General features: G+C 37.0%; 18 protein-coding genes, 2 long non-coding RNA genes and 1 other non-coding gene across 33 annotated transcripts; 6 read left to right on the top strand and 15 right to left on the bottom strand.

Annotated features, from left to right (window-relative positions):
* Window positions 9,459-16,395, top strand: LOC18770662 (BEL1-like homeodomain protein 2). The gene is made up of 5 exons (XM_007204222.2): window positions 9,459-9,846; window positions 10,214-11,743; window positions 13,055-13,440; window positions 14,160-14,220; window positions 15,238-16,395. The coding sequence occupies exons 2-5, from the start codon at window positions 10,307-10,309 to the stop codon at window positions 15,940-15,942; spliced, it is 2,589 nt and encodes an 862-aa protein (XP_007204284.1). The 5' UTR covers window positions 9,459-9,846; window positions 10,214-10,306; the 3' UTR covers window positions 15,943-16,395.
* LOC18770892 (BTB/POZ domain-containing protein At3g50780) lies at window positions 22,709-26,787 on the bottom strand. Of its 4 annotated transcripts, XM_020568397.1 has the most exons (4): window positions 26,110-26,700; window positions 25,790-25,865; window positions 24,954-25,699; window positions 22,709-23,966 (listed from the first exon to the last, which is right to left on the bottom strand). In XM_020568397.1, the coding sequence occupies exons 3-4, from the start codon at window positions 25,602-25,604 to the stop codon at window positions 23,004-23,006; spliced, it is 1,614 nt and encodes a 537-aa protein (XP_020423986.1). In that variant the 5' UTR covers window positions 25,605-25,699; window positions 25,790-25,865; window positions 26,110-26,700; the 3' UTR covers window positions 22,709-23,003. The 4 variants fall into 4 exon arrangements, with proteins under 4 accessions (XP_020423986.1, XP_020423985.1, XP_020423987.1 ...); XM_020568396.1 differs by having other exon boundaries at window positions 24,954-25,865; window positions 26,110-26,787; XM_020568398.1 differs by lacking the exon at window positions 26,110-26,700 and having other exon boundaries at window positions 25,790-26,103.
* LOC18771800 lies at window positions 31,007-32,522 on the top strand. Of its 2 annotated transcripts, none has more exons than XM_007203801.2 (3): window positions 31,007-31,163; window positions 31,266-31,586; window positions 31,912-32,522. In XM_007203801.2, the coding sequence occupies exons 1-3, from the start codon at window positions 31,073-31,075 to the stop codon at window positions 31,989-31,991; spliced, it is 492 nt and encodes a 163-aa protein (XP_007203863.1). In that variant the 5' UTR covers window positions 31,007-31,072; the 3' UTR covers window positions 31,992-32,522. The 2 variants fall into 2 exon arrangements, with proteins under 2 accessions (XP_007203863.1, XP_020423366.1); XM_020567777.1 differs by having other exon boundaries at window positions 31,891-32,522.
* Window positions 32,377-44,616, bottom strand: LOC18771069 (histone-lysine N-methyltransferase SUVR5). 5 transcript variants are annotated; one of them, XM_020567775.1, is made up of 12 exons: window positions 43,285-44,616; window positions 40,776-41,331; window positions 39,910-40,212; window positions 39,663-39,773; window positions 39,246-39,356; window positions 36,078-38,897; window positions 35,464-35,625; window positions 34,762-34,878; window positions 34,557-34,660; window positions 34,330-34,467; window positions 33,271-33,358; window positions 32,377-32,954 (listed from the first exon to the last, which is right to left on the bottom strand). In XM_020567775.1, exons 2-12 carry the CDS (start codon window positions 41,259-41,261, stop codon window positions 32,847-32,849), a joined length of 4,548 nt encoding a protein of 1,515 aa, XP_020423364.1. In that variant the 5' UTR covers window positions 41,262-41,331; window positions 43,285-44,616; the 3' UTR covers window positions 32,377-32,846. The 5 variants fall into 5 exon arrangements, with proteins under 5 accessions (XP_020423364.1, XP_020423363.1, XP_007204800.1 ...); XM_020567774.1 differs by having other exon boundaries at window positions 43,290-44,616; XM_007204738.2 differs by lacking the exon at window positions 43,285-44,616 and adding an exon at window positions 42,818-43,278.
* Window positions 45,670-48,197, bottom strand: LOC18771594. 2 transcript variants are annotated; one of them, XR_002272441.1, is made up of 5 exons: window positions 47,863-48,197; window positions 47,419-47,770; window positions 46,931-47,284; window positions 46,301-46,396; window positions 45,670-45,997 (listed from the first exon to the last, which is right to left on the bottom strand). It is a non-coding gene; the product is annotated as an uncharacterized LOC18771594 (long non-coding RNA). The 2 variants fall into 2 exon arrangements; XR_002272440.1 differs by having other exon boundaries at window positions 46,301-47,284.
* LOC18771085 lies at window positions 53,061-58,359 on the top strand. Its single transcript, XM_007204521.2, has 12 exons — window positions 53,061-53,587; window positions 53,673-53,748; window positions 54,505-54,577; window positions 54,956-55,039; window positions 55,144-55,260; window positions 55,694-56,122; window positions 56,288-56,691; window positions 56,775-56,874; window positions 56,966-57,025; window positions 57,107-57,193; window positions 57,332-57,460; window positions 57,768-58,359. The coding sequence occupies exons 2-12, from the start codon at window positions 53,675-53,677 to the stop codon at window positions 58,068-58,070; spliced, it is 1,860 nt and encodes a 619-aa protein (XP_007204583.2). The 5' UTR covers window positions 53,061-53,587; window positions 53,673-53,674; the 3' UTR covers window positions 58,071-58,359.
* Window positions 58,709-59,472, bottom strand: LOC18770129 (STS14 protein). The gene has a single exon (XM_007203997.2). It carries the CDS (start codon window positions 59,453-59,455, stop codon window positions 58,925-58,927), a length of 531 nt encoding a protein of 176 aa, XP_007204059.1. The 5' UTR covers window positions 59,456-59,472; the 3' UTR covers window positions 58,709-58,924.
* Window positions 74,986-75,785, bottom strand: LOC18770718. The gene has a single exon (XM_007202633.2). It carries the CDS (start codon window positions 75,672-75,674, stop codon window positions 75,195-75,197), a length of 480 nt encoding a protein of 159 aa, XP_007202695.1. The 5' UTR covers window positions 75,675-75,785; the 3' UTR covers window positions 74,986-75,194.
* On the bottom strand, window positions 77,534-83,443 carry LOC18769758 (pentatricopeptide repeat-containing protein At2g22410, mitochondrial). Of its 2 annotated transcripts, XM_007203624.2 has the most exons (6): window positions 81,295-83,443; window positions 80,538-80,871; window positions 80,350-80,451; window positions 80,143-80,233; window positions 79,900-80,009; window positions 77,534-78,410 (listed from the first exon to the last, which is right to left on the bottom strand). In XM_007203624.2, exon 1 carries the CDS (start codon window positions 83,414-83,416, stop codon window positions 81,308-81,310), a length of 2,109 nt encoding a protein of 702 aa, XP_007203686.2. In that variant the 5' UTR covers window positions 83,417-83,443; the 3' UTR covers window positions 77,534-78,410; window positions 79,900-80,009; window positions 80,143-80,233; window positions 80,350-80,451; window positions 80,538-80,871; window positions 81,295-81,307. The 2 variants fall into 2 exon arrangements, with proteins under 2 accessions (XP_007203686.2, XP_020423395.1); XM_020567806.1 differs by having other exon boundaries at window positions 80,538-83,443.
* LOC18769291 (CASP-like protein ARALYDRAFT_485429) lies at window positions 83,726-86,278 on the bottom strand. The gene is made up of 3 exons (XM_007202657.2): window positions 85,738-86,278; window positions 84,324-84,456; window positions 83,726-84,225 (listed from the first exon to the last, which is right to left on the bottom strand). Exons 1-3 carry the CDS (start codon window positions 85,866-85,868, stop codon window positions 84,031-84,033), a joined length of 459 nt encoding a protein of 152 aa, XP_007202719.1. The 5' UTR covers window positions 85,869-86,278; the 3' UTR covers window positions 83,726-84,030.
* Window positions 88,878-90,724, bottom strand: LOC18769641 (oxygen-evolving enhancer protein 1, chloroplastic). The gene is made up of 2 exons (XM_007202150.2): window positions 90,304-90,724; window positions 88,878-89,828 (listed from the first exon to the last, which is right to left on the bottom strand). The coding sequence occupies exons 1-2, from the start codon at window positions 90,544-90,546 to the stop codon at window positions 89,073-89,075; spliced, it is 999 nt and encodes a 332-aa protein (XP_007202212.1). The 5' UTR covers window positions 90,547-90,724; the 3' UTR covers window positions 88,878-89,072.
* TRNAI-AAU lies at window positions 91,026-91,099 on the bottom strand. Its single transcript has one exon. It is a non-coding gene; the product is annotated as a tRNA-Ile (tRNA).
* LOC18770198 (cold-regulated 413 plasma membrane protein 2) lies at window positions 93,424-96,119 on the bottom strand. 2 transcript variants are annotated; one of them, XM_020568695.1, is made up of 5 exons: window positions 95,946-96,119; window positions 95,621-95,844; window positions 94,135-94,242; window positions 93,961-94,031; window positions 93,424-93,775 (listed from the first exon to the last, which is right to left on the bottom strand). In XM_020568695.1, exons 2-5 carry the CDS (start codon window positions 95,797-95,799, stop codon window positions 93,522-93,524), a joined length of 612 nt encoding a protein of 203 aa, XP_020424284.1. In that variant the 5' UTR covers window positions 95,800-95,844; window positions 95,946-96,119; the 3' UTR covers window positions 93,424-93,521. The 2 variants fall into 2 exon arrangements, with proteins under 2 accessions (XP_020424284.1, XP_007202592.1); XM_007202530.2 differs by lacking the exon at window positions 95,946-96,119 and having other exon boundaries at window positions 95,621-95,900.
* LOC18771843 (LOB domain-containing protein 9) lies at window positions 99,880-101,169 on the bottom strand. The gene is made up of 3 exons (XM_007203103.2): window positions 100,714-101,169; window positions 100,428-100,594; window positions 99,880-99,925 (listed from the first exon to the last, which is right to left on the bottom strand). Exons 1-3 carry the CDS (start codon window positions 101,167-101,169, stop codon window positions 99,880-99,882), a joined length of 669 nt encoding a protein of 222 aa, XP_007203165.2.
* On the bottom strand, window positions 105,046-109,115 carry LOC18771099 (BTB/POZ domain-containing protein At5g66560). The gene is made up of 4 exons (XM_007203791.2): window positions 107,977-109,115; window positions 107,781-107,850; window positions 106,355-107,683; window positions 105,046-106,260 (listed from the first exon to the last, which is right to left on the bottom strand). The coding sequence occupies exons 1-4, from the start codon at window positions 108,036-108,038 to the stop codon at window positions 105,658-105,660; spliced, it is 2,064 nt and encodes a 687-aa protein (XP_007203853.2). The 5' UTR covers window positions 108,039-109,115; the 3' UTR covers window positions 105,046-105,657.
* On the bottom strand, window positions 110,152-111,413 carry LOC18770906. Its single transcript, XR_002272558.1, has 2 exons — window positions 111,041-111,413; window positions 110,152-110,504 (listed from the first exon to the last, which is right to left on the bottom strand). It is a non-coding gene; the product is annotated as an uncharacterized LOC18770906 (long non-coding RNA).
* On the bottom strand, window positions 112,797-116,680 carry LOC18769734 (protein HGV2). The gene is made up of 6 exons (XM_007203816.2): window positions 115,942-116,680; window positions 115,118-115,377; window positions 114,142-114,342; window positions 113,909-113,999; window positions 113,423-113,696; window positions 112,797-113,347 (listed from the first exon to the last, which is right to left on the bottom strand). The coding sequence occupies exons 1-6, from the start codon at window positions 116,217-116,219 to the stop codon at window positions 113,018-113,020; spliced, it is 1,434 nt and encodes a 477-aa protein (XP_007203878.1). The 5' UTR covers window positions 116,220-116,680; the 3' UTR covers window positions 112,797-113,017.
* LOC18769537 lies at window positions 116,447-117,072 on the top strand. The gene has a single exon (XM_007202629.2). It carries the CDS (start codon window positions 116,480-116,482, stop codon window positions 116,963-116,965), a length of 486 nt encoding a protein of 161 aa, XP_007202691.1. The 5' UTR covers window positions 116,447-116,479; the 3' UTR covers window positions 116,966-117,072.
* LOC18771635 (thioredoxin-like protein HCF164, chloroplastic) lies at window positions 117,177-119,950 on the top strand. Its single transcript, XM_007202410.2, has 5 exons — window positions 117,177-117,603; window positions 118,168-118,386; window positions 118,867-118,970; window positions 119,216-119,555; window positions 119,724-119,950. The coding sequence occupies exons 1-4, from the start codon at window positions 117,433-117,435 to the stop codon at window positions 119,496-119,498; spliced, it is 777 nt and encodes a 258-aa protein (XP_007202472.1). The 5' UTR covers window positions 117,177-117,432; the 3' UTR covers window positions 119,499-119,555; window positions 119,724-119,950.
* On the bottom strand, window positions 125,268-131,261 carry LOC18769680 (wall-associated receptor kinase-like 14). The gene is made up of 4 exons (XM_007204563.2): window positions 129,780-131,261; window positions 128,776-129,586; window positions 127,485-127,559; window positions 125,268-126,672 (listed from the first exon to the last, which is right to left on the bottom strand). The coding sequence occupies exons 2-4, from the start codon at window positions 129,527-129,529 to the stop codon at window positions 125,378-125,380; spliced, it is 2,124 nt and encodes a 707-aa protein (XP_007204625.1). The 5' UTR covers window positions 129,530-129,586; window positions 129,780-131,261; the 3' UTR covers window positions 125,268-125,377.
* On the top strand, window positions 136,040-138,001 carry LOC18771186. Of its 2 annotated transcripts, none has more exons than XM_007202571.2 (5): window positions 136,040-136,227; window positions 136,322-136,374; window positions 137,091-137,279; window positions 137,376-137,456; window positions 137,559-138,001. In XM_007202571.2, exons 1-5 carry the CDS (start codon window positions 136,171-136,173, stop codon window positions 137,734-137,736), a joined length of 558 nt encoding a protein of 185 aa, XP_007202633.1. In that variant the 5' UTR covers window positions 136,040-136,170; the 3' UTR covers window positions 137,737-138,001. The 2 variants fall into 2 exon arrangements, with proteins under 2 accessions (XP_007202633.1, XP_020424146.1); XM_020568557.1 differs by lacking the exons at window positions 136,040-136,227; window positions 136,322-136,374 and adding exons at window positions 136,462-136,632; window positions 136,743-136,880.

Below are 138,879 nucleotides of genomic sequence, written 5' to 3'. Positions count from 1 at the left end.
TATCTGTCATCTTCATTTGGATACGATTGGTATCTTTGAGTGGTGTACGTCAACTTGCTTAAGCTTCTGTCTGTGTGGCATTCATCCAACTTTTGTCGTGGCTCATTCCTGTACTATTTCACATCACAGGTTTCATGGAGATTTCTTGCAGCCCACTGCCTAATTGTGGCACCAAATAATTTTTTTCAGATCATAATATAAAAACCCCATTTCAGATAAGATTTGAACGTCTCAAAATATCACCATTTTTGTTGTTGGCGTCAATGATATGCTCAAGGCTAAATGTAAATATCTTTTATATTTGTAAATAGATGTTATACTCTCTCGTTATATGTAAGTTTCCCTCGTTCTAATAATAATAGGGTTAGCAAATATCCCTCTATCCAATTATGGATCAAATATCAGGAGAGATGCTGGACATTTTACAGTGTCAAATATAAATCACAGTAAGCTGCAATAAAGGGCTACGTGTTTTCGGTCTCAGTGTCAGTGATGTGTGTGAGAAACCAGAATATGAACAAAGCTGTGACACGATTTGTACGTAGGGTCCATTATAAATCACAATCGCCTGGAGCTCTATCATCACAGACTTCTGTAGCTTCTGGTAAAATATAAAAAATAAAAAATAAAAACCTGAAAAGGACCCGACTGTATATGGATCATCATTGACTCTGCTAATTAACCTTGTTAATTTCTTGAATTTGCTAATAAAGCCACTGTTTTCAACCTTCAAAGCCTATATATATCTGTTTAATTACAGCATGATTAATGAAGGTTCCAGAAAGCGAGGCCACCATTTCCTTGGATGCAGATTGCAGGGGTGATTTCAGTTTGTCATTGTCCTATATATATATATATATATACGACAACTGTAGAAATCTGAACCAGATGATAGCAGTGTACCAGTGTCCTAGCTGCCTAGCTAGAGCTAGCTTGTGACCTTTTCAATTCAATTATAGTCATGGAAATATATTTTTATTTTTAATTTGCTGGCTGTTTGGTTCATTTAAAGAAAGAGTGGCGTGGCATCTAATTCTAAAAGAATGTAGCAGTTTTTTATATATGGTATTGATTGTTTAAGTTGGACCGGCATCAATAATCAATTTGCATCACTCATATGTACCTGCAACTTGGTCCTAGTTGACATCACGTAATGAAAAGTACCAATATTGTATCCCTAATTAACTTCGTACCAAGAAAAAGAAGAAGAAGATATGAAATGTGAGAGCTAAAGCTACCAATTTTACCCTACACCTCTAAATCTAAGTTAATCGTGAAATGACTATCCATGTATGTCAAAGCGTGGTTAGTTTGAGATAGATGGATAGTCAATTCATTAGTAACTTCAATTTTTATATTTTAAAGAGGTAGACGTCACATATGGAGCCTCATCCTAGACCTTACTAAATTACTACTAAGTGGAGAATGCGAGTTGAAGACACTCGATCCAACACTCAGCTCCCCCCCTTCACTTAGAGACACGAATACGACTTATGATTGCGATACACCTATTATGATACTAACACTGTTAAATTTATTAGTATAACTTAAACTGACTTTTGAGAACGGTTAAAAGAGAAAGATGAGCATATATTTATATATCGCACATCTCAAAAAGTACCCATGTGACATGGTAGTGCGCTAAAAGAATATTAGATATATATATTAAAATTCTAGCTCATTGAAGGTCCAATAATGTAAGTACAAAGAAGGCTGCAAAGTGATGGTGCAAGGATTAAAAGTGATTAATCACATAACCTCGAGAGCCTTGTGGTCAGCCTCAAAACTAGCCCTTTTGTAGTTGCAAGTGCGTTCAAAAGAAAGAAAAAAAAAAAGGGGGGGAAAGCATCCCAAAAAAAGAAAGGAATAATTTGATTGCCATCAAAAGGGACAAAGAGAATCGAGGGACCATCAATTATGAACAGTGAAGACATGAATAGTCAATCGTCGTATGCTTTCATACACTTCCTTTTAAATTAGTGTCCATCTCTTTCTATCTCTCTGGAGAAAAAAAGAGAGTTGAGGTTAGTATTGTATTTTGCTTTGGATCAATAATATTTCCTTTTTCCAATCTCTCTAGCTAATAGTCTTTTTTATATACTCAGTCCATTGGGCAAAAGAGACAGTTAGAATTTGGCGTTGACGCTTCCTCGTACATCAATCACCTCATCACTACTTTCTTTACCATCTTTCCTTTTCCTCCTGTAATTCTTATTCTCCTCTTGGTGGCTACAACAGTAATTTACACTTTTCTTGCCCAACAAGTACAGTTTTTCTCTTTGGCATCATAAACTTTGTTACCCCACAAATGAAATTATTGGTAAAAATGCTTCTTGATTCAAATATTTCCTGAAAACTAATCAAAGTCAGTAATATTTTATTTTAATCAAAATTTATTGTGATGTTTTGGGGCCCCTCTCCATGTGTGACATCATATACCCAGTACAAGAAATAACATTAATAATCACTGATATTAATTCTATCGGATAAGGTGGCAAAAAGCACTATTAGGTCATATTTGGATGGAGGGATTTCAAATCTAAGGATTTGGATGACATTACAAGTTAAAACTGGAAGATTAGACTACTACAATCTACGTATGCTAAGATTTGAAACTAGATGTAGTGCATGTAGAACGGTTTTGAAATGTCTATATGCAAAAAGTCATTTTGAAATCCGTTTCTTTTCTTCATTTTCCCTCTTACTCAAATCTTGGTATACATGATTATAATAGTCTAGACAACTAATTTAATCCTATGATATCATCAAAATTCCTAGATTTGGAATCCCTCCATTTAAAAATGGACCTCTATTATCTAATAACACAACAGACATAAATAATTGTGATTGTTAGCTATTAGCCACTAATAGTGCCTTTTTATAATAACATAAAAAAGTGATCCATACATGGTAATTGATATCTTTTTCCAAAAAAATAGTGACATTTTTGAGTTGCTGCAAAATGAGCCAACGAGAGAGAAAGCTTTTGGCAGTGGAGTTGCTATCTTTGATTGTTAAGTTTCGAAACTGAGCTGTTAAAGCAGTAGACATATTAACATACGCTGTCTGTGTTATGATTGGGATGGTTTTGTAAAAAGTTGCAGGGCCACAGCGTAAATAATAATACTCACTACATATAGACTCAGAAAATTAAATTCTAATAATATAGGGGGGCACACAAATCTATTTATTACCTCTTATATGCAAGCAACAAGCTATTTTATATTCATTTTGGTCTTTGGAATTGCAGTTTCAAGTGCAATATATCGCATACATCAAACGTTAGGGCTACATGAAGTGGGCTATACCTAGAATTATATGTCACAAGTACTCAAACATTAATTGATTAGTAAGTTAATATGACGTTAACTATTTATTACGTCTACTCCACCACATGATTATCATTTAACTGTGATTAAATAAATGGACGACATAACATAATGAGGTAGGTCCAAATGTTCGATTGGCGTCATATTAACTTACCGATTAGCATTTGAGCTCTCTCAATTGAAACTGGTACGCAATTCTTAAAAGCTCACAAGTTAGGTTGGGAAATAAATTGGTGAGACACAAAATGCTGAAAGATGTGGGACCAAACACATTTTTTTGGCCGAAAATGCCATCATATCATACTTAACCATGCAAGTACAAGATGAACAGTAGTTTCATCAGTAGAGGATTTGGATCTATTATCTATATGGTAGCCATTATTGTCCTTAAGATTAGCCTGAAAATTAGTTGTAGCAGTATTTATTTATGATATTAGATCTGAAACATCCACTAGTAGTAGGCTGCCATGTCGCAATCTGAATTTGCAATTTGCAATGATATATAAAAAGGTGACGACGGATGTTATCTTTTTCCAGAAAATAGTGACACTTTTCAGTTGCTGATCAATATACACAATATTATGAGGACAAACAATTAATTTCGAAAACTAATTCATATAGATTGTTGCTATCTTTGATTCATAAGTTTGGAATTAGCCATAAAACATGTACACATATTAGCACGCACTGTCGGTATTATGATGAGGATGGTTTATGTGTAACAAGTGCTACAACGTATTTTTAATATATATATATATATATATATATGTGCTATTGTGTGCTAAGAAACACGTACATGCGCAGTAATGGTGAACCAATTGATTTGCCCTACCCTTACAGTGAAGTGATATATATATATATATATGCCACCAACATTGCGAAGCTACCTCTTCATCACACTTTTTTAATTCCATTGTGGCAACCGGTTTGGTGGGTTAGATTATGTATTTGGATAAGGTTCATAATTCTAATTAAATGTTTGTTGGTTTAAAAACAACATGGATTGGATTATGTCTAATATCGTATTGGACCCAATGTAGTAGGATTATGAATCCTACCAAAAGGCTGGGACTAGTTGGCAAGTAATTTAATTAATTAACTTGAAACTGCCTAATCATGTGGCCGAGTAATTCAATTTGTACCCTCGTTATACATGTGATTTGCAAGATGATATCAAAACGGTGTTACCTAATTATAAGGTAGTGATGTTCAAAAAAGAATTAATTAATTAAATAAAATATCACTTGTATCAAAAAAGAATTTTAACTTATTATCATAGTGCGCAATAGAAGTAAGTTAATGTTGTTATGAAACAAATCCAAATTCTCGACCAAAATTTAAAAAAAAAAATCTGAATGAAGAATGCGGCAAAAAAGATCACCACGTTATGTAGAAAAACATCAAATTGATGATGACAGCCCATGCATTGTGGTTCAACAAACTAGTTAATGTGATAGACAAATTAAATCTTGCTCTCAACAATTTGGAAAATGTGAGCAATATATAGTACATATTATGAACTATCACATTGTATATATTATACACATTGATGTGAGCATAGATGATCAACTTGTGTAAGTGAAGAACCTATCAATCTTTTGATCAACATCAAAATAAATGTGCAAAAGGAGCTAGCTAGAGATGCTTGCATGATGAACTTGTGGGGAGGTGCTTGAAGTGAGTGAGGAGGCACACATCACCTAATTTTTGGCCCCATACTATTTAGTAGTTCCAAGGTTTAATTGGAGGAGCTGGTAGAGTGTAGCTGGAGGAGATCCATCAATTGATGCTGGCATTTCTCCATCATGAAAATCGTCTTAGGTGCCTGATGTTGTCATGTTAGTGACTGCTTGTTGTGGAAAACGGGAGTATAGGTTGTTAGGTAGTTGCTTGAAATAAAATCGAAATAACCATACTAAAGTCAAAACCAAATTACATTTACAATTCTCTTGCAAAGGATGATTAATTGCCAAGGTAAATTGTAGTAGCATTTCTCATAGCTAATCCGGTAGCGGATGCACTCGTTTTATAACTTTTTTTATTCCCTTATATATACACTTGTTGTGTTTTTATTTATTTATCGAAACTGAATCCATCAGTGCGTTACTTCACAGAAAGTTCAAAGAAAACACAGAACAAGGGCCCAAACCACACAAGGAACGGAAGGGTGCCCATCCAGCCACAAACAAAAGCTAGAAATCAAACCAAGTAAAGGAGGTAAGAGAAAGATACACTTGTTAGTCACTAAATAATTTTCGATTTCGAATGGTTGTTGGGCAACCTAGAATCTTTAATTGACACTATGTTGCTTAAAATAAAATCGAAGTCTTGCTGCAAAACCAAACAAACACATTCTTTCGTATATACACGATATTTTGTCGCTAATTAGTTGCCCTAATTAATTGTAGTAATGGATCCGCTTGCTTATGTTGATCACAAGAGTCTTGCCATTCGAACATGGCATTCTTCCTTTTTCTTTTCAATTTTCAACAAACTCTTTTCGGATTCAATGGTATAGTTGGATGGCCTAGATGTTTTTTCATTGATATTGGTTTTCTTGTAAAGCAAGAACAAAACCCAAAAACAAAGCCAGAGCCAAAACCAAACCCGTCTTCCTCTTACCCTTTACCACATGAACGTGAACTTTAAGAGAACAAAGCAAAGAGAGGACAGAAGTGCTGCAATTGGCAAACAAACATTAAACATGTAGGAGTAAATATGAAAGTACACGTGCATAGCCGACTTTGGCACGTGACCAGCTTGATGAATAACTTGGGGGGGGTGTCTTTTTTTTATTAATGTTAAATCAAGCGTGTGAGGATGAGCTAGAGGAAGGAGATGGATTCACGTGACATCACCCCGAAAGACGACAGATGGGAGAAGAAGCTGGTCCTGGTTGGGCTGTCAATTATGAATCCGGTTTGCAGTTGGGAAAGGAAAGTTTTTAATCTTTTTCTAAATGGTGTTAAGTAAATTATAAGCAGTCTAAATTTTGTAGTAATTAAGAAATTCAGAGAACAAATTTAGAATTTCCAACACAAGCAACTTGCATTTGAAGGAATAAGCAACAAAATAGCGGAAGGGAAGATTAATTAGAAATTAAAATCAATTCGGGACTAATTGATTTATTTCAATTTGTTTATATTTTTTTTCTTTGAGAAATTCTGGGATTGCATTTATAATTCAGCAAAAAAAAAAAAACCACTAGCCATAAAAGGGTCATTACAATAACGGAGTGATCTAACATCAAAATTAAGACAATGTAGGACTCCTCCACTAACGATCACGCATGATCGAAAAAACTCTAGCATAGGCATCCCAACTAGGAGAGTTAACTCAAAATAATAAAAAATAGATAAAACTTGGAAAAACTAAGCTATAACAATACAATTAAAACTCTCATAGAGGAGAGGTGAAAACTCTCCCAATTTGTTTATAATTAATGATACAATCCCACAATTTTATTTATAAAAAAATTGGGTTATCACCAGTGAATTCTTGCCAGTATTTGAGGCCATATAAGAACTTCACGGTACTATATAAAGTCAGTGGATGCTCGTACTTGATTGGATATTCATGAGCTTTTACAAGAAAAGAAAAATCAGGGAAACAATTTTTTTTAGTGAAAATGATAAGGAATGATAAAATATTAATTTTGGAGGATTACTCTTACTGTCTCACATAAATAGTACATGTATAAACAACAACATTGATATTCAAAATCTACATTCTTTTTCTTCTTTTATTTTTTTCCAAAATGAAGTAAAAGCACAATGAATGAAGAAGGTAGGATGTACTTCTTACTCCAATTCTTGGCATTAGAGGAAAATGTCTTTTGATTTTACGTGAGAGGACTTAGAAGGAGCATATGGGGCATGTTTAGTTTAGGATTGGTTCTAAAAGGAGCTGACGATTTATAACAATAAAAAGCGCTTTTTGCAGTGTTTGCCTGGAAAGTGTTTATGGATCATAAAACACTTTTTATAACATGTTAACTTATTAGTAATGGGTATCAGAATTATTCCACTACCAAAAAAAGTAAGTCACCAAAAAAAGGCATTTTTGGTGACTAAAGCCTTTAGTCACCAAATAATAGTGACTGTTGCCACTTTTTTTATGGTAGTGTTCCAATTCATTATTCTCATGTGTTTACTAATACAAGGATGTCAGAATGATTTCAATTAATTACTTATTTCTCTTGCATTTACTTAACACATGCGGAATTAAAAATTATAGAAGTTCTATGATAAAATCCGTAATCAAATACCCTCAAAATTCAAAATCAACTAAGAAAACTAGTTGATCTGATTCAAATACCTTATTCCCAAATTTTAAAGTTCCCCGATTCATTACTTGAAGAAACACTTTCAAAAGTATATTGATAACATGATACCTGTGGTGCTATATGTGCATGCTACAATATATACACTATTACATTTATTCTTATTGTAATTATATTTATTGTGAAAGCATAAGTAATAGGAAAGTACTCTCTAACCATCAATCTGAATATATCATTATAAGTATAATATGTCAAACTGCTTGAATTTCATTTTCGGAAATAAAAATTTAATTATCTATATTGAAAAAGAAAAAGAAAAATTAGGAAGCTGTGTGTCATTAGCTTTTGGGCCTCTGGGGCACAAATGTACTTATCACCTTTAGCATGAAGTGATTAATCCGATGCATGGGAAAGCATTGGGAACATAACTCCCAGGTTAAGGGAAACAAAGATATTGGATTTGGTATTTAAATAATAAGGATTTGGTATTTAAATAATAAGGATTTGGTCAGTGAAAGAAAGAAAAAAAAAAAAAACTATTAGCCGATTGAAAATACACACGTTTTTGGATGGCAACATCAGACGAAAAGCATCCTCACATGCCAAATTCAAACCGCATGCTTTGCTAAGTTGTTATTTTGAAAGAAATTTATAACTTATTGTTTTTTGGCAGCAGCAGCAGCAACATGCAAACATCTTCACAATGACCCTAAAACATCTCTCTCCATCAAACAGTTTTATTTTATGTCATTGAATACATGCCTAAACAAGGACACCGCATAAGACAACCATCAAATATTCTATTCCATGGGGTCGTTCGTTTCTTGAACCTGCAAATTTAAAAATAAAAAAATTGCTCGACAAATTCTTTTAGGTGAGAGAAAAGAAAGAAAGAGTGAATGGAGTTTGCACGGTGTATTGATCTAGGATATGAATGGACGTTTTTAAAAATAGTAACTTCAGTATCATACAGATTAACAGTCTAACAATATAACATAACATATTCGAGACACGAAAAAGGATAAAGCAGAAAGAGTGAATGGAATTTGCCATCTTGACATTGCCAATCCCATAAAGCAGTTAAGTGTGATTTTCAGACCCAAATTACAAATTACCCAACTTCCCTTGAGCCCAACCTTTGGCACGTGCGAGGCACCCTTTGCGTGTACGCTTTCGCTATTTAATAAATCGATCTTCCCCTTGGGCTTCTTGTGTCCCATCTATCTCTTCGCCTATTTATCTTACTATGGTTGGGTTATTAATATGCATTGGGCTATCTCCCAAATGACCAAAATGCTCCTACCAACTCAACATTTTTTGCCTACGCAACATAATGATTGGCATGGGTATCATGGTCATTTGGATATATCGGAGGATGGTGGTAGTTTGGATCATTGAGATGACTTTGTACTCACCTTATCTTTATTTTATTCCGCAGTTTGCGTTGGTTTCCAAAAGAACTCCCCTTTCAAATGACCATAGTAGCCGACATTCGAAAAGGGCATTTTGGTAATTTCACAAACACTCAAGACTAACCGAGACAACTACACTTTAAAATGCACCTTCACTTCACACGCATCCTATACACGCATGACTTTATCCTTTTTAGTGGACGAAAATACCCTCAATCTTTGCACTCTAGGTGATGGCATTGGGGTCATTTGGAGCAAAAGTTTAATAAATTAAGTTCCTACCCTTTTTCCAAATTTGTTTGATATGTAATAATATTCATTTTTAAAATTTAAAAAGTTTTGGCGAATAGAAGCATTTAATTAAATATAAATAATAATAATAATGGTGTGGAAAAGAGGAGCTTAATCAGAGAAGAAGAATGGCAAAAGCGACCGCTTCTCTTTCTCTTTCTCTTTCTTTCTTTGTCTTTCTCTCTCTTGAAAGCTTATAGCTGCTGCGTTTGTTTGTTTGGTTTGAGAGAGATATTCGTGAGTGCCCAAAAACCCAAAAGAAAGCCACCATTTTTATTTTATATTAGTAAACTTGTTTCGTTTGCAGAAGGGTGAAGGTGATTGCAAAAACACTCACTGCAAAGAGCAAAAAAAGAGAAAGAAAAGGAGAGAAAGAGAAAGACAGAGACGACAGACAGAGGGACAACACAGAGTGAGTGAGAGAAAGAGAGAGAGAGAGAGAGAAAGGAATTCAAGAAGCTTTCAATACCACAGAAGAGGGAAAACGATGTCTGAGAGCTTTACATCCTTTCATACTCTGCAACTCCAAGAGGTATATATATATATATATTTATATTAATATATATATATATATATATATACATAGTAGATGATGATGATGAACAAAGCTGAAAATGATAAAAGTATAGATGAAAAGAGAAAACAAAAATTAAAAAAGAACACCACCAACAGAGAGTCCTAGTATACTAGACTATAGCTAGCTACCCATTTCATCATTCTCTCTCTCTCTCCCCTCTCTCACTTTCTCTCTCTTTCTCTCTCTCTATTTTGTTTTTATTAATTCTTCTCTTATTGCTATAACTAATCAGCTTGATGGATGAGAGTACTCAAGGTACTCTCCATGATGGGTATTGTTTGTTTTTTGCTTGTCTCTGATCGATCCATGCTGAATTGAACAGTAATTGGTGTGGAAGAGAAGGAAGTGGGTTCAAAGGCAACACAAGGTGAAGGAGAGATATGATGAGGAAGAAGATCAAGAGCAGCTTGATGATATGGGCATAGCAACCGTACCGCCACTTCTTCCAACACCACCATCAATCTTCTCAAGCTCATCATCAAAAGGTCATCACCACCACTCAATTATTGATTCAGAAAGTTACTCCAATTCTCCTAATTCTATGTCCCAAGACTATCACCACCAAGGCATCTTCACCTTCTCCAATGGCTTCGAGAGATCGGCTATGACAACCCACCAAGAGCAGCAACAGCAGCAGCAACACCACTTGGCGCAACAGATCCGGAGAGAAAAGCTGAGGGTGCAAGGCTTCGAAACCCCGCCCCCTCCACCATTGGTTGGCCTAGACGAAGAAGAATCCGGAGGCCTTCCGGTGTATGAAACCGCGGGCATGTTGTCCGAGATGTTCAATTACCCTCCAGGTGGCGGCCCTGCTGGGGCAGCCGAACTGCTGGAGCATCCGATGGCTCAGGCCTATCGGATGGCTCGGCAGCAGCAGGAGCCTGTGTCTGGTGCGGCCGAGTGGTACGGAAGCAGAGTGGTGGGGGGATTGGGAGCATTGGGAGATTCAAAAAATCACAATAGCCGCGACAGTATTCAGCATCATCATCAACAGCAGCATCAGATTTCAACAATTAATGCGGACTCAGCGGCAGCCATGCAGCTTTTTCTTATGAACCCATCACAACCAAGATCGCCTTCTCCTCCAGCTCACACAACTTCTTCCACCCTCCACATGTTGCTTCCAAACCCATCATCCACTACCAACTCACTCCAAGGCTTTGCTACTCCATCTGGAGGAGGAGGGGCTTTTGGTCAATTCACATGGGTTCCTGAGAGTCATCATGGACATGATGGAGGCAATCCCACCGGCGGTGCCGGTGAAATTGGAGGGGTTGTGGAAGGCCAAGGCCTTTCATTATCTTTATCAACTTCATTGCAGCACTTGGAGGCAGCCAAAGCTGAGGAATTCAGGATGGGATCAGATAGTGGAGGCGGGTTACTATATTACAACAATCAAGGAGATCATCAAGGCTCAACCAATCAGTACAAGAATTTAGGAGCTCATCATCATCATCATCAACATCATCAAAGCCAGCAGCAGCAGCAGCAGCAGGCATTGCACAGTTTGCAGCAAGGAGGGGTTGTGGGAGGACATGTTGGGTTTGGGTCATCATCAGGATCAGCCTCATCATTTGGAGTTGTGAATGTGTTGAGGAACTCCAAGTATGTGAAGGCAGCCCAAGAACTGTTGGAAGAGTTTTGCAGTGTAGGGAGGGGTCAGCTCAAGAAGAACAAGTTTGGTGGGACTGGTGGTAGGCATAACTCCACAAACCCTAGTTCCAATCCAGCTGGCAGTGGTGGTGGTGGTGGTGCCTCTTCATCTTCATCAAAGGATGTGCCTCCTTTGTCAGCCGCTGATAGGATTGAACACCAAAGAAGGAAGGTCAAACTATTGTCCATGCTTGATGAGGCATGTAATCTCTCTCTCTCTCTCTCTCTCTCTCTCTCTCTCTCTCCTTCAAGGGTCAAGGGCCTATGTTCTCTTGCTTCTTTATTAAAGACCCCATTATTTTTCTCCCAAGTCACCGGGACAAACACAGAAAATTCCGGCCACTCACAATGATATTTAATTTGTTTTATTTTCCAAAATTTTAAAACATAGGGAGGTAAAACAGGGAAAGAGCCGGCCGGTGTAATAGGGTTTTCCGTTTCATATGGGATTGAGCTGGTAGCTAGCTAGCCTTTGATTTAAACACTAATTTATTAAAAATGATATTTTATTTCATTGATTGGGTTGCGATCGATTGGTGGTGGTGGTGGAGTGTTAAGCTCGTAGTGCATTTTGGTTTTCATGTTTTAAGGTCGGGAAAAACGTGAAAAAGCTACTACGATGTGCCCAAAAATAAGCAATCGGGCCGAATATGACCACAGAAATCAATCAATCAATCAATCATACATTTTTATAATTAGCTTCACATATTATGTTCAGGGAAGCCATTGATATTATATCCTAGTTGACCTGTGGCCTGTTTTCTTTTTTTCCTTTCCGTTTTCTCTCCCTCTTTTTGTTTTTTGTTTATGCACACAAGCTTTTGGCTGTATTGGGTTAGAATATATATATATATATATAGAGTTGCCATTAACAATCATTTCACTGTACCACACCCCTTTGATTTATGCATTTATTCTGTTCCCTTTTAATATGAACACAACCCTTCTCAAGTTTTTTCGAGGCTTTGAATATTCTGAAAGAAGAAGACTCTCTCTCTCTCTCTCTCTCTCTCTCTCTCTCTGCTGGTTTTTCTTTCTCCTACCTTACGAGTCATACGACTGTCGCACTCATATCTCTTATGTTTTAATTTTCTCTTACTCAACGTTTCTTGTTTTAGTCACCTTCTGAATCTGATCGTTTTCTTTTGTTACACTTGTAACTACCTTCTCTAATCCAACATGATCTAGACTTCTTATCTGCTTCTAAGGTTGCTTTAGTTATCAACAGGTTGCCTTCTTTAGTCACAACTCCTTTTTTGTTAGTCGAGAGGAGGAAGAGTAATTAATTAACCTTGAAAATTAATCCTCGCGGTTTATGTCACACGCCATACACAATTTAATCATTTCTTTGGGTTTCTTTTATTTATTTTCAGCCATCAAAATCACATTAACGTTACTTTACCACTAAATTTTTTATTATTAAGAGAACGTGACTAGCTATAGTAACACTGGATTTAAACATGTGGAGCTAAACTTAAACATTGCATTTAATATATGTGCATGGTTGCAGGTGGACCGTAGGTACAACCACTACTGTGAGCAAATGCAAATGGTGGTGAACGCATTCGATCTGGTGATGGGTTTCGGGGCGGCGGTGCCGTACACAGCCCTAGCGCAGAAGGCCATGTCACGGCATTTCCGGTGCCTAAAGGATGCGATAACGGCACAGTTGAAGCACAGCTGTGAGCTACTGGGAGAAAAAGATGGTGCGGGGACCTCAGGAATAACAAAAGGAGAAACGCCAAGGTTGAAGATGCTAGAGCAAAGCCTAAGGCAGCAAAGAGCATTTCATCAAATGGGCATGATGGAACAAGAAGCTTGGAGGCCCCAACGAGGCTTGCCCGAACGCTCTGTCAACATCTTGAGGGCCTGGCTTTTTGAGCATTTTCTTCACCCGTGCGTTGCCTTTTACTACTCTCTTTTAGCTTCATTTCCTTTCGTCAATATATAATTATGAAAATGACTTTTAACTTACTAATTAGGAAAGTTTCTCTGCGTATATACGAAATGTTCTCTTTCTAGACTGTCTGAGGCGCAACATAAAAACTCTATGCGACAAGTCTAGCAAGAAAGCATAACTTTGTGATTTATAACTCTAAATAATGTTAGTCTCTCATGCATGATAGCTAAGTAGCCATGCACTTTATTACTTACTTGACGTATACTGAATACACAAGTCCCTTATGATTACTGCTTAAAAGGGGTCGTAATATGCAGTGTTCTTGGGATGTTGTGTGGTCAGCCAATAGCTGTGGAAAAAGAATGCACTAATTAATTAAAGCATGATATCTCTTTTCTCTCTCTCTCTCTCTCTCTCTCTCTTTGAAAACACATTTTCTTGTATCAAGCCGAGAGAGAGAGAGAGAGAGAGAGAGAGAGAGAGAGAGAGAGAGAGAGATTTGTACAGTCCTAGTCTGGCAGCTCTGAGAGGTAGTGATCGATCGGGATTGATATTATTTATATCTTCTCTTTGATTCTCACGCTCATGCAGAGAGCAAAAGGAGAAAGTTTCTCAAACCTATGTAGGCTTAGGGGTACAGAAAGCTTAGACGTATGTCTTTATACGGTCCAGGCGAGGACTCTGATGTCATTTTCTCTTCTGGTCTCTTTCTCAGGTACCCAAGCGATGCTGATAAGCATCTGTTGGCACGACAGACTGGTCTATCGAGAAATCAGGTAATTAGGTTGCATGCATAGATTGTTCTCTCTCTCTCTCTCTCTCTCTCTCTCTCTCTCTCTCTCTCTCTCTCTCTCTCATCATATTACATGTTTTTGGCTATATGCATATGTGCATTAATTTAAAAGGCTATATGTACATATAGACTATTCTGTTGTGTTAATGAAGAAGAAAGAAGTTATGGGTAGAAAGGCTAGATGGGAGGGAAGGGACCAGCAGTAGGTTCAGAAGAACTTACATGGGTTTGGATTTTATTTCTCTGGGTTTATAAACTTTTCTGCTGAAGAAAGACAATGTGTTTTCTCTGCCCCTTTTATTTTTTCTTCTTCTACTTTGGATTCTTTAACTCCTTGACATAAATTCTGATAACAGTGAATAGCAACCCCACACACACAATAAAAGACCTGTGCCATGCCAAAGTACATAAGAGATGAGACATGATAGTTTGCAGCTTTGCTCTCTCTCTCTCTCTCTCTCTCTCTCTCTCTCTCTCTCTCTCATATCAAATGACACCTTCCTTCCTACCACACCATACAGTCAATAAGAGCCATAAGTTGAAGACATCATAAAATTTCCGTACTTCAAGTCATATCAAAAGCTATTCATATTATTAATTAATTATTATCATCCTTGCCAAAATGTCTTTACATGGTCTTCCAACTTATGTCATTAAACATGTAACCTTTGAGTTATGTTACTATCGTGTCGTTTGCATTGATTTTTGTTTTGTCAACATACTTTTCATTGTTTGCATGAGAAGTCAAAAATTAATTCTTTATCTCCCTTCTATTATATATTTTATGTGCGATGAAATTTCATGGATAATGTTCTCTTGTCAAACTGTTCGACAAGAATTATATGTTGAAAATTATTACAAAAATGCATATTTATAATATTATTATATTTAGTGAGTTGGGTAGAACATGTTATAATTGTTCTGAAATTGAGAGATCAATTGCATTTATGACATTGATGACCCTATGTGATTTTTTTGATTTTGATTTTGAATGCTGCAGGTCTCAAATTGGTTCATAAATGCTAGGGTTCGATTGTGGAAACCCATGGTGGAAGAGATGTACCAGCAAGAAACCAATGAAGAAGTTGGGGGTGCTGCAGCAGCAGCAGCTGATCATCATCATCAAGATCAGAGAGAACGTAACAACCAAAACCAAAATAGTAGTGGCCTCAATGCACAAACTCCAACGCCTACAACGACAGCTGCCACAACAACAACGACAACGACGCCAACAACAACACCAACGACAACAAATTCGCCAACAGGCAAAAGATCCGAAATCAATGCCTCCGAAAACGACCCTTCACTCATCACAATCAATAGGCAGCAGCAGCAGCTGCAGCACCACTTGCAACAGCCCATGATGGCCACCACCACTGCAAGCGCGGTGGCGCTAACTGCATCGCAATGTTTCGCCACCACATCCACCACCGCAAATGATAGGCTGGCTTCCGAGGACACATGTCGCCGAGGCAGCATGGTGGCAGCGGATTACGGGACCACCTCGGGTAATGCACATATTGCAGCTCATGATCATCAAAGTAGTAGTAATATTGGGTCTTCTACTACGCTTATAAGCTTTGGGACCACCACGGCAGCCGGTGACGTGTCACTCACTCTAGGGCTTCGCCATGCTGGTGGTGGAAACAATATGCCCGAGAAGAATCCTTCTTCTTTCTCTATTAGAGACTTTGGGGGCTGTTAATTAGCCTCGTAATTAATTAATTAATCAAACTTCTATAGTAGTTATTACGAAAAAAAAACATTTTAAATTAGTTTCTTTATCCTTTTTTCTTTTCGTTACTTTTATATATCTATATCCTTCCATTCTATGAAGAAAGATACATGGTGAGACAAAAGTAGCATTAAGTTAGCTAGTTGTATGGGGGGTTCTATTGTAATTGTATAGTAGATGGTTCTTTTTTTTGTTGTTGGAATTTTTGTATTTTCAAATTCTATGTGCTTTAGTTAGGTCTTATACCTTAATCGGAGGCATTTACTAGAATAATATATCATGAAATTCATGTTTTGAGAGAGGAGGGGAGACTGTTTTGCACTTATATTCATCTTAATTGGGTAATGAGGGAGACTTATTTTATGTGATCCTATATGTTATTATTTTAAACAATATTAATGAGAAAGCCCTACTCTCTCTCTCTCTCTCTCTCTCTCTCTCTCTCTCTCTCTCTCTCTCTCTCTCTCTCTCTCTTTCCATGAATCCATGATTGAGTATTGAAAGAGGGAAAACTATATATTTGTGATTGATTTATAAATGTTATGCTTAGCTAAAAATAGAAATGCTGTTATTAAATGACATGGTGGAAACTGTACATGCATGTCAATATATATTGTCACCTTGACAACAAGGTGTGAAGTTGAAGTACTTGAGGACGTTTTCCTTGATTGATTTCCCTTTTAGAGGGATTTATTGCCTAGAATATGTCTCCTGCTTGTCCTTTATCTAATCTCTCTTCTTAGCATAGACATAGAGATATTATTGACGCTTGAATTGGTCTATATGATTGGCAAAGAAAGTGAACATTAAGTTTCTGAACATATTGTCATGCAATATTATGGTGGGAGCTGTTGAATTTCAATTTTCAGAGTAGATTGGCTACGGGTTTGGTCGATGAAGGATTGTGTAATCTTGTTTGTAAACATTGACATTACAACGTATTCGAGATAGATTTTATAAGATCATCATTGTCTATCTTAATTGTCATTATCTTAATCATGTTATAGCAAGGTGTTCCTAGATTGATTTTATAGGATAATCATTGTCGATGTTACAATATCAATTGTATATGGCGTACAAAGTGCTCGATTTGTTTGTTGGTTCAGAAGATTTTCAAAACCTAATATGGTCATCCTAAGATGTGTAGAATATGGTAAGTGTTCAATGATGCTTTGGTTTTGTTTATGAAGAATGGTTTAGAGTAGGAAATTAGTTTGCAACCCACAACCTAGCTTACAAAGCTAGCAAATTGTCTTCTTTGGTGGCGGATATGTAGTGCAACATTGTCCTACATTGCAGTAGCTTGTCAATATTTTTGTCTCCAAATGGTGCTCGTAGATGTGATAGATTGGTAGGTTGTGTTATTTACCTTATAACAAGCACCAGAAAACGGTTGCTTAAGTCCCAAACAAGATTTTGCAAAGCAACAAGTACTTTCCACCTAATGTGTTGCTTTTTCTTTGAGAAAACAAAACTGAACTTCAGTTGGATTTCCTAAGTTGTTGTGCTGCAACGATCAAGTGTCTAATCTAGTGAAGGTAATTATATGACTTTACGTGAGAAAGCTTCACAATAAGAATTAAATTTATATATATGATGCCTCCTTATCATTATATGATATGATAACAGAGGGGGAAAACCTCATTTTAAGGAACTCATCAATGTCAATGTCTTAGTAGAAGTAATTAGGAAGAGAAATGTTAACGTCAGTCACTATCTCATTGTAAATTCCACCTTCGCAACAAATAAGATCACCCCTTCACCTTAATTTGCTAGCAAGATTATTAGTTCTCTAAATCAACCACATCACTATATATATATATATGAACTGTATGTCTTGTATGTATACCTACACATTAAGCCTCAAGCAGTGATTCTAGTACCTGAAGGGTGACGAATCCTATGAGAGGTCTGAAATCTAAACTTAGGAATCGGGTCTTAATTAATAATAAAACTATGAAAAAGTCTGATGAATATTCTGGATGAAAGTCTATCATAAAATTTAAGTTTTTTATTTTTATTTTTACTTCGTTGAATGCATGCATGAGCATAAACATAAAGGTTGCTTTCTGGTAGGGGTCCTCATCGCCTGTGAGTCTGTGACATTGTTCATGAACACCTGGACCGACAGCACAGAGAGAGAGAGAGAGAGAGAGAGAGAGAGAGAGGGATAAGCTTAAAGGCCTACCACTTCAACTATACTAGCACTCATTAATTAATAGGGTTGGAATCAACTTCAGAATTGTTTCTTTGTCTTGTTTGGTCACATAAATTACAATTTGAATGTGAAACAAACAGACGAAACTTCTATACAGGCTCTTAATTTTTTTTTCTTCTCTTCTCAATTAATTAAAGGCCCCATTTTCGCTTCCACATATGAGTACAGCTGCAAATACTGCAGTTTTCAGGACATCAATGGGTGGACCTAACCCTCTAGCATATAGAGAGGTGCCCCCATCTCCCCCCTTGGATATTAATGCCACCAACCAAAAACTAGGATGTGATTAGTGCCTCCTGATTGGGAAATAGAGAAATGGGACACATGATTAAGTTTGATTTGCTTTGTATGTTTAAGTTGTGAGACGATAAATTTGGACCATACATGAGATTTTAATCGACTAACAACATAAATCTGCTAAGAGAACGTTATTCTGAATCAAAAACTGATTTTGGTAAAGATTTAAGGATGGCGACTTGAAATTTTATGCTACCCAGCCCACATGGGATGGTATATATGGAAAGACCATGAAAAATATTTGGTAGCTTTTCTTTTTTTTTTGGGACGGAAAATATTTGGTAGCTTGAGTGAGCTTTTGATTGAATGTGATAAACCATTTATGACATTAAGCAGGAGGAGGGCTGCAACTTTCATGGCTACAGACATTATGGTTGTGGATGGGTGTTGGTTTTAAATGTGAATGATATGGTGGCCTGGAAGGCCCTCATCTTCACCACACGGTCCGGTACAGATGATACGAAAATCACAGGAGAACATTCAATCCTGATCCACCAGTGTTTTGGACCACTGCATGCCATTGTTATGGTGCAATAATGGCCTTTTCTTATGTGGTTACAACTAGAAGATAAGGAAACGAATCTAATTTCTTCTTCCAGCTTGAATCCAGATGGCAGAAGAACTCGAATTTCTTCTTCCAGCTTGAATCCAGATTGCTGAAGAACTCGTTTGAATTCGAGTAAATTTTCAATTTGACCGTTTAGCTCGCAATAATTTCTTCAAGCTGTCAATTAAGGACTTGGCTCTAATCAATAAGTTTAGTTTAAACTGAAATTTGAGTTTTTTTTTTTCCTTTTGTCACACTAGATAAAACCACATCCACGCTAATGAGAAAAGTTAAATACCTATCCACAAATGTAATAACTGCTGTTCAAAATCATATTATGATTCAAAATCTTCACATTGTTACCTTCTTTTGAAAAAGCGCTTATAAGACCCCCTCTGTAATGCCCAGTTTGGAATTGCTGTCATTTTTTAAAAAAGTTGTTTCTGTTGTGCTTTGAAAATAATTAGCTGTAAAGTAAAGCAGCTCCATATTTGGTAAACAATATTTTTAAAGTGTTGTTAGTACAAAAAACAGTGTCAACCGTTTGGTAAATTTTAATATAAAATTATTATAACTGTGAATAATGACTAATATAGACATGATGTTAAAAGTGTTATGTATTAATCATGTGGTGGTAGTGGTAGTGATGGAGTAGAGGTAGTGGTTGTGATGAAGGTGGAGTCGGTGGTTGTGGTAGTGGTGGTGGTGGTGGTGGTAGTGGCAGCATGGTGGTGGTTGTGGAGGTGGTAGTGGATGTGGAGGTTTTGGAGGTGGAGGAGGTGGTTGTGGTGGTAGTGGTAGTGAATGTGGTGGTGCAAGTGGTGGAGTTGGATGTGGAAGTGGAGGTGGTGTCATTTTTTAAAATGAATTATGGTATTTTGGGAATTCAAAAAATTCATTAAAAGTTCTTCTCTGCTTCTTTTGAAAGTAACTTTGAAAAGCAACCCAGAGCCTGCTTTTAAAAGCTGCTGTCAAAAGGCCACTGCTTTTAAAATAATCAGGATATTTTATTTTTACCAAATACCTTAAACTGCTTAACTTTAAAGTGAAGCAAATTTTTGGTCAAAAAAAGCAATTCCAAAAGGGGCCTAAGTCCTCAAAAAGGCCTTGGTATGCCCTAGTCATGGGATGAGGTAGCATAGATTCAAGCCTCTGCATTTACCCGCATTTTATTATATCCAAACTATTTTAATAATCTAACGTCTTAAAACATGACACGTTATTAAACTTGGAATTATTGTTTTTTTTTCCAAAACTCATGCACGTTAATGCCAGTTTGAGCATGTTTCTTTTCTCTCTTGGCCCCTGAAATTTTGTGCTTCAATACTGCCCTGATTTGGGATCTTCAATTTTGAATGGTTTTGGGTAACTGCGTTGCTATATGGGCTCTTCAATTTTTAATGATTGTGGTTCGCACCCTCTTATATGCAGAGATTCGATTATCATTGTATTTTGTTCATAGAATCATAAACCCTTATATATGGATATTATTACATATACCAATTTGACAAATGTCATTTATAATCAAGCTTGTTTTGATTATATTAGGTTTGTCTGCTCTACCTTGGCTTATAACAACCTAATGTTTTGGAATCAATGACTTAACACAATCAGTGGCTTCACTAAAACCAAAGAAACAAGCATCTGGATAATTGTGAATGGTTATTCGTTGATGGTACGTATTTCCTCCTGATCGATCACGGTTTCAACACTGAAGGACAACGCTCAAAAACTTATGTTAACGGTTTAACGCGTGAGTTTTGGAAAAAAAACAGACACCTTCAAGTTTAATGACGTGTCATGTTTTAAGACGTTTGATTATTAGACTGGTTTGAATTTAATGAAATGCGGATAAATGCACTACCTCTAAATGCAGAGACTTGAGATTCGGGATAGCCTCCCCTCCCCCTAAACTTTTTTCATTAAAAAAAAAGGCGCTTATAATTAATTTTGTTCAGAAACTTTTTTTTTTCCATTCTCAGCCTTGTTGTGAAAGTTGAGGCGCTGTCTTTTCCTCTTTAGTACCAACCAATTGTATCATACGTAGATGAGGATGAATTTAAGTCTGTAATAAGTTGATTCCATAAAGTCATAATAACTGATGTAAACTAAGTTTGATGCTTCATGCAATTTCATGGTCACTTGCAAAACAAGCACTGGAGCCCCCATGTCCTATTGGAACTCTAGTTAAAATTTATTGCATTAGATGCAAGAATCAATTCTGGGGGCAATTGAAATTCATTGCACAACAACTACCACTAAAGAAAATACAAAACATGTCTGGTTTATAGCTTTAGTGATGAGACCACGAACTTTCACATCCATGAAAAAATTCAGTTCTCGCTTTCTCTTGAATGTGAAAAAGAAAAAACCTAAAACATTTTAGCACTATATTGTGACTTATTTGTGACCAAGTTTGCTAGCCAAAGGACTATCATAGTAGCACGCGTGATGTGGGGCAAGATCAATTACACAATTAGGGGGGGCCGAGTGAGAACTATTCACAACCCTCAAGGACAAACAAAACGTGCACATCCTATAACTGCATGTGCACCTGAACCATAATGACAAGAAACAATATCTAAACCATAAACCTATGCATTAAAGCTTGACACATGCATGTAAGAACTATTTGCGTTACACCAAGCCAAAAAGTAATTCTAACTTCTAATGGCCAATTTATAATTGAGCAATTTAATGCAATCTAAATATAGAACTTTGCTCATTTCATACAAGAGAAATTCTTGAGTCCGACTGACGGATCATGTCACCCATACAATTACACACACAAAGTAACGAAACCCCCTGATTTTGTTCTAAACCGACCCTACGCTGGTCTCATCCCCTTGAGTGTGTTGCTGTGTACGGCAGACACACAAGAACTCCTCATGCAAGCCAGGTTAAATTAGTGGACTCTTGCCTATGGGTGGAAAATGGGGCAAGCATTGGCATGGGCTGATATTTGGGACTAACTAGGCTTCTCAACCGGGCCTATATATCTAGCTCAGAATGCCAATTTGAGCTAGAGCAATCTATGGACCTGTTCCAGAATATTGTAGAACACTACCAAGCCCACTTATAAGTTCCATACAACATCTTGGAACAAGTTGAGGTGTTACACATCTTGGTTGAATTGAAAGTAATAGTATAGTGTTCATCGATTTGAAACCATTTAATTTTAGCAGAACTCAGTGGTGATTGGATTGCAGGAGTCGTTCTATGAATGTGGATCTTCATTTTAACCACATAATTCATTTGAATAGTAACTTCATTTAAGTTAAATGACATGATCCAGTGACTAATATGAATATCCACATAAATGGTCCATATAAATGGCACCCTAACTATAGAATTTTCGCTGGATTTGTAGAGTTTGAGATTCAATCCAATCCATGTCATGTGAAATATAGAGCATATTACATTTACCAATTTTTCACAAAACAAATCAATATCCAAGTATTAAGAAACTATCATAAAATTAAATTCAAATAAAATTAATTACATAAAAGCTGAAATGTAGAAAAGGTGAGTCGATCATACGATGTACTAAATATAATTCACCACATTTTAAAATTATAGAAAAACTAAAAGCCTTTGGTGAACATTATATTATATGATCATCATGAGGGGCAAAGAGCTTTTGGCTGATCCACTCTGAAGCTAGTAGGCTCACATGAGGCAACAAGTTCAATCAACTCTCCTTTTCAAGAATTTCCACAAGAAACAACCAACCCACATCACATCATCAAATACAAAAGCAGTTTCTTACATCACTTAAAAGCATGGAAATTTCTCAGAAGTTCATCAGTTCACTCTTTTGACTTCACAGAAATCTGTCACGTTAGCCTTAAGAAAATGAGAAATCTTTCAAGCCTCTGTTCTCCCACATACTATGGAACACAACACCGCTAAATTTAGATACAAACATTTCTCTCACTGGTTATTGTAACTCTTTACTCTTAAGATCTACTATGATGTCATTGAGCTATCTGACTGAAGTGAACTGCCTTGCCCTTCCACATAGGGTCTGACGAAAGTTCTCCGCCACCAAACTTCAAAGGCCCTCTGAAGATTTGGGCAGCTATCACCAGCCTTCAGAAAACTGCCCAACCAAGAAAGCAAAATACTTTGCTGGTCCTCTAGAGGCAGAGTGAGGATTGTCCTACCAATTCCTTCTTCCACAACCTTCCGGTCAAATGACCGGCACCCATGTTGCAGCCAATTGTAGTCATTGATCAATGGCTGTAACCAGGTTTGTAACAACAGTTGGCGGGTATCCTTAGATGGCAGCAGCTCCCCTCTACCAATGCCAACAAACAGCCTTGCCGTAATACAGCTAACATGGTAACGAGACACAATAGGCAGCTTTGTATGCAAGGATGCCAATTCTTGCTGGCTAGCCCACATTACTCCAAATTCGTCTGCTGCCTGTTTGTCAGCCAAAATCTCAAGCAACCATGAGAGGTTATCAGAAGCCAAAGCTATTTGCTTCACCACAGGTTCTTTGTTGTCGACCGGTTTATCAGCACACTCTGGTTCTGTAGCCTGCTTGAACAGGGACAAAAGCAAGTTCAAACAGTTTCTGCATGAGTTATACAGTGTTTCATGGCAGACATCAGCTGAACCTGTAGAGCTTGAGGCACTGTTGTTCTCCTTAAGGAGCTTCAGCACAACGGATTTCATTTCACGCCTGCCTCTCTCCTCATTGCTTGCGAGAACAAGTTCAATTATGTGGGAAAGTGTGTCCTTAGGGGCTTTAGAAATGTCAGAGGAGACTCGTTTCAATACTGGAGTGACCCCAATACCCTCACTCTGGAGTCGCAAGACTGATGAGACTACTTTTTCTTCTTCTTCATCCCCAACCCATGGGACTGCTTCCAAGTATTCTAAACATGACTGCATGCACGAGTTGAAGGCAAGAAGTTCTGCAATCTGAAAAAAGGTGCCACCCAGATTCAGGTTAAGATTTGATATATCTAAGATCAATTTATGAACTATAGAAGTATAACAGGGGCCAAGATGAAAAAGAAAATACAGGTAGGCCGACAAGAAATAGAAATCCTATTCAATGACTATATCTATGGGATTCTACTTATCTGCATTCAAACCGCATTTCAAGTCATCATAACCATTCAATTAAATCTGATGGTCAGGATCAATCTACATCAGCATAAGAGAAGAGAACTTAAAATACACTGCATATTGATACGGGACATTGGCTAAAATGACTTGAAATTGAGCATAATGCACACTCCTAAACATTGAGGAGTTCAACCCCTATCAATGAGATTAATGAAAAATGGGACAGTAGTAAAGATGTTCCAAACCTTAAAATCTAATAAGTGTATCTCCATATTCTTTCCTACTTTTTTTCAGTCTATTTGTGAGTCATAAGGATATTTACATAAAGAGAATAGCTACTAGCATGCCAAATTGAACCAAAATAATAATAATAATAATAAATAATAACACAAAAAAGTGCATCACTATAAATAAATGAATCAAATAATGTGGAAGCACAATAACATGAGAGAAAGTCTTTTACAATCGTTAAACAATAACCTACACTATTGTAGCTTATATCAACTACAAGTCAGTCGCATACATACTATACAATGAACAACCTAACCAACACGAGAATTTGTAACAAATGTATGTCCAAAACAGGAGGGATTTGGCCATTCCATTCAAAGGCTAGAGGCTCTAAAAGTGTAATGTCTGAACTACTCTAATACTCATAAAAGCATGAAAAGTATAACAAATGCAAAATATATCATAATACTGAAACAGCAGTTGAAGAAATACTAAATTAATTGATTCACAGTTTTGGCATTAAAGCATAATCAACAACAAAAACAGCATAATTGCAATCCGCAGAGATATGAGATAACTCATACATTACACAGTTATGCTGATTACCTTCAGAATACGGAGTACACGAGAGACACTCTGTTTCATCAGCCGTTGCCTCATGTCTTTGCAATACATCAATCCAACGGTTTCAACATATATTTCAACATCATCACATTCTTCGATTTCAAGACAGGATGAACCAGACTGTTGTTCAGAAAGCTTATCAGCGAAAAAGTTGCTATGCTCCACTAGAACATTCTTGTGAACGCTCAACTTCACACAAAATCCTTGCTTTCCAAGTAGAACCACCTTCATATCACTACTTCCAGGTTCACCAAACTCAATTGCAACTTTCCTTGGCAAATTTTCAACTTTGGGCCTCGGGACTCTCTCGGGAACCAGAGATGCACTCACCGTGGGTGCATCAGGCGCCTCAGGACCAAAAGCTCGTTGACCATCATTAATACTCCCTGATCTCGATGGGGTAAACGCTAGCTTTTTTTCACTAAGTGGTGTTTGTTTCCTCTGAGCTGTTGTCTTGGGTGGTGGTGGTGGTGATGAGGGCTTGGGTTTGTGTAGGGAATTTTGAGCTTTGAGGGTCTTTTGAAACACAACAGGAGAAGGGCAACACCAGAAACCTTCTGGTGTCACGGCAATTGGGACATTTCTAATCTTGGTTTGGCCTTGTTCTACCCTTGTAAGTCTAATTTCAGCCATATTTCACAAGAATTTACAGAAATTGCAGTTAGCGCATTGCTGTGGATCCCAATACAAAGCTTTGGAACCAAAACCCTTTACCGCTTCAAAAGAGTCTGATAACAATATAAACTCATAAGCATGAAAGTCGCAAAGGTGTGATTTTGAGGTTGATCCTAAGAACCCTAAACTGAGAATTCACTTACTCCACAACAAGACTTTCAATTTAGTGAAAATTGAAGGAATGTGATACTCAAAGCACCAACCCAGCTAGCAATTTCACTGAAAATAGGAAAAGATGTAATCTTTGTAAGAAGAATTGCAGACAGGTGAATAACACAGTTTTAAAGAGACTGAACTGAACAACTTATATTTGTATAGGCACAAAGGGCGTTCAAAAGCATAGAAATCACAGATCAACTCCAAGACAAAAACCCACAGAAACCACAAATTAACAAAAAATAGTTAGGTCCTTTTTGTGCCCAATTGCATGAACCTTAAAACACAAAACAGCAAAAAGACTCACCAAGAACTGGGTAATCTGAGAGGCCTCTGAATATTTATCTCCAATCTCTTATTTTTTAAGCCCACGAGTGCCCCTAAAATGATTGAATGTGAGCTCTCGGTGTCAGGCATCAAGGGAACCAGTGAACAGAGACTTGCAGGGAAGAATCATTAGTGCTAGTGACCCTTTAATTAGTAAAGCAAAGAAAGCCCACATGACCCAAAAAGAAGGTGAAAAATAGAAAGAAAAACAAAAAGAAAAAGTGGAAAACTACAGAGATTGATGGCTTATGGGTTGTGTTTTTCTACTTCACCAGTTTCTGTCTACCTATGCTCCTATGCTACTTGATCGAGAAAAAAAAATGGTCCTATGCTTTTGATGATGATTATCTGTATGTTGGCTTCAGAATTTACATGTCTTTTGCCTCTGCAAAATATTCTCTCTCTACTCTATCTGGAAAACACTTTCACAGTATCAAACAGACTCAAGCAGGCACGCCTTACACTTGTCTCTCCTCAGTTTTCTATTATTTTTTGGGTTCTTTTTCTCTGTTCTCTTTCTTTGGCCGGAACTTTTTCTGTGTTCTTTATTGTGTTCCTTGTGCTGGCGTTGTTGGAACGTTGCTAGATTTTCTAGGCTTTTAAAAAAGATAGATACATAAAAAATATGGCAATTTCTAGTCTGTTATGTTAAATGATTGATTGTGCATTGACAATCTGACAGTAGTTCAGACTATTTTGTAAAAGATTCTTAGGTAACTTTAATAAAAGTTATTGTTTTTTATTTTGTATATGTTTAAATCAAAGCATTTATATATTTATTTAATCGATATCATTACACCTCAAGTTCTGTGTTGATTAATTCATGTGATTAATAGTATTTATTCTTACACTCAAACGAAGTCTTATGTTGAATATATTAAGGGCTCGTTTGGTACACAGGACTGTCTTGGCATGGACTATGTTTAGGGACTGGTTTGGCTTGGCTTGGCTTGGTCTAAGTTGGATAACATTTATCCTGCGTTTGGTGTATGCTTGGACTAGGACTAGAATTTTTTTTATTTTTTCAAAAATATCTATATATATGTATATATGTATTTTATAATATATATATATGTATATATACATACATATAATATATATATATATATATACATGTATATAAGTATATTATAATAATATTATATATTTTAAATAATATAAACGTACATACATATATATAAGTGTATATAGGTGTATCTATGTATATTATAATATACATGGGTATAATACATATACATATATTTATATATATGTATGTATAATATAATATATAATATATATGGGTATGTTATAATAATAATAATAATATACATGTATATACGTGTACATATGTATATTATATATGTATTTATATATACATATACATTATATATATTATAAAATACATATGTATATATAATATATGTAAATATATTATATATTATAATATACATATATATACGTATATACATGTATATAATATATGTGTATATAGGTGTATCTATATATTATAATATATACATGGGTATAATACATATACATATATATGTATATTATAATAGATAATATATATGGGTATGTTATAATAATAATCTACATGTATATATGTATATTATAATATATATACATATAGTATAAATATATAATGTATATGTGTATATACGTGTGTATTTGTATATTATAATACATACATGGGTATAATATATATACACATATATGTATATATACTTATATATATTACATATATACATGTATGCTATTATTATAATATTAATATGTATGTGTATATGAGTATATTATAATAATAATATACGTGTATATATCTATATGTATTTATATATTATATATGTATATATGTGTTTATATATATATGTATATACGTGTATATATGTACATTAATATATAATATAATATATATTACATATATACATGTATACATGTATGTATTATTATAATATTAATATGTATGTGTATATGAGTATATTATAATAATAATATATGTGTATATATCTATATGTATTTATATATATATTATATATGTATATATGTATTTATATATATACATGTATATGTGTATATACATGTATATATGTACATTATAGTATATGTGTATGTAATAATAATAATAATAATAATAATAATAATAATAATAATAATAATAATAATAATAATATATGTTATTAGTATTACAATATAATATATGCATCTTATATATTGGTGAACATAGGACTAGCTAATCCTCCCTTTCTACATGGGTTTAGTAGTCCCCTCCTAGTGAGGTATTTTTGGTGGGCCCGGTATTAGCAATCCCATCTAAGACTAGAATTAAATGAAACAAACATGGTACTAAATTTAGTCCAATCCAGTCCAAGCCAAGCCTGTGTACCAAACGACCCCTAAAGTTTTTAACAAGTCGTAATCCAAACACTAATCTTATGTCTCATCAGGAGCATCGCTATCCTCTGAAGTGGGTCTTGCTATGTCGCGAAATTGAGTTTAGGGACCAGAGGTGAAAGAAAGACATTTTTGTGAATTTGGATGGCTGAGTATTACAGGTAGCGGTGGTGGATAAAGTTTGGCGGGAATGAAAATAACGGATGCGTCCAATCTACCAATTATATTTTGTCAAGCGTCACAAGGTTTGTTGATCTTAAAGATAACAAAACAACAACAAAATTCATAGATTTAAAAAGTATTTTAAATTAAACTTATAGCTCAACATTTATTGAAAATTATATGCAAATATATTACACATTTTTCCACAAAAAAGAAAAAGAAAAAAGGAAGAAAGAATAAAATCGATAAAAAGAGATTGTGTATCACAATGGGGTTTTGAGTTGAACTGCCCCACATGACCTATGCATATGTTAATCAAATATTGACTTGTGAAACCTCGGAAACCCAAGTTATTAATTCCAGAAAGAGAATTCCAACACAAATACACAAGGTTTATTTATACATGGCAATAATTCAAACAATTGTATAAGAGCTTGAGCTTATAATATATACATTTCTTCTCTTATGCAGAGGTCCGAACGTTATTATTGTGTAGATACTATTATAAATATGAAAGAAAGCATAAATGGATAGTAAAAATAAATGGGTCCGCATATATATAGCTTCTATTGAGGGATCCCTCAAATAAGCTTATTTGAGGAACAACATTTATAGGCCCCACTCGTTATTGTATTTTACTAGTCCAAACCGTCTATTTTGTAGATACTCATTCAAAGATCATATCTACAAAAAATCACTTGAGTTCGATATCATTTGACCACTCAATTGAGCTATTGAAATTTTATTACTTTTTTTGAAGTACCGTGTTCATTGATTTTGTAAGACATAATTGGATGTCGAAACGGTTTCCGATTTGTCTAATTTTTTGTAAGAATGATCTATGAATGAAGACCTAAAAAATAGATGGTTTGGATCATTGGAAAAAAAATTGTAGGGTACCCTAAAGGGTGTCCCTCAAATAAAATTATTTGAAGGATCCCTCAATAGAAGGGGACTTATATATATTCCATTGAGAGATCCCTTATTTGAGGGACACTCATAGGGCTCACTTCGCATTGTATTTTGCTAATCCAAACCGTCTATTTTTTAGTTAATCATTCAAATATTATCTCTATAAAAAATCGCTTAAATCCAATATCATTTGACCACTCAATTGAGTTATTGAAATTTTAGTACTTTCTTGAAGCACCGTGTTCATTGATTTTGTAGGACATAATTGGAAGTCAAAACGGTTTCTGATTTATCTAACGTTTTGCAAGAATGATCTATGAAAGTAGACTTAAGAAAAATAGATAATTTGGATCGTTGAAAAAATATTCATAGAATGAGACTATATATATTTTTTATACGAACTTATAACATATAATATAGGTTGCTTACAAAATCAGATTCTGGAGTCAAATTCAATATTCCACGTTGCCATCACATAACAGGACCATATATTAATGCATGCATAAATTGCATACTTACAATTACAATCTCTTACCAAATCTATGGTTTGATTTGCCTTTTGTAAACAAAACCCAACTTTTATTGTTGAACAAAAACCCATTGATTTTGTATGCATTTATGGATATTAATGAAGGACCATAATTCAAATGTGCCCCATGGTAATGTACCTTTTTTTCTTTATGTTCCATAAGAATGTACCTAGTTTGCTTTTGTTCTTTGCTTTATGTTTGTTGCTATTTGCTTTTGACAAAGAGAGGATATAGATCAAGTGGCAAAATTTCACATAAGAAAGAATTGGCAAGGAATATCTACATAGTATTGAAAATCTTTTGACTTAATTTTGACCCTTTTATTTCCTTTAGGTTTTGTGCTTGATGAAAAGGAAAAGGCTAGAGACTGTGTCAACTGTTGTGACTTGTAACATGCAATAATGGAGATCAGAAATGATGGCAGCTAGAATGGAAAGAAAGAAAGCACGTTTTCATCATACAATTGTACCAAAAAGAAATTCCATGGAAGATGGCTTTGCTGTAAGCTGGGCCCACCATGGAATTGCTTCTCATGTGGTAGGTTTGATCAGTCTTACTGTAAATTGACTAAATTGATGAAGCTAGCAGGTAAGCTATGTTTAGGAGAAGGAGTTGAGAGTCTCACCTAATAATACCTAACAAGTTAATATGCTGATGATGATTATGATGATGATGATGATAACAGAATTACAATTTTACCTTAGAAACTGGACCAGAAAATTATTTCATAATAAATAGTTAAAACCATTTTGACAATCAATAAATTAACAAATGATCACATGAATCATAACAGCAGAGGTAAAATTAGATGAATAACATTTAAAATATTAAAAGGAGGAAATATGAACTTATTGAAGGCGTTGACTGTTATTAGTTCAATGATCCTAGCTATGTCTGAAAACCAGCAAGTAATTATCTTCCTTTGAAGATCTGAAAGAACACAAAAACTGAAGAAGAAAAAGAAAAATGGCTACACCCACCAAGCTGAACATTTTGTGTTCTCTACTTATGGCATCACTGTTTGGTTACTCTGCTTCAGTGCAGTTAGATGACTCTGGTACTGTAATCTTGCTGCCCTTTTCTTATTGCACTGTTTATAAAAATCCAAGCAAACTTAATTTCTCAATTTCTTTCTTTCTTTCTTTCTTTCTTTTTTTAGATTGGTACTTCTGGTTCTCTCTCTATGGTGGTGCTTGTGTTGTTAATCTGGTGAATTGGGCTATTTCATCCAAAGCAATTAAGCATGTTGCTGAGGGGGCACTATGGCTTGGGATATTTTTGTTTATCAGGGTCATAGCTGAAAGCACCTTGGTGGATGGTGTGTCTGGGTTCTGGTCCCTGGATTTGAGTGAGAGAGTTATTAGGGAGAAAATAGGAAGTGGGTTGGTTATAATCTCCATGATTTTGCAGTTGACAGCATCTTCATTAGAAGCTCCCCCACATAAACAGCAAAACAAATTTCCAAGATATGTTGAATATGGTGAGCCAACTTTACCTGCTTCATTTTTCTCTTTATTATTAGGAATTTCCATCAAATTGTTCATTCTACTTAAAAGTGTTGTGCTTTGCTAATGAGATTCTAGTCCAGTGAAAAAGTGCATCAACTTACAAATATGTGGTATTAGGATTGAATCTCATGACACCTTGATAGTGTATGCCTAAAAAACTTCATCTTCTCGTAGTTTAAACTATTACTTATATTAAAAAAGAAATAAAAAGAGTTGTCTTTGACTTTGAGTTTTAAATGTGACTATTAATTGTTTTTAATGATGAGATAATGACAGGTGAAAATTGGAATTTAACAGGAATGGCAATCTTGGTTGGGTTCAGCTATGGGCTTCCCTTTGTCTTCTTTGTGGTCCAAAAAGGAGAACTGAAGTTCTGAATCTGATACAACAGAATAACGCATGATGCCTGAAACAAAATGGAATCTTTGATTGTGATCTTGTCCGGCATTGTACAAAAGAACAAGTCTGCCATGATTTTATCTGTTTGTTGTATTAGAAGGCACTGTTTTAAGAGAGGTTGCTAATCCTTGTATCAAATCAAAGCCTAAAAGCACAATTTGGTACATTATCTGTGTTTTCTTCATTGGAAATTGGATTAGCAATGCTTACAAGTTTTTTTGTGCTTACAAGAGAAAAGTCGCTGCTGTAATTATATATAATTTTCTAATCATTCCAAAGGAATTACTTTCAAAATTTCAAAATTTATCAGCTCATATTCTTATATCAGCCCATTGGGAGCAAGTATAATGGACGATGCTGGGATCCTTGAACAACGAAAAACCATACTTTAAAAAAATAAGAAGACATATAAGATTGGCTATTTAAGCATTTCATCACACTACACGGCCTAAGAACTACTACCAGCAAAAAAACCATCTACAGTTTGCTAATCCCGAGTGGCTACTGGATCAACAAATTTAAAACTAAAAGAAAATTTTTGAAACTTTTCATCCTCGATTCTTCGAAAAACACTAAAAAGGCATAGGTACAATCTACCTGAGGAACAAAACATACAGAGTCTTGCAGCGGATTCAGAGCTGAACAAACCCTTGTGCCACTTCATGACTTGGCTTTCCAGCAAGATCCAAGATCCTCATTATGTAATCAAACAGTTGGATCTTAAATGGCCATGACTGAGAACTCACCATTGACCAATGCAGAGATTATTTTCACTTAACAATCTGCCTTCCCATTATTGAAGTGTGAGCAAGAGTACAGTGTTCATTCAAGGTTTAATAAAGCCGGCCCCGGCATGTGGAAGCTCCACAATGGCATGGATATCCTTCTCCAGGAAGCAGTTTATACCGATAGTCATATGTTAGTTCTTCCCCCAAAGCTATCTGCTCATATATGGTAGAATGAGATATCAAGAATAGCATTGTTCACTGTAAGCACACCATACTTAGTTGCAGAGTGCCATCGTCAATTGTAGATCAAGTGCCACAAATATATCAAAAAACAGGGAAGGATGAACTTCCAATATGTCTTGGCCAATAAGTGGATCAATAGTAAGGATAACTAAGCAACAAACCATGTAATAACTTTCTAATCATTTCAACAGCGTAAATTATCTTAGGAACTTAATTTCCAATCCCACATCTCATGCCTCATGCACAAAGAAGATCAAGCAAGGAGAAGAAAAGAGAAAGTGCTTACATCTCGATTTGCATAGAGACCAATATGTGCACGCTGACTATCCATGCTTTCCACAAGAACTTGGTGATTCACAAGATTAGGCGAGCAGCTACAAAAGAATAACATATATTTCAGGAGTAGATCACAAGATAGTCAAACAAGCCTAATAAATAAAAACAGCACAGAAATCAGAATCAAGTCAACGAAGTTTCATCCACCACTTAGCCAGACACAAAGTTTTCCACTGTTCTGTCAAGGGAATATAATGTTTCCTGAACTGGCACATTGGGGCAAATAAACAGAAGGTACAGTCTCAAAGTAAGAGCATATGAGACACAAGGTGGGCCTCGTTCCTTAACCCCGGAACTTTCAATCCAAGTTTAAAAGAAAGAAATGGCAATCACTGAATGTAGAATAAACTGAAGCCCAGACCCAACTCTATCCCCTAGCCCAGCCAAACTCCCCAACCTTACCCTGAGAGTTTATGCTGTTCCTTCACATCCAAATCACCCCACAAAAAACAATGCTAACACACAGAATCTTCACAGAACCTGTGTCACCCAAGAAGCAGAAACTCACAACAAACAAAGAAATACAGGAACACCTGAGGACGCAAGTGGCTAAATTCTTCCGTCAGAACGCAGGTCTAGAATGTGAGAGGGGTATTCTTGATCACAGAGAGGAGGGAGGAAAGCTCCCCAACCTCATGGGTCTCTCAAGTTCCTATAAAGATTGAAGTTCAACCCTAAACAGGCTCAACTCAAACCCAAGTGGAAATTTGAGCTTGGGTGGAGTCTATTTGAACCTGAACTCAGTACCCAAATTGAGCTTGGGCCGAGTCTAGTTGAGCTTGGCCTCCTGAATTAAGGAACAGAAAGTTGTTTTGCTAATGCTTTCTTCCATGGGATTTCTTTTACTAAAGTAGTATGAACAACTTAAAGACTTGGTAGTAATTGGGATAGAACTCAGCCTGCAATTTGATTCATTGCATTACAAAATTGCATAAATTGCAAAGTAACTTAAAAGACCTCCTTCACGGGAAAGGATTTAAAATAAATAAATCACTAAGTCTTACAGTACCTATGATTGATGAATCTTGAAACATTTCCGTAGTTAGTGGAGTCAATTACATAATTGACTTGTCCTTCTACCAATCTGCTCATATCATTAATATGAGCATCAACTTCATATAAATAGCCGCAACCGTCTTTTCCATACCTGATAATTCATAAGGGGAAACTTAAAATATAGCATGAAAACTTAAATGAAGTCAGAACGACCTGCATCTATCATAGCAAAACTGAAACCTGTTGCGCCTATCATTTGCCTCAAGCTCATCCAGAACTTCACCAATGTACTCACAAACAAACGTGCCACGCAGGATTGCTTCACCTGCCCTGACTGCCCACCCCTGCAATTTTGTAGTAAAGTCAATACAACACTTGAAAACAATCAAATATTAAAATTTGCCTTTTATCTATCATTTCTATCTGTAGGGGAAAAAAAAACTACCTTTTTCCCTGTTTTGAAGACTTCCAATTTCACTCTTACTCCATTCTGCAAAACCCTATTAGGACAGGTTCTATTACAGCTGCACATCTGATTGCATTCATAAACGAGGTACCCTTCCTGCAGAGTTTCATGAGAAAAAAAAGCAACAAGTCAACCTTATGGTCCTTACCAACTAGAAACAGGGGAAAGAAAATTATGTGCAATTCAAGCATATTAATGGAGCCCTTCTTGCTTCTTAGATAAAGACTTGCATCTCTTTGTGGGACAGCTCAATGCCACTATCTCCCCGACTCCCAAGAACATGTGCTAGGTTCTATGTATACATGAATATAGACTGAGAGGGATAAGATATATATATATATATATATATATATAGAGAGAGAGAGAGAGAGAGAGAGAGAGAGAGAGAGAGAGAGAGAGAGAGAATAACATGATCTATACAGTCAGATCAAAGTAATGCATTTCTATGTGCCTGTCTGTGACAGGATCAACAACAGGACATATATTGCTTGACTGAGTAGAAATAACAGTATCAATCCAGAAAACAAACCATTAACCATCTACAAAATGAAATAAAAGTTCAAGACTTCCAACAGTGAAGAGCATACCACCATCATTTGTGATCAAAGACAACTTCAAGAGAAAATACCAAAATAAAAGAGATGGGATTGGTGATTAATGTTAGATTTTGATTAGCATTACCTCCAAGATAATTCGACCTTTCCTATCATATGGGAACCTGCCACGCATGGGTTTCCCAAAGATGTCTTTTGCATCATCATAGTCATTATCAAAAAGGTACACATGATCACACGTTTCTGGACAGCATGTAGAATGTGGGCATACACACCCCAATTGCACACTCTGCAATGAAAAGGAAGAAGGAAAAAAAAAAACAATATTAAAAGTAAACTAAAAAACGGAGGAAGAATATGCAAAATCAATAATGTGTTGAATCCATTCATTTAAACCCTTTTAGGGTCATGATCAATGTTTCATGATAATGTCTGTGTGTGTTAGTGGGTGTGTGCGTGTGTGTGTGCATGCGTGTGTGTTAGTGTGTGTGTGTGTGAGAGAGAGAGAGAGAGAAGAGACAAAGAAATATGGAGATATAACAGCTAAAGGAATAGAATTAAAATAAAATAAAATTCCAAAATCTATGAGGTAGGAAACCACAATTTGCACCTTCTTTACAATTTATAGTAGTCAGGCGAGAGTGATGCATATTAAACATGTGCTACACATGCAATACTGATATCAAGGTCAGTGATAAGATGATATTAGACCAAACATTGAAATAGCCAAAAGAAAGATACCTCTGTATCAAGTCCAAGGGATTGATGAACCAATGGCTTCATGATATAGGTAAAGCTCTCCCAAGGCATGGAATGCCCAGCATTTTGGTCATTAGAACTATGTGCAAGAGCATTATAAGAATCCAAGTGACCTTCATCTGCTACACAGACCACCGGAACCAATTCCTGTCCAAAGCTTACATCATTACACAAGACAAGAGCCTTCTGGAAGGAAATTTGGCTCAAGTGATAGGCATCAATAATATAGTGGCTTTCATCCATCTCCCACTTATCGTCAAGAGGATCTGATGAAGGTGGAAATTTGTGCCCAACAATACCAATTGGAAGAGGCATCAAGGGAGACAGCAAGCATTCCTTGAAAGCATTGCATCCTTTAGGGCAAATAAAGCCATCTTGATGCCAACCTACCTGAATATTATGCTCACTGCAAAGCTTGGCTGCCTTCAGATACAAATGTTCTGGCAATACTCCATATTTTCCCTCCAGAAAGGCCTTAAGACTGATCTTGCAGCAAGCAGAGCGAGCAACAGATAAAATGTCTAGGTTGCTGGGCCTGCGTTTTGTTTTCTGCATCTCAGAAAACAAAATTCTGGCTACTGCTGAACAATGTGATTCCGCTAATCTACAAAGACTTGCTCCCTCAGTTGCATGACGCTGTATATTTATTCCTCCTGTGCCAAGTGCCTTCGAAGCTTGAATTCGCTTCTTCATAGTAGCATTTGCTCTATTCCTGATCCTATATGATGCTGCTGCCAAACTTTTTTTTAATCTAGGACGGCTAAGTCTCCCAGATTTTAACCTATAAGCATAATAACGTATCCCCCGCTTTGAAGGCCGAGAACTGACTAAACTTGGCCCCATGTGAGCAGCTTGATGGTGACGACCAAGATCGGGAAGTAAATCAAACTTCAACCCACAAAACCTGCAAACAAACTTTCGGGAACCACTTAAATTCTCAGAGTTATTCTCCACAGAAGCCGAATTGCACAACTCAAGCTTCCTTGGAGAATCATCACCAGCAGACAGAATAGGTTGAGAAGCTTCAGAGAGCCTGAAATCATCAGTATGAACCGCAAGCACATGCAACCATAACTGCTCTGTGTTCCCAAAATGGCTTCTACAAGGAATACACTGGAGAAGCATGCATTGTTCAACAAATTGTACGCGGTGTCTCTCCTGAACATGAGCTTCCAATACTTTCTTATTAGTAAAAGAATCCAGGCAGATGGCACATGCATAACCTCTAAACAGCCATTGTGCTTCCTTTTTATGATTGTCCATCCAGTGAGTTCCAAGTGCTTGATCGTCCACAAACTCTTGAGAACAAACTTTGCATTTAATGGCTTTTTCACTGTCATGGTTGTCATCCACAGCCCATGGCAACAGAGCTTGTTCTTCCATGACAGAGGACAAAGCACCTGTATCTTCATCAGTATTGAATCCCCAAATTCTTCTGAGTCTCTCCTTCTCACTGCAAACCAACTTTGTGAATATTTCCCCAACACCAAAATTTTTAGAAGCTTCAGATAGGGCCCACTGAAATTGAACATCCTTAGGAACAGGATTTCTTAAAGACAGTATACTTTTAAAGAGCTTGTAAAAGAGCTCACATGCTTGATGCAACTGAAACTTTTGCTCCTGTGAGTGACAATCCTTCAAAAGATCTATAAACACTTCTTTTGATATTATCCTACTCTTACCATTTCTTGCACGTTTGAGCCAACTTGGGAGGTGCTTTTCACAATATAATGAATGCCTCTTTGGACTTTCCAGACAAGGGTTGCTGTTATCATGCAAACAAGAGCCTATGCAACGCAGCTCTCCTGAGCTATTACAAGCTTTGGCAGGAGACTCAGACTTCTCAAATAAGCTCTTTCTTTCATAGGAGGCATCACCAGCCATGACTGAGACAGGATCCACTTGTAGAGGACTCTCAACATCTCCGACCAATACTATCTCTCTGCAGTTTATGGTCTCTAAACTTGGAATGGTTTCCTCATACTTTCTCTTAAGTGTATTCTCTGGAAAACTTAAGATGGTTTTCATATCATCTTTTGGTCTATGCTTCTTACAAAATGACGAGCCATATAAAGATCGATGCTTACATCTAGTTCCAAGGACAGTTGTTCCTTCACACATTGGTGTATCACTAGAGTGAGACCCTTCTGCTTTCGTAGAGTTGCCCATGAAACGAGAGGACAAATGCACACAACAGTAAACATCACCATCATTTGCCCACCTCACGCATTGCCTTCCCTTGGATTCAATATAAGCAATGCACTGTCGATTTTTACTTCCAGGATCAGAAGATTTTACAGCAGCTACTTCATTGACTGGTGTAAATTCCACATCTTTGGTTCGGTTGAACTCAGAATTTCCAGCTTCAACAACAACTTCATCCCATTTATGAGCAACACCACTAGGTGTGTCTGTCTGTGGAGCTATATCTTTCATATCTTCTTCTTTGTAAGGCTCTGATGCTAATGTAGCAGCATTTGCAGTGTCTCGATTATTAAAGAATTCAGAGTCAATTTCAATAGCTATAGCCTCATCTGAACCCCTGGATTCCACCTGGGAAGCATGTGCCTCCGCACGACGAACTTCAAGCTTGGGCCTTTTCCTGCCAGTTTGGAGACTTGTAGCCAAGGGACCATCACTACTCTGCTGTTGAAAGTCTACACCATTGGATACGGGATGAGAGGTTGAAAACCATTTCATAACTTCATGCTTCCAAGTTTTCCACTCAGAACCCAATGTAGGCTGCAATGGTGCATTCTGGAGAGACTGAACTTCATTCCAGAGAATAGACTCAACCAATTCCTAAACCAGAAAGTAAAGCAACCCAAAGTTTGAGCAAATGACTAAAAATTATTTCACAAGAAAAATAACTAAAGAAAGATAACTAAAGCAAGAAGAATGAAGCAGCTTCAACTCCATTACAATGAATCCTACTGGTTTAAAGGAAATGAATTACTACCACGTTATAAATACTCTATACCAACATACAGCATGCAAGGAAACAATATGGCATATATATAAGGTTTAAAGAAATCACATATAACCCGTTCTTTCATGAAACTATGGCTATCTGATGCATGACAACTTATTATACCACAGCACAACCAGTGTACATAGCTTATAAACGAGCATCCAAATTGTAACATGTACCTCCTTCAATACTTCAACAGTTGCAGCGCTAGACGCATTCTGACACTGTTGCACCCAAAGGTGATATGACTTTTCTTGCCAGTCAGAATTTATGTAGCTCTGTGATATCATCTGCAAAGGAAACAGCAATGGCATTACTTAATAACTAATCAGAAGAAAAGAAAAATGTAAAGGAAATTACTTATTTATTTCGGAACAAAATATTAGGAAAAAAAAAAAAAGGAGTTCCAAGTTTTAGTTTAATATAATTAGATTGGTTGAAATCATGCTCGTCTAACATGGGAAGAACACAACAATTCTACAATCTACACAAAACACTAAATAATGACAATGCCTTGGTTCATATTTAAAATAAGAAAAGAAACAGTTTCTGTCCCTATTTTGACAATTCAAGAATAAATAGATATAGCAGTTTACACTTTGCAGCTTCCGAAGCATATTTCCAAGATCAGAATAGCCATTACAGCGAGAAGCCTCCATTGCAAACTCCTTCCAGACGGCCACATCACGGGCAGTCTCTATCAAAGCCTACACAAGTTTGACATATCTCTAATAAAACGACATTCAAGCAGAAGAGGATACTAAAGACAGTAAATTGTGTGCTCCAATTGGAGAAAAAGAAAGCTTGAGAGAGAGTATGAGAATCTCATATCAAATCACGTACCTCAGTATGAAATTGGTCAACAACATTCAGCATTCCAACAGCCAACTTTTGCATAATAAACCGACGTGCTACAGTCAAATCTTTTACCAATTTTAGTCCAACTTTATGTGTTTTATATGCAATAGGATGTGGATATTCATTGATCGAACGAACAAGTAGCGTGTCTGCCCAAGAATAATTCCTTGTGTGTGGAAAAAATATCACAAAATATTTTTTCCTGTCATGAGTTGGTTTTGCTCTCAAAGTTGATAAGGGGCAGTCAGCTCGCGCACATCGAATTCCTGTCTGCCACTTCCCTCTCCACTATACTTGGAAAAACAGAGAAGTACCAAAATAAAATAAAATCAGCAGATGTTAATTTATTCCACCAGTTTCGTTCTTTTTATTTTGGTTAAAGAAAATTGGGGAAGGGGTATCAGGATCTATAAATCCTCAATTTGTATACATGTACACAACCTAAAAAGAAATTTAATTTATTTAAGTCTCCCAACCCAATTGCTCAAATTGTTAGGATGAAGGCCAACAATTAATTTTTATTCCCAACATTCTAGAGAGCACAACACCGGAAGATCGCAGAAAAAGAAGATTTGAACCCAGGACCTTCCGCTTTACCACATTTAAGTATCTAAACCAAAAGCTAAAGTGATAGGATGTGGGCCTGCAATAATGTTATATTTGAACATTAAGGGGGAAAAGAAGGAAAAGCACAAACAGCCAGTTGGGGGCATCCTAGAACCTGTAAACTTATGGGTAAAGACAATGAGGCTAACCAAATTGATATGCAACAGACACTAGAAATTGCATAAGAAAAGGTTTAGGTTGTGATAACAAAGTAAAGATTTGAACGTGAAAGAAATAAAAGTTACCTTGACCCACAATGCCACAGATTCATCACTTTCTAGCCATGTAGACTCTGAAAGATACGACTCTCCTTCCCTTCTGTTGTTTGGCAATTCATTTTCCCTGCTATCTACAATCAGATGACCATTGTCAGAGGTTAGACAAGGTTCTGTGCAGTAATTCTGTTCATTTATGTCATCATCGTCAAAATCATGTGATATACTGGACGACTTTTGGCCCTCCGCTTGACTATCAAGACATGAAGCTCCATTTTGACATCCTTCTGAAGTATGCAATTCATCAACTGCCTCTTGAACTTGACCTTGTCTTACTAGTTGAGGCCCTTCCACATTTGGTAAGAAGTCATCTACTCTGCCATCTGCCACATGCACTTGCTTCTCATGTTCAAGGCAGTTGGATTCTCCATCATAGACAGAAGTTGTTGCTGAACTATGTTGAGGGCAATCAGATTGTCCAACACACTGAACGCTGGAGCAAGGGAGCACTTCCATGATCTTACACTAAAAATAGTGGTGCCATCTGATGCAATAGTTATCACTGATTATTTGCCCACCCACCTCTCTGTTCAAACAAAGGTCCAGTTGATGAAGAGTCAAGTGAATGTATTCTATAACATACCAACTCTCAAAACAAAAAACCTTAAATATACTTCTTATGAACTGATGAAAAATAAAATGCTGCATCAGCCATAATGAGCATATGTGCGCATACATGTGTATATGTAAGTCTACAAATATGATCAGAGGAAAATCCTCTAAGACAATGCTGAGAAACTACAATGGCCTCACTTGGACTGACCATGTATAACATAATGAATAGTTACATATCAGGATAGCATTTAAAGAAAGACAGCAATCATGTAACCGAGATCAACCAAAAAATTAAGCAGAGGCATGAGGTAGAGGGACAGAATAACGAAAATTAGATTTCCCATCTAGATGACAAATGCTATAACTGCAAAAGAACCACATATCAATTTGAACCGCATATTAGGCAAAAACTGCGAAAAAACATAGCTCACAATCAATTTGAACCACATATTAGACAACTGTCTAGCTTAATCCATTTAGGCTCAAGGATATAGTTTTAAAAAGAAATTACATGAACTTTCAGATATATCAATCCATGTATAGAAGACCGAATAAAGTTGAATCAATGAACTGAACTTAACTGTATCTTGATATGATATGACATTCCATTAGGAAACTAAGTTTGATGTCATATCCTGCATTCATTTTTTATTTGATAATAATTCATTCAACTAGCATGCAATCTCCAGAAACTAGCAATTTCCTTTTTTTTTTTCTTTTTTTCTTTTTTGCATTTCTTTCTATCTTATCCCATGTTCTTAATTTCAAAAAAACAAAAAAAAAGTTACTTAATTGTTATATCTAGTAAAATGGCATAGTATTATATTCTTCTTCTTTAAGATTAAAAGATAAAGAAGGGAAATTTTCACAATAAATATATGATTCTACAATCGTAACAGAATTACCCATCCAAAAAGCTCCAGTGTCTAAAAAATATATTTTCCAGCAGAAGTATATTCTAGGGGTACAAAAAGAAAACTGCGTTCAGATATCCATTTATTATAACTAAAATGAAGTTTGCAAGAAAAAGATTCAATCTTTGCATTAAATATACATAAAACCTTTTACTTCTAGAAATATACACATCAAAACAGATACTAAAAATTGGTAACCAATATAATATAACTAAAAGGCATTACAATGGTGCTCCTCAAGTCAGAAGCGGTAATACACAACAATCTGCATAGAAAACTATGTGACGTAAAATCAACAACCAATGAACCCCGGTTCCTTACATCTCTGTACATCTATGGTACCATAGTTTCTCCAAAATAATCTCACCCAAAATCAAACTGCAAAACACTGCCCATAAACTTGCCTAACACAATCAGAAAGAAGCTGCATCACACTTTAATTACAACCAACGAGCTCAGCATGTGAAATTGACCCATATCTCAAGAACAAACCCTAATTCACTAAACCCAGTACTTAAAATTGGTTAAAGCCATAGACTTTACCATTAATTGGTAACATTATGATGAAAAACCCTAGATAAATCCGCAACAGACAGCCCCATGTACGGATCGGGAACATGCACAAGTGGGTACAGATCAAAAATGAAACCAAAATGATGTACCAAACATAACATATACATGCTCTTTAAAGAAAAAACCAAAAAAAAAGAACCAATTAAAAAGTACATTCGAAGAAGAAGAAGGTTCAAGTTCGTGCCTTTATTTTCCTACCATGTTTGTGTTTAAAAAGGTGGTGTCAAAATATTGTAGAAGAAGAGGGTTTGGGCTGGCTTGGGTTGGGGTGGTGAGCTAGAATAAGTCAGCAAAAATTGACAGCAAGAGAAAAGAAAGAAACAAAGAAAAAAAAATGTGACATACATAGATGGGCATGGCATGCCTCAGCCAAAATTACAGAGAGACTAGAGAAGATAAGAGATTAGATACATGCGAGGAGTGGCAGAGTAATGTACCTTACCTTTAAAGAAGGGGGAGTTTTGCTCGAAGATCACCTTTATCCCAATTGGGTTGTGAGATTCGGTGAAAAAAATTTGTGGGTTATGTGTGTGATGGGTTTTCAAGTTGGAACCTTTTGGTGTTGTCCCTTTTTTTAAATAATGGGTTTGGGTATTTTGGTAGCTACAACCTATCTATCTCTCTCAATCTGGCAAATCTTGGCTATAGTGATAATAGATGTGCAGGTCCCCGTGGCCTAAAAAACCGAAAAAAAGAAAGAAAATACAAAAGATAGATAGATGGGTAGTTTAATGGTAGGGAATTATGGAGAGATGAGAAGGAGATTAGAGAAAACAAAGACGTGTGGGGTGGGGTACAATTACAAAGAAGTGGTCTGGTTTTCTTTTGATTATGGTTGGAAAAGAAGACCGACTGAGACTACTGGGTTGTGGGTTCGGGGAAAGTTTTGGTTTTGGGGCTTCCCTTGTTCTAAGTTTTTTGTGTGTATATGTGAGCTTTTATGAATTAAAAAAGGAAAAAGAAATTTAAAAAAAAAAGAAAAAATTTGGTATTTTAGAGAGACTCGGGGTTTTTGGGGGTCTGGGAAGCGCGCTTCTATAGGCTGTTTTTCGTAACGTGGCACGCTTGCTTATTTTACTCTCTTCACAGATAACCCAAAAACAAATTTATTTATTACTATTTCCTTTTGGTTTTTGAGGTCCCTCTGCCAATCTTATCTGACTGGGTTTTCGAATTTTGCAGATCTTTTTCTTTTTTCTCTCTGTTTTTTTCTTCCTTTTTTATTTTTTTTTTATTTTTATTTTTTTGTTTCCAAGATTGGATGGGTGAAGGTGATGGATGCCAATTGCGGTGAGTTTTTCTTTGGTCGACCCTTCAATCGTTGATTAAAATCAAGAATTTCAAGTGGGTCTATTTGGATTCATGAATTTTCTTATTTTTATTATTATTTAAAATGCCACCCTTTTTTTAGTCTTCCTCTCCCTTTGACCTCTCTTTTGTTCTGAAATATTGGTTTTTTTTTTTTTTTCCGGGGCCTTTTCGGGTTTAAACGATGTACGTCTCTCTTTTTTTGGGAAGGAAATCGAAAAATTGGGTTGTGTACAATTAACCACGATTTATACAAGGATCCTGCATACGACAGATGGGATGCTAATTAGCATTTATATTATATGTTTCCTTTTAATTTGAGAAAACTCATATATTCATGTAGTGATGCCAACGCATGACCTAACTAACTCGCTATTTTTTTAGTAATGGATATTTAAATTTAGACATGCTTTTAATTTTGGAAAGAGAAATACTACTAAAAAAGTTCACATGAACTATCGATTGTTTTTATTATTCGAGAATATGTTAATTATTAACAACACGATAACCCCACTTCATTACGAGATCTCAAATAAACAAACTAAATATCGAAATCTCATTCTTTTTATTCAATAAAGTGTATTTCAACACCGAGTCGTGTTACACAAAGACCATGAAAGTTATAACACGTCTACAATTAATTAGGATCTAATATATGAGGGTATAGCTTAATAAATTCTACAATCCTCCGTTTTTTACGAAGGAAAATAACTCGGAATTTAGCTAAAAGTCGGGAATCAAAGAGAAGAAATTGATATTTCCATTGTTTGACAACTTAAACATGAAACTTATTAAATGACGCACGGGAAAAATCATGGAAATTGGAAATCGAGATTCTCGAGTTTAATTTCCACCAAAAGAGTCGTCATTTTGCAATTCCAATTGAGTAAGAATTCATTTTTACTGTAATTTATGTCATTTACAAAATTTGACATACATAAATCCAAATATCGAAGTTATTAATTCCCATGACTTTAAATAATGGAGATTTAAATTCCGTCATTTCCTTCATCCAAATAGAGGTGTAATACCAACACAATAATTTCATCCAAACAGGTGTTATTATTAATATCATAATTTTTGTGTGTGTTTTCAGTTAAGTCAAGTGGGCAGTTCACTTGTTATTGATTGAACTGTGTCGGCTTCCCACGTGACCTCTAACTACACTACAAAGAAGGTACAATCCACAGTGGCTCTGTTTGGTGTGGAAGATAGAAATGAGTGCAGGTACGAACTTTCTTCTTCAATTTCTTGTTTTTGCTTTTCAACTTCTGCAAATAGCGGTTGCAGCAGGACAAGTTCTGAAGCCTCATCTGACTCCTTGTTGTGGTTGTTGTTTCTTCACTTTATTTTTTCGTTTTTGTGCAGTGCTTTTATTTATTTATATATATTCTTTTTGGAACCCTTTGTGGCTTTATTCTAAAGCTGGTTCTTGCTTTTTTTGAGTTAACAGGACATAATTCATCAAGTAGTGCTGCACAATATCTAGAGGAAGAAAGAAAGACTAGCTGAGCTGACGCAAAGCTTAAAACATAAACAAATAAATTTGGGTTGTTATGTCTTTTCATAACAAAAAAAACAAAATTGTGTAGTATAAATCAGATTATCCAACTCTGAGTCTTCTTGATTAAATTACACTAAACTTTACCCACCACATAACAAGGGGACCTTTGGTCACCAAGAAGGCTTATGGCTGCCCATTCAAGTCAAAGCTGCATAAATATACATGAGAGGAGAAAATGCAGCAGCCTGAACGAAATTTAGAAGGGTTGGGTAAATGCTGGAAGCTAGGTCAATCCATTCTGCCCTTCAAGATCCTCTTCTTCACTTCAGTTGGTGTTTCTGCAGCAATGTGAATGCGCATTTTAAATGGTGGTAATAACCTCCAGCATAAAATGAGGGTGAAATATTATGAAGATAGCCTAGTCGCTATCTTTGGCAGCTTAGACGATGGAAGCAATGAAATTAGAATATTAGGCCCTGCCTAATTCCAAGTATGAATGAGAAAAAAAAAATTGGAAGAAAATTAAAATCTCATTCAAGAGGAACAGCTCCACTGTACATTACCTATTTTTATGGATAAGTTATAACACAGTTAGTGATATTGCTTAGAAGAAAAAAAGTAGGGAGTAAGAAAAGGCTTACACTACATAGACATGGCCTCCCCACCCACTCAGACAATCTTGATCATCTGATGATAGCAATGCTTGAGAAACAATCTCAAAGAATTCCTCTGGTTCCCTAAATAATTAGAAAATATACTGTTATTACAGTTCCTGCAAATAGTAAGAAAATAAACAGGAGTACCAAATTTAGAATTAGAAGTAAAAGCAGCAATCACCAACCCAATTACGTCTAACTAATTAGCGCGTAATAAATTCTACCACGAGTTAAGCGCCAAAAAATCCTACGAATTATTATTCAAGCACATCTGGCAAGGAAGCCAATTGTTTATCCCCATATATGTCTAGTTCAAGAAGCACTTGGCTGCTGACAATATAGGACCAAGAAGGTAAAACTTAGGAGATCCCTCAGCTTGTTTTTTCTTGACTTCTATTCTGTAGACCCTTTCTCTGCTACTATCAGTAGTGTGATAATAACAAAGACTTAAAAAGTCATGGCCAGTGACAGCATGGATTCAAGTTCTCGAATGTTAATTATATGATTTTCCATAACATCTAAAGTGTATTCAAATGAAAATCTCAAATACGAAAAAATGTAAGCAGATCAAATAACAAATCTTGACTGCCCAGTGGAAAGAACAAAGCAACAAACCATCTCAGACTTGAACATTGCCTCACAAGCACCATAAAGGGACTCTGATGCAGTGCCAGCAACAACAAAATCTTGGCTAGTAGGGAGCATACACAGAAGACAAATAATACCAATATGAAATGATAGATGCACATAAACATATAAAATCAAAATACGAGTAAACATGCATATGCATTCTACTTAGGAAGGTTGAAGAAATTTGTTTGAAGTCCTTAGCATCCCATCCCAGCAGCTCTAAAAATGCGAAAAAGTCGGAAAAGAAAGGGAAAAGAAAAAACAAACCTACTTGGCTCCAGTTGAATCCATAGTGCAGAAGAATGGCTTACCTTCATCTCCCAATCCAGCAATTACAGGCTGACAGACAGAACACAGAAGTATGAACCAAACGTAAATCACAAAAAGGCATGATTGTACAGACCTCAACATTCAGATTAAGCTAACATATTCAATAGCACCTCATTATCAAATTGCTCAAGAATATTTCAAACCTTTTCTCATAAAGAATAGCAGAGACGCAAAAGTCTCAGGCTTTATGTCTCTGTCTTTACGAAGCTGGTACAGCTTGTGCCGAAACAAAAGCCTCTGAAACCTTCATCATCAACCCAAAAGTTAATGTCTTTCTATTAAACAAGGTGAGAGGGGCATATACATACAGGGTAGGGTCTAAGCATCGATGGCGAGACCAGAGAGGCCGATAAAGAGCCCATCGTGAACTCTATGAATTCTCTGGAAATCGGTGGCGATTGTCTGGAGCTGAACACCGAGCCTTCGATCGCTTGCAATGGCGAAGCAGTTCTTGCCCACCATTGCGATCAGGGCACTCCCATTGTACTCGAAGATCTGCACAGCCATTTCAAACAGAAATCAATTCCATTTGTATATGTAAAACCCTAAACGCAAATGCGGGTAATGTAATGCAAGCTTCAACCTACCGACATCAGAGATTAGTATCTGCTGCTTGAATCGCTTTGAGTGAATGGAGAGGGTGATCGCTTTTGCGCAAGAGACTGGCAATACGAATCACTAAGGCCCTGTTTGAGTTCTTAATCTAAGTACTTTTAATCTTTGATTGAAGCGCTCATTTAAAGGTTTTTTTTTGTTTTTTTGTTTTTCCTGTCGAAAAGCATTGCAAGTTTATTAGCTAAATAGCCACTCTCTTTTCATCACCAAAAAAAAAAAGAAAAAAAGAAAAGAAAAAGCCACTCTCTCCCCCCTCAATTGTGAAGCCACAAGTTCATTAGCTAAATAGCCACAAATCCTTTTTATGTATCCCTTCCGCAAACTCTTTATAAAATCCTTGCAAGGTTAATACCCATTTGCATCCCAAAAAGCTCCATCTCTTCCTTCACACACAACCATACACGTAATAAGATCAAAGATGGCACGCTCCATGCATTTATTTTCACTTGCCCTCCTCCTCATTCTCCTTCTGGTGATTACCGGTATTTTTCCATTGCCCCTTGCTAATTTGATCTTTCAACCTTAACCCTTAGACCTTAGACCTAATTAAGATATAAAAGCATTTGGATGTGCGGCGCCTGAATGAAAGTGGCAAAAAATGATGCCTTCTGCATGCATAATCATGAACCATATAGCTCATATATGCACGAAAAATGTTCTTTAAAAAACATATTGAAGTACGAATCATGACCATAATTAGTGTGATTATTTCTTGAATGTTGAGAGTTCAGAATCACAGTGTGACAACATAAATTTGACAAGAAAACGTTCCTTGCTATACATACTAGAATTCTTTCGATTGATTTATGGATGACGCATATTAGCAAAGATTGAGTCGATGGCAATTGAGGGTAATAAAACAAAGCAGAAGAATCGTGTGACTAAGCATAAGGCATCTAACTAAACGTAAGAGTCATCATGCTGCTAAGCCTAATAAGAGCAATAAGCACAAGTAGTGTGAGGTGATGACTCCTTGTCCGGTCTCCAAGCAAGGTTGCGAAACGAGAGGCCATTGCCATGAAATGTGCAGAATGGCGTATGGTATGACTTCAATAGCGGCGAATGTGTTCGAGGCAAATGCATGTATGTGCGTTAAGAACGTTCGCTCATCTGTGTGTTGGAGAGCATTTATAAAATTACCAGCTGGTGCACTGGGTTTATGCCCTTTTTTATGTTTTTCTGTTTTTCTGTTTTTTCGTTTTTTCTTTCTAGTCTTGTTCTTGCCTGTGATTTCATGTAAAATTCTCACTTGTCAATGAAATCTTTCTAAAATCTTCATCTGTTGTCACCTTCTCCTTAAATAAGACTTCTGATTGCAAAGGCACACTAAAGCTTCTGTAACCACTGCTGAAAAAAAAATTGAGAAAAGCTTTTGTAACCAAAAGCCCAGTGAATGGAGCTATGGGCTATCCGAACAGAAGACCCCATCAATGATGCATGGACCAGCCCATTTCGGTAGAAAACTTAGCACAACCAAAAATTTTGAGGCCCAAAAATATTAGAAATCGATTTATTTTCTCCCATGCTATGTAGAGGTTGCAGAAGAGAGGTGGTGCTGGTATTGGACCCCAGTGGTAGATAATAGTAGTTATGTTATTAGTGGCACCTTAAAAGTTCTCATGACCAAAACTTTTTTAAGATATATAGTTTTTATGTTGTTTTTTTATAAGCATTTTTTATGTTGTTAAAATTGAAAAGTATAATTGGATATGGGTTTTTCTAAGCATAAATGATTTGCATTTAGATCAAGTAGGCAAACCCTTTTGGTGTTGGACCATCCACCACCCTACACAGAGAGAGAGAGAGAGAGAGAGAGAGAGAGATGGGGTTGAGGGGCAAAACTAGGAGGGAGAGAAAGAGAGATGCCTTTTGCTGGTTATCATTGGCATTGACTCACTTGTCCAAATGTCTTTGGAAAGTTCTCCTTTTCTGTCCCACTTGTGGGATTCTTCACCTTCCCCAACCCAAAACAGAGTTTATTCAACCCAACAACTAAAAACAAGAAGGAAAAAAATAAAAGAAAAGAAAAGAAAAAATTCTTCCCCATTTTTACACAAAATGGTCTCTCTCTCCCCTCCTCATAGCTAAGCTAATTTGCTTAAGGACAATTTTTTATGTGGATCTAGTTTTTGCCAACTCGAGGCAACTCACTGACCAGTCCCCACTCAGTGATAGATGATGCATGAGCAGCAGCCTCAGATCAAGAAGCACAGATTCTGCTTCATCTTTAGCTCTGTACATTTGGGTACCTCATATTTCTCTACCCAAAAAAAACCTCTGTGAAGTCTTATTTAAGATTACCCATTTTCTTTCAGTTTCAAGGACCAAGCATAAAAATCAAGCCATGCTTCAATTAGTTTTCCCATGTGAATCATTGCATTGTTCCTTCTTTATATGTAAATATGTAGTGTAGACCCCACAAAGTGGGGCATTGACTGATTGTTGAATGATTGTTGAATGAAAACAGAACTTGCCCATCAGTCAAGAAATTGCTCAAGGTCATTGAATCAGTAGTGAGAGAACATCTGTTTGGTCACAAACAAAATGATGAAGTTCTGATAACAGAACATGTTCTAGATTTTATTTAACGTTTTCATATAAAGAATAGGAAAATATAGTGAAACCAGCAAAAAACAAAGCCACCCTGCTTCAGAAGCTGCAGTTTCCATCTAATTTTATGAGCTTCTTTTGAATTTCAAATGCATTTCCACTTCTAATTTGTCTTCTTTTACCACTCATGCTGCACATCTCTTTCTCTGCATCTTGATATGTGTATGTTGCAGGCTTGCAGCTAGTGTTGTTTATGTCCCCCAAGTTCTTAAAATTTGATTTTAAGCTATATGACAGACGTTTTATTGATTTAAAATCAATGGCAAAACCTTGTGTTAACCTAATCTTGTGTTTGGATTCTTTGGAAAACTAACAACTTCCTGAGAGAGATCTCAGTAGCATGGAACTCTGTGTCCCACTCTCTTTGATCCTTGTAGCAAGGATGTCGTTTCTTGTGGTCCACGACTAAAGAATATCATTAATGCAACTTATAAATCCAAATTTCCATGAAGCATGTCTGTCAGTTTTTATTTGAAAATTTGAAGATTCTCCTACTCTGCAATTGAATACATAATATATATATATATATATATATATATATATACACATACAATTTTGGCTTCGTGAAACCATCCATCTGACTTGTATAAACATTTTGATAATAAGATAAAATAGAAGTTTCATTTGTTTATTTATTGGAACCAAAAGCTTCAACCCCTAGTAAATGGAGCTTAAAATGTCAGATGGATCCAAAAGGAACCATATTTTCTGTCTCTACCCTCAACCCCAGATGAAGAATCCCTACGCAAAGATAATATTGAAAAGGATTTCTGATGCTAAATAAACCAAGCCTAATAAGGCATAGCATACTGTATATAACTCGTTTTCATTTCAACTAACGAGCCTAATGATAGGGTTGTTTCTTGTGTACTAAAAAATTTAAATTGATGGAGACAAATTTCGGTCTTCTACACGCTTGTGGCTACTATTTAATTAGACATGAAAGTGACTACTAACCATTGATTGATGCAAGTACGCATCATATACACATAGACATAGATGATAGATAGAAGCAAAATTCTTGAAAATGCTCGTAATTTTTTATTTTCCTTCTTACCTTATATCTTGGATTTTGGACTAAACCCTTATTTTCACTCTCATAATACACTAGGCTATTCTTTGAGGTTATATTAAGATTTACTTTCGTGGGAAGGATAATTCATTCAAATGGACATGAGAGTCCAATTACATTGCATTGCCAGAATCCAGGTTTGTATATTTGAAATAGGCTATTTTTTGAAGCAAGTTACACTAGGCTTTTGGTTTCAGCAATCTCAATATAAAAGGTACCTAGTAAATAATTCAGTTAAAAAAGGTTTCTGCCATTGAAAAAGAAAAGTCTCTCTCATTGCTCAGCCTCAGACCCAAAAAAGAGTATCTCTCATTGCAGTGAAAAACGAAGCCTTTTCCTTTTATTTTCCCCAATTAGGTGAATATCACGACAAAAAGAGAGAGACTGGCCACCTTACCACGCTGCCATTCATCTTTTTTCTTTTGTATTGGACCATTGGAATTGGAAAAGGTCAAGCCCCATGTAATATAAAACATATTTTATTCGGTGGATTCTGTGACAAACGTTAGTCCCCTTGACACTGAAGGACAGTTTGGGCATCAACTGTTTTCTCAAAAGAGATTTAGACAAAGAGAAAGCTCTCAAATCCTCTTGCTTTCAAGCATCCTATGTCTCCTTTATCCCTCACCTTTCATCCCTTTTGATGGGGAAGCTTTGCTTTTCTTCTAAAACCAAAACATTTGTGACCAAGTCATTATTGGACACAACCCATTTTTGGTTTTTGCTCACAATTGTCTTGGCTCAGATAAATTTCAATCCACAAGCATTATCCCAAATTATGTATTTCTACAATTCCAATTATGTGGACTTAGAACTACTTCATCCTAAAACAACATGCCACTGACTTTGCTTGAACTCTTGGGTTGAACTCATAAATCATCTTGTTGCCATGTAATGAATTGACAGATCACCATTCACAAAGAGTAATGCTATGTTCCATCTCGCATACACAAGTTTTAGATGCACAAAGTCAATGTGAAATTGATTTTTGGAAAAGAATGTAAAAGAGGAAACAATTTGATGTGACATTAACAATATTGGAAGCATGGTTTGTTGTATGCACTTATGCAACACCACAATTTCTTACATAGCATGGAGGATTTGTTTATAGAGTTAATATACAAAATTTATTGTGAATTAAAATACTTTTAACCATTTAATCTACTTACGAACGATAGAGAAAAAAATCAAGTAATCTCTTTTCTTATCCAAGAAATGTAATTTTAGTTGCAACTCCTATTTGTAGCAATGGTATTGTCATTAATCAGTTTTTTTTTTATTTGTAAATATATAGCAATGGCATGCAATGCTCCATATGTAGCCAGCCCTACATATCATACTAGTCTTAGACCTATGTTAGAGCAAAGCAAATAGTAAGGGACAAGGGTGGAGGGGCGGTCACCAACTCCCACTTGCTTCACAACAAGAGAAGAGAATGTGGAAATTTCGTGTTTGTTATTTTTATGACATTAAAAATATGATCTTTGTTCACGCACGCTATACATAGACCCAGACTCGGAGCCACTATTTATCGTCGTCTCACTCGTCCTCTGGTTGAGTGAAAGAAAAATTGTCCACTTTTGGACCCTTTGACATTCAGGGGTCTACCTCTTTTCTACTTCCATTAAAGCCCACGAGCTGGTTTTACTTCTTTTAACGAAAAGCCAAAGCTCCTCCATTTGCAAAAGCTAAACATTTTAACACTCAGTATCTTGAAAGAGAAGCTCACCGGTCAAAAGGGTCGTCTTTTTTGAGTCGTCTTTTTTGAGTCGTTTTTTGTGAACCGTTTCAGCTCTGCCATTTTCAGACTCTGTTAGCAGCAAGCAAGTGATAACTTTGTGGCTACTTCCTGGAAGCTCTTGCTTGCTGAAATGCTAGTGGGAAAGTTAAAGCTTTGGAGTCTAATTAAAGGCCTTTGAGAACTATTTGTTCACTGTTCGTCTGCTGGGTCTTTTCTTTTTTTCATCTATCAAATACTCCATCAGGGTTCTCGCTGGCTTTTCTGGAGTGTAATGGTAACTATTTTTCCTCTGCTTCCTCTGTTTGGTTTTCTTGTTTCTTGGAGATGTTTTTGCCTCACTGAAATTTACGTGTTTGCAGAGATGGTGTTTGGGATGAGCGGTGACGGTAAAATGCTGGGATTGAGAGTGAACCCACAACACAAGCGTTCAAAAAGGTAGCTTTCTAATTACTTTGTTTTTTGTTGACAGCTCATTAAAATTCTTTTGTTAGCTAGCAAATCAGTGTTCTCACATTTCTGCCAGATTTTGGTATTTATACTTGTGATTATTGAACTGGAAAAACTTCTGAGATGGGTTATGGGACAAATGGGAACCTGAGCATTCCCAGCTATACACTTTTTTCCTCAAGTAACAACACTGACAATAACTACTAACCTCCATTTTGGCCTGTTTCCACTTTGCTAGTTTCATGGAGGGAAGCTTGAATTGTTTTTACATGGTATGAAATTTTCAGCCAAAGACAGGGATATTACTTGAGAGAGTTCTTTGATTTATTGAGACCCTTGAATTCAGGTGTTAGCCATGAAGTTTTTCTCTTCTCCTAGCCAGACTCTTTGTATTCAATGAGAAATAGAGGGTATTGAAAGTGAAAACCGAGATGAGATATGGGGGAATTGATGGAATAAGGGACTTAAGATATTATCCTTTCCATTCATGCTGTATTAATTGATTCAAACTCTTGATTTTCAGTTTTTATCATTCAATTTCTTTTCTCTTCTCTGCCAAAGGTTTATTTATTATTTTTATTTTTATTTTTATAAATCTTTACCAACTTCGTTTTCCTGTTAAAGTTTGTAAATGGACGACAAATCATGTTTGAAGTGTCCTAGATATGGAATGAAAGACGTCAAAAGCCATGTTCTTCAATCAATATCTATTAAGTATTTTTGTTCACTATTATGCATTGCCAGCTTTCCTGAGAAGAGACGAGTGGAGGAAGATGATTTGGATAGTTTGTATGAAGCATCAGACCGAGTAAAGCTGGTAAGATAACTACTCCATTTTGCCCTTTCACCAATTTTATTCCATAATCATTATCTTATAATAAGTCTTAATTTAAGATCTTAAGCATAGTGCCAGCCTGAACATTAACATTTTGGCCCCTCTATTTTTCTTTTCTTTTCTAGATATTGAATCTTAATTATACATGTGTTATAAAGTTAAAATAAAGTTTTAGGACATTTCAGTTAGCACTTATGTCTTTGATTTATAATATCCATTACCATAGGTAGGATTTAAGCTCTGCTAAGCCAAGTTGGATACAAGACTGACGATTATGTTGATGATTCACACATTGAACTCTGAACTTCAGTGTTGAAAAGTAATTTTACATACTGAGTTATGGATTGGATCTAAATCCAGGATATGGGGCAATTCAAGGGCCGCGCTACAACCAAGAAGAAACAATCTCCTACTGTGGAAGTGCACAGCTCTTTAAAGCAAGAGGTATTCCAAACTTATATATCAGGAGATTTTGGATGATTAAACCCAACCCATTTTGTGCAAGCAAGCTCCAGCTTTATCTTTGCTTATTATTGTTTTGTACACAGATTCTACAGCTTGAGAAAAGATTACAAGATCAATTCGATGTCCGCCATGCTTTAGAAAAAGCATTGGGTTATAGATCTTCTATCCTTCACAACACAAATGAAATTGCTATGCCTAAGGTAGCTCTTTTCTGTCTTCATACATGCTATATTTCTATATCAGTTTCTATTGCATGCACTGTATTATACCCTATTAAAACATATATTTCTACATTTAAGTTCTAAATAATCACACTTGTTGTGGAGGTATTTACAATTGTTCCTACACATTTTTCCTAAATTTAGTGTCTGAAGTAGCCTTAGTTTGATACCACCAGAGTATACAGTAGATGTTTGCTTTTATCTATTGTATTTGCCACCAGTGACCAACTTCAGCGCTCTATTTCTTCCCTGATAAAAATTGTTTTTTGAATGCCTTGGCCATAGAATTGTAATGCAAATCTGGTGCTGAGCTTGACATTGGTGTTGATTTGCTTTTGCAGACTGTTTCACCACTATTCGTTTCTGTAATTTTTATTACTTACATTTTGACACTGCTTTCATATGACTCCAGCCAGCCACAGAGTTGATTAAGGAGATTGCAGTATTGGAATTGGAAGTTGTTCATTTAGAACAATATCTTCTCTCTTTGTATCGGAAAGCATTTGATGGACAATTGTCCTCTGTTTCCCCATCTAAGAAGGATGAACAACTAAAACCAACACTAACAACCCCAAGAAGCAGGATCTTGGAAGTTTCTGAACCTGAAATGCCATCGAAGAGGGAAAATTTAGCAGTTCAATCTGGTGGTCAGTCACTTGAAAATTCATGGAAGGGAACTAATGGAATTGGAGGAGAAGAAAATCTATTCGATTCTGGTGTTCACCGTTGCCACTCCTCACTTTCGCAACGTTCTGCATTCTTATCTAGAACTTCTCCTCCAGAAGAGTGTTTGTCAAAAGCTTTGCGTTCATGTCATTCTCAACCGTTATCCATGATGGAGGTAATTTATGTGCATTGTTTTTACCGTTTTCTGATAAAAGTTTGTTCCCCTAAAGATGCTCATCCACAGATCATGGCACACCCTGATTTACTTTAACCATTTTTTCATGCTATGCATGGCAATATGACGGCCTTATCTGATTGTGACTTTCAATTGTTTTCCCAGTACGCTCAGAATACTTCATCAAATGTAATTAGTCTGGCAGAGCATCTTGGTACACGCATTGCTGATCATATTCCAGAAACACCAAATAGGCTTTCGGAGGACATGATCAAGTGCATGTCCACTATATATTGCAAGCTTGCAGAACCACCCTTGACAAATAATGGCCTTTCATCCCCCAATTCATCTTTGTCATCAACAAGTGCATTTTCTCCACGAGATCAGAGTGAAATGTGGAGTCCAACGTTCAGGAATAATTCATCTTTTGATGTACGATTGGATAATCCTTTTCATGTTGAAGGACTTAAAGAGTTTAGTGGGCCATACAGCACAATGGTTGAAGTGCCATGGATTTATAGAGATAGTAAAAAATTAGGCGATATAGAGCACTTGCTACAACATTTTAGGTGAGCCTTTATGTCAACGATTTGAATTAAATTCTATGTTTTCTTGCAATTAAAGTTATGCTTACAGAGTTATCTTGTTACAGGTCACTTATCTGTCGTCTAGAGGAAGTAGACCCAAGAAAGTTGAAAAATGATGAGAAATTAGCATTCTGGATTAATGTACACAATACGTTGGTGATGCATGTAATGTTCACTACCTGTGGTATACCTATTTCACATTGGTCATCTTTGGTTGGTTTCTACTGGATTCTAATGAATAATCTGTTTCTGATAGGCATATTTGGCTTATGGGATTCCACAAAACAATGTAAAGAGGGTGTTTTTACTTTTAAAGGTAAGAATAGTCTCTCACAGGCATTACTTAAAGGAAAAGTTGAGTAAGGGTATTTGTTTACTTGGTTTCTTTTACTTCCAGGCTGCATATAACATCGGGGGCCACACAATCAGTGCAGACACAATGCAGAGCTCTATCCTTGAATGCCGAATGTCTCGCCCAGGACAGGTGGATCCTAGGACGCATATTTATACACACACTCTGAAACTCTAAAAAACGCTTTATTTATTTTACTAATTTCCTAAGAGTTTATCTGACTTAACATCTCTTGTGATTCAAACTTATAAAGGTTATCTGTGCTTGCAGTGGCTTCGCTTGTTACTTACTCCAAGGAACAAATTCAAGACTGGAGATGAACGGCAAGCATATGCCATCGACCATCCAGAACCCCTTCTTCACTTTGCACTTTGTTCAGGAAGCCATTCTGATCCTGCGGTACTTCATTATCCCTTTTTACTCATAAATCTATACTGCTTTTGGAATATCCCAGCATATTTGTATGTATTCTATCCTGTATTGAACTCCTAGTTGCATTGCATCCCACTGCCACAATGGAAGGCATAAGTACTTTTTAGCTTTTGGCAGTAACCATTCTATCTGGTTAAAATTGAGAAAATAACCAAAAAGAATTTATCCCTGGAAAAAAATGATAGAAAAATCAACAATTCCTTGATATGCTGTCTTAGTTTTTATGTTTTTAAATGTGAGAAATTGTGGTGAACCTTTCCGTGATCTTTCTCAGGTTCGTGTATACACACCCAAGAGAGTATTTCAGGAACTGGAAGCTGCAAAAGATGAGTACATTCGAGCTACCTTTGGCGTGCGCAAGGACCACAAAATTCTTCTGCCCAAGATTGTTGAGGCATTTGCGAAGAGTTCAGGTTTGTGTCCGGTTGGTGTTTTGGAGATGATCCAACAATCAGTGCCTGAATCTTTGAGGAAGAGCGTCAAGAAATGCCAGCTTACGAAATCTCGTAAGAGCATTGAGTGGATTCCTCACAATTTCACTTTTCGGTATCTAATTTCTAAAGAGCTGGTGAAGTGAAACGTTTGTATGGGGTGATACATACAGTAATATATATTGTTCCTAGGCTTTTTATTGTTAGAAGGATTTCAATTTTCATGCATATCTTCTGTACAAAGTAGAATATGAACCAGAAAAAGAGGCAAAAGGGAAAGAAAAAAAAAAGTGAGGGCTGGAGAATAGAATGGTGTAACCTGCAGCATTTTGTATCTGCACTATCTGTATCAGGCTCTGCAAAGTCTGCAATTGCTGTAATCTTTTTTGTGAATGAATTGGAATGGCGCATTTAGCGTTGTAAATATATCTGCAATTGCTGTAATGTTTTCGTTGAACCATCATTATTAATGTTAAAATAGATTAATTAACATAGATAACATTTGGCAAAAACATTACATCTTTACTCGCATTTCATGTGTGTCAATGTGAGACACGTGTTCATTCATAATTTTTCTCTGTGTCGATGGATCGTTAATTCTTATGTTAAGTACAGTGTACCCATTTTTGGATTTCCCAACTCATTTTTCTTAAAATATAATTACATAAATCACTAACCCATGATTTATTGATATTGAATGAACCAGTGCAGCTGTAATCTGTAACCAAGAAAACAAAACAAATCACAACACAAAAGAAAAAGAGATCTGAGCCCTAAGCATAGATAGACAGATAGTGTGCTTGCCTTCTTGTAACTGAATTCGATTTCTAATGCTTGTAAATTAGAGAAGTTCAGAATATTGACTAAGCATACTGTTATTTAGCAGCAAAAGAGCCTCTCAGAATACTTTTGCCTAATTTGCATCAAACGAACACCCAAGTGCAACAACACATCATTAATTAACCCCTCAAGATCATAGATCCCAAACTTGAAAACTTCTCTAGTAGGGGCTTTCCCCAATAACATTCCCAGGAGGGTTATAAAAACAAATGCTCAAACTGCTCTGATCCTTCACACAGGTGGCCTGTGCACAGCCCAACTCCAGAGACTTCTTCCACACAACCTGAGTGTACACACCACAACTATGATTTGGAACACAAGAGTTGCCAGTGTGGTTGTAGAAGTCCTTCTCCTTGAGCCACGTGTCCACAACCATGGTTGGTGTGACTGACTGGCCACTTGCCCACAGCTGATTGCCTCCATACTTGCTGCCACTGGTGAGGTTAGCAAAGTTGCAGGCTTTGTTGTCTCTTTGGTACCTCACAAGTCTGCTTGTGGCATTGGCCAGAAACTCACTCCACTTGAGAGGCTCAACGCCGACTGCAGCTCTGGCTTGGTTGTGAGCTTTGAGGTATTCTGTGGCTGCATTTGAGAGAGGAGGGGTGGCTGGGCTGAGCTGAGCCGCTGCAACATGGGCTGAGCTGACGGTGGCTAGAGCCACTGCTAGCACAAGAAGCAAGGCATGGGCCATTTTGATCTTGATCTGGTTAAATCTTTAGTTGTTTGTCGAATTATTTATAGAGGCCTGTGTGTTATTAAAAGGAATGAAGTGAAGTTACTGGTTTGCCCTTCTTAAGTCATATCATACATGAGTGATAATTGATGTGTTGGTAATTAGTAGTTAATCATTGTAATTGTTAGAGAACCATTAATTACATGAACCAACAATGTTTTTATACACTCTCTCACCTGTAGGTCTGCAAACCAACAAACAAGTGGGGAACGAGGGCTAACTGTAGACCACTTATAAAGAAACCTCTCCTACCTTGTTAGCCTGCCAGTAATTTCAGAAACTTAATGTTGTCAGGGACCGAACAGACGATTTATATATTTTTTCTTTTAAGTTGTCGGAACTAAGGTATAAAATATTGATGATATTGGAAATATCGGTCATCCAAAAATATGAAAATTTCGATAGAAATATCGGGATATTATCGATATCGATAAAAGTTGAATAAAAACCACGGAAATTGTAAGAAAAACTTGGAAATTTTTATTGAAACTTTGGAGAATGTCAATTCAGTCAATTATCTATGAGTTTATCACAAAAAATTAGAAGGAAATGCATTGCATGATGGATTTAACTAATTTAAGTTGATTATACAGCAAGTGGGCAAACATTATGAGTGTAAAAAATATGTAATAATTAATGAAAAAATATTAAATACACCGTAATCATTCATATATAATGATTTACTATAATATTTTACACTTTATACATTGCATGGTAAGATACATGAATGACTTAGTACCACATAGAGTTCCTACAAGGTTCAAATTTTTCACTATCTTCATCATCTCTATGTGTAGAGTAAGTGTATTGTGAAGAGTAGTCATCAAATGATAAATCCCCAAAATAGTTTTGCATGTAATTGTTAACATACCACCCATATAAATATAAATATTTTAGCATATTATCACAAAAACATAAGTGATATGGTGTTTAAGGTGTTGGAGGAGTAAAATGGGAGGGGTTCATATCCCCTTTGTGCTTTTTTCTCCCCTTTTTCCCTTTTTTTTTTCCTTCACATCGATATTTTCGATATTTTAGCGATATTACACCGATATTTTGACAAAATATTGCTGAAATGTGAGCGAAATTATCGACATCGATATTTTCCGATATTATCGTCGATATTGTCGATATTTATACGATATGTACATGGATATGTTCCGAAATATCCGTGATTCAAAAAAACCGAAATATTCTCGATATTTCCTCGATATTATCGATATTTCAGACTATGGTCGGAACAAACTATTTATATCAAGCTTACACTAATGAGTACATGTAGTTGTCTCCTCGTGTAATGACAAAATAGTGACCACGTAACACTCCTTATATAGATGTTTGTTGTTTCATTTGTTCTAACAACATAAGAAACTCAGCAAGATAAATATTTTTATTGTGCTTGGAATATTGATATACAGTATACTTGATCAACTTCTCTAGCTAGCTTATTAGCTAGTACGGACTCTCCTTCCCATTCGAAGAACGAAGTGAAGTTACTGATTTGCCCTTTTCATATGGTACAAAGGCGAACGCCAACCTTACATGTGAGCAACACGTGATATTTTCGTCAAATTTATCGATGAAAAATGTAATGTTATACTCAATTATAATTTATAGCCACTTTAAAACTTATAACTTAAGTTGTTAATCAATTAAAATTATAATAAAACAATCGTCATCAATATTTTTATTGAGAGTATCCCGTACCAAATAGTATATTGAAATATTGTTGAGGCCCAAAAAATTCATGGTTGGGCCTGAAAATATTCTCTGCCCAAAACGATATATTATTGAGAAAAGACCCGATTTGGAGCACATGAAAGTTCGCCATGCACAAGTCACACTCCACGTGCTATGCCAAATAAATAATCCGTCATGCTAGAAATCGAGATTAAGATTATAAAATGCATTAGCTCTACAAATCCATGCTAATTATCCCACCAATCATCATAATTAAAACATGCCAAGCGACATGCCATGCCAAGCACGAAATCGTTATCTCACACCCAACCACGCTACAAGCCTAAGTGGGCTCAAGCCACTCAAACGCCTTGGGCTTGCTTGAGTGGGTTGTGGCATGTATGGTAATGAATCAACATGAGGCCCATTGATGAGCCGAGAAATGGAAGGTCTCGGGTTGCTTAGGAGCCTCGAGACTCAAGCCCATTTCTTAGGCCCAAACATGTGGGTGAGCACAATAGAGAAAAATAGCCCAATAGCCCAAGCAAAATAGCCTATTGACACAACCAAAAAGCCCAATATTTAACAAAAATAGCCCACTTCCTTAAGGAACCACCTTGGCCCATACAAAACCCCAAAATATGCCACAAAAACCTCAGCCCTTTGCTGGAAAAATAGAAGCCACATAGAGAAGGTCTGCAGGATCATTGAACAGAGCTGCTGGGAGGTTCCAGCACATGGAGGGAGCAAGTTTCAAAGCCAAAACATCCAAGGAACCAAGGGGTATTAGCGTGTAAGATACCAAAGAGAGAAACACCCTTTGAACCAACATATATATCTCAACTCCTTTTCTCATCAGACTTGGCCATGGAAATAAAGGGAAGAAAGCAATAAAATAGATGGCTGGGAATGGAAGTCTGCCATTGAGACAGCTGCGGGAAAATGGGGCCTTGAGCTTCAAAAAAACTATGATCTGGTGCAAATAGACAGAAGGGATTTCATCAAAATGGGAAGAGTCAAGGAGGGAGATGAGAAATGAGAGGAAAAGCTTGCCAAAATGGGTAGAAGCCATTAGGGTTTCTTGAGAAGCGGTGGTTTCCAACGGCTATAAAATGAGGCTTCTCATACTTAACAAATCTAACTCAGATTCAGAGAGCAAGCCTTCTCTCTAACTTGCAAAAAACCCAGCAACCTCGTGCACTATTCACCTTTCTTCTCCATTCTTCTCTTCTGGCAGACAGAGCATCTGTCAAGCTGCCGGAAGAACTCTATTCTCTATTTCCTCTCTCTTAGCCAAATCTCTCACAAAACTTCTCATTTCTTATCCTAACACTTCCTTTTCCCTTAAAGCAAGCCTAAATTTTCTCTTAGTGCTAAACTCATGTTGATTTTGCTTCCATGTCACATGCCACTCACGCTGAGCTTAAGAGTTTATCTGTAAGCATGAAGAAATTACCTGTAAGTTGCCATTGTTTTGGTTGGTGAAGGTAACCAAAATACTTCCTAAGGCTTTGCTGCCCCTTCGAAGTATTTTTGGGGCTTAATTTTCGAACTCAGACAAATGAGACAATTCCATCAGTCTGCCCTTTACGGCAGCCCAGCCTATTTACAGTTGCCGAAAGAAAAAGCTCCCTATAAATATATTTAACAAATTCAATAGTTTGAAATATAATTGAGCATTTCCTTTTTAGCTAAAGTCCGAAAATATTGCAAATGATCTTGGGTTCGAGTCCTAATATTCGTATTGTGTGTGAGTTTAATATGCTATCGCTTATTTCAACAAGAAATGTCCTCAAAAAATAAAGTCCGAAAATATTGTTGAGTGTCGTTCGTTCATCATCCCAGAATTCCAGTGGCGGAGTTGGTTGATGGTTTCGATTCAATGGTAGGTAATTAAGAGCCAGCGTGGCGTTGTGCCTCCTTGATTGACCAAAATAGCGTACTAAAATTTCCCACAACAATGCACGTGACCTCGTTGACTTTAATCTTTGATAAGGACCTCTGGCCTAGGACCATTGAGGTCAGCCCCAGAGGCTAGTCACGTGCATGCATAGCTTTGCAATATGAACTAGAAGACAACCTTTTTGCACGCACCCTGTGACCGTGGTCGCTTTTAATATCTCCACAACAGATTCATCAACTTGTATGCATAAATTACGATTGGCCTAATAGGTATTGGGCTTTATCAAAGAACTAGGCTCGAATGATTGTTGATCTGGGGCCTCGGCCCACATGTTGGTCAAAGCCTTACCATTTACCACACCAAATAAAACCTACCTCAGTCCTAATCATTTTGACACCCAAAGATAAAAAAAGTTCAAGCTAGCAACGTGGGTTAAACAAGTTAGTCAAGATGGTGTGTTCGTCCTTTTTAGACTGATTAATTTTCACATTGCTAACATTGAAATACGTTTATTGTAGTTAGCTATGGCAATGTGTCCGCTCTTTTTTATTCGAATTGGATCATCTATTTGTATATTAGAGTAATTAGAATATCAATTTTTTAAATAAAATAATAATAAAAATTGATCTCAAGCTTCACATTGCTAACATTCAAATTTGTTTGACTATATATCACTCAATTTGATTTTGATTAAAAAAACCATAAAAAATATCATACCAAAAAGAAAAAAGAAAACTAAGTTCAATGAATATTGAGCTTGGGAGTTAGGCGGGCACCATCTTTGCCTAATGCGGAGGCGGCCTTGATTGCCAGAGCGCAGAGGTCCGGGAGAGAGAGCGGCTTCTGGGCTTCACAGAGTGGCAACAGGAAGTAAATTTGGCCCGGTTGGAGCTCCTCCTCTTCAGGCACGTTAGGCACGCACGTCCCGACAGACATGGTCTCGGAGTTGCAGAGGAAATGATTGGGATTCTGCGAAGTTATGTGCTTGGCTTGCGTTGGTAGCTTCAACTCCTGCATCCGACCGTCCACGTGGATCACTATGCTGCTTGGCGCCCGTCTGATCATATCTGATCCTGCCGGTCCTCCTCTGCTTCCATTTCTTGTCCTCGTCGGAGTGGAAGCACAAGCGCCCATATTTTTTCACTGAGAGAGAGAGAGAGAGGGATTTTCTTGTTTTTAACTTCAGTCGGTGGTTTTACTGTACTTTTTAACATAGGTCCAAATTAAGGTCTTTGTTTTAGGCCAAAAACAATTGAAAATTAAATAATTAAGGTGTTTATATGATTTTAAAGAGATGTCAAACCAAACCTTTTTTCTTTATTTTTATGAAAGACAACATGTTATTAAGCAATCAAGAATAATTACAAAATCATAATATATGGTGGTTCCTCAAACATAATCTTACGCAGACTACTAACTTATGTTTGGTGTTTCCTCAAAAAGTTTATATCTGGATTTTTGTGGTCTCCTCAATTCTAGGGTTTTGTTAATAAACCAAGTTTTTTTCTTTCAAAAAAGCGTAACCTTTTTATTTTTTTTATTTTAATGTTTATGGAATTAGTTGCATAATTCTAATCTCGGTTATTGAATTCCCTTCATTAGATGTGTTAGTAGATTTAATATATAACATACATGAAATTCAACAGTCGAGATTAAAAATATGTAACCAATCCTTAACATAAAATACTTATTGGAGAATCCCCATAATTTATTATAAGAAACTTTGTATTTCAATTAAAAGCATTGACAAAGTGATCTTGAATATTTCATGCTTATAATACTTCAAACCTAAAACTAAATTGTACAACTTATTTGGGTGACATGAAGTGTGTGTGGAAATTGTGTGCTCCAATAATGTCATGAAGAAAGAGTATTACATAAGAGAAATATCTTTTAAAAGTTTATATGTACGATTTACTATCTAAAATTTTAAGTGAGTAAAAAAAAAAAAAAACTAGTCGCTTGCTAGCATGTTGGCTTTGTGTAACATCCAAAGTTGAACACGTCCTAAGTTCGACTGGCATCAAATTGGAGATACATTACCAGAAATGATAAAAATAAACTTTAGTAATTAAATTTCTTATAGTGAAGTAAGAGACTGAAAATCCGTAGGTTTTGAAAAAGTTCATAACATTAATATGAAAAATAAATAAATAATTAGTCATGTTTGGTTCATGAAATGAATTTCTTAATCTCACCCGAAAAAAAAAATTAGGAATGAAATTCTCATATCTAATCCAAGAAGATGAGAATGACATATTCCCATGCATTCTAATGTTTGGGAAAGTTGGGAAATGACAATCATGAAATACAACTTTATCTCATTTTCATGTTTGGTTATGAATTAAAAATTGTTAGAGTTTTTCAATAATACCCTTTTTTTTATTTAAAATTATTAATAAAAGGTGATATTTAAAAATTATAATATGGGTAATTTAGTCCAAAAAAGTGCGTGAAATGCTTTTCCACATAGGGGGAGAAAAATTCCCAAGGAGAGCCAAGGGTATTAAATTCTCCCTTGCATGGAAGTTCATATCCATGAGTTAGATATTTCATTGGTACACTTAACAAACTTGGGAATGCAATTTCATATTCATTCCTAAACTTCTAACCCTTAAACCAAACACACCCTTAGTTTGATAATTATCTTAAATTTGGTGACGGAGGTCTCATATTCGACTCACATGAGTACAATGATGATATATATATTTGTGATGAGCTCGATACATGATTGTGATTAATCCTATTGTGGTTGTGTAACTTTATAATTGATGTGCTGGCCCCGTAGAATTTTTAAAAACTAAATAAATACTTAATTGAAGTAGTTCGTCAGGACCAAGGTATTCACATGCACTACCAAAAAAAAGTGACAACAGTCACCATTATTTAGTGATATTTTGTAATGATGTCACAACAAGGATCAACAAGTAAATAATTATGTGAAATTCGAATTCATAATTTGTAGGGTCATCTTAGTTGTTAGTCTTTTCTAGAGTGACTCAAGTTTAATGTAATTGAGTAAGAAATTTATAATTAAAATTGGTCTTTGTGGTGACAAGTTTGATTCTATAGGTGCAATTAGTTTTGCGCCTACAATCATACAAAAATAGAGGCGATTTAATATTGTTGTACTAAAAGTGTCACTGGAGCCTACTTCCGAAAATCCAAATTAAAATCAGGTCCTGATCACTTAGGGCATGTTTACGTATCAGTAATGGGTATAGGAGGAAAAGGAATGATTTCCATTCTTGACTTCCCTGCATTTACTTGCAATCAGGAATGAAAAAAAATAAGTGGGCCCCACTTCAAAATCGGTAATCACATCCCCTCAAAATTAGGTATCAGATCAACTAGGGAGGGAGTAGTCGATACGATTCCCATTCCTATTTTCTCTTAATAACTTCCAAAAATACCCTTACCACTTTACCATAATTTCAAAACACCCCAAACCCTAAAAAAAAAATAAAAACTCACATCAAGAAGTTCCAAGACACTCCAACTTCTTTTTTACATTAGTGTTGCAGGCACAACCTCCTAGAAGCAGCAACAATGCCTTGTGCTATGTAAGTCATTCTATCTATCTATCTATCTTCTTCTTCGTCTATCTTCTGTCTTCACATTCATCACAAAACAAAGTACTGTCATGGATAAAGACTTTTGTGGAGATTATATATCTCTTTTTTGGTAGTATGAAGATTATGTATTTAATCGTATGAAGATTATGCAGGTTATTATTATTTGATTGTTTACTAGTTATGTAGGTGAAAGATATATATTTATTGGATTTTATTTTTTCGTTTGAAATTGGCTCTGGACAAAGGTGTTATTAACATCATCATTGAATTGGGCTCTTGATGTTCATCTTGCTCAGCATATTGATTCCTCATGTTTACACTGCCTTACTAGTTTGCTGCACGATTAGTTTGGTCTCCTTAGTCAATTTGAGAATTATATATGTGCTGTGGTGAAAATGTGCAGGGCATTTTAGTAATCAAATTAATTTGGATTCTGATTCATGAAAATTAGTAAACAATAACAATGGAAATCAACCTCATTCCTTTGCTAATTCCATATGTTTAGTAAACAGCTTAATGAGAATGATTCTTCCCATACCGATTCAGTAGTTCTCCGATTCCTAAATTCTCTGATTCCTTACTTTCTCCATTATTGATACGTAAACATGCCCTTAAGGAAGTGATTGGATCCCCTTGAGGCAATTGAAGCCAACCTCCTTGAAGAAGGCCCACATAACGATCTAACACCAAGACCCCACCCATGAATGGACCCATGCACATCGCCTTTAAAAAGGCCATGCATCAAGGGCAAGGCCCGCGAATATGCACCAAGGCGCACGGTGATCCCAAGAGGTAACATATACTGCAACCTCAACAACCACTCAATCCCAAGTTGCCACGTCATTAAAGCCCCAACAATCCCACATCGTAAAAATACAAAAGTAAGGGCCTTCACTCCCCATATAAAAAGGGAGTACTTTTCACTTTAAAAAAGTAACTTCACTTGCACCCCTCATATATGCTCATATTTTTATTCTTCTCCAATATGTAAGTGTTTATAAAGAAGTACAATCCTAAATAAAATAAGAAATAAATTCAAATTTATAATATAAAATAAACCTCAATTATAATAGGACTAGATAAATTGGTAAATAACTAAAATCTTAACCGAGTAAGGACTCTCCAACACCTCTAAACTTAAGTACAACACTTTTCAACCCTCATTTGAAGTTGAATCTGAATTAGGCATGAAAGGGTAGTTAGGGGTCGTTTGGTATGGCGGACTGTCATGGACTGGACTAAAGTCTAGGACTGTCTTGGATTAGTTCGGATTGGCCTAAGCTGGATTAAGTACTGAGCTACGTTTGGTACTGCGTCGGACTAAAGAGCTAGATTGTAAAAATAGTGAAGACCTATGTTTGGTGCTGTGTCGGACTAAAAAATAATTTTGTTATTAATTTATCTCTTTTTCTGTTTTTAGTTTTTTTTTTCCAGCCTTTTCTTCTTCTCTTCTCTCTCTCTCTCTCTCTCTCTCTCTCTCTCTCTCTCTCTCTCTCTCTCTCTCTCTCTCTCTCTCTTCTTTTTGTTATTTTCTTCTTCTTTTTACCTTCCTATTTCATTCAAAAATATATATTTTTTCTACTTACCTTTCTTTTTCCACTGTGACCACCCCAAAAAAAACAAAAAAACCTCTCTTTTTTCAACAAAAAAGCCCCCAAACCATTCAAAAACACTTTTTCTTTCTTTATCTCTCGAAACCACCATATTTCTCCAGACTAACCCAAAACCTTCATCTCCTTGCTGCAGAAAAAATAAGGAAGCTTGCTACAGAAAAAATAAGGAAGCTTACTTCCTTGGCCTCCCTAGTTTTGATTTCGGATCTTTCAATTGGCCTTTGGGCTAGCTAGATCTGCTTCCACATCCCCTTCTATTGTTGGAGGTCTTTATTGGCAGAGGCTTGCTAGATGACAGAGCCAACTCATTGATTTGAGCTCTTTCTCTGTCTCTTGAATTCCACCAGGAAAACTTTTCCTCCTTCCCTTTCAATTTGGCCAATGGTTCAATCATATTATTGGATATTGAACTTTTTGGTTTTGTTAGTTTCCTGAGTTTATGTCTATATATCAATCTGCCTTTTGACTAGCCCAAGCCAACTTGGAACGGCAACTATAGCTAATTGAGACTCATCAGCAAGTTTCGATTGGAACTGTGGTGGTGGGGTTTTGAATTTGATTCAAGCAGTTCGGACTCGTGTGTTCAAAATAGCGCTCTCGCTATTTTGCGAACCACATTTCGGCATCGCTATGTTAGACAAGCGAGTCCGGGGTTTTTAACATTGATGGACTATACAATCCCATTTAACTTAATCCTTTTCTTTACCAAACATGGGTTTTAAGTATTATATAGCACAGTTCAGTCCAGTGAGGCATAGTGAGGCATACCAAACATAGCCTTAGTGGCCTATACCACCACTTCTTCAGTGACCCATTCTTGTCTTCTTCCCAAGAAACAGAATCCGATTGCCCGCATTATCCCGATGCCTTCGGTGAGATCGAGAAGAAAAAGGAGACATACAAAAGTGTCCTGCAAATCCAAAATAAACACCCTTGAGGAAGGATGGTCCCAAGAATTTTGGTGCACTCTGATTGGGTGGTGCAAGCATCAACAAATATGGTTCACTATTTGCGAGTTATGTCGTAAAGTAGATGGCAAAGAGGAATAAGAAGGGGTAGCTAGGAACAAAGTATTAGTCTCATGATATCGACACCATTTTTATTTTCTCTCTCTTCATTTCCATGGAAAAGTGTCCACAATTTCAATTCACACATCTGTCTATAACATAGCCGCACAAAGGGCTTTTGCAAACAATAGAAAGATACAAACAATAAACACAAGTATCGCAAATCTCTTGTGATATTTCTACGTTTAGTTCACGAATCTGCAAAAAAAAATGGAATTAGAGTAAGCATGATAGTTATACACACGCTGGCCTCCATGCCATAACCTAGTCACTTAATGACTTCATGATATGTGAGTAAAATGCTAAGGATATGACTTTGTTTATAGTTAATTAATTCCTTTTTAGTCAATGTTTATAGTTAATCTATATATATAAAATGGTGTAGTGACTTGGCCTTATATATAATTTAATGTTTCTTCCCCTTCCTTATCACAAGCGACTTGTAATATAATTGCTAATGACTCAATTACTATCTATAAATTAATAATCTATAGCTGTAAACATCCTTGGAGGGTTTCAAATACAAGCAGATGCTCATGATGGCCACCATTTAAATATACGACTCAAATAAGCATTTCCCATGCAATTTGAGAAAGTGATGATGAATGAATCGACCCCCCGATGCTTGTCCACAAAACAATAATGATTTAAGTAGATTAACTTTTCATATGAAGTTCGAGTCGTTCAAAGGATCGTAAGAAAATATAAAGAAAGAACCTCCTTTTTCCACAAATTGTCAATTCTTTATTTTTGTTCGATTCAATATGCTCTCTCCATCTTATATTCTTTTTTCTGTTTTAAACTCTAAAAAATCGTCACTTTTACGTTCAACAATCAATCATATATCTACTTCTAATTAATAATAGCAAGATGTTATATTCTTCAATAGTGGTCTTTTTGAATAGTACTATTCCTTTTCTTTTCCAACTTTAAATTTATAACTCAATTCAAGATCCAGTTGATTAAATTTTGAAACTCGTCGGAAATGAATTCGAAACTTAGGTTGATGAATTGGAAGAAATTTCTTCTAATATCGGGAAGACAAATACCATAAGACTAGTCGTAATTAAATATTGAAACTCATCACAAATATAAACTTTTCTCGCATTCATATATATGTGATGTGAGTCCGACCTAACTTCATCTTATTTTTCACATTATTTTTTAGGTTGAGGTGCCATTTAATTGGCCCATGCAATCTTAAGAAATACACTTGCCTAATTATTGCCTGCGATTTGAATCCAACTTTTGGAAGATTACATTATGCATGATCTATATTTAATTTGTTCCCTTCCCCAACTAATGGGTCACATGAACTGCATCCATATAATGCAACCAGCATTCTGGTGGGACAAGCATTCTGGTGGGACTCATTACTTATATAGTGATTGAGATAGGCCTAGCGATGATTGCAAAAGAATAAGAAATTCCTCTCGAGAACTTTCTCAAACCAAAAGGAAGAAGCAAAGCAAAAGCAATAGCTAAAAGGTGTGAATTGAAAATAAAGCAACGCCAAGTACATCTTAAAACTATTTTTTTTCCCTTTTGAACTTCTTGTGTTAACACCTTTTCCTTTTGTTACTTTTTGTAAATTATGCCTGTCTAACTTTGAGATTCACTGCTCGAGTTAACCACCTCTCCTATACCTTTCTTGCTTTAGATTGGGAACAGTTGTGCATCACTTTTTCATTTGCTAAGAAAAAACGCCACCATCGATCATTCAGGATCGAATAATTATACAGAATAGTCGTTATTCGGATATTTTTGAGAGAAAATTGACAGAAAAAATCTTGTAAAGAAATGAGAAAATGATTGATCGTTACAATATATGTTCCACATTTACGATTACATTTGCAAGAAGCGAGTGATAAATTTATATATGCAACTTCTAAAAGATAATCAACACCTAAACTAATAACCCAATAGTAAAATGGCGAGCACAAAGCCGGCTAATTATAAATCCAAATATTCTAAGTTCGAACCACCATATATATATAAATGATTCAAAACTTACTTTATATGTGTAATTTACATGTGATTATACGTATTCGAAATTTATCTTAACACTTTATATATGATAACAGAATAAGTCATGAGACTTTTCCTTTACATTGCTCTTGTCACTGTCTCCATCCACATCTGTTGGTGGATCGTAATGTAGAAAAATGGGTACTGGTGTGTAGAGGCAGGAAATGGAGTACAAATTTTACAAAAATTCTAGTCAAATAAGTACATGAATATTGTGATCAACAGCTGGATCCAAGGGCTCTACTATCAAAGCAATGTGAACCGTGAATTGAAGCACACAGGGAAAAGAAAAGAGAGTGTGGGCCAAAAGCTTGAAGTTGGAAAATCATGGAGGCAAGCTAAAATAAGTAGATTGTCAAAGCTAGAAAAATGAAATTCATGCATATGCTTACTTACATATAGGAGCATAGGGCTCTTTTGGATTGGAGTTAAAAGTAACAAGCTTGGAATCTTCCCACTCTCAAACAAACACATAAAAGAAGCTTTTTAGTGGAGGACAGCGATTTGAAGCCTCTATACTAAATTCCAAATCGTCCTGTTCCTTGTTCTTGGTGCACAAATAACATATAATGTGCTTGATATTTTAACCAAAACCACTATTTTCCTCTGCTTTGGACTCTGATCAGCACGAGTTGCAAACTTGTATAGTGATATATATATATATATATATATTTTGGTAAGTAGTGTCTTGATCAGTTTGCGCACACTTCGACTAATCCCTACTCGCGGAACTGAGTCTGTCGTTTACCATCATGTGTTGCAACTGCTAGGACTCGAATTGGGGTGCAAACCCAACCGAACCCTAGAGCCTTACTCAAATGACGGAGAAACTACTGAGCCACTCTTTGTGGTTTGTATAGTGTTATTTTGATTGCTTACAAACTTGTGGGTAATGGGGCACATTATTTTCACCAATATGGCTAATTGTACTTGCATATCGTCCAATTGTAAACCACCAAATTGTTGGATGAGATCGAACTACATTATTATTGAATAATATAGGTAAAACTTCATAAGCAGAATCCCTTCTGGACGTGAGGTAGTTGGGCGATTAACATGCACAAATCGCTCGACTGTCTCACATCTCACAAAACAGAATTCTTATCTTAAACTCAGACATATCTTAAATATAAATTTAAACAAATTCAAGTAGTTAGTTATATAACTAATCAATATTAATTCAATTCAAAGCTTGATCAATTATTTAGAAAAGCCTACCAATTATCCGGCCACATCAACTACACGTAAGTAAAACGAGTTTTCCTCATCATCAGTTGCCTAGTTGTTTTTTCATAGAAAAATTCTTAATGGGGAAATCGAGGAGCAACAACAGGGGCACCCGTACATCTGCATTTAAACATTGTTAATTATAGTGTGATTAATATTCTATCTATAGTTTTACAGTACTATCTATGTCACCACCATGAATGGACCAACTCACGAGAACCTGATCAGGAGGACCACCAAAGTTAATTACTTTAATTTTTTTCTTTCTTTGATTTGCTGAGGACCACTTTGATAATGATGATAATTTGTTGGGATTGGTCAATGGTCCCCCCAATCAGCTTTGTAGAATGATGATGATTTTTCAAGCTGTTCCCCTTCTTGGGGTTTTTCTTCCCCACTTGTATATAGTAAGTTGTATGTATTAATTGCCAATTGTTGGTGAACTTGTTTACATTTCACATTTCGTATTTAGCATAAAATTCCACTTCGTTTAGTGGTTTGGTACTGAATTGGAACTTAGTCCAAATTAGTCCGAGCCTCGTTTTCTTTAATCGAAATTTATAAGACACAATAGGCGAGTATGAGTATCAAATTTAATAAGTTCAATTTTAGTGTTTACCAAACAATTACGAAGTCCTACTTTCATAAACGAAATAAAAGATTATATATTTGTTAGGGCAATTGTGACCTAGACAGCTACGTACGTAGCTACCTACCCCAGAGGATGCCAAGAAGTAACTTTCAATCATTGAAAATTTCAAGCCCATCTTTCTTACTAGACTCGATTGTATGATTGATGAGCACATCAAATTTTGAAACCCTAATGGATCCAATTGGACGAAGCATATCGTTACAGCTGTCAGCTCTGTACAAACTTACAAAGCATCCCGTGCAAAAATGGTGGAGCTAGCTCACACGAAGACACCCACTCACTGTCGTGAGTGAGCTTCCTCAACTCTGCTGCTCTTAACAAACTTAACATCCAAACAATATGGCAAACAAAACACACCCCATGAACGAGGCCAAGAGATAAAAACATGACCCATGACATATCGTTGTCTCCCTGCACTCATCAATTCAACATCATGCATGGTTTTTGACATGATATGCCAATGCCATTATACACATTCACGCTTCATCATCATTTCTTAACTTTTAACATCAAACATCTAATATGTTATTGCAACAAATTTCCTTCAAATTGTTAGATGTGAATTGTAAATTTGAACCGTTAATGTCAAATACGTTAGTAAGAGAATATTATTTGAGATAATAAGTTTAAGTGCGTGACAGAATAATAATGATGACGTAAGTTTGTTTTGATAAAATAATACACGTTCTGCAAATTAGATTGTTAATATGAATCATAGAAACCCAATTCATATACCATATTTAGTAAAAAAAACATTATCGATTCGAGATAACGAATACAAACGGTGTTTGAAAAGTCTAGAAAAAATAAAGGAAATTAATGTGTCATAAATCCCTAGAACACATCCATTGTATGATGATGATTAATGGTGTACTACTATCAACTACTACAGCTGTAAAGAATTTCGTTACTTCCAATCTAAACAAACCAATACCGCGTTGTTTAATTAGCAGCCTGCTTGGACCCTGGAATTTAGCTCCCAAATCCAATTAATTTACACACCTCCTCCTGCTGCTCTCATCCTCCTCCTACCCTTTCCGCGTAAAAGTGACTTATTGAAAAAGCACTTTCTTTATTTCCGTTATCAATAACACACTCACAGATGAGATTGACATCAAGATATTATTCAACCCCATGGAGAAGTCAAAAAAAAAACCTTGGTCCTCTCTTGTTAATAAATTAAACATCATTGTCACTTTCTCTCTCTTCTTCCTCCAACTTGTTTAAAAGCACTTTTCAACTCACCTCACAGAATTCCTATGCATACGCAAATGGTTTTACTTTGCTGCAATTTTGTCAAAAGTACCAAAAGCACCCCAAAAGAAAGAATCCAAAACACAGTTCAAATCATCAAGTGAATTATTAAGTACCCTTTGGTTGTTTTGATATATCACATTATTTATTTTAGTAAATTAGAGAAAAACACCTTGACAACTACATATTTGATACAAAAACACTTTTAGAAAAATATCCTCAACTAGTGTGTCATTATTTTTCCATTTAAAAGTGCACCAGAGTGATTTTTTTATGAGTATTGAGCTTAATATCTCTATTAGCTAACTTTTTTTAAGAAAAATATTTTCCTCCTTAAATAAGAGCTTCTATATTCCTGTCAACAACAGTGTGACGTGTGATAGCCATAAAAAATAAAAACAAGTTATTTGGTGATTGTAACGTACGCATTGTTCCCAAATTTAATTGTTTGCATCTGCTCAGTCAATTTAAATCTTGGACGCCAAGTAATTTTGTCTGTATGGTTGTTTTTTTGCCTTTTTTTTTCATTTTTCTCAAACCGGTCAGGGGTAAAATTGTAACACGACCCCCAAATGGCTGACAGAACAAATAAAGCTCTCAAAACAAAAATACCATCCAGTAAATCTACCGACCCGCTAATCACAGATCATTACAATGTATTTACACAAATAACCTTTGTTCAAATTCCCAAACTACCCCTACTCCGGAATCGCACTCAACAACGCCGCACACCGTCTGTTTCCTCCACTACCCCTCCCCGTCCTCGACGCACCACCGGCGGGGACCACTCGCCGGCGATCCTTGACCTCCTGGCCGGATATCATCACCTGCGACACCGAATTGCGGCGACAGCCGCATTTCTCACCCCCACTCTTCATAAGCGCGGAGCTGGCTTTGACGGCCAATGCGGCCATCTCCTCCGCCTGCAATGGATGCTTGAGCCAGCTGAGTGGCAAAGCGAAGTAGAGCTGGCCCGGTTGGAGCTCCTCGTTCTCATTAACGGCCTGAACGATGTCGTCGAAGTCCATCTCGTCCGAGTTGCATATAAAGGAGGCCGGGTTCTTTTGAAGCACGTAGGAAACCTTTACTGGGTACGGGTATTCTTGTAATTTCCCGTCTTGTAGGATCAGCTTGGCCGTGGCCACTTGGGTCGACCCGGAAGAGCTGCAAATACCCATTTTGGATCGAAATCGGGTCTTGGAAGTTTCGGATTTGAGTTTGGATTCTCAGAGAGAGAGAGAGAGAGAGAGAGATACTTGAAGGAGAAGCACGGAGGGTGTGGAGAAGAGAGAGGGGGAATATATAGAGAGAGGAGGGGGCTCGTAATTTGAACCAGGATGCCACGTCGGAATTTTGTCGTGTAGCTCAGCAATGTTTTTTTCGATAAGTGGGCAGGGCTTGGCCAAAGCCAGGCTGTAAGTTGGTGGTGACAGCTTGTACCGATTTTGTGAGACTTAAGAAATTCGGGTCCTTCAGAAATGACCCCCTATCATGATAATATTACAACGGCAGGGACTAGCCTCCGTTGTATAGACTAGAGACACTAGTTCTGTGCTATTGCATTTTTACTGTGGAAAAGGATACGACTCATGTGATATTATCTTTCGAGTAACAAAGAAAATATCAGTCAAATCTGACTGATAATGACTGATAATGCTTGTGACAGTCGCTCATGCACGATTTGCGTTGTATGTGTACGAGTGATTGTCCCAATCAATCGTAAAAATTTGATATATACAAATTATAATCACATAAAAGAGAATCATATCATATAAATTTAGTGTATGTGAAAACGAATTACATCAAGATATCTTTACGTAGGCGAAGATTCGAGTTTATAATGTTTGCAATTCATTTTGTACTATCTTGTTTTATGGTTTTGGTATTATTGGACCACCTATGATGGTTTGGTATTGGGAGTGAACGATACGACTTCCAACCAAGTGCCCACTACCCTCTGTGCTTCACTGTGTGTTGAATAGTGCAGTTCCTATAAGTAGGGGAGTGATGTCAAAAGATACTGTAAAAAGGGGAAAAAAATGGTTTGCTAAACTTGGGAAGGGCTTTCATGAATCGTGGGAGACCCACCTAACCTAAGCATGATGATATTGATCTTTATCTTGATCTTGATGGTACTAATAATATTATCAACTTTAATATTAATGTATGGCTCCAATTATATTTCCCACTTTCCCCTTTGTGTTGATGTGCGAGAGTTTTTATGATGAGATCAATATAATTTTCCGTTTCAAAGCACAAATCCAAGTGTATTGATATTATAATCATCGTCTTTATTTACTAAAAATTGAAAACCAGAACATGGAAATGTGAAAACTATCACTTCCCTTGGGTTTGCAAAACAGTCATTTTATATGGGTTTTGAGTATCCATCGGAAAGGAGACCAAAAAAGAGATGCTCACATCAAAAGCGATGCCTACAATAATGTGCGCTTACCAAACATGTTCCAAGTGGATTTTTAACTTTTTTTTAAAAGGATTTTTTCTGTTAAGAGTGGCGATAATATATTAAAGTCACACACTGAACAGAAACTAGAACTCGAACCCATAACTTTTCCTAAAAAAAAATAATTGCTTCAAATAACTCCACTTGTGGGTCTTTTGCATTTTTAACCTTTCTTAGCCTTGAAGATTTTGGTCACTACAACTTTGGGCTTGTTTGATTTCTAGTACATGCAAATCCGCTACCTTCCTCTTTTATTTTCCCACTTTTACTTTTTTGTCTTCTTTTCGTAAACCTTGGACTCCACTACTCAAAAAGAACTTTATACATTCTTGAAATATTAGGCAAAAGGCAATACTAATCTAGAGTGACTTCTACCACTACAACACTAATAAGTTTGGAGATGTGGGCTGGGTCATTGCCTGTAATTAAAATGTCATCAACATAAATGGGAAAGGCAACAGCGGAATCAGAAGAAGAAGCCATGGGGAAAAGAAAAAAAATAATAAGATAGATAGAAGAGAATTTTCAGACTGTAAGTCACTAGGCTCTTGATACCATGAAAGGAATAGAACGTATGGGGTAAAGCCTCAATCTTCATGAGGGCATATTGTATTGATTTATACAGTATTACAGATAGAGTCCTATATCAAATATGATAAGGATACAATGTTATCAGATAACCAAGAAGATAAACGTAAATACAAGATAAGAGTCCTAAGGACAATAGTCATCTAATACCACTCTCCAATTGTCACATGATATTCACATTGCCAAGACACAAAATATCCCATTCCATACAGATTTTTCACATGGGAGCAGTTGAGTGAGAGGAGAGGAGCCTTGTCACTCAAAAATCCACGGACAAAACTGCAGGTGAAATTGGAAGAGGAAGAGGGTAATTTAACAGAGAGAAAGAAAAGAGTGAATATACAGTTGGTGGTAAAAAGAGATTTGAGTGGCTGCTACACTGCGACGTCTGCAAGTGGCAGATTAGGGGAAAATTGGGACAACTCCAAGGGCAGCAGTGTCCACAGAGGCAGAGAATGAATCAGAAAGGAAGAATGAAAAGAAGAAAGAAATGGGAAAAAATGAAGAGGAAAACGTGGCATGGTGAGGAGAGTGCAAGGTGCCTCGCTGCAAGGCATGAGGAAGGGCACGTGGAAAAGAAGGGCCTTGGAAAGTGCAACACTCAATCAACAAGTAGCAAAATTATGTGTATATTTGCAAACAATCCGACAAAGGGTGGCGTAAGCTGATCCGGGGGGTCTGCTGGTTCGAGCCCCATCTCTGCAATCTGCATGCTCCATGTATCCCGGTGCCAAGCTTCTTCCTTTTTTGTTTTATTTTTGTTTTAACTTATTATTCAAATCGATCCAAACTCGGCCGCCCTTTACTGTTTCTATTAGCTAGCTATGCTACTCTACTATCCTGCAGCCCACACACTTACTTCCTGCAATTTAATTACAGTTCTACATTAATGTCCATTGTGCTATAGTAGTATGCATACATGATAAAAATTAACAAAAAAACGATGTCCCTTTGTCCTCATCAAGATCAACATGCTATCATCACATCGCATCAACGACGCACATTTATTTATATCAATAGTTTCGCAACATAACATGTCAAAATTTTCAAAATAAATTCGTATATCTCCGATATACGTTTGTCATATAAATCCATTGAGAATGGATTTCTAAGCATATTGTTACATCACCCTTCGATGAGCTAAAAGAGTTTAATTGCAATTGAAAGTGTGATTGGATTTGGAGGATAGGGGAGAAGGTTGTAAGAAGCTATTATAACAAATCAAATTATTCATGTGCTCACAGTAATCCCTCAGACACTAGCAATACATCCAAACTAATAAATTTCTAAAGAACAGAAGAAAAATGCCATTTTGCCATGCATGTTCTATTGGACTCAATTTAATTGTCAAAATTACACTGAGAGAGAGAGAGAGAGAGAGAGAGAGAGAGAGAGAGAATGATCACCAATTATGGATCCTGTTTCTACCAAATAATTGAAATAACATATTCTATAGAACTGTCTCCAAGGGCTCAAACTCCCGACAATACCACACAGGCAATGGAGTTCGTGGAATGTGATGTCTTTTGTTAATTGTTTGTTAGATATGTTTATGTTTTTCATTTTAGTTAGAAGAGCTCGCTAGTTGGCCCCCTTGTATGCTTAATTTAATATAATACATCTAAACCCCATGCTTTGTTCGAAAGATTAGCGACTAATTGTTCTCAGTATTATTTTATAATACTTAATAGTTAATACATGAATGCTACTTTATAGGTTTAATTATTGACATGTCCCACATCAATTCACTAACCCTAACCTTTCTTTCCTTGAAGCTTCTTCAGCTCTTCCATTCCCCTCCCCCCCACCAAATTCTACAATACACGTGCATGCAGCTTTGTAGGTGCTTTCAAAATCATGGTTTTTTCGACATAAACAATGTCTTATCACCAATGCCTTTTCTGCCATCTATTGGGCTCTGCTTTCATTTGGGCTTAGCCCAGATGTATGTGTGCTTAATTTTTTGATAATAAACTATTGCTTATGAATTATCAGGGAGACTTCCATTCCATGCATGAATCAATCTGATTTATTAATGAATATGAATTTAAAACTATCTTATTTTATTTTTGGCTTGGACGTTTTTTTCTTCTTTGCTAAACCAATTATATTTGATGCAGACATGTTGGCAACACAAACAATGAACCCTACCAACCGGATAAAAGCAAATCCTACTCAATTATGTGTGGATTATGAATTCAGACAAACCCTTGAAAAGAATCCGATCTAACTAATACTAAAACACAGTTGTTAGATTTGAAAAACTTTTAAAGGCCGGACAACATATCGCTTTAGTATATATTTTTATCATTGCAGAATTTGATAATAATAAAGTTGACCAATGTCATTACCATGAAAGTTCTTCGATCCAGAGCACTTTATCCATGCATGGTTGTCAAGACCCCACCTCTTATAGCCCCTCAAGATTTGGGAAGACCTCCCTTCCATGGTCAAATTGGTTCTGCATTATCGAAGGGTTGAATGCTAAATAATGCACAAATTTTGAACAGATACAAGGAATTTTTGTCCCCTATCACTCGTATGTATTCGACAGGACAACTGACACCATTAAAAATATAACAAAAAGGAGATACCTTGGATTGGATGTGCCCTTCCTTCTTCTTTCCTTGTTTGGCTCAGTATGGTTTGTAAGATTGTACTTTGGATTTTCTTTTGGCTACATAGCTGCAGAGAAAAAGATTGGATAATGCCCAATAATCCAAAAGTTTCTCTTAATAAATTGACACACAATTTGACAGAAGATAAAGGAACAAATATATACTGTGAATTAGTATACTTACTTTGCATTCGATAATATTGAATAAAACTTATAAGGAAGTTCTAGTTGTTCCCATCCGTCTGTAGCTGCTGCACAACCTATGAGCTGCAGCTTGACTGAAGCTCTGAACATATAAAAAGGAAAACAGATTATTCATTCGTCAAGAAAAAAGTAGGGAAAAGAAGTGGTCGCAACTGGTTATAAACTTACCCGGAAAAATTTGTGACCTGCAAGTTGGTTGTGGTCGTCCTTCCAAGTTTTGCTACGCACTCATTGTTTTCAATGTGCCTTTTCACATTTGTTGAATTTGTCTTATAATGTTATTGGCGATGACCATGATGCATCACTTAGTGTCAGGTTCTTGCTGCATGTTTTCCATGTTAATGATTCTTTTCCTGAGCTAGAAATAGTCTGAATTCAGTTGCTCAAGCTCTGTTCTGTAATCTTAATTCCACACTGGCATAGGTTAAAGGGAACGAGGAGGCAAGCCTCCCCATCTTCCGCATATCTTGATCATCTGACATGGCATGAATCACCGAACATCCTGAAAGGGAGAAACCAGCTTGTAGAATATATTTCTTCTTGTTACATAACATATGTCCTACTTAGTTAAGTAGGATTTTCATTAGTTCTGTGATACTTTTAATTGCATAATATCAGCTGCAACTTAATATCTTGGCACATTTACTTTTCACACGCTCAACTTAAGAACCCCAAGGATTGAATTTCCACTTCCATACAGTCAGTCAGTAAATTAAAACTAGACCAACATCTTTTCATGTCAGTCGGGAGTAGCTAATCACTTCACGATTTAGACTAGACGAAGAAATCTTCAACTTGATTTCCAAAAGCAAAGTAGTTAACGCGAGTTTCTCCCCAATTATTTTGGTACAAAAAACACAAGCAGTCAATGCCTTTTTGCAAGTCATTAAAAAGTGTAATAAATATCAGAGGCTTTAAAACTTACTGATACAGCAGTACTACAATTCCTCTATATCCAAAAATGCACTTGGAGCATACCCAGTAGACTTTAGATGATCCGTTAATTGATCAAGCATGGAGTATATACTGCTTGAAGTTTCATGTCTCTTGTCATCAACCATAAATTCATAAACACAGCCATCAATTTCAATGGAGCTCACTGCTCTACTCTTTATGACTCCACCATCTTTTATTAGTTTCCTGATCTTCTTAACATCTTCCCATCTGTGAGCTTCACCAAATATGTTCGAGAGAAGTACATAAAGCCCAGAACCATGTCCTTCCAACTCTAAAAGCTGCTTCAGAATTTGTTTGCCTAAATCTACATTTCCATGGATCCTACAAGCACCAAGCAAAGCACCCCAAATAACAATATCGGGCTTCATTGGCATTCCTATTAACAGCCTAATTGCTTCTTCCAAAAAACCCCCTCGCCCCAGCAGATCAACCATACAAGCATAGTGCTCAATTTCAGGTGATATTCTGTAAATAGACTCCATTCTTTCAAAGTAATATCGCCCCATGTCTAGAAGACCGCTGTGACTACAAGCAGAAAGCAACCCAGTGAAGGTGATCTCATCGGGCCAGATTCCACCTGCTTGCATCTGTTTGAATATCCTAATTGCTTCGAATCCACAACCGTGCAGTGCAAGGGCCCCAATGATAACGTTCCATGATACTACATTCTTTTCTGGTATCTGAGTAAAGAGGTCCATGGCTATTCCAACAGCACCACATTTTGCATACATGTCTATAAGGGAATTAAAAAGAGTTACACTGGGTGTTACATTGCTGTTGCAAATGTAACTGTGGGTTTTCTTTCCAATGACCAAATCACCAATTTGACTACAGGCTGAAAGGATGAAAACCAAGGTAGCTTCATCAGGCAACGCACCAGAATTAAGCATTCTTTGGAAGAGATCCAAGGCCGCCCTGCATTGGCCTTCTCGGACATAATATGAAATCATTGAATTCCACGAAACCACATTTTTCAGTGGCATCTGATCAAAAAATTCCTGGGCAAATTCAATGAGCCCATGTTTAGCATATGCACTAACCATTGACGTCCATGAAACCACATTTTTGTGAGTCATTCGATAAAAAATCGTTTGTGCCAAGTGCAAATGGCCACACTTAGCATACATATCCAGAAGAGCATTTCTCAGAATTTGATCAACTTCAATCCCACTAACCTCAATATAAAGATGCACATACCGTCCCAATTCTAAATCACAAGACTGTGAACAAACAGAAAGTAAATTAACCAAGGTGAACTTATCAGGCCCAACCCCAAAATCTCTCATCCCCCTAAACAATAAAAAAGCTCCCTTGCATGAACCCATTCTAGCATACCCGCCTATCATCGAATTCCATGAAACCAGACTCCTCTCAGACATATCGTCAAACACATTCCGAGCGCTCCGGATCGACCCACAAACACCGTAGACATTAATAAGAGCATTTTGCACGCAAACTTGAGACCCAATTCCTATTTTAATCGCCTGACCATGAACAACCACAGCTTCCCAATACGCAGACTGCCCAGCACAAACCTTAAGAACAAAGGGTAACGTAAACTCGTTCGGCGAAAGTCCTGAACGAACCATTTGGCAGTACAGCGAGAAAGCCTTAAATGGGTCATCACTATTTGAGTAGCCTCTTATGAGACTATTGTACATAAACTTATTGGGTTCATGAACATGGTCGAACAAAAGCTGCGCGTAGTGGAGGTTGCCGGCGTGGTTGACGGAGCAGAAGGAGATGAATTTTCCGAGGGTGAGGTTTTCATTGGTGAGGCTATGGAGGATGATTTGGGCTTGGAGTTGCTTGAGTTCTCTCATGGAGGAGCATTGCTCTAGGAGGTGGTGCAGAGTTTGGTGCGTGGGGCTCTTGAAATTTTGGGTGAAATTGGTGGGATTTTGAGGGACAGTGGTGTGCAGAGCGTGATGGTGAAAGAGAGAGTTTTTGAGGCGGGAAACAACGGTCGGGCATTTAGCGGTGAAGGACATGGCGGTTGGGCATTTGGTTTTGAGGGAATGGTAGATATAACGGTTTTTTGAAATTATATATACCATGTTATTAGAAATATAAAGGTTTTGGGGTGCCATTTGGACTAACGGTTTTTTATTTATTTATTAATCATAGACTAAATAGAAAGAGAAATATTCTTTTCTCAATCTGTTATTTAACTGTAAATTTGAATCATTAATTATGTGAATTTTAATTTTAATGTATGATTTTAAATTAATAATTTGTCAACATAACATGTCAAATACAATAATGCTATGCAGCAATGCCGCATAAACAGTATGTTCTGAACACAATGACCATATAATAAGGCATCTATCAAGCATTTTCTTGCTTTTCTATAAAACATAAATCATGTCAATCAAATCCTCTAAGACAGGCAGGAACTAATGCTGAAATATGTAACGCTTCTTGCCAAAATAGTTGCACAAGGTGGGAATTTGCACGTATGAAGATTTGAGGAGTAGGGTTTCAGGTATAAATGTTACCATATACAAGCAAACCAAAAAAAGGTGAATTTTTTTTTCTTCTTCTATTTGTTCAATAAAATACAATTCAATAGAATAACTTTGAAAATCTTTAAGCTTCATCTCACAACGACCCCATTTGTTTCTCCCAAAATTTATGCACTTGACATAATTCTTTTAATCTTGGCAGAGTTCATTTGCCGTATATCACAACAGCCACCGGATCTTTACAAAGAAGGAAGAAGCCAAAGATTGAACAGAGCGGAACCGAGTGAAAGGAACCAAGAAAGGAAAGCCATTGCAGCGGATAACTGATATCTAGTACATAACTTTGCCGGGCAGTACGATTCATCGGAATCAAGTAGGAGATTTGTGGTACTAGCCGTCGAGCAGGCTGCAGCGAGGGAGAGATACGATAAGGCCTGTAATAAAATGAACAAACATTTGTTTTACACTTGGGAGAAGGAAGAGAAACTGCAAAGTTCTTCATGAAATAAACAAATTTATGAAAGCCACATACCAAGTCTCCTAGAATGATGATTATAAGTATTCTTGGTTGACGAGGCAAACATTTAACAAAGACAGAGTAGGCATCCGCTATCACCAAAGTCATGCCCCATGGAACTACCAAACCCATTACTGTCACCAAATAACTGCAGCATCAACAAAGCAATGTAAGGGTTACTAAGATTAATAGAAGAATTTCTTGTGACCAAGAGTACTTTCATCTCATACATCGTTGCATACTTGAATTAATGAGACAGAAAATCTCTGATAATGGCTTACAGACAATTCAAAATAGCGCTACGTAATCCTTGCATTCCATTGATTTTACAGCTTAGCTAAAAGAAAAAACCAACAATGTTGTCAAAGTGTCTTTTGGCTTTGTTTGGCTTTGAGGGTGGACAATTTCTTAAACCTCAAATTCCAGTCCTACCCCAGAAGCCTCTTTCAGAGACGGCAATATTTAACAGGCTCCAGAACCCACTCAACACCAATAGAGAGGCTATTGATCAGGAGTAGGTCAAGAAAACGGGAATCAATACAAGTACAAACAGGGTTAGACTTCTTTGGAAATATTATTAGCTTAGATCCTACAACTTGATTCACACAGACTAAATTAATGAATTTAGAAACATCAATGCCACATATATGCAAATTAGACTTACGGGAAAAAAGTCAACTAAGAGCAGTTGAAACTACATGAATTTCAATTTGGCGATATTTTTTTCTCCAGGAAAAAAAGCACAGGTTACAATTTCAGAGTAGGTAAAATTGGACTACATTCTCCCATTTTCTCTTTCTTTCTATTTCCCAAACACATTAGTGTACATGGTTTAGAAAAAAAATCAAGCCCCCAATTTTAGCAAATGTTGTCTCAGACATATATGCCTAAAGCTGTAGAAAGGATGTTAAAGCTAATGAAATGTTATTGCATTATCAAGAAAGTTAACACTTCAAAGTTTGAAGGCTGGGAGATTTGGCTTCCAACTGTCTGTAAACCAGATTTCATATCTTAAGGGATACACACCAGATAATTATATGTTAATGATCAACAATGTTCTAACCAGAATTCAAAGCTGTTGAAAACCGAAAATAACCAATCTAACTTTGATTCAAACGTATACAGACAGTAAACTTCCCATGTTCATATTGTCCAGTCAAAATTTTCGAAATTCAATACTAGACACCTTCTTCTCTACAACAATTCTCAAAATATTTGCTTGCTTGCTAGTTGCTAAAAAAGTCAAAATTCTGAGAGAATAAACCAAAACCAGTCATCTGGACAGTTTCCAATAGCGCACCAAGGTAACAAAAAATAATTTCCATCAAATTCAAAAACAAAGATGGGTACTGAAGAACAAGATAGGAACACAAAAGGGTTGGATGAAATTCAACTAAAAAAAGCCAAAGTTGAGGAATTTTGAAACTACCAGAAAGCTGTGTAGCTGTAGAACTGGATGTCCAAGCACATGAAGAGAAGGGAGGCAGTGGAGAAGATGGTCTGGCCGAAGCGCAGAGCCAAGCTGGCACTGGTGCCCAATGACCCTGGCAATTCGTCCATGCTTGCATGCAGCAGCAATACCTTCTCTACAAGGACCCTTCATGGTAGTTCAAGATTCAGCCACATGACCAAATTCTTATTGCCAATGAAAGAGAGATTGGGAAATGAACAAAATGGATGTGAGAAAATGAAATCCCAGCTAATTGCGGGAAACGGGAATTGGGTTCTGAGAGAAGAAAAAGACTCGCGGAAGAGTTGGGAAAACGGCAACAAGTATATGAACCGTTTTGGTGAATTGTGAAAGAAAAGGATTGTTTTTTAGAATAGAAAAAAAGAAAAATAGTGAAAGAAAGGGACGTAAGGGGTACGCAGCTTTGGGTGGGTTTTGGCTTTGGCTTTGGCATCTTCTTCCTCTTGAGGGCATAATGGTTATGTTCTTCTCCGGCAGGATGGGTTGGGTTGGGTGTGCGGTATTAGCAAAATGCCAATAATTTCAAGCACCTTATCATAACACTAGAGTTATATACTTTTTTATTTCTTCTATTTTTTTTAAAAAATAAATACAAATGATAATCTAAATTATAAAAAGAGGAAGTTTCTCATATTCACTATCAAGATATCATGAGAATTCGAATATGTGACCACTTGTCTACGCGTTAAAACTCTTTTTCATTGGACTAGATCTTGTTGGCTATTTCCTCTCTCTTCTTTTTTACTATCCAAAACCTTTTGGACCAATAATTGTATTGAATAAGAGAAATGGACCTTGAATTTCCTACAAAATGTCTTTGTTTTTGGTAATTAATTTCCCATTAATTCTAAAATTTGTATCACCATCTTATTCATTTCATGTCACTTGAACTAAAATTCATAGACTAATTCATATCATACTCAAAATATTTAAAGAAATTGCCAATTTGTACTATGTAATTAAACCACATATTTAATAGAACTTGGATAATAAAGAGTGGGATCTCAAGTGGTCCTAGCCTTTGGTATGCCCCTAAATGGTTCTGGGTTTAAGCCTCTATAGTACCCATGTGTGTGGTTTTTCCCTCCCCCATACTAATTTTAGGGGAAAAATGGGGGATCTCTAACATTATTCAACTAATAATAGTAATAAAGTAAAACCTTGGAAATGCATAATTTTTCTTTTTGATAAGGTATAAATAATATGGGGCTTCTCCACTAACGATCACGCATGGTCGAAGAAACTCTAACATAGGCGTCCCAACTATGAGTACAAATTCAGAACAATAAAGAGAAAAGCTTGAAAAATCAAGTCATAACAATACAAATATAATACTCACAAAGGAGAGGTAGAAAGCTCTCAAAACGAAGAACTGAAAAACTCTCACAAAAGAAGAGGTGAAAATTACATAGAAAACCCAAAGAGTCTCTGCGACTTATTCCAAAGACGAAGAAACAGCAAAAAGGTTGGTGGTAGAGATCCGACACCAAAACGCAGGTGGAGATTCAATGCCGAATGTGTCTGCCTGTGAAGAGTGGAGGAAAATCATTACAAAACGAAGACAAATAAGGGAAACCTTATGTCTCTAAAAATGAGGAAAAAGAAGATAAGGGAGGAAGGGAGAAGAGGAGAGGGGAGGAAGAACAATGGCTTCCTCCCCCCTCAAAATGAAAACGGTTGTAAAGTGTTTTTTGGGAGAGAAGGAGCTAGGGTTTTCGTTTCCAAAATTATAAATTTAGATTAATCTTATGGTCTCAGCTCTAAACATTCAACTAAGAGCTATTCTTGTTGAACTACCAACTTCTTTTTTTTTTTTTTTTTTTTCCTCTCATTACCTTCCATTTGGATGAGGGAAAAAAAACTCTGAATTTAGTTAAAAGTTGAGAATATAAGTGGAGAAATTGACAATTTTCTTCTTTGAAAACTTAAGCGCTAAATTTATTAATTAGCGAGCGGAAAAACTCGTGGAAATTTGAGCATCAAATTCCTGAGTTCAATTTCCACCAAAATAGGCGACATTTCACAATTTCCAGAGTACCATGTACAAAATTTTGTCATTTACAAAATTCGATATACATAAATTCAAACATTGAAGTCTTCAATTGCCAGAAATTGAAGTGATGAAAATCTAAATTCCATCATTTTAGAATTCTGTGTAATTTTCAATTCTTTCATCCAAATGATAAAAATTCCCTAATTCATTTGGTCTAATGCTACTTTTTAATTCCTAAGTTTCAATTATTAAAGCTGCATAGTACTTGAATTTATTTAATACATATGGTCATAGGGTATACTCTAAGGTTTTGTATTGGAGCAAGAAAGCCAATTGTGATTGTCTTTCTAGTTAAAGAGAAGTATGAGCATTATTTTGAAAAGTCTTTGTAACTTTTGTCCATCCACGTTTTGCCAAAACCACATCAATTTTCCTAATAGGTATTATTATAAAATTCAGATAAAAAAAACCCATATGTATAATTTAATATAGCTACGAAATATTTAACTAAATAAATGCCTGCTGCTTTGCATCTCTCAACTATCTCATATAAAATTGTGTCTCGTATGTCAAGGCTCCATACCTAACCATTGGTCACTTTCATAGTAAGACTCCGAGTTCTTTCAGTTGAGAGTTTAAAATTAAATACTGGTGATACATAACTTTCAAGTGTTGCCTTGCCACACAAAAGCATATATATATATATATATATATATATATATATATATATATATAAATGATCATCAAACATTTGAAAAAGTTTGGTCATTGTAGCTCCACTTTCTTAATATCTTGACAATTGTTCAGAGAATATCACACAGTAATATGGATCACATCACATGCCACTCAGTCCAAATATCCAATTTGTGTGGTTCACTATCCATATAAAAGGATATGAGAAAGCAAATTAGCTACAGTGAAAGAAAGATCATGAACAGGATGAACCTTATTTGAATGGCCATGCTTTTGTTTAGTTTTTTTCTTTTTGTTTTTCCATGGAAACGATCCCAATCCAAACCCATCTCAAATATTCATGCTCCCATTTGATTAATAATTTTGATCACAATTTTCAGGCTCAAATTTGTGATCATTGAAGCTGTGGAGGTTTGGAATAATTGAGGGATTTTCATAATAATAGGGCATGATAATATACAAGAAAGATAATGATCTCAATGATCTGAGTGCATGGCCAATTGGGTTACAAAGAAAGTTCAGCAAGACCTTCACTTTTATAGCAAAATCTGAAACCCAGAATGAGTAAGTACATCAATACATACAGGGAATTTAATAAGAGGCCTACTTAATCAAGCTGAGCATACCAGACTCCCTGGATTTTGACATCCTTTGGAGTCTTTGCTCCCAAATCAGTATCAGATGGCTGGATGCTCTCAAACACTCCAATCAACTCTCCACTCTCAGGCTTGCTCTTGGTCACACTCAGTGTGATCTTCCCTTTTGATGAAGCAGTATTCTTGATGTTCTCCTTGGCCAACTCCTCCTCATCTCCTCTGCCTCCTGCTGGCAATGCAATGGCATTGTCATAACCAGTGGAGCCTCCTCTACCCTTTGGGTCCAAGAAAGAAGAACCGCGGTACGATGGTACTAGAAACTCCCCTCCAAAGTTTTCGGGTTTGCCTGAGGCTACAAGCTGTTTGATGGTGAAGAGGAAAGGGACACGCTCGCCTCCGGGGAGCTGGACTGTGACTGCAGCATAGTCAATCCCATCTTTCTCCTCAAACTTGAGAGTGCCATCTGGGGACACTTCGAAAGGCCCTTCGATCTCATCGAGGGTGTAGGTTAGACGGGTCATCAGCTTGGTGTTTTGGAACTCTGGTGGAGCATTCTTGTTCACACTCTCTGCCTTGACAGTGAAGGATGTGGGCTCTAGGCAGAACTTCTTGGCGGTGTACTTGCCCGGCTTGAAGGCGAATGCTTCTAACCCTCCATCAATGGTTGGGCATTGGTTTGCAGTTCCTGTCCCCTTCACTTCCAAGTATGTCTTGCTCTGGATTTCATCAAAGGTCAGCCTCTTTGGAACTCCCTCTGCACCTGCTCCCTGGAAACACAAGTGGTTGCCAACAATGATAAAATGTTAATCACCATTCATCACCACCAGAATTGAAATGAAATCTAACAACTACAGTGACATTATGTTGTCAGACTGTCGATCTAAATTGTTTATGTGAGATCCATCGAGCACAACGATAGAAAATCCGATGATTGTGTTATCAAATGGTGAATCTAAACTCATCATATCAGATCGACTTATGCCCAAATGATGTCCCATTCAGAGTGTCATTCTAGCAACATAACTTGTCAAATATCTAGCATGCCACAGAGAACATCTGAAACCTTTGTATATACAACAGGTACCACAAACTAATCTACATCCCTCTAAACCATAGAAAGTTCATACCCTATACACATACATAATAAAGATAATAAAATTCATCATTGTTCTTCTTTTATACAGTTGTAAGCACATGAAGTAAGAAACTAATCAAGCAGTGAAATGGAATTAAGCAGCATACCGAGACGACGAGGGCAGAAGTAGCAAGAGCAAAGCCAGCAATCTTAGAGGCATCAACACACTTGTGAGCAAAGTCCTTGAGATCAGACTGCAGAGAGCAAGTGAGCCTAGCAGAGGCAGATGGTTCCAAGCCAAAGGCCTTGGAGACATTCTGGGAGGGCCTGAGCTGAAGGCTGGTCCTTGCCGGCGCGCCCACCTTGGTGGGCTGCATAAGAGTAGCAGCTGCTTGGAGTGAGGCTGCCATGGTTGGTGTTGTTTTGCAGTTCCAATGTGATCTCTGTGTTTGAAACAGAGTATTTGGAAGAGTTTTTGTGTGGCAATTGGGGAGTTATTTGGTGGGCTTTGGAGTGAGTTGGATAATGGATAGGATAAGGCTTGCTCTCTCATTGGTTGAATGAAGGTAATGAGTTTAGATGTGTTGTTTGCCAAGTGGCAAACTTCTTGTTTGGGATAAAGATACTGGTGGTCAGATGAGCACGGTCATATCCTTTCCCTCCTACTCCACATATTATCAATGTTTTATTTTGTCTACAATGTAGACTTTTGCAAGTATAGTACAAATGAAGGGGAATGTGACATTAATCATTCAGAAAACCAGAAAAAGAAAAGAAAAGTGATAAAAAATGAAAGCAGCCGGTTTCGAACCCGCAACTCAGAGTCGAGAAAGGTTTTTATAAGAGTAAAAGCAACGCACATGTAGGAAGCAAAAAATTGTTAAAAAGTTGGCCCATGCAGGTCTCGAACCTGCGACCTTCGCGTTATTAGCACGACGCTCTAACCAGCTGAGCTAATAGGCCTTGATGACAAATACTTTTCATTGTAGCTATTAATAGATCTCTTCTGAGTAACAAAAATCTTCCTCCGCTCGTACAAATAGTAAACTTGTATTCTGTATAGAGTTCAGAGTTTGCTCTAGACAGTTTCATTCTTCTTCATTCTAGCTCATGGTACAAGTAATTGTTTGGGGTCTCTTATTTTTAAGAACAAAAATTTAGGGGAAGGGGAGGGTACCCATTGGGATCCTTACCAACTCAACAAATCCTCATTGGCAATTGTTTCGGGTTTTTCACATTCCCAAAAGAATGGATCTTTCACTTTCAGCTTAATTTCTTAAAGTTTCATTCATCCAGGCCATATTAGAATCCAAATTCAACCTCTGTTTGAAATTATTTTGTTAAGTCTCAGACCAACAATAAATTCCTGCTTCATCAGCTTAAATTCTTAAGTGGTCTGAAATTAATTTACTTTATTTTATAGTAGCAAACAGTTCATGATCAGAATTGCAAACAGATTCAGCCGAACTTCTTGTATCCATATTGCATTGGTACTGATTGTTAACAGATCACAGATTCAGAAAAACAAAAAACCAAAATCACAGAGAGAGAGAGAGAGAGAAGCTCAAAAGTGCTTGAAACAAAATCATCGGTGCTCCTCAATGTACACATGAGAGTGATACTGAGTTTATCATCATCGCTACATCATCCTTCTCTCTCTACACTTGAGGAACACCAGAAACCCAGTTCCCACAAAGAAAAAACAAAAAATTTGTTATTTTCAAAGAGAAAATCGAAAGCTTTTTATATCAAAATCACACGAAAACAAAAGATCAAAACTTTAATCAGAAGGGAAATTAGAATTTGATGAGCAGGCATTCAGTATGAGTAGGAGGTAAGTAAATTCATCAAAAATGAATATCAGATGATACACATCATCACCATGCCTGCCTTTAAATCGTCAAAACAAAATAATCTAAACAAACCCAGAAAATATTTATTTAAAAAAAAAAAGGAAGAAAGATTGAAAAGAATGGTAAATTGGGCATTATTCTCTCAGACAAATGCCTCGTTTTGTCGTCACGATTTTATATATGAATGGATCGGACTCGTCATCATTGTTGTTCATCACCGAGAATCCCCAACACACACTTCAAAAACCCAGATTTCAGAATCAAAATAAAGAGAAAACAAAGGAAGGAAGATATTTTGAGAATAACAAAGCAAACATTAATGGAAAATCAAAGCAGAATGATTAGCCTATGACTGCGACGACGCAGAGCAAAAGACAGAGCAAAACGGAAGAGCGACTTGGAGAAGGTTGATTTCGACTTGCGATGGTCTCCGTTACTCAATTCGTGTGTTGGTTTTATAGGCCTCAGTGAGGCTGTTTAGGGTTAGGGTTTTGGGTTTTCGCGGTGCTGGAATTTACCAATATGCCATCATTGACAGAACGCAACCATGGGCCCTAGATTTGAAGTTTAAACTTGTACGTATGGGCTAATAAATTTTGGGCCTTGCCGCTTTTAGGCGCCTCAAGTAAATCCTCTGCCTGCAAATAATATATAAACCCAAATACATAAACAACAAAAAGAAAATCACATTTTTAGGCGGTTTTATATGAATGCGGTTATACAAAAGTTGAATCCAAAAAAAATGTTGAGAAATTCTTAACCTGAACTGCCTGCCAATTTTTTTGACAAAATGGAATTCTAAATTGAATGGAGGGGGATTTAAACTCGAGTGTATGAGATCATACACAATATTCAGCTAACTGACTTAATTCACATATGCAATGCCCCTAGCATTCGTATATATACAATTGAGACTGAAATTTGTTGATGACAAAAATTGAATGATCGATAATAAAATTGTAAAATCACACAGGAACACCAGGTTTATGATAAAACTGCAATGCCCACATGCTCGTAAAACTGTAAAATCACTATGTCCATGGGTTTGTATTTGGATTCCCTATAAATTGTGTTACATTATACGAGCAGGGGGGCTAAGCGTGAGACCAAAACAATGGTATGGTACTAACAAAACCATCGATGACAATTTCATTAATCAATTGGAGGGAATATGTTTCATGATGCAATGTCCAAAAGGGTGTTCATTGGGAGAAGACAGAAACAGCTAACAATTGAGAGATTTTGGTATTCCAAAAATGTTTTACTTTGAATGTTCCTGATTCACTAAATGAAGACTCAGTGACAGTCCACAGAGAGATAATGTTCCTTTCTATATTTCAGACCTTTTTTCTGGACTGCATATATTTCAGTGTTGCATATTCAAATTAATTGGAGTAGAAGCAGAAACCAAAATTTGATCAACAGATAGAATTGCAACTGAAATCCAATTCTTATAAAGAGAAGATGGAGATATGCTGTTTGCAAGTTGCAGCACATGAACAATTGGTAGAAACTGTTGTTTACTACAATGCTTAGATGAAATGGAGAACCAATGCCCAAACAGGGTAGACTAAGAGAAGGATAATTCCTAGAGTGTTTGATATTCCATGGCTCTGTGTGAAGGAATTTCTGAAGCCACCTGAAGCCCGGATGTGCTCTTGCAGCAGGTAACAACCAATGAGAAGACATATCAAGACACCAACCCAGCTGTCCTTCAATGTGTGCGCGAAAAAGTTGGGAGCCACAACAAGAAGAAGGATCAACGAACCGGGCATCTGTAGCCAATCTGCAATGAAATTAGGATCATAGAACAAGGCTATGATTTGAAGACTAATACAAAAACCATAATGCTTATAATTTTTTTTTGATAAAGTTGAGGTTGTGAAGACTAATATATTTGGGACAAAGCAACTTAAGTCTGTAGAATTGAGAAGGATAGAGAAAAATCAGTGCAGTGACTTGAGCCTATACCTGGGAAATGTCTTGGGAAGAAAAGCCTCAGTACAACAGCAATAAAAGCAATCCATTTTCCAACCTCTCCTCTGCATTATATTGAAGAAATGTCAATGAGTTGAGATTATTGAGAACAAAAGAAGGATGTGAAAAGCAAACAAGAAAATGTGCACCAATAAGAGAAATTATCACCTTAGGGGGTTGAAGAGCACTGAAGGAAGACTGAAGAAAATGTAAGGGATTAAAAGTGAAGTCAGCATATTTGTTCTCCAGTTGGTTCGATCCAATATCAACAGATATCTGCAGCATTGAAAATACTTTCTCAGACAAATTTTGTACTAGTGAACAAAATCTAACCTGGAAGTTTATGTGCTCTTGCAGCAGGTAACAGCCAATGGGAAGAAGCAATCGAGGCAAATATGCAGGGCATATTATATTATACAGATGGAATTGCTAACTGATGATTGAATCAATTTAGGCGAGTGATAGGACATCAGAGACAGTGTTCAGTAATTAGTTGTCAACAATTGAAGCCTCTTGATCGTATGGTTTGAATCAAGGGCTAATTATTTGGAGAAAACAAATAAATTCTAAACAGCAACAATTAAACTCTGTCTGAGTGAAAATAACACCACCAAAATGCACGACGGTCCAAAACAGTTAGCATTCTTCATTGTTTCACATTCTTTTGGTATCCAAGCAAGGACTAGATCTTGAGCATTGCTTTCTTGTACAACACTAGCTCATATCCATAACAACCACATGCTGGAAATGAAGTAAAACACCATTAAAGGGCTTAACTTGGAAGGGACTTTCATGTAAAGCTTATACCCTATCCAGTGAAGTAGCCCATGGAACCAGAAACTCATTGATATCAGAATGGATAACCAAGCAGAAGTCTGAGTTATAGGGTTACATCAATGGAAATAGACATCAGAATGGACAAAATTATGTGTTGGTGCATCCAAGTAAAATAGTAGGGGTTGGGGCACATATTTTTGATCTGTTGAGCCCTACTTGGCCACAAGCTAATCTACTTGAACTTATTTCATACCCAAAAACAAAAAGTAAGTCAATTCGTGGCTTACTTCATGTCAATCAATGGCTTTCTAGACTATTGACCATATAAAAACTTTAGATGATATGGGATTTAGGTCACAGCTAAAGACAGGATGAACTGGGCCTCAGGAAGCGTAAAAACTTGTATGAAACATATTCCCACTTGGAAAAGTTATCAGGCTTGGCATGCCATGATTGACCGCACATAGCAAAATAGTGTTATACCCGTTTCACATAAGTGTTTCTCGGAGGGGAAGAAAAATTTAGGTGTGAAACATAACAGGTCAAGTTCTGACATATTGGTGGACCAAAAACAAGAAGTTACAGACTAACAATGGATGTTTCAATAAATAGGAAGGCCAAAATCTTAAAGAAAACAATAACTAAAATAAACATATGCAGGAAACTGTGATACATTGTTTTCCTTTTTCCCAGATTAAGGGAATGAAATATTATACTCAAGAGAGGAAGATTTTTAAAAAATCACTTTCTTGACTTTTCCCTTTTTAACAATTAGAAAATCAAAAAGGGCGCACATCAGTGTCACTTTCCCAATTCCAGCCAATAAAACAAAGCTTAAAGCAACTCGGTCCTCAAGGAAACAAATAAGATGACTCACATGGCAGCAAAGGAGGCAACCCATTTGAGAAAAGAAGTCCCAAAACCCAACCCACCAAGCTTAGTGGCATCATTGATGAGTTTCTTGGCTGCAATCTTGAGATCATTGATGTCTGAATTTATCAACTCATTGGTGTCTGGATCACTACTCTTCAGAGCCAAATACTCCATCCTCCCCATAATTTGATATCTGCTCTCAATTGCTTCAGATTTGAAAGCTGGCACCTGCAGTTTACAGACTTCAAAATCAAAGGCCAAAATATAACTGTTCAACAAAATTGTGGATGACCAATTTTAGCCCTTTGGGTGTATCTATGTCACTGTACCTGTTGATGTGTCTGCTGGGAGTTTAACTGTGTGGGTCCACCTTGATTTGAGCTCACCCACTCCTGTCAGAGGAGAGTGTAAAACGGTGGAGAGGTTTCGGATCCTAACTGTTTTTTAAAGGTTCCAGGGTTTGACTGTTGCATCACTTGGACCCTCGTTCCAAGTAAAATCATATATAACTATGATTTTCCTTTTCTATTTCTAGAGATTTAGGGCAACATTAGGTTGGTCACTAATTTGTTGTGACTTTGAACTTTGTCACGCCAAATAAAAAACAGGACGGAACGGACTATCATTTTTCTTGAAATAAATCATACTAGAGATAGTTTAAATTATTTTAAATTAATCTAATTTACGGAAAGGGAATTCAAACTTGATGGGAAAGTAACGAGCTGTGACTAATTGATTTAGTTGATCTTGACTGTAATGGAGCCTTTTTCTTTGACGATCATTTGCATCGAGTCCATTTGATTAAGTCTTTTTGTCGGCACAATTATGTGCCTAGTGAAGTTGGCTTGCTATGCTTTTATTTTGCCCCCATGGCATTTTTAATTGTGTGTGTGTGTGTGTGAAACCTCTCCTTGTAGTTATTTCTCTAGACAAGCAAAACATATATGTAAAAATAGCATCATAGATTCACAACTTTTCCAATATATATATGTATATATGTATAAATCTTGTTCTTTCTTTTTATTTTTAAATAAAAGCTAAGTTTCATTAATTCTATATGAACATTACAATCTAACATTTTGTCAGGCCTCTTTAAAAACAACAAGTCCAGCTACTCGATTCTGTAGTTTAACTCAGCGTAATATAGAAAATTACAAATTGTTAGTTTCTTTGTTTTCCAGTCCTTACTTATAGAAAATTCAATCCACAAAAACCGATTTCCAAATTCTTTTATGTGTTCATCCCCAAGTTTGTCTATACACCTTTTTAATATATTAATTTTATTTTTATATGATCGTCATGTTCCAACGATATACTATTTGATAAGGTTGTTGGTGTTGCTATTTAGACTGCATTGCTGATTATCTCTCGAATACAGGTGAGTCCTACATATACTGACGGGGCTCACCTCTTTAATAGAGGTGATCAACAATGTGATCCAAATAACATTATTGATTTGATAATGGCAACAATATTTTGAGTTCCTTGTGTGTGGTTTTTTTGAGGTTTTCTATTAATGTATAACTCAGTGGGGATGACAGCAAACGATGCTAATTAAATTGATTATATTATAGAATAGATGTCGTTTGTCTGGATCTTTAGTTGATTGATAACGTACGGGTATGGTTTGAAGGTGCTCAAGCTTGAGCTTCTTGGCCGTATGGCTAGAATGAATGAAAAGAGAAATAAACGAAGAAACTACACGTACGGCATGCTGAACCCAAAAAACAGGGCCCATAAAGCAATATAAGTAGTAATTTCGTAAATCTTATTCTTGTTTTTAATAAGAAGTTGATATGAAAGACATAATTGGTCATTTATTTTCTGCAGCAAGACATCTGCGTTGAACTAGGGAACAAGCCGATCAATTAATTTATCTGGTTATTCTTGGAGCAACTCTCATAGCATGAATCCACGAAACCTTCCACATAGCGGTTATCTACAATCAAGCAAATAAAACAAAAGCAAAAAGAATATCAATAATTAAAAATATAATTTCAAACAAACATGATAAAGTTATAGAAAAAGAGTAATTAAATATGCGTATTACCAGAATTGGAAGTGCTTGTGGTGGCAATGGAGTTGGCACAATTATGTGTACACTTATACACAACATTTGAAGGCCTATGTTTGCATCTGATCATGCACATGCCAAGACATATTGGGTTCATCAGGCACTTTGTCGCACATTTTAAACCACAAGAAATAATATGGCCATTTGGAACCACTTGATTTGTATTGGAGCGAGGATATACATCATCAACTTGACCAAGAGGATTGTCATTTGGACCCGCATTGGTATAGGAAGGATTCATATCAGCTTGGGCTATTGAAAGCACAAGCATGCTCATCAAAACCACTGCCCTCAACACACTAGCGTCCATTTCTCCTCACTTTCTTTGATTATTTTCTTGAACTCTCTTTGATTCTCCAAGTTTGTTGGTGGTGGAAGTGGAAGCTAAAGCCACAATTTATAAGGAGACCCTTTTGCCATCTATGGAAATCCCAATAATTCCTAAGCAAGATTGTAGCTAACGTGAGCAACAAGGGAGCATAAATTGAAGTGACATACGATAGTTTAGAGCATAACTGTAGGTATAGTAATAAGCAAGTTTTATGTTATTTAGAATAAATGCTGATTAGTTGATTAAAGAATGCACGAATTTTGTTCTATCATTTCATCAATTTCTTTATTCTTGGTTTTCTTCCATATTTACTGTTCCCTTGATTAAATCTTTTGTCTTGTTATTACGACATTTTAGCAAATTTTAAGTTTATGTGATGGAGCAAATTTGCAAAAACTTTGCTGAATAAATCACGTATGTATTTTATTAGTATTTTTTCCATTCCGTATTTTACTAACTATGAAAGAATTTGAGAGGCTAAGATTATTTCTTACTTGTCGGAAGAAAAATGCAAGATTGTGATTTTTTAATAAATAGTATGGCCGTGCTGCTATACTATTTCATTTACACTTTTAAAAAAATTGAAAAAAGGGTATAGCAGCGCGGCTATACTATTTTTAGGGGGGAAACGAGTATCGCCGCGCGGCTATACTATTTCTTTTCCAGAAATTAGGTGAAAACTAGTATAGCCGCGCGGCTATACGATTTCTTTTATTAAAAAAAATATGAAAACCGAGTATAGCTGAGCAGCTATACTATTTCTTTTTTTAAAAAAATTAGAGATAACCGCGTATAGCCGCGCGGCTATACTATTTCTTTTATAAAAAAAAATCTGAAAACCAAGTATCGCTATGCAGCAAAAAATTAGAAATAACCGAGTATAGCCGCGCGGCTATACTATTTCTTTTTAAAAAAAGTTAGCGATCACCGAGTAAGTTAAAAAAATTAGAGCACGGCTATACTGTTTCTTTTTTTAAAAAAATTAGAGATAACCGAGTATAGCCGAACGGCTATACTATTTCTTTTTAAAAAAATTTAGAGATAACCGAGTATAGCCGCGCGGCTATACTATTTCTTTTTTAAAAAAATCTGAAAACCGAGTATCGCTGCGCAGCCATACTATTTCTTATTAAAAAAAAATTAGAAATAACCGAGTATAGCCGCCCGGCTATACGATATCTTTTTAAAAAAAATAAAACCCGAGTATGGCCGCACGGCGATACTATTTAAAAAAGAACCGAGTAAAGCCGTACGGCTATACCATTTGGAAAAAATTAGTTTCTTTAAAAAAATTGGTGAAATCCGAGTATAGCCGTGCGGTTATACTATTTCTTTTTAAAAAAAATTGGAAAAACCGAGTATAACGGTATAGCCTCTCGGCGGTTTCGACCGTTGCTAAAGATGTAACAGCGCCGCAACAGCTCCGCATTCGTCATTTTAAACAAGAGTGGTTACTTTTCTGCTGATTTGTGTTTATGCATCTGTTTTCCTGTACAAATTTATCTTCCTTCTATTAAGATACTACATTCAAATTAGTAAACCATGAAAGAATAATTTAGGAGTAGTAAAAGACATCAATACCAGCTTGAGCTTTTGCAAGAATATTAAAAAACACTAGATGCATCCATCGCTCCTATCTTGTCTTTGATTTCTGCTGTTGGAGGAACTGGAAGCAAAAACGAAGTACTGAAAAAACTGATAATCTCAAAATGCACGATACGCAGAAAACAGGTTTACATAAAGTCTAATGATCTTTCAACTCAAATTAACTAAATTTGATCACAAAGTAAAATTCATTCTTGATGTGCAACCATTTCCATGTGGATGGTCAAGCCTCATCTTCTGTAGTTTTATCTTGCTAACTCTCTGAAGGTTGCTTCTCTTTGGCCTTGGAGGCAGCAGCACTACAATTTCATAGAAGAAAAAATATGATTAATTCAAAACTTATTACCAATGGCGCAAAACATTAATCACTTTTATTACTAAGATTATCAATATTCTGCAATTATTGTGAGAATCAATTATATTATAAGAAATGTGATTTACGAAGGAGCACATTATGAAATGACAAAAAATGGATTCCAAAATTTCTTTTAAGCTTTTACTTTTAAAAGATGAAGCTATTTGCACGTGAAGTGTGTGTCATGAGTGGGAGTACAAATGACAATTAGGTAATATATAACCCTATTAACGCCCCACGCTAGCGCGGGAGCATTGGGGGATTACAAATAATGCTTCTTTTTTATTTTTATTTTTTTAAAATCTATCTCATCGCGCGCTCCTTATCAACAATGTTATCTCTCCTCCCACCTAGCTATCTCCCCTTCCTCTTTCTCTTCTCCATCTCTATATAAATCAAAAACAACAAATCAACATTATCAAACAAAGTATAAAGTTTTGCACAACCTGGATTTTCCTGATCCACTAGAACTTGCATTCCCCTTCAGATTGGATTCAAATAATACTGGTTCTATGAGCCGGATGTCAAAGACCTCCTCTTCTGCATCTTCCAAAATTGACCAGTAATTGTATCCTTGTTCATATTTTCTCATCTCAGCCGTGACATGAGAGGGCTGAATTACACAGAATAAATATTCACATATCAGTTATTTATGTGTATATGTATGAAGTTTTGGTTAAACCAAAAAAAAAAAAAAAAGGAGGCAGAGAAAAATTGAGATCATAGTCTTACCAGATCAGGGAGGATTGGTGATGGGAAATTGAGACCATCAGATTGATCATGCTGCAAGTCTTCTTCTTTTGATTGGTTTTTTTTCCCATCAAGTTCTTCCTTCTCCTTGCAAAGTTCTAGGTGCTGTTTCATAATATGGAGTTCTCTTTCAAGTCCCTGAATTTGGGCATTGAGACCTCTGATAATGCCAAGACAACCATGCACAGGATCATTTTTCCTTGCATTCCCTTCCGTGAGAATGCTTTCAGCAGCTGCCTGTCTTTGATCAGGTGCAGCCATGGCCATGATCTTTTGGATGTTGCTCACACCAAAGATCTTTTGAGCATTTTGGAACTCACTGTACCTGCTGGCTGGAAAGTATGGGGCCATTTCACAGGTCTCGTCACATTTTCTCCTCTGATGCTTGCAGGAAGCACAAGCATAGTTTTGAGCTGCAACCTGATCCCTATTTTCCATGATTGCTTGTTCTCACTGAAAATGAACCAAACAGAAGCAATTGAGGGTGAGGAAAAGCAAAGAAATTGGGATTTAATTGAGAGTTAAAGAGGGATATCAAGTTGGCTCAAGCTTTTGGTTAATGAGTTGGATAGTATATTTTGGCATCTAAAATTTTATTTGGATTTTGTACAAAACCCAAATATTATTTTTTATATTTGGTTTAAGGCAGCAAATGCATGGGTTTAGTCAGGGTTTCAAAGCCAATTGTCAATTTGTCATCATTAGGAAAAGCCCTTCAGTTTCTTTGTTTTTGAATTTGACTCTGCTGCAATTAATCTCTCCCGTTTCGTTCATGCATCTAACAGTTGTGTGACAAAGTTGAGTGATCAGCTATGGCAACTCAAATCCCAACTGGATTTTTATAGGGAAAGAGAAATCCAACCTAGGACCTCAAATATTGGGATAAATACTCATAAATCACTTGAGCTATAAGTCTCTTCACCAAATTCTAACCGAATTATGAAAGGGTTACATAGAATTTTACCTGGCTTATTAAGCTAATTTACTCTACTTTCCATTGTTTTCATGTGCACAATTAGACATGGGTTGACAAACTGCTATATGGTGATTTTAATATGTTACTATTGTCTGCATATTTGCCTGCATGCAGTTGGTTACCCTGAATTTGTTGTGATTCTGCCTGTAAATTAAATTAGAATTTGCTTATCAAGCATTACTCCCTTTTATTGTGTTTTTCCATAATCGTGTTTTGCAATCTTTATTTGAAAATACATCAATTTTGGAAATGTATAAACATAATCCATATCAGTCGTAGTTTAAACCTTATGAACTATATATCAACTAGCTCTTATTTTACTATTTTTTTTTCTTTGTAAAATTAAAAGATGTTTCAAGCTTGAAGCTCCTCTCCCACCCATTGTTGAAAGAAAAAGTTTAGGGAATATATGCACATTATTTCAAAAATATTTCTCATTGATTTCAAGCATGTGTGCCTACCTACCTGCCCAAGAAAACATAAACAGATACATGATAGCCTTATATGGTGAATGGGCCAAATTGATGAAACGCACCGTATTGGGCCTAAGGCGTCTACACCCGTAATCCAACAAAGATATATATATATATCTCATCGTCATCAAGTAACCACAAACACCATCTTCAATTCAGAGATTGCGTAGTCGAAACGCTGCGTTTCATCTTTCCCAATTACAGAGAGAGAGAGAGAGAGAGAGAGAGAGAGAGAGAGAAGGGCTTGAGGTTGAGCTCTGATGGCGGGAAAACCCAACCGATTCGAGTACTGTATTGTGCGGTGTGCAGTTTGCCTGCAGAATACTGTGAATTCGGGCCAGACCTTTACCCGGATCTCGTTAAAGGTTCTATTTTGCACCCAAACCCCGTCATCAAGAAACCATAAACACCGTCTTCAATTCAGCGATTGCGTAGTCGAAACGCTGCGTTTCATCTTTCCCAATTACTGTGTATCTTCTGGAGGAGATGGAGTTGAATGAGATGTATCGGGAGACTTTGAAAAAGCCCAAAGGAGAGAGAAATTTTTTAAAAGAAGCTAAAATGGACAAAATTGTCCTTATTTATTTTTTGATTTCCTAAAGAATCCTTTACATTTGCATGTCTTTGGTTTGAAAGTTGAGATGTTTTTCTGTCTTTTTTGAAAAAGCTTTGGCTTTTTCCAAAAGTGAAATTTTTTTTATGGGTAAAACCTAAATTTACTTACTAGGTATGGGGAAAAAACTGAGCAAAGCCGAGCGGCTATACTAATTTGTCTTAAAAATTTTGAAACATGTATAGCCGAGTGGCTATTTGTTTAAAAAAATTTAGACGGTAACTCTAGCATTAGTTGTTCAAGAATAACCTGAAAGAGAGTGAGGCACCCCTTGAAAGGAGCCGAACGGCGCGCGCTTCGGATTGTCTATTACTCATATTGCATATTCGTAATGGCCTATTACTAGATTATAAATCACAGAAACCACTAGTCCCCTCTTGTGGGGGATTTAGTGCTTATATTAAAAAAGATAAAATAGCAGATCCGAGTAAAGCCGACCGGCTATACTTTTTTTTTAAATGGAAAAATGGGGTATAGCCGGTCGGCTATACTATTTCTTGTTCAAACATTAGGAAACCGGGTATAGCCGCGCGGCTATACTAATTCTTTCTAAAAAACTGGGACCAACTGGGTATAGCCGCACGGCTAAAATATTTTCTTGGGAAAAAAAAGTATATACTAAACAAAATTAAAAGACGATTGTAGCCGCGCGCTATACCATTTTTAAGAAATTTAAAAAGCCGAGTATAGCCGAGCGGCTATACCATTTCTTTTCTAAAAATTTAAAAATGAATATAGCCGCGGCTGTACTATTTGTAAAAGAATTAGAGATAACCGAGTATAGCCGCCCGGCTATACTGTGTTTTAAAAAATTTGGTGAAACCCGGGTATAGTCGCCCGGCTATGAGATACGTGGGAACAAGAAGCTGAGAAGGAACATCAAATGGCATCTCCGCACGCATGAAGGGGAGGTGCTTCAGTGGAGACTGGAGAGAATTAAATGCAGTTATAAGGGTTGTCTTCGCACGTTTTCAACTGTGAGTTACTGACTTGACTTTTAATGGGTTGTATACTATGTACACACAAAGAACAAATTTTGGAAAGAAGGAAAAAATAGTTTTTCATTCTTTGCATTGCCATTGTTAGTTTTTTTATTGTTTCCTTTTCTGTTTTTGCTTATACGTTTTCAGAAATCAAATCTCCATCAACATGTCAAGGCAGTACACCTTGAACATAAACCTTTTGTCTGTAGCTTTTCGGGTTGTGGCATGAGATTCGCAAACAAGCATGAGAAGACCGGGCGTCATGTCTATGCATTTGTGAGTATTATTCTTAGATCATTCAATACCCTCTCATATGTTGGATTTTGGGATAAGCATCTTTCCAGGCAATGCCACATTATGAGTTCATATCATATGTGGGACATTATTGCTTTGAATTGCAGGGGGATTTTGAAGAGACTGATGAGAAATTCCAGTCAAGGCCAAGGGGTGGCCCTAAGAGGAAGTACCCCACTATAGAAATGCTCGTACGAAAAAGGGTGGCTCCACCAGACCAATTGAGCCAGGAGTCTGAGTACCTCTCATGGTTGCTCTCACAAGAAGCTGAATACGAGAATTGAGCCATTACCTTGAAGTAAGTGATTGGACATATCCACTACATTATTGGATGGTGTTCAAGAACTTAAAACGTTTTCAAAGTTCTTGTTGATATCTCTACGTGGAATACTAAGGAAAGCACTAAAATCTACAAAACTACAAGACAAAAAGTTAAGAAGTGTGCATTGAGCAGCCTTCAGGCTTGATTGGTTGAGTTGGTGTTGGGCCTCTGCTTCGTTGATTTCTATCCTATTTATAGACTCTCTCTTCCAATTGAGGGAGCATTTTTCACCGCCCTTCCTTTTTGCACTAACATGTCTTCAATCAGACCTCAGGACCTCTTTCCTGCGCTTTCACTTGCGATTGATCCGAAAGTAATGGTTTGGGCGGCAAAAAGGTAACCTTCGATTTACTTCTGACCAATTGGGCGGTGGAAGCCAACCCCCCCGGCTCCAATGTTTGCTCGGTTGGACAAAGCCCAACCGATCTGTCATCGAGAAGGAGCCCAATAGAACAAGCCTACCAGAAACTCACCTAGGCTTAGGCAAAGCCCAACCGATCTGCCTCAAAGATCAAGAAGATAACAAAAACGGTGATTATTACCAAAGGTAGTGAACTTCTTCAAAGTGACATGCAAAAGCTAACCAAGTACAATCCGAAGCACCATCTTTCTCTACTTGGTCTAGACTCTAGAGATTGTATTGCCAAGATTTCATTAGGGTTAAAAGATTGTAGCTTTTTCTTAAAGTCGAAACCCCAATAATCATAGAAACTCCCATTACAACTTTTATATCTTTGGATACAAAACCAAGACTTTGAGATTATATGATCAATCATTCTAACTTTCCATCCTTCCAAAGAAAATAGTGTGCATGTTTTTGTTTCTTTGACATAAATTGAAACCATCCCACACATAATCTTTTAAGCAAAGCAATCATCATGAAGATTCTGGAGCTTGACTTTTAATCACTTTGGACCCTTTGTCCTTGACTCCTTGCATCATCATATCAATCAACTTACCAAAACCCCCAGCTGAGAGACACAGGCAGTCATTATATCTGGAGCTTCCAAAAGTCTTACCCAAAGCGCTTTTTAACTTTGATTCCAGAAAAAAGCTAAAAAGCTAAAAAGCAAAAGCAGGAACGAAGAAAAAAGGTTGCATTTGCACTATTTGTAAACGCTTTTGCTTTCTCGCCCAATAAACAATAATCACATATCATGTGTCCCTCAATTTGTGTTCTTCTCAGTTCCGAATTCGCCAACCCACTCAGCGGTTTCATTTATTTACGTGGCCATCAACAACATGTTCCGGTGCGAGAAGCTCTATTATTGATGATGGTGTCGCCGTCCTTTCCTAGTATCAACGGCCGTGGCTTCGTGCGAATCACACACTTGGGTCTTGAACTTACACCCGAACCTCCGGCTCAACGAGTCCTTCCAAACCGACCCGTCCCTCCTGGGCTGACCCGGATTATCAATCTTCTCGATCACCTTTTTCATGTTGGAGCATTCCCGCTCCAGCTGGTGCACCCGCGTCCTCATGCTATCCATATCCAAGCGCAACACCTGATTCTCCCTCACTGCCGCCCGCCACGTGCCGCCCCCACTATTATTTGCACGTGCCACATTATCCCCATCTTCCTCCGCACGTGCCTCCGCGTCGTCCTCTTCCTCCTCCTCCTCTCCCTGTCGTTCGCGTTGCAGGACCGATGGCCTGCCCGAGTCCGGGGGAGCGACGTCGGTTGCGAGCAGAGTTCCGGCGATGGCGTGCCGGAGCTGGAGCTGCTCGAAGAACAGAACTTGCACCACCGCGCGCAGAGGCAACCGCTCGTTCTGCGCCGCGTGCGTGCAAGCCTCGAGCGTGAGCTTCTGGCAGTCTAAAATTCCGCAGATCTTCTCGCGCTCTGGTTCCGTTATCCATGGATGAGCCTACAGATATGAAAATACAATTCAGATTTCACAATTGAAATCATCTCAAGCTTAATTTATGAAATCGTTTATAATGTATAAATTGTGTACGGACCTTGAGATAGAGATCGACGGCTCTGTAAAGACCGTCGTCGAAGAGCCGAGCTTGTTCAGGTAGAGAAATCGCGAGATTGTAGAATCGGTCCGGCTTGAGATTCGCGTCGGAGGCGATCTCGGAGAGAAACTCGTCGATTAATTTTCCGACGAGCATCAACGTCGGCGATCTGACAGCACCGTCAGAACCGTCGTCTTCTCCGATTCCGGCTGTGTTTCTCTGATCCAAGCCTTTCAAGAAGTAACCTAAGATCCTCTCGACGCAATCGACGTCGTAGAGAGTCTCGTTGAGGTACGAGTAGCTCGGGATGAGAAGGTCGTCTAAGGTGGCTTGGTGGAGCTGCGAAGCGATCTTCTTCTCCAACGCGGCTTTGCAGGCCTCGGAGGCATTGAGTATGTTGGCGGTTCTCAGCAGTCCAAAGAGGAAACGAGTAGCGGTGGAAGGTCTGGAGCTCTTCTCCAATGGAAGATTGGAGATGATCGTCTCCAAAAGCTCTCGCTGTTGACTCTCCGAAGCTAAAGACGATGAGGTTGTGGTGGCGGTGACGGCGGAGATAGAAGATGGAGGCTTTCGATTTGTTCTTGAAATTCCAGGAATGTACTTCTTAGCGTAATGCATCAAACAAGTCTCCACCATCTCCAAGCTTAGATCTCCAGATTTCATGGCGGAAATCAATCGCTTGAACAGAGGCAAGCTCAAAACCACCAAATCTTCAACCCAGGAATCTGCGTGTTTGGAAAGGCCTCTTCTTCGTCCACCGCCGCCACCGGCGTCGATCCCATTCCACAAAATCTGCTGTTTGGTGGAAGAAGAAGAAGAAATCGCATTTGTATTCGCATTGGGTGCTTCGCTAACCGGCCAGCCAAACAGGGTGGGATCGGCTGACGTGGCGCGGGAGGCGATGGAGTCTATGCACGTCTGCGTAATACCCAAAGTCTCTGCAAGAGGCATCACTCGTTCGCAGGACTTGAGAGCTTTGAGCGATTCCTTGAAGCTCTTCAACACAGACTGAGAGAGAAACCTCTCGGTCTTGGAAATGAGGTTATCTTCTGAGTACTCTTCGGTCATTTCCAGATACTCTCCTGCGCAGCGCAGAGGCGCGACATTGGAGGAGCTCAAGTCGATCTTGACGCCATAGCAGAACTTAGCTGCTATTTCGAAGGTCTCTGAGCCGCCGGGGAAGTCAGAGAGAGCTATTTGGCACTGAACTTCTTCGATTTCGTCATCGTTCTCATCCTGCTCTTCAATTTGTTGGCGGGTTTGCGATGGGTTCGTCTCTTGCTCTGTGATCAGGTTGTGAAGCTTCCGGCTTTTTGACATGAGAGGAAACTGAAACAACCAGAAGCAGAAAAATGTTAGCTGAAATTGGTCAGTGAAAGATGAAGAGAAATGCAATGTGTGCTCTCAATGTGTTTGATGTAATGACCTTGTGGAGATGGAAGGTCATGTCATCGACTTCGACCACAATGTCGCTTGGTAACCCAGTGGTGCAGAACCTGCCAACAACACATTTTGAAGAGAGTTTTGGTTAATTGATGCATTGCTTTTGATTTGGGTACCCAGCAGAAAATGAAAAAGGTGAGGTTTTGAATGAGATTGTTTGCAGTAAAAATGGAACTAACCATGCTTGTCCTTTGGAGCTGGGCTTCTCAGCTGCTGCTGCTGCTGCCGCCATTTTCTCCATCAGTTAATTTCTGTATCTATCTACCTCTTCAATGAAAGAAACCGTTTTGATAAGGGAATCAGAAACCCAGATCCATGAACAGCAAATAGTACTTGGAAGAAGCTGGAAGAGACAAATGGGGGAATGGGGTTGACTTCACTTGAAGCTTTCAGCAAGAAAGGATGGTTGATGGAATGAAAGGATGAAAATTGTTTGGCTGTTGTTGTGATATTCTCTAAGGAACAATTGAGCAACAAGAGAAAGAAAGAGTGCTGAAAGAGAAAGGAGAGAAGGAATCCAAATACACCCAGAGAGGACAAATAGAGCTCAGCTTGAACAAATTTCGAAAAAGGGGATCCAAACCAATGCCATCGTTTTATTTATTTATTTATTTTGAATGAATGAATCACATCAGAAGAAGAATCTCACTCCCAGCTGAGTCTCTGATCTCTCTCACCCACTCTCTCTCTCTCTCTCTCTCTCTCTCTCACCTCCAATTCCAGGAAAAGGTATGTCGTCTTTGAGGCAAACTCCCTTTTTATTTTGACATTAAAAAAAGAGCACCATCACCCATTAGAAAATTAGCTAGAAATTGCATTGCATGCCAACTGTAACTGGGTCTTATTGCTTTTTGGCGCAAATGGTGGAGTATTTTAATTGAATTTTTGATCATTTCGTAATCTGGGGTTTTGGGGGCTCACTTTAATAATGATAATCCAATGTAGCATGCCCCATATTATACATAATTCATTTCCTTGGTCCTGCAATTATACACACCCTTTACTTTCAAAGTTGATTTTTAGGGTTAGAATGCCCAAAAAATCTTAATCAAAGTTGATTTTTAGGGTAATTATGAGTTTCTAACTTTTAGTGGGGCCAAATCACAAATTCTCAACTGCCCACATGTGAGTTTAACACACATTATAGTCGCCCTTGCAATTTGGCCGGCCCCCATCTGGTATATATGGATGTCTTTAATTCATACTTGGAGCTTGTGACAGAATGTACTGCAGGGACTGTAGTGTTTGGTTTGCTAGTGAAAACCAGAATATTATTTTACATCCTCCAAATGTGTGATAAAGCCTACAAACACAAACCCTACAATTTTAGACCCCAACTAATATGGTAGTCTTTTCTGATATAAGCGGTATTAGGAAAGAGGAAATCGAACTTAGGACATTGAATACAGATGTTAATACTTTTAACTACTTTGAGGTACAAACATCTTACAACATAGTAGCATTTGCCTGTTTTTTTAGAGTAGTGTTTCATTTGTTTATATCATGAAAATTAGTGCATTTCAAATTTCATTTATCGCTAAATCATAACGTATTATCATGTTATCCCTCTAGTAGTATGGCCTGAATTTCCTATAGTTTTTTTTAATAATGATACCAACTTGTTTTCACATACTTATGAATTTTTAGGTTTGAAAGCAAAAAAAGAAGGGAACTCTCATGCATTTATAGCAGCTTATCTACTCTTGAACCACTATGTGTGCTTTGCATTTATGCCAACATTAATGACACCTCAAAGAAAAACAGAGTGCATTGATTATTTTTCATGGAAATAGTGGGAAACTGAGAGGTGTTCAAATTTCAAAATGGTCTGTCTGAGCAAAATGGATTATTATGAAATTACTAAACTTTTTGTTTTTAATTGACATCCAATAATTAAAGCATAAAAACAACCCAAAACGAGGGTTTCGCTCGTTATAGGACTTGACCAAACATCGCACGACACGAACTAGGCAAATTCCACGAGTACTCTAAAATTTGTAAGAAGTCGGGGTGTTTAATCTTACATTTAACTATTGTTAGAAGGGATGGAGATGGTGATGATAATGTCAGTCATTGAGGTGAGGTACTGGGATGGGAAGACAAACTAACTCCTCACCCCACTTGCTCCTGACTGAAATCTTGTGACTTAATAGTAATTTCTTGCCTTTGAATGATTTCAAGTGAAAGAATGGTGGTTTGGTGACTAATCATTTGACAAAATGCACAAAATAAGGATAGTGTGGCTCATTTGGGCACACACCCACTCAGCCATCTTCATAGGAAAGACAATAAGATGCCAAGCTATAAAGATCCAAAATTTTCAACAAAAAGGAAGAAAAATAAAGAACATTGAGTTGGCTACAAAAGACTGTGGGTCACAAGGTTTGATTTTGTGAAGATTGGTGCAACCCCACTTTATTAGTATTATTCAATCCTTACACTAGAAAAAGGCAGGTTTGAATTGGTCAAATGTGTCTTGACCATAAACACACCAGCACTAACATTATTATTATTAAACTTAGACAGACGACATCTAATTAAACAAACAAACCCCTTAAAATGGATACGATGGTATTCATCTTGTGGCTTTGAGCTGCCGTTATTCAAATTATCCCCATCTGTCCATTGTTTATGCTGGCACCACTCTCAATCTAATAAGGCGGCTACTGCTGGCCAGCACTGGACACATCTCAGAGTTGCTACTTTCCTGCACAGAGCAACATCAAGGATCAATCAATGGGCTTATGACCTACATCAGGCATAAAAAGGTTATTAATTTAAGCCACTCAACACAAAAAGAGACAGATTTAGAATTCTCTTTTCTTCATGTCGCACGCCACTTTTCCTATTTGCCCTTGTCTCGCTACCCTACCTCCGCCTCAGACTTAAACTCTTTGAGGCATTTTGTCGAACATTTGACCCCATACATTCATACTCGTTGAGAATATTGAAGACTATTAACTCTGTGATTCATTTTTAAAGGATAACATTGATGTTGTATTGTCAAACTGTCAGATTGATTGTTGTTGAATTCAAATTCACAAAAACATGTCAAATTGTATAACAAGAAAACGTGAACCTATTTCATTAATAAACCCTAAAACATACATGCCATACACATGCATCACATTAGGGTTAGCTACACAAACATACCAAATATTATACTCAACATACCTATAGTACTAATTTGGCAAGTTTTGAGTTGAAAAAAATAAAGAAAAATGATCTAGTATAATAAAATACCTGAGGCTGAGGCCACAGATTGTTGGGGAGTAGGTGTCCCCTGCTTGGGGATGGCCACACCAGGCCATGACCGGCACATGCAATGCTTCCCCTCATCTATGCTGGCGTACAGGGTGGCCAAGTGCTTACCACATCCTCCCCAGGAGTACTTCCCACATTGCTTGCAATCCACTCTGAAACACATCGTTTTGGGAGAACTCTTGATTTCAACTCAACCTTAAAGCTGAAGCTTTTTGTGTGGATAGGTTGGTTTTTCTCCTGGCTTCGGCTTTGGCTTGGCTTTCTCCTTATCCAATTTCAAGGTATTAATACAATCAATGTCGCTCTGATATCATCGACTTGTTTTGTCTCAAATGCCACTCAAAATTAGTGTTGAAGCTATCGCTCATTCGCTTTCTGCATAGTAATTCTCCTACTTTCTATTATTTTTTAATAAAAAAATAACACATTTTTAAATTGTCAACAACCAATTCATTGTGAGAAATTTCGACACATGTTCTGGAATTTTACAATGTAGCCTAGTCAAGATGCTTTCATGATTGGCATATGAGAAAACTTTCATTCAACGGGTTATTATGTGAGAAAATTAAAAACAAATGACAGTGCTGAATTGGTTTGAACTACCACTATAATGACATCCTCGATGCAGATGCAGGTAAGTTTATCTTCCTCTTGGGCTGGATTGTTGAAGCTTAATTCCAATTCTATATTGTTGTAATCAGTGATGTCATAAAAACCCACTTAACGTAATTAGGTCAGAACTTTATTTTCTGTTTGGTTTGTTTCACTAAGAAGAAAACCACCCCAAGCTGATGAAAGATGGGCTTCAATGGTGATTAATGTTAAACCAGTGAAAACAAAACACACAAACACATCGTTATCAGAAATAATTAGGATTCTTCATCACTTGACAGGTCCAGTAAACATCAATCGCTCTTGTTCCATCATCACTTTGTTCGGTTTCAATCACCACATGTTCTCTTGATATTGTAGCCAATTAGCTTAAATTTAATTTACTGTGCAGTAAAATATACATGTGCCCTTTCCGGATGATTAGATGTCAAGACACAAATAATATTAGAGGACCAATTTGAACATCCCAACCCAAGCCAAATGTGAAATGGACCCACCAACCAAGCCAATTTCACACGTTCATCATCATAAATTAATAAATCAGGTTTCAACGGTTTTGGCTGTAAATTAATGCTTTCTTACTGGCTCGCTGTCTTGTGGGATCACTTTGAGTTGCAAATTTTGAAATCAAATTATAACAACAACTAAAAAGTTTTCTTTTAAGATCGTTATTCTAACTTGTGGTGGTGATGGATTGAAAGTATAACAAATCGAATCGAATAATATGACCAAATTTGAGCAATTCCATTCTTAAAAGGCCATCTAGTCATCACATCATGAGTCTTTATGGATTTTTTTATTTTCTTCTGCAAACATTGGAAGATTATTCTATATATTAATTTATATTTTCTTTTATAAACATTTAAAATTAAAGTAGATTAGAGAAAGAATACAAAAGACAGATCATTGTTGGCCAATCTGATAATGCCTATATTACAATACTGGCTTGTTTGGCTCACTTTTCCACTATGGTGCCACCCCATGTGCAATGAGTTCCCTCCTATTGACACTCCAAAATAATCATCTTGCACCTCGCAAGGGAAGAGCATATGATGACCTTTCTGGAGTGCTTGTAGAACTATGATTAGTATGAGTTATGCTACCTTTCAATTTGTACAGACCATTTCATGGACACAAAACTAGCATGACTTGATAGCATGGAAAATATCCAACTAAACACATTGCCAGTGACGAGTTCATCTCAATTTCTAGATAGTAAGATTTGTCACCATACAAAAACTCTACTAGCCTACTAGTTTGAACTAGGAATCACTGCATACAATACTATAATCCACGAAGATTTCTCAATCCTATTCATACAATTACCGGAATCCATAACCTTCATCATGTGTTGCCCTCTCCCTTATCTTCAGATGAATCCAAAGCAGGTTTCTTCGCTGAGCTTGATTCCGCAGTGCCTGAGTGCATCAATACTCGCTTTACTCCTCTTCCTACCACACCGAGATGTGTGACACCAGAAGTTCCATTCGTATGAGCAGTAGAAACAGTTGGGGAGTCGAAGCCTCCAATGTTGTCAGCAGCTCCCATCCGTGAAGAGCTCTGCCCTGCTGAAGATTCACTCTTCTCAGTGCCTTTTGCCTTGGCAGACGCCAATCCCAGAATTTCAGCGAGAATGGATTTTGGGTTTGAGGCCAGTTGTTGCAGATCTTCAAGCTACAACTCAAGAATACAAAAATCAGAAAAACATGTCTGAAACTGGAAAAAAAGGGCTGGAAAATTAATAAATACCTTCTTTTCCAGATCTCCAGAGAGTCCAGTTAGTGTTTCAATCTCTGCCTGCTTATCTGTCACAGTACTATCAGACTCTGTCACAGTTGAGGAGAGCGTGACACCCTGCTCCAATACAGAAGCAGCCGACGAGGTCGTAGATTCCGAGAAACTCCTTGATTCGAGCATGAGTCTCCGCACACGAGACTTGCAGATTGATATAGCCTTCTGGCAATACAGAATGGCTTCCTCAGGCTTGGAACCAATCTCCAAACACAAACATATTCGAAAGTTTCTGAATTCTCCAGTTAAGGTCACGAGTCCCTGGTCCAGTGGAATGGGGGAAACCAAAATGTAATAAAATAAAAACTATGGAAAAGAACTTATAACTTAATTTTTGAAACCAAGGTTCCAACTGACCAAGTAAATACATAGAACAAAATCTTTTTAAGAGATTTTGGCAAAGCCAACAGAGCATTTCAAATATGTCAAACTTGAATAGGATACAGTTCAGCTATACGTCGACTATCTGGCTCAACCAACCGCTCCAAAATGGAAAGTGCTTTCTGGTAGTCACTGAGAGAAGTTTCAATGTCCTCTACAAGGAGCACCAACAAAGCCAAATAAGATGCTTGCGAAACAAATGCACCAAAAGTGTAGTGTGGAAGTACAAGAAAACCTCTTTCGCCTAAGGAAAGATATACAGATCTCAATTCAACTAAATTGAGTACATAACAAACCTCTTTCCAATGCAACTTCTGCCAAAGCTGATAATATGTCCACCTTCTCCATTGTGTCACCCGAGTGTTTTTCAACAATTGCTCTTGCAACATCTAGCATTTTCCATGCCAAATCAAGGTCAGTCTCATCTTCATCTGCTTCAGCCAGGTCTTCAACATCACTATCATCATGTTCTTCTTCCTGGTCTTTTTCACCAGAAGCTGCCTCAGAAAAGGAAATGAACAACTGTTTTATGATACAGTCGATATAATAAGGATAAACACTGTAAACTTATAGTTACATTGGTAATTTGAATCAAATAATTCTCAACCCATCAGTTTTGGGACAGAAAACATCATCTTACACAATATTGTATACCTAAATTTATATCACTTATATGCTTTTCAGGCTGCACCATATTTTTGCAGGTAATGGTGCTTTATTAAACTTGTGTATGTCTGTGCATGACAGAGTATTTCTCAGTATCTTGCCAAGAACAGACTGTCAAATGAGTTTCTAAATGCAGACCAAATAAAATACTAAAACATCGATTATATGATACTTCAATTCCACAAAGATCTAAACCAGACTACGAGAGAACATGCACACACAAATGGATAAAGTTGATTTTTTTCCCCGGTTGATATATTTGCAGAACAGTGTTCTTTTCAGATTTTCATCTTGAAATTTAAATAGGATGTAATACTCATGATGGTAATGTACCCATGATATGTTCCGTAACAGAAATCATGATTCATTTGATTATTCCAAAGGATTTGAGGTGGCATAATGATAGTAAAGCAGACTATGTAAGCAACTATGATGTCATCACAGAAACATGATTAAAATATCATTGCATTATATGTAATAAAGATATCATATTCGAAAATGTGCAACATTTATGCAAAAAGCATGAGCTTTGTTCATGATTGTTTGCCAACAGATGAAAGTACTGTATTAGATGATTATAATCAATAAGCATCACAAGTGACATACCACCCTCATCAGCTGCTCCTTCCTCATGATTCAAACTTTCATCCTGTTCAGCATCACTTGAAGCAGAAGCTGTAGAAGATTCACCATTTAAAACATTCTTAACAGAACCAACCTTAGCAGATCCTTGGTGAGATTCACCCTCCTTCTTGGGTACAGCACCCAAGGGATCAGTCTCCTCTTGAGCTTTGTAGAGCAATGCACATCCATACTTATAGTATGCATTGACACACTGAGGAGCAAGTTCGCCATAATGCGCAACCCTGGTTTTGTTGACACAAATATAATAGTTTAGAATATTCCTCATCTGCTAATAAGCAACTGAGTTTAAATGAGAGTAGAAATGATGGCAAACATTTAATGAAAAAGCTTAGAAACATGTTTTTTTTTCAGGTTTCATTGGAGGGATCGAACCTATCCAAGTCCTAACGCATTTCGCTACCCTCCCTCACCACTTGAGCCCAATGAAAACCCGAGACACATTAGTATCACCAAGCAAATGCAACAAGATATGAAAGATAAAGAAATTGGTACTCTACGAATGCATGATTTGGAAACTAAATTGTACGCTTAGTGGGGCTCACGGGCACAATACCAATTTCTGAAAATGCAAAAGACTATGCAAATCAAGGCAACGGAAGCACAAGAAATCAATTAACGACCTACAGTTAGGGTAAATGTTTGGGAAAGCAAACAAAGGTAACAATATTGCAGCATCATAGACGCCCTACAAACAAATAACTTCCAAAAGGGCTCAATTTCAAAGCAAACAAAAAGAATGTGAAATCAGGCAAGCAAGAAAAAGCATGGAAATCAAAAACCCTAACCTGATTTCCAAGGAACGGCTGAAGCACTCGGTGGCCTCGCCGAAATCAGAGTCTTTGATGGCCTTGGAACCCTTCTCCATCAACTCGTCGGCAAACTCCAGCGACTTCTCGCGATCTCCATCGGAAGTGACAGCTGAAGCTTCCGCGTTGTCGTTGTTGCAAGTAGACTCGGCGCCTCCCTGAGCTCCCTCTGTGATGGTGGCCTCGTTGGACCTCTGAGTCTCCAGCGCGTTTTGGGGTAGGGTTTCGCCCACCGATGCCGACGCTTCTTCAACCATGGTTTCAAAATCAAAAACCTTCGTTCTGGCGCAAAAATGTACAGAGCACGCTTAGAAACCCCCAATTTTATAGAGGGAAAATGAAAATGGAACGAGCACCGTTTGCTCGTCTATATAGATTGCGACACGGTGCGTTTTGCTGTCCAGGGCATATTCGTCATTTAGAAAATTTATTTTATAAATAAAATACAGGAAAAGTGGCTCGAAGATTTGGTTAGCGTGTGGTATCAGACTTCACAAATTTCACAGAAAGAAAAGACATGGCTACTGCGAGAGCCTCAGTTCTAGCTCTCCACCCAGTGCGCAATGCGCCCCGCAACTCCCCCACGGCGGCCTCCAAACCTGCGCCGCCACGTGGACTCGCATTACCCGGGCGGAGACAGCTGGCGCTGTCGCTGACGTGGACCGCGGCGCTGGCGGCTGTGGCGGTGGAGGCGAAGGCGGAAGACATCGGGCTGTTTGGGCTGAAGAGGAAGCTGAAGGAGGCGGAGAGGGGGGCGGAGGTGATAGTGAAGGAAGGGTTCGAGGCGGCGGAGAAAGGCATCGAAACGGCGGAGAAGGGACTCGAAACGGCGGAGAAGGGGCTGGAAACAGCAGAGCGAGGGATCGAAACGGCGGAGAAAGGGGTGGAGGCTGTGGTGAGCTTTGGCGGGCTAGCGCAGGCTGGAGCGGTGGCGGGAGCGGAGGTTGTGGGGATTTTGGTGGCGACTTCGGTCGTGAATGGGATTTTGGGGCCAGAGAGTTAGTTAGAAATCGTGAGCTTGTTGTAACCTTAATTTATAGTGCTGATTAGTTGCGTGGCTCTGTAAAATTTAAATCCAGTTTAATTTATATCATCAAGTTTTTAATTATATACGTGAAATTTTTTGAGAATAAATTCAGGTTGGCGTTCATACCAAAATAGCAACAACAAAAAAAGAAAAAAAGAAAAAAGAAAAAAAAGATTGAGCTTCCGTGACCGGCCTGCCTGCGATTTGTACGGCAGTTCAATGTGCCACGAAAGATGACGAGCACCATAAGCCTTTATTTTATTTTTAAAAAAATCTATAAAATCAGAAAGTCGTTATTATAGAAAAATAAAAAAAAGTCGTTAAATATAGTTAAAACGTGAAAATACTCTAGTCTCGCTCGCTCGCTCGCTCATCCATAAAGGAAGCCATTGTACGGCATAGTGATTAATTAATTTAACCCAAAGTGTCACCAGTTATCTGCAATGGCTCGCGTGGCTTCAAACCCAGTTGGTCTCCATAGATTCCGGCCATGTTTCCAGGTTGCTCAGCTTCCCCAACATGCTAGAACCTCTCTTCACTTCCGAAACGAGCACCGCAGATTTCCAACCGTTTCTTGCCAACAAACCCCAGATCCAACCGAGACCTCCACAACGGTACGCTTAAATTTTGCATCTAAACTATTCTGAAGAAGCTTAAAAGCACTAGTTGGAGGGCTACAAGTGTTCCCTTTTCAATATTCTGCATATTTGCCAAATTATTTTTACTGGGTTTCAAGTGTTAAGGTCAAAGTTTTTGTTTTTGATTGATAAAAGGTGGAGTTTATGATTATATGTAGACTTTCCATTGGTATGCTGATAGAATTGAAATTTATGAGTTGGGCCATTGAAAATAGTTTAGTGCCTCCATTTTTGCTATATGGGCATCCAAAGTTTTGAGCTTTAAGTTTAGCAAAATGTCATAATTTTGTTGCATAAGTGAAGGAAACTGCAAAGTTGATCATCTGGCAAAGTATGCATGCCCATTAGTTCATAGTCTGAAAAAGTGTTTCTTTATATACGAAAAAAAAACTTAATTTCTCCTGAATTATGGTGCTTGTCCTTGTTTTCGTAGATTGTTATATATCTGAGCCAGTGTTGGTTAAATTTCTTGTTTGAGAAGTCTTTCAATTTTATTTTATCGTATGACTAGTGTTATCTTCATCAACTATTCTGATTCAGGAGAAATCGATTGTTGAGCCAGGCTCAGGCAATGATAGCAGTAGCCAAGCTACGAGTTCCTCAAGAGACTCTGGCCCTCCAGAGTTTCCGAACAAAAATACCAACAAGCAAGTAGCATTGGTTTCTACTCTTGCAGCACTAGCACTTTTCTTATCAGGACGACTAGATTTTGGTGTTTCTTTGAAGGATTTATCTGTTGCTGCCTTACCTTATGAAGAGGTTTGTTCAATTAGCTATGCTCTTTTTACTTTGTCTTGTGTAACAGGTTATGTAGATGGGTCGGTAGGCGGTTGTGATGAGCATGGTTGAGAACCTAGAAAAAGGTTTCTATAACCTCAAGCAATACCTTAGATATTTCAGTACAAATGAACTATTTCAATGATGAGGCTCAAACCTTATTTCATAATGGAATTTAAACTTTAGCGGATTTGTGTGCTCTAACTTAGACAGTGCACTAATTAGTACAAACAGGTTCCCTCATGCCTTTCTTAGAAAAGCAAGGCATATCTTTTGTTACTTATATTTTCTAAGTTCTCAAATTATGTACGCAAGCTTTTTCTTGATTTGTTATTTCCCCGTGTATTCAATCAGCTATTTGTGTTTCCATAATGTACATGCATGTGAATGAATCTTTACATAATCTTCAATGTGATATCATTGCTGTTTTTGCTAATGATCTTCTGTATTTATGCTGATTAGGCCCTGTCAAATGGGAAGCCTACTGTTGTTGAGTTCTATGCCGATTGGTGTGAAGTATGCAAGGAATTAGCTCCAGATGTCTATAAAGTTGAGCAGCAGTATAAGTATGATCTTCAAGTTCTAACTTGTTCTTGATTAAAATTGCATCTCTACTACAAGCTTGAAAATAGTGAATGTTCCTTCGTGGGTATTTATGTTTGAAACCCTTAAGATTCCCTAAATATGTAAGAGCTTCACAGTCTTCGATTCTCAAAGCTCACGCATTCCTGAAATGTTTACCTCATGCACAGTTTCTTCTTTTACCATAGATCTGTTATCATCTTTCATATTTACCACTCTTTTTATTCAGGGGTCGTGTAAATTTTGTTATGCTGAATGTTGACAACACAAAGTGGGAACAGGAGCTTGATGAGTTTGGTGTTGAGGGTATTCCACACTTCGCATTCCTAGATAAAAAGGGCAATGAAGAGGGTAACGTAGTAGGTAGGCTTCCAGAGAAGTACCTGCTTGAGAATGTGGATGCCCTCGCCCGTGGAGAAGCCTCCATACCTCACGCTCGTGTAGTGGGGCAGTTTTCAAGTGCTGAAGCCAGAAAGGTTCACCAAGTTGCTGATCCAAGAAGTCATGGATAGTTGCTAACTTCTTTTGGAGAAGAACCCACCTGGTTCTTAAGGGATTTACATATAAAGGTAATAACTATCCAGCTGAGTAACTTAACGTGTCTTTGAAGAGATTGCTTAATATTGAGTTATTCACCCTGCTGAGTTCCAAGTACATATATTTGTTGTATAATCTTTCTGAAAATGTTGCCATTGCATTTCATGTGAGACTGAATCTTGAAAAATTTCAACCTGCAGGTTAATATCGCAAATGATAGCGATTGCCGTTCCTGAACAGATGCCTCCAGTGCATTATTGGCCAACTCCTCCAAGCTCATAGATTTCTCTACAGGTTAAATTTGTACTGCAATTGTAAAGTCCTATCAAGGGAGAGAGTCCTTGTATTGTAACTTTGATATTTTGGTTAGAAATCATTAATAATGTACACCTTCCTCGAATGAATTATGACCAGAACTTTATCTGCCTGTTGGTACAAGTGATATTGAGGGAGGGGGAATCGTCACACAACCTGCAGAAAAATGATAAGACCGATTGCAACAGAATTGGATGGCAGATTCCATGACATTGGTAAAACCCAAAACCAAACTGAAACTGGGACCTTCGGATTTGATTTTCAATAAAAGGAAATTTCAGATTTGAATTGAAACAAACTGATCACTTACCAAAACAAATATATATATACAATTAATCCGGTTACAAATAAAAGGTGATTTTGTTTACAATTAAGATCTTTCCAATTTTGTTGTTATAAAAACCCAACAATGTTTTGACCTCATATCACCACAAGACTGTTGATATTGAGAGCAACAGGCGCCGCAAACTAACATTTTGCTCAGAAAAATGTAAGAAAGCTACAGGTCTAGAATGCTGGTGCTGCGCCTTCCACCAGGATTGCTGGCCAACTCGATAAGAATGTAACGCAGGTTGCCACCCTGAGCCTAGCTATACCTTCTCTAGCTTAGGCTCTATAATTGGATCTTCAACAAAGAGATTTGTGCCTCGGCTGAATTTTGCTTAATTTTTGAATGTGGTACAATAAATCAATAAATAATAAACTGGTTTGAGCCACTTTTAAAAAGTATTTTGGGAGCCATCAGGCTTGTTAATTTTTTGCAATTTGACAACACAAAGTGCGTGCGAACAACGGCTTGTTTTGAGTTCAGAAAAATTCTTAGGCGTGACTACTGCACACTGCGACTCTAATCCAAGTATCATAAATTAATCTTTACAACAGGCCAATACACTACAAAGTTATGTCATAACAATAAGGCTATTTATATTTAAGTATCAAACTCATAAATATATATCGTCCTCGTCATTCATGTGAGTTGAACCTGAGACCTCCTCCAACCAAGAAGAGACAAATACCACTATACTAAATGTTAGTTAGTTCTTGCAAATTTAATCCAATGCTATGTTTGGTGACTAGAATTGGATTGGAATATGAGGTAGAATTGGATTGCATTGGATTACATTGGATTAGAAATGATAGCACTAGTCCAATGATGTGTTTGGTACTACACATGATTATGGAGTTGGATTAATTGGAATGTGCTATTTTACATGGCTTAGTAGGATTAGACATACTCCAATCCAACTTAATCGCAACATTTTGGTAGGATTCATAATCTTACTATATTTGACTTTAGTAAGATTAGAAATAATCCAATCCATGTTGTTTTTAGGGCACCAAATATTTGACTAAGATGATGAATCTTATCCAACTACATAATCCAACTTACCAAACGGGGCTTAATTGTATGGGGAATGTTCAGTAAATAAAGACATTCAATTACAAATGGTAAAACGACGACAAGTATATTGGATTTGCATCAGATTGACCGTAACCCAAAAGAAACTGATGAACTAAGACAATCACAACCGTTTTAGTATTGTTGGATTCTAATATTTCACCATGAGTGTTCGCTAATAAATTTTCTTGTTATGAAACCCAACAATGTTTCGACATCATATCACCACAACAACAAAGTTTGCATCAAATCGCTCTCTCTCAAACAAAACATCAAATGGCAATCAAAGTGCAGCTGGTTCTGTTCTGCATCGTCTTCGTAGCCCTCTTGGCTCTTACTGAATGTAAGCATCTATCATCTCCATGCTTGTCAAATCAAAGATTGATCAACACCTAACCAAGTTTACTACTTATATTTTACAGATTTTATTTATATTTATTTTCTTTTTCTTTTTCCATGTGACAACATATGATAATTAAACAGGCAAGGAAAGCAATGGTGTTGAGAATATAATGGCGAGCAATGATATAAGGGGACGCAAACTAACATTTTGCATTCAAGCCGGTAAGAGCGGACCACCAGGGTCGGATTGGTGGTGTTGCGCCTTCCACCGTGACACGTGCTGGAAGACTCATGAAGCATGTGACCAAGGTTGCCACCCCTAGCTACCTTAGCTCAGGCAGCTGCTCTTCGTTATCAACTTAATTTCAGAGACTTGTACTGGTGCGCAGTTTTGGCACAAAATAAAACAATAATAAACTTTCAGCAGCCCATTTGAAGGCTTTTTGTATGAATCTTTGATCATTCTGCTTTACTTTATCTGTGTTAAGGAGCCAATTGAGCCCTTAGGTTAGGTCAAGCAATTTGGATGGTAATTTTAAGAACATTTTCTACAATTCATGAAAAACTTTGGGAAATATAATGTTCTCCCTCAACACTCCGTACTAAAGTATATACGCTTCTAGCACACCTCCGGAAGATACCATGTGTCTCCGCCTTGAGTCCAAGTGGTGAGGGAGGGTGAGACAAATGAATTAGGATTATGATAAGTTTGCGGCACTAAGAAAACTACGCAATTTGTGTTTTATTGCATTTATAGTGTGTTTACTAATCAGGAATTGAATTCCAATTTGGAGGATTCTTGCATTTACTTCACATTAATGAATTAAAAAGTAAAAGAAACCCACATAAAATCAGGAATTGATCATAATAATTTGTGTTTTATTGTATTTAAGAACATTTCGAGCACATTTTGTGTGTTATGTTGCGTGTAAGATAACATGCCTAACAAAATGTCCCATATGTAAAGCAATATGCATAATGCATGGAGTTAAACTAAAAATATTTGTAGCCGTACCGAAGTGCTCTATACTGTATTTATATAACCATGGATGCCCGTTTGCTAGAAAATAAAAAAGAATTAAAAACTGACATCTGTCGATTGCAGATTGTTCAATAGTAACTGAAATCTGAGTTCTTCTGAAACTGCCCTACGATTTAAGAAGTTGTGTATGTCAAGGGAGGCTGGTAAATCAATCAGAGTGCAAGGGGCTCTCTTTTGCATTGTGTTCATAAGCCTCTTGGCTCTTGCTCAATGAATGTTCATGCTCTTATCACACGAACATTTTTCTTTAATTTTACTAAAAAAATCATGATCACCAACCACAGATTTTACTCTGCGCTGCACCACAGATTTTATTTTATTTTTTCTGGTGTCAACAGTATTAATTTTCTAATAATAAAAAAGCCATTACTATTAGAATTTTCTATAGGAATTGGTTTGATTAGGAGAGTATAGTTGATCTCATATTCGATAATTATCTTCATTATTATGGATTTCTCTCATTCATGACTTCTCTCGTTACAAATAAGTGAACATGCCATAAGGGAATTATGTATGAATGAAATGTGAAAGATTTGGTAAAAACACACTGAATCATAGATTGAATCAGATTTGATTGGATTTGTAACCATGTAATCCACATCTAATATTGCATTCAACTGTAAAAAAAAGGTAAAACCATTACAAGTGGAGGGGATTGGATTTGCACTAGATGCATGCACAACTCTTCACCTAACCAAAAGTAACAGAAACAAGGACCTTAAATTTGATTGACTATAAAAGGTAATTAGACTTAAGAACTTTAAAGTAGTTCCAATTAGCTCACTACTTTTCTAGTGTTGTTGGATTCTATGCTATCACCATGGATCCTCACTAATAAATTGAGGCTTAAATCATCTTATTATAAAAACCCAACAATATTTTGACCTCATATCACCACAAAGTTTGCATCTTGATCACTCTCTCAAACAAATCATCGATGGCAATCAAGGTGCAGTTGGTTCTGTTTTGCATGGTCTTCATAGCCCTCTTGGCTCTTTCTGAATGTAAGCACATGATTTATCTCCCCTTCATGCTTGTCAAACCAAGATTAATTAACATCTCAAATCAAGATTTATTTATTAATTTATGTATTAATTAATTTTTCCATGTGACATTGTTTATAAACAGGCAATGAAAGCAGCATTGGGGAGACTAGCAGCAAGCAAAGCAATGTGGTTGAGAGTATAAGGGTGAGAGGTGATGTTGTGAAAGTATGGGGGAGCAAACTGACGTTTTGCTCAGAACAATGTGCAGTAACTCATCAGCGACAACAATGCTGGTGTTGCGCCATTAACCAGCAATGCTGGCCAACTCAACAAGAATGTCATAAAGTTTGTGACCCTAAATAATTTAGGCTTAGGCTGCCTATAAGTTGATCACCAAAAGAGAATATTGGATGTAGCAAAATAATAATAATAATAATAATAATAATAAAAAATCGTCGTGAGCCCATTTGAAGGTTTTGCATCATGTCATTTTAATTTGTTATATCCTTTGATGAGGTACTATTAAGCAACCAATCATTGCGCAATTTTATTTTTCGCATCTATTTTTTTTTATCATATAAAGCCATATCTTATATATATAATGATTTAAAAGAAATGCAAAATAATGGTCACGAGTCTAAACTACTCTTATCGATAAACAAAATTTTGGGAAAAATAATTATTAAAAAAAATAAAAATATCACAGTATCTATGTAAAGAGTATAGCCGAGCGCGGCTATACAATGTATAAAAAAAGAATTTTAAAAAAAGGACCACAGTCCAGCCACTCGGGCTATACTATTTTTATTATAAAAAAATTCGGGGTATAGCCGCGCGGCTATACACAAGACCCGCCTAGCCTAGATTGTGTTTTGGTGAAACGAGTATAGCCGCGCGGTTATACTCTATAAATATAATATTTCAACGGTATAGCCGCGCGGCGATACTCTGGAAATAGAATTTTTTTTTTTTTTTACAGTATAGCCGTGCGGCCCTACTCTGTAAATAGAAAATTTTGTAAGTATAGCCACGCGGCTATACACATTGAATAGCATTCTCTAAATTTCTCTTTTTAAATTACTTTAATTAGTAGTTATGTTTTAATTATTATTTACTTAGTGAATAATTAGTATTTAAATATTTAGATATATTTTATTTTTATTCAATAATATGTGAGCATTTTGTGAATAATAGGTGAATTTTGTGTAAATTATTGAAAATTTTGTAAAAAATAAGTGTATTAAACATAAAAAATATGTACGTATGTGTACAATACGAGTATTAAATGTGAAAATGCTAAATTCTTTATACATGTAATAACTCTGGAAAAGTAAAAACTCAAAAGGAAACAATAAAAACTCGGATGATAGCCTAATAGCAATGGACAATAGAGACTCACGTGGTTTTGAATCCAACAAAATGCACAATTTATTAATGAATCCACAATGTATTTAGTACTAATGTGTGATTTGAAATTTGTATATCAAATACAGAGATTATGGTGGCTGAATTTTTTTTTTTTCATGCGGAAATGGTGGCCGTATATTAGACATCACGAGTTTAGCATTCATATTTTATCCATTTGCACTCCTTTATCTTATCTTTCAACATTCTTCTACTTCGTAATTGAGTAAACAAGAGGAGAATCAAAGCACAAAAACAAGACAAAAATACCTCTATGGTTTTCACTATTAACAATTCTTTTTTATACGATAGTAATATATATGAGGCTAAGCACACAAAAAGAGTAGAGTCTGTCTTAATCTTATGTCAGTGAACTACATTACCCAATAAGCTGTTTGTTGAAGGTGAACTCTGTTCACTTAACCAAGGATCATGTACAGAAACAGGGGAGCTATCCTTGTCGTTGTCCTCCTCCATGGTAGCTAGAGAACTATCCACCCTTAGTGAAGCAATTGATCTTTGGCTTCGTATACCGGCCTTCTTAGTCATCACACCTCCCAATGACTTCTCGCTTCCGTTATATGGCGATGAACAAGAGGATGCTGCAGATGATTCCATGCATATATTTTCCTCCATTGTTGCCCACCCACTGCGCCGGACGTACTCTAGTTCTTCTGCCACTTCTATCATAGAAGGCCTCATGTCACTGTGAAAAGCAAGGCATCTAAATGCAAGCTCAGCCACCTTGTTAACTGAGTAAAGAGTCCAAGCATCCCTGTTTGGCTCAAGAAAGGGATCCACTATCTCATCCACACATCCCTTCCCAATCCTATCAATAGCAAGTGCAGCCAAATTAACCTCACTTTGAGGTCGAGCAAAATCAACCACCTTCATCGCGGTTATTATCTCTACTAACACTACCCCAAAACTGTAAACATCACTTTTATCAGAAAGGTGGAAGTTTTGATGGTATTGAGGATCTACATAGCCCGGAGTCCCTTGTGGTGCCGTTGATATGTATGATGATTCTGTCATCCCAAGTCTAGAAAGACCAAAATCTGCTACCTTTGATTTGTAGTTGTAGTCCAGGAGTATATTGCTGGATTTGATGTCTCTATGATAGATTGGTGGATTCATTGCAGAATGGAGATAGGCTATAGCATTAGCAGTTTCGGCAGCGATCGTGAGCCTTATGGTCCATGGAAGTCCTTGGCCCCTCTCTCTTTGCAGATGTTCAGACAGAGTTCCATTAGGCATATATTCATAGACAAGGATCTGTTCACCCCCCTCTATGCAGCAACCTAAGAGGCGTACTAGATTCGGGTGGCTCACAGAGGAAAGGAGCTTGATCTCATTCATGACTTGATCAATGCTGTTGGTGTCTCGCCGGTTAATCTTTTTTATGGCAACCCACTCATCATTGTGGAGTTTTCCTGCATACACTATACCAAAAGCCCCTGTGCCCAGCCTTTGTTTCTCAGCAAAGCAATTAGTGGCTCTTTCTATTTCTTTATAGGGATATAATGGGACACTAGAGTTGCCTGCAGCTTCACTTAGAAGGCGCCTTGCACACAGCTGGTTTCTCAAGCAAGTGGAACGGCGTCGAACAAAGTAGCAGAGAAGAAATAGACCGGCCATTAAGAAAGCTCCAGCAACAAACCCTAAGAAAAAAGCAATGCCACACATGATGCTATATAAAAGGTCCCACATATAACCAAATATAATGTTTATATTCAGAAAAAAAAACATAGTATAACCAAAGATATGAAATTTAATTGAGTAATGTTCAATATCTCAGCTAAGGCTACTAGGACAGAGCCAAATTGTATCACCAGTATGTTTATCATTTGATCCTCTGATGTCTTTAAGAAATATCATGTCAGAATTAAGCTTATCCAGAAAAAATAAAAAGGCATGCAAAAATTTGTTATTCTACAGTTGAGCTAAACCATAACCAATTCTTTGAAGATTTTTGTTGAAAACACCCAACAAACCTGTTGATTATTCTACAAATATCAAATAAAGGGAAAAGGAAGGTGCGTGCAAGTAAACTGTATAGCCGGACATAGACAACAGAGATCGGAAGCATGAAGAAACGTGTGCTGCACAATCTTTTACTTTTATTTTTTTGATGAAATGCGCAGCACCATTGCATCAGCAACTTAAAACTACCACGTGCATTCATTTTGAAGGGCATCTACTTTAGGAATTCAAAGAAAGGAAACCACAGGACAACTAATCAACTCATATGGATTACATGTGTAAAAACCACCACGTCCATAGCTGCAACTAAAAGCAGTAAACACACATATTGATGATGACAATTTTTCACAAGACTGCAAAGAATAAGATAACTTTGTAGCAGATATATCCAAGTATTTCGTCGGAAATAACAAATTGAAAAGGAAAATAAGCTAGCATAGCTGTGCATATGATAAATTTTGAAAAGAAAAAAAATGAGTAGAAAATTTACCTCCGATAAGAACAGCAACTCTAGTTGTTCCCCCACAACGACCAGACATGTACTTTGAAGCATTGCAATGAGAAACTAGAGACATGGCAACCAGTAAAAAAAACTATTAGAACAGATTACACAGTTTGAAATTGCAACGCTATATACATTTCAGTTTCATAATGCTAAAGATGTATGTTCTTGGTAATGATTACAGACGTATTTTAATTCATAAAGAGAACTGGAATGCAAGATCACTGAGTAAACGGTCAATGATAAAAAAAAAAAAATCTCACTTCCCCTGAGTGTTACTTTCCAACTATAACATTTTGCACAGGCCAGCAAGTATTTATTTATTTTGACAAAATTTACTCTCGAAAAGGTTTCAGGGACCAGAACACATTACAAATCCAAAGGTGTATAGGTCACTACCAAGCATCTGCACAAAGTGTGATACATCCCCATGAAGAATTGAGATGCCAATTAGATAACTTCTACTATCAAGCTCAGTTACACTGTTGCAACTCAACCAGTCGACAAACATCAGATAGCAAGCCCATTGCATGAACAGTTGCACCAAAGAAACTGATGTTGTAACTTTACAAGTCTATTTACAAATTTTCCTAGTCTTCTCTCCCCTTGTATTGATCCAAGGTCCCAATCTATCTAGTGAAGGCATGTGCTTCACCTAACATCCCTCTATAAACAAAGAGGGAAAACTGGCCAAAGGTCTTGACTTTTGGAGGATTCTTTGGTTGGGAAGGAGACCATTCAAAACAAAAGAATAAAAATTCTGGCATAAACATTAAACTAATAAGCATTAGAATATTGAAATTTCATTGCAACTCTGTAGGGACTATATATTTGGTACATTTAATTCTTCCTAAAATTATGCTCAAATACTCATATCAATTCATATTCAAGTAAAACTTCCAGCTTTTAGGCCATACCGACATTGTTATGACCAAATCAAATCCAATGTGGCTGCCTGCAGAGTTTACCACAAAATCATACAAATTGACTTTCTGTCTTTATATATCATCAAACTAATTAATTAATTGCAATTGGACACATTTAGAATTTAGAAGCTCTAACCAAAATTTACCATGCACCCCTCATTTTTTCCAATTTAATTGACTTTTTGGTCACACCAAAAAAACAAATCATTTATAAAATAAATAAATAATGACGTGTTAGCACATCATTGGACAAGTCCAAAAACCCCGCTGCGCCCAACTGTGACTTTTCCACTTAACTTGCCCGTCAAAGACCACCACTAAAATAATTTCAACACTTCAAAAATAAACAGTACCCGGTTGGCTCACTGGCTGGCAACCCGACCCGAGTTTGAACCCGTCGCCGTCAAACCCAGCGTTGCAGCTGCATCGGCACCCAGGCGGCTTCCCCCCACCGGGCTTCACCGTCGTAGACATGGCATTCGAATGGCATTCACCAAGGCTGGTGTTGACCCACCAACCCAACTGAAGCGTCTCGAACTCGAGCGACAGCAGCGAGTCCCGACCCGACTGAACCGAAAACGACCCGAACAAGTATTTGCACCGGGTCCGATTCAAGTCCTCAAATGTCATAATATCGGAGCCGTTAGGCGGCTGTGACATACAGGTGATATTATCGCAGCTGGATAAATTGAACCGCTTCTGAACAAATTCAGCTGGGATTTGGCAGCCAGGGAGTGGGGATGTGCAGTTTTGGAAGAGAAGGCTGTTGTTCCAGCTTGGGCCGAAGTTTAGGCCGAAGAGAGGGGCTATGGATTGGTACTTTCTGTTACATTTTGCAGGGAGGTGGACGAAGATGCTGCTTCTGGTTACGTCTTGGACTGTGAATTCGCCGAGTTTGATTTCGTTTTTGTCAGAACAGTTCAATGGGATTACGCATCCTTTTGAGAACCCAAATGGGTACTGAACCGACTTGGCTGATTTTCCCGATCCGCATGTGGGGTTGCAGGAGCTTGAGTTTTGAGCTCTGGCTATGGTGGCTATGGAGGTTGTAGTGACAAGGATGGTGATGATAATGATAAAAGTCAGAGACTTTTGGTGGAGAACCATCTTCAATTGGGTTCGGAGGAAGCTGGGTGCTTATCAGTCATCAGATTCGTCACCTTTCTGCAAATTAAATTGTTGATTGAAGTGAAATTTGAAAAAGAAGACCAGGAGAGATTCTAGGTTTTAATAAAGATGAAAGCTTGAAAATTGAGCAATTAAATATGACAGTTGGGAAGCCATCTGTTTCAATAAATGCTTCTGAGTTCTTAATAAAGATTTTGAGTTTGTTGAGTTATAATTTATGAGAGCTTACCTCTGGTCTGGAGCTTCTTCAATGGTGGTTGGATTAATTGCTCTGGCCTTCCTGTTCAAGGTGTAATTAACTGCTTTGTTTATGGGGATTGGATATAGGCAATTGCATGAAATTAATGGGGTCTCTGGTTCTTCTTAATTCAGCAAAGTTGAATGTTGCTGCTAGCTGAGCTTCTTGTTCATCAAAGCAAAAAGCTTTCTCGTTTTCTTTTCCAAGCCTCTCTGCAACTCCTAAAACGTAAAATACATGTTGCTGCGTCAAATTTTCAATGTGTTGTTTTTTTGCTGAAAAGACTTGAGTAGGCAAGATGCCTTTTTTATGTTTCTGCAACTAGAAGAAATGTTTTGGTACAGAAATGACCTCGGAGGGAATTGGAAATTACAGATGTTGGAATGTTGAGGTCAGCTTGCAAATTATAAATGGTTTGACTGACACAGAGGTTGTGTGTGGACAGCATATGAACACACCATTTTTATTTTATTAGCAAATTGGTTTCATTTGATGAAGGTGGGGAGGTGGGGTATCTCTAGTCCAGCAGCTTCATCTCCACTATATTCCTATATGCCTTTCCTTTTTAAATGAACACACACAAAAACAAAAATCCAGATGCTTTTGGCATGGGCATGTTTTCTCTCTTTTGTGTAATAAGTTTTAGCCTCAAAATTGCAGCAGAGTCGGGATCACAAACTTGGTTAACGAGTTTGGTTACTACTACTATGCTTTGGCGGATTCAAGATTTAAAATCCGCAAAATTTACATACTAAACTGACAGTATAAGTAAATTTTATTAAGAAATATAAAAAGATATACCTAGTCAGAGAGACGTAATGAGCATTATCTTCAAATACATCTCTATACATAAATAAAAGCTTAATAATAATAATAAATAAATAAAAAGGGTTAGAAGGCATTAAACTAGATGATGATCTTATGAAAAGGAAACAAATTTTTTCTTCTTTTAGGGTTCCGATTATGATCCGACATAATAAAATATGACCCATAAATAATATGTAGAAATGCTTTTAATCAAACATACCAACAACAAAATCAGACCAAAGATTATATGCAATGCACAATATATTTTGCCTTCAATATATTAGCATAAAGATGCAAATAACAGCCACATATATTATCAACAAATAACAAAAACGACACAAGTACTGGCTTTATGATATTTTGGAAGGAAGTATGTGGTTAGCCTTCCGTGCCACAAAGAGACTAAAAGTCTAAAATAATTTTTTCAAATTTAGAAACATAAGAGTAGATAGCAAAAACTTGAAGTAGAAAGCAAACACAGTAAAAAATGAAGTATAAAAAGTAGGAGACAAAGAAAATATGATCGGATCTCACTCTGATAAGGGGTGTGAGTGCTTAGCCTTCAATCCTGATCTTCTTCTTTATATACCAGTCTCTGCAAGATTTCATCTAAAGTATGAAAACTGTTATCAACAAATAAAAAATCCTAAAAAAATTGATGGTGACAAAAACCTAAATTCATAGCAAGAAGAACAAAAACCTCATAAATTATAGTCCTTCGAGCTGCTAGCCTCCGCCTCCGCCAATGATGGGCAAAAAGTCAAAACGCGTAAGAAGAAGAGAACGTGGCTGGCTCTGGATGGGTACCTTAGAGATAGGGTTTTTTGGGGGCTATTTTGGGTCGGGCAGCAGCCCAGCATGCCCCTGCTACTATGCATCATCCGAAGCAAAGGCATGCAGCCTCAATCAAAAGACATTGTAGGGCCGCAATGAGATTGTAGCTTAAGTTGTTAAAATTAGTTATTCTACATTCGAGTTCATGTGTTCAAGTTTATATCCTTTTTTAATATCGTTTGTATTTACACTATATCTAACCAAGCAGATTTAGTAGCCTAAGACAACGATGAACCTACACCTACTGAGGACCAAGTAGGAGGAGTCACTGACCGATTGAGACATGTCGTGCCACTATCTTCAAGGCACTCGCTCTCGAAATAAAGACACTTGCCTCACACATGCCGTGCTGCTACCGAAGGGCATTCCTGTTCGAAATAAGGACATATGTTAGCACCCTCCTCATAGGACAAAAGTCCCACATTGACCAAATCATTTAGGGACCTCACTTAAGGCCTCTTGCACATGTACAATTACTCTGCTAAATTAGTTACTCATAAACATTCGTGCTAACTTAAGTATTGAAATGTCTTTGATCAGTACCACATTGTGCCCAGGGACGGATCCAGGAATTTTTCCTCCGGGGGTCAACTTTTAAAAGGTTAAAAAAATTCTATACAAAATATACCCATAAATATTTTTATTATTAAGAAATCCTTTATTCAAACTAAAGGTAACTAACCAAAATTAAACCTCCTTGGGAAAAAATAAAATAAAAAACCTCAACAACTAATCAAGAAAAACATCAATATTCATCCCATAAAAATAAAACGATAAATTATCATTCATATATAATTCATTGAGAAAACAATTGAGAAAACACATTAAATCAAGTAACTTCCCCAGATGAGTCTTTCACATGTGGGTTCACAAACTCTAAAAGCAGAACAGTTGTTTGGATGGCTAACAGAGACAAAACTGTCAATAGCCTTGGCGCCAGAGTTTCGCTTCGAAAAGATGGCTCATTGGTCTTGAGACCGATGTGGATGGCGCAATTGTCTGGCAGACCAGCACCAACTCCAGTAGTCTTGATGTTGAGAGAGCAGAGCTTTTGAATTCTGGCAACCTTGTTCTGAAAGATGCACATGGTAAAATTCGATGGCAAAGCTTTGATTTTCCCAATGACACTGTTCTCCCAAACCACCCTTTGCAAAGAGCAAGAAGCTGATATCCAGCTGATATCCACTTTAGGAAGAGGGACTTTTGGACGAAAAAAAGGAAGCGCTCTGCGTGCACTCCTTCTTGCTGCGCTGAAGTTGAAGTTGCTGCAACCCTTTGAGGCATTTCCTCAAACAGATGGCGGGCATGAATTGCCCAGCCATCCAGCCATTGCAGGGGTCAATTTTTCTTCCTCTAGTGGCGGATTCTGGAGTTGCAGGGGTCAATTGACCACCCTTGCTCCTCTGTGGATCCGTCCCTGATTGTGCCAAGATCTTATGGATCCTTTTCTCCATATTGCAGATTGATTTCAACCTAGCCGAAAGATTCCAATAATCAAAGTTCAAGTGACTTGCAATTGAATAAACTTTTGGCATCAAGTATTAAAACTTTGCTTACTACAATGTAGTGTACTTAATTTGAACGGAAAAATGCCACATCAACCTATCACAATTTGCAAAGTGATGTTACATTTTTACTTTATTATTTGGAAAAAGATGACTATTTTACTATCTTCGACCAATAACTTTATAATACACGTAATAATATTTTCACATAACATATTATTAGCAAGTGCTATCTCTATCGTAAGTTTGTTTTTCTTCCTTGCTTGGTGGCAATGCTTCCCCAAATGTTCGTGCATGTGTTGGCAGTGTTTGGATCTCTCTTGGAAATTGATGTCAAATCCAATAATGCTTTTGACCAATTCAAATGGTGCCAAACCTTTCGAGGGGTCATTTTCGGAAGAAAAACAAAACCGAAAACGAAGTTTAATGAAAAACTCGTAAAATTTTAATCGAAGTGTGTTTTTTAATGATTAGTTTTTGCAAAAATGGCTGCCGTGACGAATAAGGAGGTCAAAATGTTTGACGATAATACCCACGATGGCCGAAATTGTTGACCATCGAGTCCCACTCTCCATCACGGGAAGGAAGAAAAGTGTGGCATTTTCCACTCTACTAATTACGGGGTAAAATTGGGGGGCATATATCAGTGGACGGCTCTAGATTTGTTTAACGAATAGTGAGACTAAGTGAGTTTAGTCATTTGCCATGATAAAATATATTTCTTGCTCCCACCACAAATCAAACATCGTGCGGCTTTTCATATCTGATTCTAATCATCACTAGATATAATAACTTTCGACCACAAAATTTGAGAAATTATCCACCACAAACTATGTGAGGGAAGATGAAAAGAAACACTATATGTTGGAAAAATATTTAAAGTATAATCCGTTGTATATAATATTTTTCTCTCACAATAACATAGTCATGTGCAAAGACGAAGTTACATATAAACTTGAAGTGATTGTGGTCCCCAAAATTCCAAAAAATCTTTGAAATTTTATATAAAACTTTGAAAATTTGTGGATAATAAGTTTATAAACTTCTCAGCTATTGACCTCCCAATATTTGTAGTCTAGCTCCGTCATGGTCACGTAACTATAAATAAGCATTAAATCATGTGATTACAGAAAGAGAATACATATATCCCGTTACACATAAGATTTTTACTTTTAATCCGTCAGTTTTACTTTTAATATAGGGTAACAAGCTCCTAGTTGTTATTAGAAACCGAAGTTGTTGCATTGCAAGATGCGAAGTGTACATATTTTGTTGTTGCTTATATATTTTGACATATTGCTGGTTATAGTAGTAGTATTGCTCTTCAACCCTATATATATATAGGCTCATCGAAATTGAACAACTGTTCGACATTGACTAATATCATGAACCCTGACATGGTCATTGCGGCGTGATTGGAGGGTCTCACACTTTATAAAATTTGTTGGAGACGAAGTTGAGTTTATCTGAGCCATCTACTTTGTAACACATGGATTTGTCTCTATCCACTTCAAATTATTATTCAACCAAAAGAAATTGCCTTTCGTTTGTTCGACAATAGCACCAAAAAGCCAAATTAGGAGGAAGCTGTTTCTCGAATAACAACGAGCAAGCAAACGGCAAATGGTTTGACTGGCACAAATATTATGCGTGGATGGAGCATCATTAGTAATTGCCATGGAGGATGCCAATTCCATACGGCCAAACTGGTTGACCAGCATCTTCAATTAGACTCTCAAAAATACATTTAAAAGTGGTGTAAGCTTATCGTTTCAGCCGTAACGATGATGATACTCTCCTTGACTCGAAAAAGAAGACACATTAACAAAAATGATTGCTGGAAACATATATTCTCTCTTTGTGTGTGTTAGTTGTATATCTGCTCCAAAGACGATTAAAATTTCATATTGGAGAAGCCAACATAGACCAAAAATGAAAAGGATTCTTGACCTATGTCTCATATGTACCAACTTCCTAATCCAACATACAGAGCAGACAGATATCTAGGTATTGGGTGCAAAATAGTAAATCACATGAAACTTGGACTCAAAAAAAGTGGATGATCAGAGGCCCAAACTGATCGTTGGAGCTGGTTCAACGACTTCTCCAAGATGTTTAGCTTAGCTACTTCGTTTTGGTCACATCATCACTAACGTTTAGCTCATATTGCTTAAAAAAGTGAGTTGAGCATTGCCTCTGGGGGATGTTGTTTTCAATCAAGCATCATCAACCGACAGATAATCTGCATCTTTTGACCGTTGGGAGTGAAGTCGGTGCCAAACAACTGTATCCCTCAAAATTACAAGCTAATTTACCAAGTCGTTTCACTAATATAATATTATTATAGTGCAAAATAGACAGGATTATCTTATGCAATATGCATGACCAGGTTTGGTATAAGATTCTCCAACACTCCCAACCACATAATTTTGTTGGATTACATTTTAGAAAATGGCACTAGTGGAAGATTAAACTATTTAAAAATCTAATCCCAATCAACTACTAAACCAACCAATATATGATCCTAATTTGATTTTACCAGTTTTAATCATATTGCATTTTAATCATATGGCGTGTTGTGCACTACAAACCATGGCATCATTACTATATTTTGGGGCCTTTTATTTTTGTTGTGTTATTTTAAAATGGACAAAAAGTCCAAACAAAAGCAACTTTTATTTCTTTCCCCCTTAACTTAATGTAATTTTGTTTTAATCAATGGGATAAGAGGCCTAGGGTATTAAACTTGTACTTTCTTTCAGTTTTGGAAAAAGAAGTACTGTGAGATTTTAGTTAGTTGATTATCTTAATGTAACTTTGTTCGGGTTTATGGGTAAAAGTTACTGATCAAGGTTTAACTAGTTACAAATGTTATGTTTATGTATCTGTTAACGGGAGATTAGAGTCAGAGATCTTTTCCAAAATTGGAGAGAATTACCATTAAACCGATGTTTGAATAAGATAGATAGATGAAGTCTCTCTCAAAAAAAAAGAAAACAGATGGAGGAAGTCAGCTATGGGCCAGAGTAACCCTTTAGCCCATAAGACCAGGAGCCCAAGACCCAATACTTAATTGAAATTGGGCCCTTGCTTTTATTTTGAGCACTAACAACAAATCTTCCATGACCCAAAATTTCAGAATCAGCATCGTCTTCTTTGAGTAGGTTGAGCCTTCAACCATAAACCCTAGGCGCTCCTGAAACTCTCCCAAGACCAGAAAAAAAGGGGGTTGGAAAATGTCGGACAGAGAAGATTACGATTCGGACGCCCCCGAGGAGCTCACAGCCGAGCAGGTAATCTAAGTCTATGAAGAGAATTTAAAGTTTATATTTTTATTTCAGAAAGCAAAAGTTTAGAACTTGGTTCTTGTTTTGGTAATGGTTACAGGGAATACAACAAGATGAAGAACTAAGTAAGGTCCAGAAAGAGAACAAAGCGAGGTGGGTCACTTAACACCTTGCTCTCTTTTGCTAAACACTGTTTTGATTTTAATTAAGGTCTTGTTTGGTTTTTAAAAATTGTAGGAAATTGAATTCATTGAATTGAGCTGTCCTGAGTTCTTATGCAAATTCTAAGTTGAGCTGCGTTGCTCAATTTTAAGAAAATTAAACAACCCAAATTACAGGAAGCCAAGAACTCTGTTTGTTGTGCTTTATGGTGTTCGTCACCTCACCAGTCACAGAACTTATACAAAAGGAGTAGGAGGAAGGGCTATTTTTATTTTCTCCAATTTTTCGATGTGCTTTAATTTATTATGATATCAAATTTTTGTTTTTTCTTCTTCTTATGCTTCTTGATACTTTGATAGGCTTGAAATCCATTTACCAGCATGGAATAGATATAAGGAATTAGTTGGATCACATGGAAGTTATATCCGACAGTTTTTTATGGACAATGTTTTGTATGTTTCTGTGCCTATAAGAAGTTTGATGCTTTGCATTATCAGGTGACTCTTAGGAAACCTTCAAAAAGTTGATTCAAGAAGTGTTACTGGATTGTGGATTCTCTTTCTTTTATCATTTTTGGGGGTGAATCACCAATTTGTGAAACATAAAAATAAAATATGAAATTAGTTTGTGTAGCTTTGGTATCCACCTTTTGCATTTATTTTGCTTAAGACATAAATTTTAACGGAAATTGATATTACTCTATATAGGGTGGTTCGTGAAGGAAAAGAACGTCGTAGACAATGGGCCCAAAGGAAAACACCAAAGAAAACACCACAGCCGTCTGCTGGAGTTGAAAGTGTTCAAGATGCCCCTGAAACTGAAACACACCAAGAATCTTTGGGTAGTGCAGGGATGCTTCCAAGCAACATTGTTGAATTGCTTGCAGCTCGTGAGAAGTATGACTCTCTCTCTCTCTCTCTCTCTCTCTCTCTCTGGATGATGATCTTTAGTTCTTATGAGATTGTAACCAAATTGCCAAATTCAATGTGCAGACAAGTGTTCCACTCAGACTCTGAGGATGAGAATACTGACTCAAAGTCCACTAAGAAAAAGAAAAGGCTAAAAAGCTCAGGGTGAGGGACCTCTTCTATAAGGACAGAGAAAAATACTTTTGATCTCACTCCATTTTGAATGAATATGTAATTTCGTTTTTTTCCTTTTATTTTGATTTGCAGGGTTGATACTGTTATTTTGAAGGAGACACCTGCTCCAAAATGCTTACAGAATTCCTTGGCGTTCTTGGAGAAAAGGAAAATGCAGGTGTCTAGATCACATGCAGTGTTGAACAACTCCAACCAAGCCTTACGCTTCCTCTCTTCTTCTGGCTTGTTGAGTAAAAACGTGACGAGCTAAATGCCAGCATTTTCTTACATTTTTTCTCTTGATATGTGCTATGATATTGTATTCCCTTAGTCGAGCTATGCTGATATGTATCGTACTTGGCTCCTCTAGGAGGGCATGCCTATGAATGATCAAAATGGAGAGGGATCATGTCCCCATGGCCCAACTGTTTATTTTATAGAATCTGCCATTGTGTTGTAGTCGCATTGTTCTCCATCATCTGTGACATTATTTTTCTTTCCTTTTTGTTTTATTGATAAAAGAAAGAGTTTTTCCACCCTGATCTTTTGAAACATATTTAGTGCCAGCACTAGTCTGCTGCTCAGTTCTGTGTAGGGTGGGAGGCTAAGAACTGGGCAAAGCTTGGTTAGAGCTTGATGATGAGAAAGAAACATTTGAAAGATGCATGCAATACATATGTTATGAGCATTATTTTTAAGAGTTTGTCCTTCTCCTAGTCCTAGGCCCTGGTCCTGCTTAAGTCCTTATGTTTCTTTTTACAATCTATGATTACGGTTGGGAAATCTATTGGAGCCATTATTATATTTCACCTACTCTTCATTTCATTGGTGGTTCCAAAGTGAAAATTCAGCTGCTTTTGGCAGCTAAAACATGGACTTGCTCATAAATAAAAGAGAATTGTACTATATTACACTATAATTAGTGTCTATCGACATAAATTCTGATTCAGATCACCAAAAGGCAACACGAATGTATCTCTCTCCTATTCGATCGTTTCCCCCACTTTTCCACCATCAGATAGTTTGTTGTATGCTCTAAATTGATGCACAAAGTAATTAAATTGCCCTTCAGCGATCTGTTTCTTGCTCAAGATCATATCAAAATTCGTGTTTGTTCATTTGCTCACTGCAAGGGGATTGCAGATTCCACTGATATCAGCTCACAGGTAAAAATGTTATGAATTATGATCAACATACACGTTTCAACTTTGATGAGCAAGAAAGCTTATAATCTTCAGATGGCTTGAAGGCATGACATAAGTAGATACATAATGAGTTGAAGCCGTACTGGTATTTAACAAGCAGTTAATCATGGCTTTGGCCAAAGCCTGCTTAAGACATAATAGCTTTCCATCAACTTGTACTACATAAAAAGTAAAACTACAAGATCAATAAACTAAAGACTTAAGGGGAA

The sequence above is a fragment of the Prunus persica genome, chromosome G7, assembly GCF_000346465.2.
Source record: "Prunus persica cultivar Lovell chromosome G7, Prunus_persica_NCBIv2, whole genome shotgun sequence".
NCBI lineage: Eukaryota > Viridiplantae > Streptophyta > Magnoliopsida > Rosales > Rosaceae > Prunus > Prunus persica.
Note: the sequence above shows the minus strand (reverse complement) of the source record. Positions and strands in the feature narration are given on the sequence as shown.

Coding starts and splice junctions, on each gene's coding strand:
- LOC18770662 (XM_007204222.2), top strand. CDS start 10,307: ATGGGCATAGCAACCGTACCGCCACTTCTTCCAACACCACCATCAATC. Junction 13,441..14,159: donor TTTGAGCATTTTCTTCACCC/GTGCGTTGCCTT, acceptor TCTCTTTCTCAG/GTACCCAAGCGATGCTGATA. Junction 14,221..15,237: donor CTGGTCTATCGAGAAATCAG/GTAATTAGGTTG, acceptor TGAATGCTGCAG/GTCTCAAATTGGTTCATAAA.
- LOC18770892 (XM_020568396.1), bottom strand. CDS start 25,604: ATGGCTGAAATTAGACTTACAAGGGTAGAACAAGGCCAAACCAAGATT. Junction 23,967..24,953: donor GTGTACTCCGTATTCTGAAG/GTAATCAGCATA, acceptor ACCTTTTTTCAG/ATTGCAGAACTTCTTGCCTT.
- LOC18771800 (XM_020567777.1), top strand. CDS start 31,073: ATGGCTACACCCACCAAGCTGAACATTTTGTGTTCTCTACTTATGGCA. Junction 31,164..31,265: donor AGTGCAGTTAGATGACTCTG/GTACTGTAATCT, acceptor TTCTTTTTTTAG/ATTGGTACTTCTGGTTCTCT. Junction 31,587..31,890: donor TCCAAGATATGTTGAATATG/GTGAGCCAACTT, acceptor AGATAATGACAG/GTGAAAATTGGAATTTAACA.
- LOC18771069 (XM_020567775.1), bottom strand. CDS start 41,261: ATGGAAGTGCTCCCTTGCTCCAGCGTTCAGTGTGTTGGACAATCTGAT. Junction 34,661..34,761: donor TCTTCAAAACAGGGAAAAAG/GTAGTTTTTTTT, acceptor ACAAAATTGCAG/GGGTGGGCAGTCAGGGCAGG. Junction 34,468..34,556: donor GCAAATGATAGGCGCAACAG/GTTTCAGTTTTG, acceptor ATGAATTATCAG/GTATGGAAAAGACGGTTGCG.
- LOC18771085 (XM_007204521.2), top strand. CDS start 53,675: ATGGTGTTTGGGATGAGCGGTGACGGTAAAATGCTGGGATTGAGAGTG. Junction 55,040..55,143: donor ACAGCTCTTTAAAGCAAGAG/GTATTCCAAACT, acceptor TTTTGTACACAG/ATTCTACAGCTTGAGAAAAG. Junction 57,194..57,331: donor GAATGTCTCGCCCAGGACAG/GTGGATCCTAGG, acceptor CTGTGCTTGCAG/TGGCTTCGCTTGTTACTTAC.
- LOC18770129 (XM_007203997.2), bottom strand. CDS start 59,455: ATGGCCCATGCCTTGCTTCTTGTGCTAGCAGTGGCTCTAGCCACCGTC.
- LOC18770718 (XM_007202633.2), bottom strand. CDS start 75,674: ATGGGTATTTGCAGCTCTTCCGGGTCGACCCAAGTGGCCACGGCCAAG.
- LOC18769758 (XM_020567806.1), bottom strand. CDS start 83,416: ATGGCACCCCAAAACCTTTATATTTCTAATAACATGGTATATATAATT.
- LOC18769291 (XM_007202657.2), bottom strand. CDS start 85,868: ATGGACGAATTGCCAGGGTCATTGGGCACCAGTGCCAGCTTGGCTCTG. Junction 84,457..85,737: donor TACAGCTACACAGCTTTCTG/GTAGTTTCAAAA, acceptor TTGATGCTGCAG/TTATTTGGTGACAGTAATGG. Junction 84,226..84,323: donor TCATCATTCTAGGAGACTTG/GTATGTGGCTTT, acceptor ATTTTATTACAG/GCCTTATCGTATCTCTCCCT.
- LOC18769641 (XM_007202150.2), bottom strand. CDS start 90,546: ATGGCAGCCTCACTCCAAGCAGCTGCTACTCTTATGCAGCCCACCAAG. Junction 89,829..90,303: donor CTTCTGCCCTCGTCGTCTCG/GTATGCTGCTTA, acceptor TTGTGTTTCCAG/GGAGCAGGTGCAGAGGGAGT.
- LOC18770198 (XM_020568695.1), bottom strand. CDS start 95,799: ATGGGGAGGATGGAGTATTTGGCTCTGAAGAGTAGTGATCCAGACACC. Junction 94,032..94,134: donor GTGCTCTTCAACCCCCTAAG/GTGATAATTTCT, acceptor AATATAATGCAG/AGGAGAGGTTGGAAAATGGA. Junction 93,776..93,960: donor CTTCCCAAGACATTTCCCAG/GTATAGGCTCAA, acceptor ATTTCATTGCAG/ATTGGCTACAGATGCCCGGT.
- LOC18771843 (XM_007203103.2), bottom strand. CDS start 101,169: ATGGAAAATAGGGATCAGGTTGCAGCTCAAAACTATGCTTGTGCTTCC. Junction 100,595..100,713: donor CACCAATCCTCCCTGATCTG/GTAAGACTATGA, acceptor TGTGTAATTCAG/CCCTCTCATGTCACGGCTGA. Junction 99,926..100,427: donor AGTGGATCAGGAAAATCCAG/GTTGTGCAAAAC, acceptor ATGAAATTGTAG/TGCTGCTGCCTCCAAGGCCA.
- LOC18771099 (XM_007203791.2), bottom strand. CDS start 108,038: ATGGAGAAAATGGCGGCAGCAGCAGCAGCAGCTGAGAAGCCCAGCTCC. Junction 107,851..107,976: donor AGCTCCAAAGGACAAGCATG/GTTAGTTCCATT, acceptor TGTTGTTGGCAG/GTTCTGCACCACTGGGTTAC. Junction 107,684..107,780: donor TGACCTTCCATCTCCACAAG/GTCATTACATCA, acceptor TGGTTGTTTCAG/TTTCCTCTCATGTCAAAAAG.
- LOC18769734 (XM_007203816.2), bottom strand. CDS start 116,219: ATGGTTGAAGAAGCGTCGGCATCGGTGGGCGAAACCCTACCCCAAAAC. Junction 114,343..115,117: donor AGGAGCAGCTGATGAGGGTG/GTATGTCACTTG, acceptor TTTCTGAGGCAG/CTTCTGGTGAAAAAGACCAG. Junction 114,000..114,141: donor AGAAGTTGCATTGGAAAGAG/GTTTGTTATGTA, acceptor TGCTCCTTGTAG/AGGACATTGAAACTTCTCTC.
- LOC18769537 (XM_007202629.2), top strand. CDS start 116,480: ATGGCTACTGCGAGAGCCTCAGTTCTAGCTCTCCACCCAGTGCGCAAT.
- LOC18771635 (XM_007202410.2), top strand. CDS start 117,433: ATGGCTCGCGTGGCTTCAAACCCAGTTGGTCTCCATAGATTCCGGCCA. Junction 117,604..118,167: donor CAACCGAGACCTCCACAACG/GTACGCTTAAAT, acceptor ATTCTGATTCAG/GAGAAATCGATTGTTGAGCC. Junction 118,387..118,866: donor CTGCCTTACCTTATGAAGAG/GTTTGTTCAATT, acceptor TATGCTGATTAG/GCCCTGTCAAATGGGAAGCC.
- LOC18769680 (XM_007204563.2), bottom strand. CDS start 129,529: ATGGTTCTCCACCAAAAGTCTCTGACTTTTATCATTATCATCACCATC. Junction 127,560..128,775: donor CCAGCCAGTGAGCCAACCGG/GTACTGTTTATT, acceptor CCATGTCTCTAG/TTTCTCATTGCAATGCTTCA. Junction 126,673..127,484: donor AGTTGCTGTTCTTATCGGAG/GTAAATTTTCTA, acceptor CTTTTTTCTTAG/GGTTTGTTGCTGGAGCTTTC.
- LOC18771186 (XM_020568557.1), top strand. CDS start 136,589: ATGGTGTTCGTCACCTCACCAGTCACAGAACTTATACAAAAGGA. Junction 136,633..136,742: donor ACAGAACTTATACAAAAGGA/GTAGGAGGAAGG, acceptor ATACTTTGATAG/GCTTGAAATCCATTTACCAG. Junction 136,881..137,090: donor TTGATGCTTTGCATTATCAG/GTGACTCTTAGG, acceptor TACTCTATATAG/GGTGGTTCGTGAAGGAAAAG.